General features: G+C 39.2%; 1 protein-coding gene across 3 annotated transcripts; it reads right to left on the reverse strand.

The window, feature by feature from the left end:
* Positions 1-22,747: 22,747 nt before the first annotated feature.
* Positions 22,748-112,609, reverse strand: DISP1 (dispatched RND transporter family member 1). Of its 3 annotated transcripts, none has more exons than XM_054063578.1 (8): positions 112,467-112,609; positions 55,600-56,133; positions 38,747-38,776; positions 34,969-35,092; positions 33,555-33,682; positions 33,039-33,136; positions 31,139-31,236; positions 22,748-26,457 (listed from the first exon to the last, which is right to left on the reverse strand). In XM_054063578.1, exons 2-8 carry the CDS (start codon positions 56,100-56,102, stop codon positions 22,813-22,815), a joined length of 4,626 nt encoding a protein of 1,541 aa, XP_053919553.1. In that variant the 5' UTR covers positions 56,103-56,133; positions 112,467-112,609; the 3' UTR covers positions 22,748-22,812. The 3 variants fall into 3 exon arrangements, with proteins under 3 accessions (XP_053919553.1, XP_053919554.1, XP_053919555.1); XM_054063579.1 differs by lacking the exon at positions 112,467-112,609 and adding an exon at positions 63,479-63,869; XM_054063580.1 differs by lacking the exon at positions 112,467-112,609 and adding an exon at positions 59,538-59,554.
* Positions 112,610-129,442: the final 16,833 nt, after the last annotated feature.

Below are 129,442 nucleotides of genomic sequence, written 5' to 3' on the forward strand. Positions count from 1 at the left end.
GTCTGATTTGAAAGAGCTGAAGAACCCAGAGAAACAAAAGAACTACCAACAACAGGTGCAAGAAAATTATATCTGAAACTATCAGAAGTTTCCAATATGAAGAAAGAGGAGCTGCATTACTACAGAGGGAACTGTCCCTGCTAAGTCACTGTCTACTTATATTGTAGCTACAAGGACTAAATGAAAGGTAAAGAATGGCACAAGAGGTCAATAACCTGAAATAAAGGAGACAAGTTCAACTTTTAAAGAATCTTGTGCAAATCACTCTCTCCATGCATCACTTCTTCATCTTTTCCATGGGAAGAGTAGTACAAGCCCTCTATGCTAAAGGTGCTGTAGTTGTAAATAGATTAAAGTTGAGAGGCATTTAATTGCCATGCTGATGGAGCAGTGTCAACACAGAAGACAGATAAGGGCTTAGCTTTTTTTAACTCACTTTCCTCTTCAGCGAGAAATCCATAGGCTTGTCCTGTGACCATGGAAATACACTGGCACTTGTCTTCACACGCAGAAGAACTTTCACTGAAGACAGATGTTATTTCATTTTAGTGCTAAAACTGGAAAATCTTTCCTATTTAGCATGACTTCTGAAAAGAAAATAATGTAATTCCCTAGAAAGCGGGAATCCACTCCCTCTGGGTGTTCTTCCTTTTGAGTATTTGCTGATATTTCTGTGGTTGGTTTTGCCAACAATGTCCTTTTCATCACTGTTCTTCTCTAAAGAGACTCATTCATGTTTGGGTATATACGAATTCGCCCCCTTGACACTTCAGAAATCCGCGGTTCCATTCATGCCCCAGCACACACATCAGAAGGCTGTTTAAAAAGCCCCAGGAAGTTTGCTCAGATGTGCTATTTTAGGAGACTTGGACTGGGTCTTGGAATTTTGCAATATTTAGAGGATTTGGCACTGTGACTATGTCCACACCAGGACACATGTGCTGTCAGAACGCATACCATACAACTTATGAGACAGGAATAAGCTACCTACAAGCTAAGAGATAAAGAGGAAAGCTTACAAAATGCTTGAAAGCAGCTGTAGCAAATAATTTGGCGAAGACTGACCCAGCTGTCCAACAGACCACTCCTGAAGAGAGAGGCAAGCCAGGCTGCAGCTGCACAACTGCAATGAACATATGTGAGACCCATCCAGCACTCCGCTACCTGTGCTGTGCCCACTGCTCCACTACCTGGACCATATCTGTACTGCGACCATTGGTAAAGAAAATGTTAGCATGTCTGAGGATGAGCTATAGCATAATCTTGTATTAGCTGCAGGGACAGAACTATACTACCCTATTTGTGTTACAGTACTATAAAGCACATAGCTATGAAGCCTGACACTTCCTCTGCACAAGTCCACTGTGTCAGTGTGCATGTTGTCATCCTAAAATTGTCAGAAGATGGAAGGGCTGCCCAGTCATACAAAGCCTGAGGAAGAAGAACAATATGCTGCAGTTTTCTTTTCTACATAGCTCCAGTATATTTGCTGGGTGCTGCCAAAGGCACCAGAGAGGCACCTTTTTAGCAGAGGTGGCCAAGGACACTCCATCCTGCTGATACTGTGGTAGCTGCCACACTTAAATAGATACTTAAATTAACACTTTAAGCAGCAGAAGGAGGAGGTGGCATTGACTGCTTTTCTCATTCAACAGGCAACTGGTGACACCTGCTCATACACCACTGACCTGGCTTTAAGGAGCAGCACCTAGGGCGCTGTTCTTAGTAAACAATGATTTCTGCCACTCTCATACTCTCCATGTGCTCCTTGTAGGGTCCATGGTTTATGACTCACCTCATGTTTCTATGTACTCTGTATTTGCAAGCACTTAGGAAAGAGGCATGGCACTATAACGTAGGGAGCTATCACTAATATCTGCAGAAGAATATTTTACAAAGTAGGCAGATGCAAGTAGCCACGGTGGCTGAGCTGTTGTGCCTCTCAGTTTTCAGAGAAAGCTGGCATTTCTCATGTGTCTGAAACACAGAGAAATGAAACATGCATGAAACACAGCAGTGGGTGTTGAAATCCACCAAATTGACCTATATCTTGCAGAATGAGAACAGCAGCTTATCTCAGCAAAGCCTTACCCTTCCTTCTGCCATGCTGCAGATCCTGCCATTTCTCCAATGACCTTAGAAAACAGTTTTTAACTTAATAACTTACTGCTCTCTGACCTTGGCTTTACCTCTTTGAAGGAAGAAGCTTAGCAAGAGGCACTCTGGAGGGATACAGCTTGTATTTCACATATAGAAACAGCAGTTTTTCTTTCAGTGACCCTTTGGTAGCCCTTACACTCAGGTTGGAGATCTCCTCATATCCTGTTGACTGTATTTTATTGGCATGACAAAGCAGCACATCCTGCCTGAACCCATGAACCTTTGGCCAGACCCTCATCTTTTGAGCTCCAGGATACACATGCTAATAATGCCTGATGAGACATAATGATGTGCTTGATGCCTTAGTTACTGAAATTCGACTTTGCAAAGTATCATTCTGTTCTCCTGGGACATTTATCTGAAGCCAGAATCTTCTCTAAAAGCTCTTACACCACAAAAATGCCATGCATAGAAAAACCAGCAGAGGTTTCAGACAGAAGCTGTTAGATTTATCTTGCTGTCTGCAAATGCTTGAGATGTATCAAGCCTCAGTTTTCTAAGTAGTATCTGGGATCAACGCAAAACTTTGTCACAAGTGGCTCAAGATGCCAGACTCAGGCTTGCCTCCCTCAGGGATCCAGCAGCTGCATAGATTGTTGTCAGACTGATAACTGTTTATGAAGTAGTAAATACTTTCATACTCAACCTGTTTACACTTTCATGTCACCTCAGAATTATTTATATTTTTTAAAAAATCAAGGATACCAGGAAAGGCATATAATTGTGTGTGTTACTTCACAGTTTGAAAGGGAAAACATGACCTTGGAGGGTAAGAGTCTGAGAAGTGAGATGTGATTGCTTTAGCAGGAAGGTTAGTTAAATAAAGTTCCTCAAGATCTAATCCTCCCTGCCTAGCTCCCACTTGCCTTTTGTGACAACTCTGCATGTTTCCATCTACCCACTGAGAAGTGGTTGAAGTAGATAACAATTGCAGTCTGCCTGCCCTATAGCTGCTGACTTTGAGGAAGACAAGAGAAACATCTTTGAACAATTTTTTAGTCACTACTTTTATTCACTACTACTACACTTACTAGAAATAAATATAATCAGTGAGATGATGACTGATTAACGGGTGGATTGGCTTTGATGAGATATTCAAGATGACAGCCTAAGAAATATCTAGGTGGTTGTGAGCTGGATGAACTAGGGAGAAGGCTTACACTATTATGTTGTGGTAAAAGGAGAACCAGGGACCACAAGGTGGAAGAAAAGGGCTTGAAAGTCAGAGAAAGCTATCGAAAAATAAAAAATGCAGAGAAAAACTAGTAGGCTTTTTGTATTTTATGCAATCTAAGATCTGACCCAGTTTAATCAATAGAAAGATACCCAGGGAGTTCCATAAATCTTGTATTATTTTTAAAAAGGTACTTTTACTACATCTTGAGTAGATTAAGCCCACAGGAAGAAGTATAATCTTTGTTTTCTGAAATCTTAGTCCTTCTCGAGAAATCTTTAAAATAGTATTAGATCTCAGTGGAGAGTATCAGATGATCTCAGTCCTAGACCATCTTCTGACCTACAGCACCCAAAATTATCAGGATTATTCTCCTGCAAATGTGGCTGTAAGCATTTCTAAAATAGGCAGCTGTCTGTGAATTCTACATACAAAAAAAGAGAAGTCACAAAAGGAGACCACCATGGTGACTCCCTCCTCTCAAATCTACCTTGCAAAAAAAGATGTCTCTTCTCCTTCTCAAAATATGAGTCACAATTTTCTGATGTTGGCCAGAAATCTGCCCTCCAGTTCTCAGAAAATGGTGTTTATAGCAGTATCTAATGACTCAGGAATTGCAAGGCCTCTTCGAGAAGCAGAAAGAGATGCTCCACCCAAGTTACAAGCAAACAGCATGGCCCCTGGAGAGAGGACATTTTTGTGGATGAATGTAGGGGTGAGAAAATAAAGATGCAAGGATTGCTCTTGATAGGGCACAATCTCTGTGTTCTCTCTGTGACAAGCGAGCACTTCCCCAGTCACAACAGGAATTCATGTGGTAACAGAAGCTTATCGATATGTATTTTAAATAATTCCCAATTTTCCAAAGGTGCCTGAGCGAACAGGTACTTCTGTTTCGTCAGTAAATCAGAGTATCAAACACACAGGAAAATCAGCTATCCAGGAACTGCTCTCAGCAGGAGTCATGAGCAACAACTGCCTTGGTACATTACCTTCTCCATTAGACTTCTGAAATTAGATTTGACTTTGTGAAAAGGAGTGTGCAGGTACCCTTGTCAGCTCCAGAGGCATGAGACAGGAATGGCACTTTAATGACCCACTTAAAAGTAATGAAACAGCCATTTATCCTAATTGGAGGAACACTAATTATATCAGAAAGTGGCGCACTCTTAGATAGCAGAGTGCAAATGCTATCTAATCAAACTTAATGAATAGGTAAAGTATCCCAACAGCGCATCTGTGCACCACTCATGCATTCCTGCAAACAGAAAAATTAGCCTGTAGGGAGCTGATCTGAAAATGCAGGTTTTAAAATGGAAGGTTAATTATGGTAGCTGAATACATGAGCTTTATCTAAAACTAAGTCCACATCATGAGTCTCAAGGGACATTTTCCTTTTGAAAGAAAGGGAGGTAGTTGAAAGGTGGCTGCAACATGGGGGAACACCTGGTGTGGAGGCCTGTGGTGGTTACCTCAGGAACATGTGAGGGACTCCCAGTCTTCATTCATGGGATAGCAGGAGGAGGTTCAAGACAGCCTTTGAGTAAAGCCTCTGCTGATGCTCACAACTGCTGCTAAGCGACAGGGGTAAATCTTATGCTTAAATGTCTTTGTTTTCTCTTTAATTGGCTCCCAGAGAGCAGAAAAGAAGCCTTTAGCACTGATGCTGGGAGGAAAGGGTCTAATGTTGTCCCAGCCAGATGGTCTGGAGTGTAGCAGAAGCAATGTGTACAGCCCTGGGCTAATGTGAAGCACCTCACATCCTTCAGCATGAGTCTTTAAGTACAATAAAGGGACAGCTTGTGCTAGGCACTGAATGAGATCTGATTCGCTCTCTGTTAGCCAAATGGTTAAGATGCAAAGGACGGGAAGGCCCATGTAACAAGAATCAGTGAACAGGTCCTGGCAGAGCACATTGGAGCCCAGCACTCCTGGAAGAGTCCCCCACAGCGGGACTACGAGGGTCTTGCCTGTCACATGATATACAAATGCATTTGTATGAAAGTGAGGAGGGCATTCTATAAGTTGTTCACTGATGGGATCCTAAAATCTAGGAAAAAAAGAATTAAAACTTTGCCACCTCTTTCAAAAATACTCTAACGAGGAATAGCAGTAGATTGACAAAATTGAAAACTCTGCCAAGGAAAAAGAGTCATCAAAATTTGCTCCTGTGAGCAAAGTACAATGTTAAGTCAGAAAACATTTACCCACAAGCTGCGTTAGTCAGAGCCTTAAAATATTAGCAGAATTGGCTGCATGGAAGCCATGCGAACAGTGCTAGTTTTATATACTGAAGATGCCAAGTAAACACACAAGTCCTGACCAAACAAGTATGGCACTGACAGCTCAGCTGAAAAGAAAAACCCATGAGGGATGTAATAAAACTCCAAGTAAAATGTGTTCCCAGCCAAAAAAACAAAACTAACCCCAACAACTCAGGATAAAGAGACATTCACAGCCTCTGAATGCTTACTGAGATTAGACATAAAAGCCTCTTCAACTTATCTTGAGTTGTACTTTCCTCTTAATGTCAGAGGGTACCCTGCCGCATAGGAAGATGTTTATACCCTCTCATGGGAAGCCAGAGGCTTCAGATAAGGGAGTGTCTTTGGAAGAAGAGAGCTTTGAAGGCTTGGGAAGATAGCCTTTATTATCAGCCAACCCTCTATTAGGTTGGTGAGATTCCTGTTTGATTTGGCTGCAGTCTCTAGCCTCAAGTTCCTGCTCTAGCTTTTAAAATAGAATAACATCTCCCTGCAGCTGAAAAAGGGCAAAGGGTGGAACGTGTAAATAGCAATTAAAACAAAAATCTTTTTTTAAAAAAATCCTCCCCTAAAAGATACTCTGTGCTGTTGGCTGCTGGCTGAAGTTGGCAGGCTGACAAAGCTGAACACGCCACACAAACCAGTTCAAGTTAAATGTAACTCACCCAGATATTTCAGACTGTGGACGACAACACAATCCTGACATCACCCTTCCTTTCTTTCATGATTAGAGGCAATTCAGCCAAAAAGACAGATTTCTGGACTGGGGATCATGAGTGCTGGGGGCTGTCCTGACTCCCCAGGCAAACTGTTAGGACATCTCTGTTGCTTTACCTTTCTGAAGTATTTTTGAGACCTATAAATAAGAAGGTTGAGGTTAGATATTACTATATATGCTTATGATAAGTAGGTTCTGTTTCATATATGTTTTAACACTACACAAAAAAATAAGACAGCTAAGCAAACCAAGCTTGGTTTGGAGAGCAAGAAGCCCTCATATCCTTCCTTACCATCACAGAGGAGCCCTGTCAGGCTCTGGCTTCACAGGAACTGAGCGCACTCAGCTCTCATTTACTATTTATGTTTTGTGACCTTACCTCATCTGTTTTTCAGTTTTACACTGTACTGTCATAAATCATGACTTTCATGTATTTCAGTGTTTCAATCAATATATAAAATGTCTGATCAGATAACTGGCACTCTCTCATTGCACACTAATGTAATTTCATAACGTGTTTTCATTTTTCAGAGAAGCTATTATTGGATCAGGAAGAACTGGGCAATTGGTCAAGGATGCTTTAAAGGCAAACTTCGTTGAGTCTCGGGTATCATATCTGGGTTTGGATTATACATGATTGGCTTTTGTGACTTCCGCTCCATTTGCACATGCTACGAACCAAAAATATTTCCAAAAGCTAAGGACATATACAACCGACCTAGGAAAAAGTGGATTCACAGGATGGGTAAGTGTTAGTACCTTGGGAGATCAATTAAGTCATGTAAGTTTTTCAACATCTACAGTTTCTTTTTATATAGCATTAGTATTGTGTGGAAGAAGTCATGCTGTAGCCAAGTGGTTTCTGTCTCATTTCCTAGCGATATCTGACACATGGGATGAATCTAGGCTAACATGTATGACAACACTGGATGGAGATCCTGAAGAGCTGCAAGGTACAAGGTGTGAGGTGGAATCAACTACAGAATTTTGTAGAAATCATTACAGAACTAAAACAGGAAAAAAACCCCACTTTGAAACTCATGACATCAGTGTGAATCTGTGTTCCAACAGAAGACAAATCTAAAGACACAGTCAATTGCAGTCCTGCTGGCTCTGGAACCAGAACTGTGTAATGACAAGATGAAGTTCGGCTCACGTCTCCTGCTCTGCAGGAGCAGATTAGGAATGCCTGGGTGAACTGTTGATAATTTGCGCTATATAACAGCAGTCTGCCATTTCAAAGTACTTAATAAACTTCCCTCAGTTCTTTGAATTATCAACATTACTTTCCTCAGCACTCAAACTTGAAAGCATAGAGAAACTAAACAGTACAAACCACTGGAAAAGCCAGGTCCTGGACCAGGATCTGGACCAGAATCACAATCCTTATTTTCTAGCTTTAAGTACCTCTTGAACTCCCCAACATCTTTTGAATGAATAATCAAATAATTTAATTTTTGCTGAACTTAGTCACTGAACTCAGTTTTTGCCCAAGAACTCAGTGGACACACTGAACACCTCAGTGGGAAAAACAAGCAATTTTCTGTGATAGTAGTTTCACTGTAGAGTGCTGGTAATCTGCCTCTTTTAAACTTGTAAAATATTTTGCTTCATAAGGAGAAAGGTTTAGTTTAGATTAAAAAAAAGTCATTGCATTGCATAGTTATAATTGCCCCTAATTACCAAGTACCTTTGCTAAGCAAAATATCATAGACAGGTTTTGTGTGAAACATGGAGATAAGCAAAGAAGCAGTGCTAACTATTACTGGGATAGATTAATGTGCAATTAGAAGAGAAGGAAACTGCAAACAAATTAAGGTATACAGCAAGGGAATTGGCAGAACACTGTATGAACATCTTGATGAAAATCAAAACTGCCCAAATAACCTCACCGAAAACACAGAGTGAACTCTGATTTTTTTAACCACTGATAGTCTTCGATGCCAGAACTTGAAAGAAGATGTAACTTTCCCTAAGAGAAAAGAAGGAAAGAAAGTGAAGGATTCTGAACATCCAGGCATCTCCACATAGAAAGTTCATCAAAAAAGAGAAAGGTGGTTTTCTTAAAATCCTATTGTACTAAAATTAACAAGAATTCAGGATTCACTGGAGCTGGATTTCACCTGTGGTCTCTGTTTGTGAGGACCTGTATTGCCATGCCCTTAGGCACCCATGGCACAGCTGAGAAGTCTGGGCAGTTACCGATTTTAATGACTGAAAAAGTCAGCGTGGAAGGCGACTTTACCTTGAGGTGACAGAGCTAAAACAGATAACTTAGCCACTGTCATACAGAGACCACTTAATGTCAGTGCGTGCCTTAAAGCAGTGAAGGTTATGTGGGAAATTTGACACAGGCATACCTGACATTCTTCCCAAATTGGAGTGGAAAGACCAGCCTTGATTTATACAAAGGGGAGACAAAGCTGCACAAAGGCCAGGGGCAAGAAAGACATCAAAGTTCTTAAGCAGAACTTGCTATCTTTATCAGATTGAGGCTTTTTTTTTTTTTTTTTTCTATTTCAGGAAACATCTAAAATGTTAATTTCCAGCAAAAATTGTATTCTTAGAAGCATCTTCCTACAAAAATTAAACCCTGGGTTAAAGAAGATTCTGTTTTCTTCTTTTTTGTTTGGATAATTTCCTTTATCACTTCTCCTCTTCTTTCACTTTTTCAGTGGTTAAATAAAAAGGTTCAGATAGAAAGAGGGAAAGAGAAAATGTCGAGCAGCCACAACGAGACCGCAACATTATCTGTACAAAAGATAGTGAAATATTTTGAACTAGTAAGGTGTTTATGCTGTATGCAAAGGCCCTAAAAATGAAAACATTTTGAAAGATATTTTTTCCTACTACCATTACTTTGCAAGCCCTAAAATAACTCTGAGTTTTACAAAACGTTTCTGACATTTCAAGATTTTCCAAACTGCACTTGAATAAAGTTGTAGTAATAACAGGTATCACTCAGCATCAGTTTGAGAATGAAGCACATAACATGACTGTTCAATTCTTATTCTCTCTCCAGATTCTCTTTTTAAGGACAACAGGGCTCACTGTTTCTTATTCCTGCCCAGTGTCCTATGCTGAGTGTCAAGCAGAACAAAACTAGCACTTGTTATAGCCAATCCATAGCCAGACACAGTTAAAGACAGTAATTTCCAGGGCTGAAAAAGAGGGTTTATTTCTTTAAATGGCTACATTGCTTGCATTTGTGTTTTCCTTAAGAGTTTCTAGGTCAGCCACCTTCTGAGGTTTTCACTTAAAGCTTGGGCCTCCCAAATATTGAGATTTCTGACAACTCCACACACATTCCAGAACTGCAATTCTGTTAATTCTCTCCAGGCTGCTGGAAACACAAGGTAGAACAGCAGTCAGAAAGACACATTTATTTTCATCTCTCATGCAGCTGATATCTGAGAAGAACATCTCAGTGAGGCCCTAAGGGCAACAAGGGCTTTGATTTACTCCAGAAACTGCTTTCTTAGACAAGTTGCTCTCTTGGCAAAATTTAGAACAAATTCTTGAACTATAAAGGCTTGGGGAAGGTTTTGACTTCCTGCATCGCTTGAATAAATTTTGTTTGCACTGTATTTTACGTGACCGACCCCCCCAGCTGCCCAACAACAGCACTTAAAATTTCCTGATGGCATGTTAGTATGTTGCATGTTTAAAGCCTTCATTGTTCATGATATCAATAATTATCATACAAACACAATATTGAAGAATTATTTCAAATCCTCATTAACTTCAGTACTTAAAAGGGAGAGGAAACAAGGGCAGGAAAGCCCTGCAGTTACTGTTATGCATTCCCTGTAACATCAGTCACACCGCATCAGTACACTGTCTTCCTTGTTCTTCATCTCTCCTCAGCTCGGATATCCTCTGGCAGAGCCAGCTCAGAGAACAAAAGCTGGATTAGACATTTGTATGAATAAGAATAGTATCTAATATTACGCTAGCTAATAAAGAATGTCCAAACATATCAACTGTCATGCTTCAAGGGGATAAACTGATAGCCAGCTGAGTTCAAGGAAGAATAGCTTCCCCACCCTCACCCACACAACACTTCAATGTAATTGCAATGGGAACACAATGAGCATTTAAATTTTTTTTTTAAACAGCCACAGCTGGAGGCACTGGAAAGAAAACACTTGACCAGACAACTCACTCACCACAAAAATTCCTACGGCAGTACAAAAAATATACCAGGTAGCAATCCAGACTGAGGTAATAAAGGAAGTTTGTCTGTCCTTTTGAAATGCTGGCAGATGAGCTGCATATGGCTGTTGGCTGCAATTCATGCCAACATGTTAATGAGCGTCTGTTAAGGTACTACAGTTACTTCATGGACTTACTGTCCATGTATCCGCTAAGGACTCACATTACAGAACTGCACACACAGTTTAATTCCAGTTGTCCTAATCACTGCCTTCATTAAGTCTGCAGTTCTTCCTAACTGAACTCTAATTCATTCAAGTCCACTATTCAATGAGACAATAATGCACACTCTCAGAGGCACATGCAAAACTCAGGCTCAGCTAGCCTGCCTCTACATATGTCCTTTTTATTTCTTGCTCTGTCAATATTAAATACACACCTGAGTACCTAGTTCTGCCTCTGCTTTATTTACCAGGCAGAAGAAAGATTTGTCTGGCTACCAGTGCTGTAGATTTAACCCATCATCTGAGAATTAGGCTTGTCTTTTTATTTCATACATCATTTTTAATAAGAATAATCATGCAGTCACAGTGGAGATGTTATTTATGAGATGGTGCCTTTTCCTGGAGCTGTGCAAATTCTGAATCAGGAGTAGCTAATATCTATATTAATTACCTGGCTCTCCCTACTTGTATCTGTTCCTCTCTGGTAATATCCTTGCCTTCCAGAGTTGACAGAGTTACTTATCTGTAAATTCTGGAACACCGACAAAAGGCTGCAGAAGCAATACATAACTAAAAATGCTGGACAACCAAACTATCTGCCTTATTTTGGCATTCTTTTCGCTGTTGCCCTATATGTTTATTGCAGAAACGACACAAAACCATGCAGTGCCTGGTAGTCTTCCCTCTTGAAGGTCAACACTCTTGGGGTAAATATTTTAGTAGAGAAAGGGCAGTTGGGAGAAGATTCAGTGATACGAGAATGTCATTAACAATTTAAGAAGCAAAGTATAAAAAGGCTTTCTAAGGATGTTCTGAAAGGTATCCTCAGGGAGTTCTAATTCTAGATTCATCTAATATCTTTTGAAAAGTTTTTCCCTTGTCAGTCATAAAGTGAATGGGTATGTCTGGGATGTATGATCCGGGATGTATGGCAGCCACAGTCATACTTAGATTAATATTCAGCTTCTAAAGTGGCTGAAGCTTAATTCATTTGAAAACTAGATCAGTGCCTTAACCCAGAATTGAAACTAACCGGGAAGCAGCACAGGGCACACTTTAGATGCCCACTGTGGTTTGAAGCATGGAGCAGACATTACCTAATCACACACTGTCCCCACTGAAATCTGTGCATCATCTTCAAACTCAGCTTTACCCACAACAAATCATAGTAACGCAGTCTGGAGGCAAAGAATGAATTGGCATAATGTGGCCAGATGCTGTGTAAGGGAAGAAAGGCCAAACTTTCTTAGAAAGCTGGAAGTGAAAGATTACATTTTTAGAAGCTAATGTAAACCAGAGCTTCCTCATGTAAAGTGCGGTAATGTGTCTCAAAGCTTCAGTCGGCCTGAAGGCCAGAAGTAAACACTGTAAGATTCTTCTTAACATCCTCAACCTTTATGACCAGGTCTAACCTTTAAAGAAATCTGAATTCATGCCTGCTTATTTATTTTAGATTTTTACACACACACTTACATATATGTAAATTCTGCTTACAATTTTACCAGAAAAACTGCTTCCTACTGGTAAACTATTCACTTAATTTCTTTGTACAAGAGAGGATAACTGTAAATTCCAGGGTTAGAGACCTAAATCAAATAATGGCTCCTGCGTGTAAGTACAGAGGTGTGTAAGAAAACGGCTGATCTCTATGAACACGAGTAGATCCTGTATTTCCTGGTTTCTATATTTACATATGGAAAGACTGTGAACTGGAAATCTAGCGTTTTAGTTTACAAAAAGCATGTAAGATTTGTAACTTCACTAATATGCATATTACACACAGAGAAGTATTACTAGGTGTCCTGGGTGAGTGCTCTCTGCTGCCATAGATGAAAACCCACACCTTTTGTGGTTAAACTCTACACAAACATATGGGAACAATATATTAGTGAACTGAATTAAGCTTTCCTAAAGCCAGCGCGCAGCTGATGGCTGGCTGTTAGGAAGAAGATGAACTGGATTTAAAGCATCAGCACAGGGAAGACAAGAGACAAGACCTAGGCTCAGAGCACCGGGCCCAGGGACTACCATGACCACTGATTCTACCATAATATGAAATAGGTCATCAGTGACCCAGAACAGGAGGTGCTCTGTCCTTAAAATGTGACTACTAAAGGTTATTGTGTGGGATGACTTTCAGCAGAACTAACATTGACTTAAGGCTTAATTTGCTATTGCAGACTACAGCATAGCACAGAGATACATGTGGTAGCTTGAATACTGAAGGCAGGACAAATGCACCAGGCCAGAGCTTGTATTGTCCCAGTTTGATTCCTTTGGCATGTAAGGGGCACAGGGCAAGTATCTCAGGTAAAGCTTTCCTTTGTCTGGTCAAATAAAGAAGATTCATGGAAACGAAGCAGACCCTTTACCAAGACAAAAGAAATATTTCGCCTCTTACTGTGCTTGTCCAACTTTCCCATGTTATTCCATTTTAAGGTTTCAGTCCGCTTGTATGTTAGTTAACAGGAAAGAAAGAGACTATACTGCAATAGTAGCCAAAAGGAGATTGCAAACTCTGGAACACCTCAGAGGGTGATGTTCCAAGTCTAGTACAATTCATGGCTCCTAAATTGGGTTCCCAGACTATCTGGACAGTTACTGGGGAGAGACACAGGTGCTTCCAGAAGGTTGCACTTGGATTCCATGTCTGAAGAAGACAGTGGGAGTACATCTCAGATTGCTATTACGCAGTCAAGAGCTTCCTGTCTCACATTTAATTTGGAGTTTTTCTGCAGTGAGAAAAGAGGGATTTCAGTCAGGACATCACAGCTCAAGATGCGTGTGCTTTTTTTCTTAGTGGCAGCAGTCAGCTCTAACTGCTTATTTTCTGCCGCATTCATACCCACACCGTCTGGAGCTCTCAGATCTCACTTTACTGAACTAATTCAGTATATGACAAAACTTGGTAGCTGGGAGCCAAGTTCTCAGTCTGGATAGGTGGCTGTCCTATAGAGAAGGGATGGAAGAGATTGAAAGTGAGTCTTTTGACAAGGCTCCAATTTGTCTTCCCCATTTCCCTTCTGCTGTAGGAGAGATTGCAAACAAGAGTTGCACCTAGTTGGATAAATGGAGATACTACCTCAGATCCTCTGAAGCAGAAACAAACCAGTCTGAAAGCTTTGAGGAAATCTACATTCCGTCAGAGACAACTAAATGTGAAAACATGAGGAAGCTGTGGCTTCCTCACTGTCTGGGTTTCCTAAGGAAGGGTGGACCCATTTCCAGATAGCATGGATTTGGGTGGAGGGAAGGGGGAAGACACTAGAAGCAACAACCTCCGACATGAATCTTTGCTCTCCTAACCTTAAAATACAACAATGTGAAACCAGAGCAAATGTGAAAGCCAAAGACTCCAGCAGGGTTTCACATCAATCAGGCTTTTCAGGGTAAAGTGTATCAAAACCCAGGAGCGAGACAGCAAATGTTAGATGTCAGGATGATTTCTGAGAAGACAAAACAGGTTTAAATCCACAGCCCTTAGATTTACATCCACCTCAGAGGCTCACAGTGTCTCTGCCCCCTTCCCAGTCCCCAGGTGGCAGAGGAGGTTACAATACAAACAATAGCTATCTTTGCGGCATGGCCACTTAAATAAATGAATCCCGCTAGCTCTCCTCCACTGACAAGGGGCTCCAAGAAGGCTGTACCCAAGCAGCAGGGCCTCCTTCCTCAGCAGGGCCTCTTTGCATGCAGCAGTGACTGCAAGGATTTGAGTAACACAAGCACCAGGAGGGAGCCGCTCCTGGTTGCCCAAAGGAGGGGGAATGACTTGCAGAGCAGCACAATGACAATGGACAAAAGGCAAATTTAGACCTAATAGCAGAAAGATAAATTGCTGAGAGTTCTTATGAGTGGAGACTAATCCTCGGGGATTGCATGGCCCAGCGCCTCCCTGCTGCCTAGGCCATCACACCTGCTCTGCTGCTTGAGATCAATCACTCCCTTGTGTTCAGGAAACTAGGCGAGATCTAATAGTGGGTCTTATTCAAGCTCTGTGTCTGGGAACATACACTTAAAAAGCAGGCACACAATGGCATAATTGCAGCCCTTCCGAGCTGGTTGGCCCCTTGCATGTGACAACCAGCCCTTGTCCTTTAGGATGCACATTCAGGCACTGCAAGGGAACCAGAGCTGAGCTGGGAAGGAGAACTTGAAGACAGAACAAAGGTGGAGGTAATCTTGAAAAGGGGGTTGTGAAAAGGGCAAGATAGACCTGAGGCACATGTACACAGACTTGCTAGCAATTAAGTATCTAAGTATATTGTTTTACTGTTATAGGTAAAGTGTCTTGTCTTTCCCCCCTGCTAGTTGTTTCCAGCAGTTTCAAAGCTGGCTGTAGGTGCTTTGCATCATCTATGCATCCAGGCCAGCATTTCAAATTTATTATTTTAAAGGCATCATGAAATACAATCATGAAGTACTAAAAATGATAACTGAAAACAGAGTTTGTATGTCCCTACAGTGCTGGACCCTTTATAAAAGTACTGAAGTAATGATAACATTGAGGATAAATTTATAATAGCAGGACTTTAAGACTGAGGCCTATTATTCTATATTTTATATATCTAAAATAAATATGAATTTAAACATAAGACCATAATATTTCTTTGAGACCCAAACCAGAAACAGATCAGGCCACTTTTTTCACTTACCCATGCAGAACTGAAAAATTAAACAATCTGTTTAAATGTCAGTAACTTCTTAGCTACAAAAATCCAATTATGTATTTGGAACACCAAAGAATCCAAGCACTACCCAAATTTTTCAGCTATGTGTACACAGCATCACAAGGACTTCCTTCACCTTTTGAATTTTGAAACATCTGAGCTGGTCAAAGTTAGCAGCTTCTGTATTCAGGGGATAAAACAGAAGCACAGATCTCAACCTCCCTCCTCCATTGCCCATAACAAGCCAGTATCTGGCAAAACCCAAACAAGTATACTCACATTCTGCTTTTACAGAAGGTCTCAGTTCTGAGCTGCTCCTTCAGGAGGTTGCTCAGTCTCCATACAAAGTCCTGACTGGCAACAGCCAGATTCGCTGCACTTATGTACCTGCGAAACTGTATAATACATGCCAAGAGGAGGATATCAAAGTTACAGCACTGAAAACTATTTGGAAGTACTAAGTCACTGGTCATCTAGAATAAGTACCAAAACTTACTGCAGGTTCATGGAATACATCCTTTTCAAGCACCACTGATTTTAAATGCATAGAAGTTTACAACTCCCTAATTAAACATCTATCGTATTTTACATGCTATTGTTTGCAACTCTTGTTTAATGCTTATTGCTTTAAGATCATAAAAGTTACTTCAGTCTCAAATATCATGGTTTGCACACACTTTGAAGACATTTACTTCCTCTGTGTCCTACACAAGAGTATTTCATTGCAAATAAGGATTTGGGGTACCTCTCTCTCCCTTTCTATCTTAACCACACTAATCGAGGGTTAGATGTCTAAGTTATCCAGTGCACCTACTGAGCTGTCTCTAATTCTTGTGTATGGGCCTGAGTATCTTGCAGTTAAAAAATATTAGCTCAAGTCCCATATTCCTTCTCAGCTGTGAATGCCAGATCGAGTAAGACTTGAATGACAGTTTTCATTACACTACGTTATTTTGGTAAGGTATCTTTTCCTGGTGCTGTTAATTCACATATTCAGTCTTCTCTGGAAAGTGATACTGTCTAGAGATGTCAAAGGACGGTTTCTTGAATTCTCATTTGACAACATCATGTTGCTCACTTGAGACATATTAAGCTAGTTGGTTTAAAAAGTCCTTATAGAATTAAGAAAGTAGCTTTGCAACTGTACTAGTTTTTGATTTTATCTTGTTTTGCTTAATACTTCCTGAATTACTTCTTTGAAATTTGTCTTTTTTTTTTGCTAACACAAAAGTCATTGTCATTTATGTTACAAAATCCATAATGCCTGTCTTGTGAAGATTGTACTCTTTCAGTGCTATGCCAAATAAACATCTCCAAACCACGTAACTACCTACTTCTAGAAGTATTCAAACTAATATCAGTGTAACACAGTACACTCAATTTCTGCCCCATTTTAATGGTCTAATGCTTCTGTGAACTGCTAAAAAGCTGACATATTATACTCCCCAAAGGTAAACAAAGTCTCTCTAATAAGAAAGGATCAAAGAGATTATGCAGCTACACAAGTTATATTTTGAAAACAAGAAAAACAGGAATCAACAAAATGAGAGGAAGGCCTGCTACATGCAGTTTTATGAATACATGAAATGCTGGGAAAACTGGTTAACTTTACTGTATATTCATGTCAAAATGAGCTACAATTCACACTTCACAGATCCAGTACTACGTCAGGAATGAAATCAAATTATTACGGCATCTAAGAAAAGTCCAAAAGTTTAGAGTCAGATGAGACACAACCCTAACTAAGAACTTGACAAGAAGAAAGGGCGAATAAGGGTCTTGGACAGCTTTGCTGCTATGACACCAAAGCTTGAATTTATGGCTCTCAAATTTTCAAGATTGAAAAGAGGAAAAAAGATTTGATGTTCAGACACACCACATCAGATCACTTGGGAATTATTTTAGACTATTATATATCATACAAATAGCTATTGAAAACATAAATTCTAAAAACAAAGATTAAAAATATATATCTAATCAGAGTATTTTTATAATATAAAGTGAAGGAGAGTATCTAATCTTGCACTGCAAGATGGCACCGACAGTACTCTCCACTCAAAGCACTGCTAAACCCATCTTCCTGTGTTGTGAATCTTTCCAGTACCGAGTTCATTTGCCTTCAGTTGCCTATTTCTGTTCATTTTTAAACTGAACTGTAAGGTCATCCATGTGTTCTGTTTTTGCACACAAACATCTCTCAGGAAATGGATTTAGGGCCGAACACTAAAGGATACTAGGAATTCTTATGAGAGTCAAGAACTCGGTGGTTGTGCTACCTCTTTTTTACACTGACAAAGCTCCGGTAACTCTCATTTTTGATTTATACAATTAAAGTGAGAGTTGAATTATTGTCCCAGCTTGCAACACCCAGGTGCTCTTATTACAAAATGAAGAACTTCATGGGTGAGAGAAGGGGAGAAGGAGTGGCCGATGCAGTCTGTGCCCCAAATGCTGCCATTGCAGAAAGGTGATTTCAGGCGACCTGCCGCTAGGGTTGGGTGAGGGCAGAGAACAAGAGGTGTCACCTTATTAGTTATTCTAGGGCAAGCTGTCCTCACTTGTAATTCATTTTTTCCTGAAATTTACTTAAAATACACTTAAACTCTGTAATAAACTTAGTACAACATCCATCCTAAGACTTAAACTATGATATTTCCTATTATTGAATACTATTATATGCAGAAGACATGGCTTGGGTCAAATTTTTAAGGGTCTGCCATTACTCAGTTTACATTCTAGTCATACTGTTTTCCAAGAATGAGGGCACTGCAATATAGTCAGCATTACCTAAAAGTCAGTTACGAATAAATTGCTCCTTTCCTAAGCCATGGAGAAATGTGCTAGAATTGCTATTAAGATGAATCTATGGACAATTTTGGTTAAGGCTTTACAAGGGCTTAAGAAAGTTTGTTTAGGCCTCAAAGTAAAACCACCCATCTGCTGTACAGACTCATTGCTGGAAGGGTTCAACTGCTAACAGTACCATCATTGTGGCCAGCCCACAGCAAGAGAACAAGTGTTAGCCAGACAAATCAGGACCAGTTTTAATTAACTTTAACAGTTTGGGAACTAGACTCAACATACAATTTTGACTAAGAGAATTTAAATAAGAACAACAACCACCTGCTGCTCTGGAATATGTCTATCCATTTACAGGTGAAGTGACATTTATCAAGACCTAAAAAATGGAATCCTAACCCAAGTTGGATATGTCACCTTCAATACATTTCAAGAATCAGTGGAAAATTACTTGTCTCCAGGAAGCACCTGAGTCTATGCAACTTTCTGAAGTGGAGACCTTAGGAAAAACACTTGGAATACAAGCTGCCAAGTAAAGGAAACAGCAAGTCAAGACTCCACAATGTGTAAGACCGCTTAGTATTAGAAGTTATAGCATTTTACAGGCTCTCCAGACCTCTGAGACCCTATTGTGATAAAGTGAATGATATACAGAGGCGACCTGACTGATGCTAGTCTGAAAATACGGACATAATAAACAGTCAAAGGATAACAAGCGAGGGTAGTTCTACAATAGACACTGGATCCAAATTCAGGAGTCTGAAGAGACCTGCTACCAACTCAGAGAAGCTATTGCCTTTCTTCCAGCCTCTTTTACTTACATAGACTGAGCTTTTTTTCGCAAAGGCAAGTATTCTTTCACACTGTGGGAATGTGCAATACTCAGTAGCATGGTGTCCCGATTCACCGTTGTAAATTAAAAGCTACATGTATAGGCACTTCAGATATTATTGGCAGATGTAAAATTCAATGTAGCTTGCCAGCATGTGGAAAAAATTAAAGGTTGATTCAATGAAGTCAGTGAGATTTTGGCCCGAATCACCCATCTGCTACCTATATTAAGTACTATAACATATTCTACATAAATAAAATATATTCCATTTTGATCACATTTGACATTTCTTGCAGTGCTAAAATTTTTGTCATTTGCCAACCTATATTTTTAGAGCTTTCTTGACTAACTGCCAGGGCTCCATCTGGCAAAATTAGAGGTGTTCTTAACTCAAAGCATTTCAAAGCAATTCTCTCACATTAGTTAAAAAAGACCAAAATTAAGTGACTGGGAGTGATTGTAAAAAGACTGATTTTAATTTTCTTAAAAAAACACAAACAATGAAATAACAACTTTAAAAAAACCTTAAGTTACTATACCAGCTACCGACTCACCTATCAATATTTTGATTGATTGATTACATGTTGAGCGTTCAGAGTGATCATATGTTGAGCATGATGTAATATTTTGAAGATCTTATTATAAATGATCATGTCATTTTTTGTTCAACTGATCACTGTATTACCTGCATGATGAATGTAATTGTCACCTGAAAAATACAGTCCCTATGGACAACTCAGACCACTAAAGTTATCTCATATGTTAAATACAATTTTTGAGTTTGTCCAAGTGAATTTGAGAGAGTTGGTTTCAAATGAAAGTCCCATTCCTGGGAAGATGCTTTATTCCTGAAGAAAGCGTACTAGCAACTTCAGAGCCACAAAGAGATCACTGTTTTCTCACATAAGCTCTTTCCCCTCTATTGGATAATTAGAGAGATGTCACTTTAAAGGCTCGCTGCATGTATGAGTTACAGTGAAGTCTTTCTAGATTTTGAAAAGACAGAAAACTCATCTGTCAAGTCCCAAGACACACCTGTCATCACTGCCAGAACAATTAATAAATCTTTTCCCAATGTGGTAAATACCCCAGCATGGATTCTCCATAGAAATAAAGCTCACATCTTCTAAAGACAGGACCCTGTCACTTCACAGTGGACATGCTAACCAGTGCTGGTGCCCTCACCCCAAGCAGGCAGCCCACAAGAGAAGCACTACATTTAGCCAGCATGGCATGCACACCTCCAGATTCACTAGTGATCCCAGTGCAAGGGAGGACCTCAGTGACAGCAATGAGTTATAAGAAATGGGAATATTCTAGGCTCATCAGCTTTCCTTGGGACTTTGCAATCATTGGCAACTCTTGGATGTCTCCGTAGGATACAATGGGCCTTGTTAAAATTTCCTGGAGCACAACAGGATCCTACCTCTCCTCACTTGCTTCTAGTAGCCTGTTATTAATATATATTTTTTTTCTCTCATGGGTTTTCTGGGGATCAGGTGATGCACAGTCTCAGTAACCTTCAGCTGTCACTGGAACCAGCTCCTATCCTCTTTCAGACTCCAGCAATTGCACTGGCTTGGATTTTAGAGTCCCTGCATGGACTGACATAGATGCCGAATACACATACCAATGCTGCTACATGCATAAGTATTAAACTTTCAGTGATTGCTTCTTCTCCAGCTAAATAGTTTGGGAAGAATAAGGAAGTTAGCTAGCAGGCAATGGTGAAGTGACAAAAGGCAAATACAACAGCGATACTGTTTGCTAGCCAAGTACATTAACTCATATAAATCTTTTCTAAAAGTATATTACATCATGGCTTCTTATCCTCCCCCCCCTTTCCTTTTTACCGTATTGGCCTTAAAGAACATACAATTCTTAATGAAAATACAACATTTAATCTTTATCACTTACCTCACCATTATAAAAGTAGTTATTAAAATAAGCAGTCGGAAGGGGGTTCCTTATGCAGAATGCACTTGTGGAAAGCTGGCTTAGAAAAAAACTCAGTTTTGAGTTCACCAGCCCAAAACGTCCAATGTTGTACTTTATACGTTAGCTGGGGACCTACCCTAAGGCCCAGGTCTCAAAGGCACAGCTGTGACTGACAGCAGATGTGATAGGCACTACATAAGCATTACACACTGCTTTGGCAAGGTCTGACAGCAGGCCCATTAAACTATCATAATTTTGGTTTTATTTCAGGAACAATTTACTGCTTAGCGTGTTACACACACCCCTCACAGGAACCGTACTTAAGCAGGTGCAATGGTCAGGAAGAAAGCTGGACAACAGTAACTACAACAGCCCCATTTAGTTCTTATCCTTTTTTATTTCTTTGGACTGCTAGCGCTGCAAGTCTTAGCTCTTCATAATTAATGGCCTCTATGGAGCACCGAAAATCCTTGAATTGCTCTCATTATAAACATGTAGAATGAAACTGGCTCTGAAGTGGGTTATGAGTTTTAAAAGAACTAAAAATGAGTTTTATTTTATAGTTAAGAAAGAATGCTACTCTTCTGAAACCTTGTAAAACCATTTTAGTTTTTTCTGTAGAGTTCAACCTATTATTCTGTTCAACCTATTGTTCTTTTCCAACCTATTATTCTGTTCCCAGGGGTAATGCAAGCACTAACATCACTACTCCCAGACAAACTAAAGCGCACACAATACTAATCTTCTACATCCCTTCAACACGAGCATTAGAACAGAAAAAGCCAGGCTTTTCCTCCAGTGATTCATAGCACACCAAGTACGTAATATCACATTAATCCATGAAATCTATCTTCTGTCATTTGTAATTAGTAAATCAACATGATCAGCATAACCAAAACATTATATGAAGAGAGATTTTCCATTTAGGTGCATAGCAATTATGACATACTACACAGTTCCAGCTCTCAGATCCAGTCTCCCTGCATGATGAGACTGGCAGATTTTCCCATGACAAAACCAGGACTGTCATTTGACTAAACCCTGTAGTTATACAAATCCAATGTCTGAAATCCAATGTCTTGGTTACACAGTTTAGTTTGGTGTTTGTAACTAAATCTTGGAAATTTTCTGGGAAAGAAAACTCAAAGCCTAATACTGTAATTTATATCTTTCAGTCTTTTGAATTGACTTAATCTGATAATACTGACAGTAAGTCTAGAACACGCATTAAATATGCTTTTCGCCACAGTAGATTTATTTCTAATTTCCATACTTTGTGGGAAGAAGTTCAGTGTTTGCAAAGTACTTCATGCCCAATTTTATAACTCCTGATTTTATGCACATGTTATTCAGATGAATTATACTTTTCCTGTGATCATTAAGAAGTAAATAATGTTCACTTACTATTGTTTCCACCTGTATTCTCTGGTATTCAATGGTAAGTCTATACAGCAACTGCCAGAAAAGGCAGTTTAAATATTGCACTGTACCATATACACAGATCCACAACAATGGTGCTACAAGTGCTGTTGATGTCCAAGAGCTTTTCTTTAGATTTTGTTAGGATAAATAGCTAAAAATATTCCCAAAATAGGCTATGCTGCAGAGCAGGTCTTCCAAAAATTACATTTCATGATTAGATTTTCATAAATTAAGCAAAATCCAGCTTATGAGCTACAGCAAAAAAACCATTCTGGACACCATCAGGTTTCGCTACATGTAATGGCTTTATGAAATGTATAAATGTTACTATTCTATGAAATACATTTTTCATTCCAAAATACAAATTCTAACTCATATTTATTCAGAACTTTCCTTCCCAGCATTTTTAAACTTGATTTTAAAAGAAAGACACAGGATTGCCAAATTAAAGATTTATTATAGTGTTTTTATTAACAAACTTTCATTAGAAAGTTCTGGGCGCATTAACATAGGAGGCACATTGGCTTCAATGTTTGGCATTTGACAGTCAACTGAATTGCACTTCACTGTGATAGCCTTGCTACAACAGTGTAAATTTTCACTGCAACCCTCATAGCGAGCCTCTCGCACTGACCTGTTGAGCAGATGTTTTTTATTATTTTGGTCAGCCTTCAAAACCTGGACATTCTGCAAAGAATGCTGATCTACCTTGCTCTCAGCTTTCTTTTTCTGCTTTGACGGAGAGGTTTGCTTGCTTTCAACCTCGTTCGCCTCTGTATTACTCTTTTCATCACAGTTGTCCGTCTGCTGATAGAATCCCTTTTGGTTATTTGATGCACTCTTCTCACATTCAGAGCAACACACTATTAGAGGTCCTGCGTTTCGGCAGAGGAACTGTGAGGAGCTCATCACCCTCGGAACAGTTCTTACGTTTTCCTCTGGGTTTTGATGAGCGTGTGAATCTGTCCTATTTATTTGCTGATGTGCCTGAAACTGCTGCACAGACTGGAGGAAAAAATTTTTAGGCAGAGAGTTCTGCGTCATTGTTCTTTTGAGTCTTCCTTGAAGGCAACTGCAGTGGAGGACATGCTGGACAGGGTGCACATATCCTTCAGCAGTTTGCTGTAAAGCATTTAGAGGAGCAACAGAGCTTTGGATCTGTACAGTTCCTAGTGAAGAAGAACACTGGTAACAGAAGGAATCGCTTAAATGTTGACATGAGTGGGGGCTCCATTTCACTGCCACTTGCTTATATGCATCAGGACAGCTACACTGCCGGTTTTGAGAGAAAACTGGACATATGGTATGTTGGTCAATAGATGTCTGTAGCATAGCTGAACTAGCAACATTTTTTATGCTTTTGCTCACTTCACTATTATATGCTGAATGTTTAGGCATGCAAGTGTTCTGGGGCCTGCTGCTGAAGAGCTCTGAGCAGATATGAGTTTCTTCATAAGTCACTTTCTCTGCAGGGTTACAGATACCAGTTTGTGACGCTAGAGGCTCGAGCTCATAGTGCTCATGCTCCATTTCTGGTTTTTGACTTCTGGAGTCCAGCTGATATTTGCTAATAGGATGTGATTTATTTTGACCTCTGCCTCCTTGGGCTCCCGAAAAGGTCTGAGAGAAGGCATTACACTGCAGTTTTTTTGGTAGTGGAATCTGGCCACAAGTACTCTGGGGTCCAAGGCATCGGCACATGCACTGGAAGAAGAATGTTGCAAAAGCCCAACTAATGCACATTATAAGCATCATAAAAGTGCCAAGTTGTGTGTACGCCAACACGGTAGAGGGCATCATCATTGCTCCAGCTACAAATGTAGTTAATGCAGCCATTGCAATAGCAGAACCCATACGGCTTAGAGAAAAAATTACCTTTCCCTCTCGGTCAGGGTCAGGAGCTAAGCGATAAGCCACTCCGTAATGAACAGCAAAGTCTACAGATAAGCCCACAGCCACTGAAATAGTGACAGATTCCAACACGTTTAGTTCCCATCCAAGAAGAACCAGAGAACCTACAGTGACAAAAATAGTTCCAGCTATTGAAACTATTGCATAAAGGCTTATAATTATGTTCCAAGTTGTAAGAAGCATTACACTAAATGCAACAGCAACTGAAAGACCCATGGCAATTAGAGTACCATCAGAAAGACTGTCCTGAAGATCATAAAATTCAAGGTTACTCACAAACCAACCATTGCTAAGACCTTCAGGAGCAGAACTAAGCTCACTTGAAATCCATGAGTCCACCTCTTTGTAGAACTGATGCATTTTTTCATAAGCGAGTGTGAAGAGGTAGGTGCTTTGGAACTCCAACACCACTGCCCTGATAGTGTCATTTAGGTCAAAGCGAGGACCTGGGGTTTTACTATCTAAATGGTACCCCGTGCTTCTTTCTAGCTCCATTATAGCTCTCTTGATACATAATTCAAACACTTCTTGCTTGTATGGAAAGCTCCAGTGGCTGCAGCAGGGGTAAAGAGATGGCTCATCGCAGTCTTGATTTTCCATCCACTGCTTAAATGTTTCAATAAAGCAGCTTGTGAAGTCTTGTTCTTCAGTCTGATAATAAAATGTTTGATTTCTTAACTTCTGACAAAAACGCAAAATCCAAACCTGTGACGCTGGGCTAGCGATATTAAAACTGCTGTCTAACTGCAGCTTTCCTTTACTTTTAGGGTTTAAAGGGTCACCATTATCCTCAGGTGTGACACCCCAGATTACTGTAATTGGCATATGGAGCTCTTCTCCATGGTGGACACGTTCAAACATAAAAAGCTTTTTGTATTCTGCATCATATCGTTCAAATGGGTGAGAAGACCTAAATACCTGAAACTCAGAGAGTTCCAATGACGGCAATTTCATCTTTGGATTTACACACACAATATATGCTCCTCCAATTGTTAAGGCAAGGAACCAGAAAAGCCAAATATATCGGAATTTGATAACAATGCATGGCAAAACTTTTTCAAAAAATATCCTGGATGCCTCAGAGATTGCAAAAATAATCTTGTGGAACATTTGACACAACACTGTCCAGCAGTTTTTGTTGTTGTATACCCTCTGCTGAGGTTTCTTAAAGCAACTGAAAATATTGAGAAGGTATCGTTCGTGTAATACAACTACAGCAGGTAACCATGTAACCATTAAAACATAATTCACCAAAATGGCAGTGCCAGCATAAACACCAAAACACCTGATTGCTGTGATATTGCTGACATAATTAGCATAGAAGGCAGCAGCGGTAGTAAAACTTGTGACAAACATGGAAAGAGCAGCATGCCGCAACGTGATGCTCACTGTCTCAGAGGTGTCAGCATGAGGTTTATCAAATTTCGTGTAGTTCCAAACGTCACATAAGACAAAAGCATCGTCTGCCCCAATCCCAACAAGAATAATCAATGCAGTGAGATTCATGAATGGAAAGAACTCAAAATTAAATACTACCCGATAGAGAAAATAAGAAATAATCAAGGAACTAATTATTGCAAACATAGTCATCAGCGTGATAAACATGGACTTTGTGTATACACACATAACTAATAAAACAATTACAATGGCTATGGCAGGATACACAGTATCCATCAGCAGGTAATCTTGAAACAATCTATGTTTTATTCCAAACTCAATCCCTGTGACGGTTGTTACACCATCAGAAGCGTTCCAGTTCTCAAAGTTATCTAGGTAAATACTCATCATGCTTTCCCCCTTCTCAGTGGGGGAGAAGAGCATGCTGTATTTTAAAGCTGGTAAGACATAGTCAGCTGTCTTTGGGCTTAGAAAATCCTTGTCCACTAGGTAGTGAAGGATCTGGTAAACAGCATTGTACTTGGTACATTTTCGAGGCACGTTTGTACACTTGAGTTGGTCCTTCCTTTTGGCATTCATATCCCAGCAGTCCGGCCCCAGGGTTCCATTGTAGTAGTATTTGGCACATGTGCGAAGCAGCTTTAGGGTGTGAGAGACATCCCGTTCCACAATTTTCTGACACGATGACCTGTTGTTTAGAATAGCAATATAGTTGCCCAGTGTCCAGCTGGGACAGCATGAAGCAGCAGTGGCTCTCTGGCAGAGATCACCAAACTGGAAATGGGATCTGATCTGTGTAAAGACAGGCAGTGCAAAAAATACAGTTTAAAGTAACAGTCTGAATGATTAGAAACATTCACCCACAAAAATAAAATCCCAAAGTGATGAAATTTCAGTTTACAGTCCTTTTTGTGTTAACATTTTAAATTCTTATTTACACACACATTGGTTTTTATCAGCACCCTCTTACATGCAGCAGACTAAACCGGTATACTGACTTGCCACAGCAGCATAACATTGGCAAAAGCGTTAAGAATATTGTAATTCTATTGCTTGAAGACACACTGAAGTTTTTTACCAGACTGAGGACTGTTAACTCTCTTCTACCTCACACTTAGTCCTGAAAACAAATCATCAGTCATACATCAACAAAGTTTCATTCTGCTTGGAATCACATACTGGAGTTCCTAGGAGAGGCAGGGACTTACCATGCAGAAAGCATGTGACAGCTTTACAACATCTTCCATTATCTGACCTCTCTTTTACAACCCTCACTTTATGAGACTTTTTTAGCTCTTGTACAACTGACAGACATTTCCCCCAACCAGGTCAGCCTGTCACCCAGGCACTGTGTGTCCCCAAGTCATGCAAGATTTTCAAGGCACAAGCACAAGATAATTCCACCATGGCATGAAGCACCCCAAAATAAGCCCTGCTGCACAGAGACAGCAGTTGTGCCTCTGAGAGCTGCACCCACCGAGGAACAAAGTCTCAAAAGTTGACTCAGGAGTGGAGGAAGATGCAGTAGCAGCAAAGCCAGAGAAGTTACGGGGACAAGCAGGCACCATTGGCCAGTGCAGACATGGCACAGAGCTGCATTACGGAGGAGGACTTCTGCTGTCAGCTCTAGTGACTGCCCAAAGCCTATGAACTCCTACCAGAGCTTTACTAAAACGACAACAATTTTAACATTTTATGTTAAGGAATCTCCTTAACTAAATGAATGTTAATCTGTTAGCTGAAGTCAGTAAGAGCATGACTTAGCAGAATCACCATAGGGAAAATTGAAAGTATCTATAAAATGGAACTGAAACTCTTAAGTAATAAGGTTAGATGAGGAAAATTTTCTCAAGTTGGAAAAACTCAATCAAACTAAATCAAAAGATTTAAGCCTCAAAAGCCAGGACAATTCTGGCATGTTATACGTGACAAATTAGGATTAATCCTTCAAATAGATATATGCAAAATTTCAGTCTTAATCAACTTAAATAGAACAGGCATGTATTAATACAGTCACATTAATAAAGCCATGTGCGTAAGAGTTCACAGGATTGGGCCTGGAAACTATTATCTGTGTATGTTTTAAATGCAGGTGATCCCAAATACAGCACTTTGCTCTTTTTTTTTTTTTTTTTAGTAAAATCGCACAGGTTTATTATTAGCAATTCTTTACAATGCAGACAAAACCCCTGCACTTTAGGATTCTCACGGCAGTTCTAAAAGCTTTAATATGGACTTAATTTTGTCAGCTAGTTTCTGAACAATAAGAAACTGGCACTCCAAAACACAGGATAATTCACATTTGATTGTTTCCAGAAAAAAACATTCACACATGCAAACTCAGGAAAAACTGAACAACCTACTAAATAAAAGGAAGCACTGAAATAGCATATCTGCATTTTTCATGGCACATCTCCAGGTTAATCCTATGAGGATATAATAGGCAAATTGAGAGGAAAGGACTCTATTGTCTTCTCTATGTGATTAAGTTCAAGACAGGACAACAAGGTTTATATGTTGTTCTTCAGCACCTGATGGAGGCCATAATCATGCACTGATAAACTAACTGTTGCCAAAGATAAAGTAACATGAGCTGGCAGCTAGAAATTAGGAATTAAAATGCAAGATTTATTGCTGGAGAGCTCACTAAAATGCTATGTAATATGCTAATATTGCATATTACATATGCACTAGGCTTTGTTGGCGATCCAATGAAATCAAAAAGGCCATGCTGCTCTTGGATTTGGTGTGCCAATGACAATATTTTCATTTATTTTGGAACAAGTCAGGAAACTAAGCTGTGCCACCTGCACACATGCTGTATCTGTCCTTGTCTGTGGGCACATCTGTCCACATCTGCCCATCTACACAGTGACAAAGAATCACAAATACACAGTTTTAGGGAAGCTATCTGAGGACATCATTTACAGTCTTTAACATTAATAAAATAACAGTTTATGGTTTACAAGGAAAAACATTCTCCAATTAAAAGGTGAAAGAAAGGGATATATCTATCCAAGAAGCAAAAAATTAGAACATGTAGAATGGTTTGGGTTCAAAAGAACCGTAAGGGTCACCTAGTCCAACACCTCCTATAACTTTTGTATGTAACGTTTCCATGAATATTATAGGACTACCATATGCTGAGCAGCTGCAGGATGGAGCCCCTAAGTGTCAGTAAAACATATAGTTAAATTAGTTACAAGCAGATGGGAATACATTAATTCTATGGTTTGAACCTCCAGAAAACAGCGTCTGATTTTCCTGTCTTTGAATACACAAAGCTTTGCCACTTACTTCAACTGAATTGTGGCCCTAGACAAGCATGAATTCAACAACAAAAGTAACTTCAGCCAGAGGAGAGTCTTTAAGACCAGAAGGTCACTGGAGTAGTCAATTTCTTCTGATAGCTGCCCTGCAAGTCAGCATCCTCTCTAGGGACTGGCTGCTAGCCAAACTTAGCATTCAGAAGAGGGGCATATCGCAGCACTTCACAAGTTATAAGAAGCATTAGAAATCCTTAGAAATTGTTAGAAAGCTTTAAAATCATTCAGACATGTTATTTGTAAGTAATAAGCATTTAAAAAAAAAATTGAAAGAAGCTTCAGCCCTTTCTGAGCCCCGAATATGATTTTTATTATAAATTTACATATACAGACTATCAATAACCTATCCATTGTTTTGCCTCATAACTAGCTAAAAATCCATGCTGCTATCATGCTATACTGTTACTCTGCTCAGCTGAGATGTTAGATTACTATATTCTTAAATAAATACCTAAATTACTAAAATGATCCATTGAAATATTATCTGAAACAATGTTCTTTACAAAATATCTATATGACTGTGGGTGTAGCTGAATTAGCCAACATAAAATTTTCTGAAGTGTTCTTATTTCAAAGGAAGAGCTAATTTGATGGTACTTGTTTTTTGAAGGAAAGTAATTTTACCCTTTCCTCAGAAGGTAAAATAGTATTTGAAATAATACACTACTATCAAAATGTGCATACGTGAAGGAAAACAAAAATTCCTCAGGAGTAATGCAACCATTACAAAGATTATTCCTCAAAGGTATTCTTCAAACTGTCTTTATTCTGTTATACAGAAAGATTTTTCTTTTTTTATTCATTGTTTTTCGGAGGGACTTTTTACAAAGGCATGTAGTGATAGGACTAGAAGCAATGGGTATAAACTGGAGAAGGGCAGATTTAGACTAGACGTAAGTAGGAATTTCTTCTTGATGAGGATGGTGAGGCACTGGAACAGGTTACCCAGGGAAGCTGTGGATGCCCCATCCCTGGAAGTGTTAAAGACCAGGCTGGATGGGGCCTTGGGCAGCCTGGTCTGGTGGGAGGTCCCTGCCCATGGCAGGGGGGTTGGAACTGGATGATCTTTAAGGCCCCTTCCAATGCAAACTATTATATGATTCTATGATCTATACTGCCTGGGATTTCCCTGCATCAGCTGTCTGTGTGACTAAACTTGCAGAGCTAAACATACAGATTAGCATCTCTTCCCTAACTCTTTTACCTTTGTAAAAGGTTATTCTCCACTGTATTTCCTGATTAAATGGGCGATATCCTTATTCCCTAGCTCAGTTCATTCAAAACTGAGCCAGGTTAGTTTCAATACTGTACTTTGCTCACCTGGCTCTTTCTGATTGAAAGAGATAAACGGTAATCACATGAGCCATCCTGTTGGTACAATACTCTCTGACGGGGCAATAAGGAACATGTCATGAGCATGTAAGGACAAAAACCACTTACAGCAACAGAGGCCAACCTGAACAAAATGAGCGTCATCAGCCTGCCAAAGGAGATTAATTATACAGTGTTTCACCACAGTTCAAGGTTTTAAGCAAGTAAATGCCAGCTGTTAGGGAAAACAGTTTGGGAATTTGCTAAATTAATGCAGTTATCAAAAAGGCAATGATAAATATATCTAATATCACTCTCAAAGGATCAATAATACCCACATTTAATTAATTGGGTTATATTTCTAGCTACTGTATCTGTGTTCCTTTGATGTCCATTTGTCAGCCTTTTTTCTTTTGACTTAAAAATTCCAAGTGACCTGTTGGCTGCCAAAGAAAATTACATATGCTATGAGGATGAAGGCAGTTCATCTGAAGGTGAAAAAGCAAGAAAAATAGAATTATTTGCTGGGAAACAAGAACAAAAAGCTACGGAATAATACACAGTAGAAGTTAAGGTAGTCCTTTATGCAAAGAACCTTCTAAAGCAACCTTTTCCCACCCCAGTCTGGATGGTATTAGTAGCAAAACCAAACAAATTCCCCACCAGTGTCTGATTGTACAAACTGAACGTTGTTTTTTAACTTCATCTGCATGCTGATTGACCATTCGAAAAGGGCATGTACAATGTGAACTCCTCTTATACTGGATAGCAATAGGCAGCAAACCAAGGTTTCAAATATATGCAAGTTAAACAAATTAAATGCCATCTTTACTTACCCTCAAGTTATCTACATTGCACATTGACTTAATTGCATTCAAATTCCATAAATTCTCTCCTTCTGTTGATGTAAACACCACTCGTGAATAGCGATCACCTGAAATTACAGGAGAGGGGTTTTACAGATGATCTGGGTGTGTCTGCTACCAAAGACTAAGGAAAATCCCACCATTCAAATGATACAGGTGAAATCTTTGTCAGGCTGTGGGAATTGCACCTCCGTTTCAAGGTGAGGTATTTATCTGTAAGACCCAGTCCACATGAAAGTTCCAGTTTCCTTAAAGTGCTTATAGTAAATATGACATCTTCAATATTATACACCACTTAGAAGCTCTACAGACTTCCATTCAAGCAAACTATATTCTGAAACATGACAAACAAAAATCAAAAGATCTAAGCAGCAGACTATGAAATTCTTGGCACAGCCTAATGGCAATACGCAGTTAGCAATCAAAGGCTGATTTAGTAAGTCATTTGGGAATATAAATAATAATTATAAAGCTGTTTCTACAAGAAAGTTTTTGCTTTAAAAGCAAATGACTGCAGTGGAAATTGTGATACCCTTGAGGCCATTTTTAAGAATTCTACGCATGTAGTTTAGACACATACAGCTTAAATTGCAAATCAAATCGTATTTATTAGAAGATAGCTTTTAGGAAAGGAAATAATTGCCTAGAGGCAGTGAGACCTTTATGCATAGCTAACAGGATATACAAACACAAATATACAGTACAGCGTAACACTGCATGGTACTCTGGGTTAAGGAACATTATTGTGTTAATTATAATATTCCAAAACTCAAAAGGCTTATTTTTTTCCCAGTGATGCGAATGTACGGAATTTTTGCCTTTCACAAGATTGTAGTGAAAAGACACGGAGGTAGTGCTTTATGATCTCTGACCATGCTTTAGGGTCAAGGAAACTGAAATTGGCAGATCCATGAGGAGACAAAGATACCAGGAATTACAAAAACGGGTCAAGAGAAAATCAACTGTTTTCTTTACATAATGGACTAGCAAACTTTCCAATAGACACACAATTCCTTCATGACTGCCACAACTGAGCCTACGCAGAAACAGTTGTGGAAAGAATGAGAGTGAGACTATGCAGAAAGAGCAGGCAGGACATGAGGAGTTAATTCTGTTTCAAGCTGCGTTTAATACTCAGAGAGTTTTGAGAATATTTCTTCTTCTTTACACAAGATCTGCTCAGCCTAATTTGGTTCTACTCACAGGGGCAGAAATGACAACCAACCTTGCTCACACCTTCTCACTGAGATGTAAGACTTTATCATAATTTAAAAAAATAAATAATCATAAATCTGTTTTCCACCCTATTTTTCACTGGTCATTGCGTTCTCAGATCAAGTAATATAAACAAATGACTTCACAATTATGTTTTTGTGCTCTGTTATCAGTCCTCACATATTGAAGTAGCTGCAAAAGAGCCCAGGTCATTTTATGAATAAAGGCAAGATTTGCATTTGCTAATTTGTGCTCTCTGCCAGAACAGGACTTATCAAAGTTCTGCAGTATGCCTTATGAAAACTTGATGAAGACTTCTTTGTCTTTTTTGTCCCCTAGTTTAACTTAGACAGCTTCAGTACCTCAAGGTAAGGGGGCAGGTTTTTTTAGTTTCTTTGAGGATGATGTTCTGTTGGGGTTTGTGAGCGTGTGTAATTTTTTGTGGTGCCTTTTTTTCCCTAAACCCCTAAATTCTGTACAAAATATGACAAAAATTCTGTTCAAAATTTCTTCAAAAGCGTCTGCACAAAGAAAGAAGGTGCCTACCCTGAATATACTACGGAAAAAATATTTTCCTAGTAAGGCACACAATGTACAGAAGAAATCACTCAACTGGCAGAATTTTTTAACCTTCCTTACATCATTCTCCACTTACTTGGAATATCACAGAAAAAGGTATCCTTGTGGAAGTTCCAGTCTGCTTGCCTCTTCTCTCTTTCATAGTGATCATCTGACCATCTGTCATCTCGATGACTAAAACAAAATAAATAGCTTTATCTCACCTTAGCAAAGAGATTCTTAAAAAGAGCATCCAAACAAGTCACACATCTTCTATATGAAAAAAAATCCATTTTTACTGATGTGACTTTGGTATTCAAAAACTGAAACATTTGTTAAATTTTTTGTTATTATAGACTTCAAAGGAAACTACACTGAAAACCAGTACTGAAAATATCCACAATCTGAAGAGATAACTAATAAGATATATTCTTTCCAGGAGCTTTTGATGGAAAATACCTACTTCTATGTGAAAGGCATTGGGAACTGTCGACCAGATTAAATATTTATATGAAATCAGTGGCAGTATACATTAACTTCAGAGAGTTTTGGAGCAAATATTATGTATGCACAAACCCCATCCAATAAAATAAAATGCAATTTTAAGACACACCTTTTAGCTTGCTCATCTGCATACTTGAAAGGATAGTTTGCAAGCGTGGCTTTGTAGCCTGTATTTTTCACCATATTGTTCCAAGTGACCAATCTTTGTCCTATGGCCGTCCCTCTTGGTTCAAAACCCTAAGACAGAGCATTACAGAATTCCATTAATACTTTTCATTCTTTAGCTCAACAGGAAAGTGGAAACATGATCAAAGTGATGGATAGTTTTCATTATGAAGCATAGTTTCTCCAGGCATTTACTTCTAAAGGTAAAATGCTTTATAACAGGTCAGACAAAATAATGACCAAGTGTAGAGAGTGACAAGGGATTAAGCATTCTTGCACGTACCCCTTCTCTCCCTGCGAAGTGATGATGATTTAGTCTATCAAACATTCAACATTTAGTTTTCAGAGCAAAGGTGTTCTACAAAGTCCTTTTCTGTATCTCAATTATCACTCTTTACTGATTAAATATGATTTAAAACCCTCAAGTATATTAAGAATAAGGTGAATCTTTAAATAATTTTCGAAGTGACTTTGAAATGTTTTTAATAACTTGGCTGTTCTCAAGAAACAGCGATTACAGATGGATATGTATAGACATATGCTATTACAATATAAATAACAACAACCTATAGGAACAGTATCTTTTTATTTGAGAATAATAATTAAATACAATATTTTAAATAAAAATTCTGAAAGATACTCATAGGTAAGGTAGCTCATGAAAAGTAAGAAATGAGTGCAGTATCTAATAGAATCCAAATAAAAATTACTTTCAGTCCTTCAATATGGATATCATTTCATTCCCAAAAGGCACATAGAATCCCCTCTCCTTTAACAGGTCCTTGCTGTCCCTCTTTGAAACCCGATTTTAAATGTATTTTTAAATGTAAACAAATCTGTGTTGTACTGTGCTCTACATCTAAAACTGGGATAAATTCACATTACTCCATGAGCAATTCTGTTGAAGCACATATGAGCTTTCAATAGAAAAATGTAGAAGGAATTTAAACTAGTGGATAACACTCTGATGGCAATTGCATCTTTGTATCACCATTAGCTGCTCCCATGTCAAGATGTAATGATTTTTTTTAATTAGACGAATTACAAGGCTCTTTACCACCTCATTTCTTTCGTGGTTTCATTAGACAGAACTTGCTTCTGCAAGCTTAATACCACTACAACTTGCTTCTGCAAGCTTAATACCACTAGAATCTCTCTCTGGAAACCAATTCCATAAAGATTTGTAATACAGGGAACCTTTTTAGGCACATTACCAGCCAGTTTTTTTCACTGGGCCAATCTCAGTTTAAAAGGAATGTATCAATTGCTGCACTTGCATCTACTGTTGACTGGTGTCACTGAAAAAATAGCAAATCATATTACTCATTTGATAGTACGATCGATTAATGTTTACCTACCAGCAATGGATCGGAGAAATCTGGAAGATCTGGGACTAGTATTCCAACCAGCGCACACACCACTATTAGTACAGTACACATGCCCAGGACCACCACAGGCCAGTCGGCTATCAGCGCAGCATAGCTACGTGAAGACAGGCAGGGAAAAAGATGTTCCAGAAATAAAAGTTACAACAAAATTAATCTATACTTCTTTGAAGAACCATGTTGAAATACTTTTTAATTTGTCTTGCTTTCAGGAAATTAAGCTAGCTACCACACTGGATGGAAATAATTTGGAAACAGTTTATTTCTATACTGGTTTTTTTTAATCAAAGTAAGAAAACAAAAAATCCCCAAACCACTTTCTAACAAATCTCCCTACTGAAACTTTCTATTCTTATACAGAAAGGTTTTCAGATCAGACTATTATTTTTTCCCCAGGATTCTGACAAAATGCAGGCTATATCTCAGAATTTGTTTGTGATGCCACAGAGGTGATTAACTGTGGGATACTGAAATAGGTATTTCTCTTGTTTAGTACCCGTTCAGGATTTTGAAATGTCATAGCAATAATTTACATTAACAGTTTTTATATAAAAATTCAAAAAAAAAAAAAGCATATGTGACATGTAAACCATTGCTTAAGACTAAACACAATTTTTTATGTAAATATTTTTTCCTTAACTTTATACTTGACTTTTGGCATGGATTTTATCTATGGTTGAGGACCACTAGAAAATAGACACTTTGTTTAAAAAATAAAAGATAGAAAACATCACAGTTTCTTCTTTGGAAGATTAAGATTTTAAGCACAATACCAAAGAAAGGAAAAATCAATTTTAAAGTACAGTCCAAACTCAAACATTTCTGCCCTATTTAAAACTAACTAAAAAATTAAAACAGTAATTAAAAAAATTAAAACACTAGATACTAATGATCTATAAAGTCTCTTGTAAATTCAAAGGTGCAAGGGAGCTGTGACATGATACAAATCAAGTAATTAACCTTAATTTCTAAATTTTTCTTATAGTAAAGACTTGAATTGGTAGAGTTTGTTTCGGGGGCAACGCTGTCTAATCTTGCAAGCAAAGAGAGTACAAGAAGTCCCACAAAGTTTAAAATGCATTAGAAAAATAATTACAGGCTATGAATCGCTCTATACTGATAGTCTCTGTATACACTAAGTATTGATCGAGAAGACCTACACCCTATCTCCTCCACAACTTCCATGCAATGTAACATTAAAGTTTGCAGCGGAGTGCTCTTCCTACTTATTTCTACTGTCTTAAAAAATTATGTTTCTTTTCCAGTTTCAGAGCAACCCACCATCCAATCTCAATTCAATTATCAGCTCTATAGAAATTTTCTGTCCCATTGCTAAGAAGGGAGGTAACGCCCAGCTCCTCCCTTCAGCAACAGCTTCCCAGTTTTCCAATCGTACAATCGATTGCAGTAAGCAAGCTTATTGCTGACTTTCTGTAGCATGTGGAAATAGGCATAGTCTAGGGATGGAAGTACAGCTTCATGGAGTGTGGAAGTCCAAAGCACTGGGTGTATCTCAATTTCTCATTAGTTAAATGTGGAATAATTCTTACATTCTACACAATAGGTTAATTGTCAAAAGCTTGAAAAGCAATTTAAAGTGCAAGCTTTTATTAAAGTGAATCACAAAGAGGCAGCTTGCCAAATGAACAATTGTACAGAGTAGAAGTGAAGGGAAGTAAATGACCTAATAGAATTTTCCTATTTATAGGACTAAATGCTTTCATAAACACCAAGCGCTAGATTGACCAGCTATTACAGACACTTACTCAGAAGTCATAAAAATTATAACAAATTTTCCTAGTCATCACTAGTGCCGGATTTACCACTTGTCTCTACACTTTCATTCTCAGCTGAACAGTTCTTAATTTGGTTAAATTCTTCAGTCACTAGCTTTAAAAGAAACTATGTTCTCGGTGAACTGTTTAACATGTTAATAAGCCACACAGAGAAGACAGCGTTTGTCTACCTGCAAATTTGTCCTGTTTCTGGTATCGCATACTGAAATTCAGACAAACAAAGCCGACCTGGGCTAGAACATCCAAAAGGACCGAGTTCACTATATTTTAATGTTATTTGTCTGAGTATCATTTGGTGCTGCTGAGTGCTCTGGCTTCAACCAAGTTGCCTACAGCCAGCCTCGATCCCCACCCACCATAAATGGCTAAACAGATGGCAGTAATTTTACTTTTTTCACCCATTAAAAAGCCATAAAATTAGTTCAGTTACTTGTTCTTTTCTATGTGAAAAGTCATGGCCCTGACTTGGATTCTGCATAAATGACCCTTTGCCTGATCAAGTCCAAGTCCAAGAGGAAAGCATTTAAATCAACTCCTCAGTCATGGAATCACCCACATTCAGAAAGCTCAACCTTAGTGCTAAGCACATACTTTAGACCTTTTCTAAATCCTGCTTTTTGATGCCTAATTAAAACTACAGTTGTTCAATAAGCTGGGTGCATGGCTATGCTGACACATTACTGTTTCCGTTTTCCCTCCAAACTACTCAAGCATTAAGTGATGAATTCTTAATAACTATGACACTGACTGAAATAACTTTTTTTATGCCATTTCACCCTCTGCTTTCAATCTAGTCATTTGAATGGTGACACTGCTGTGAGCTGCCTTGCACCATGAAGATGCACACACTTTTGGTTAATTTCTATCCTTCTGCTGAGTTTCACACACCTGAGTATGGTTTGAGATTTCTGGTGGGTTTTGCTTCATGTTTTTAACAACTAAAGATACTTAGGAGATACATAATAAATTAAATATATAGACATCTCACACATTAGCACTAGTAATGACTGGTTTCAAGCAATTTGCCTTAAGCTCATCTAAGACCTCAGATGCCTTCTTAAAAAGGAGAAAGGAAAATAAAAGCCCCAAAAGATAGTACACCACTTTTCCTTCTCATTTTAAGCTATAGCATAACACAGGGATCATTTTACACCTCTCGATTCAGCACCTATATGCAGACATACTCAGATTAAACCACTTCCCAGTCTCATATAAAGAGAAAGAAACATCCCATATATAGTTTTCATATAGAAAAAGTTGCTATGAGCAACAGATATTTGTGTGGCTGAATTAATATTAACAAACAGATTTATACAACAGACGTTTAGCAAACAGGTTCGCTTTTTACTCAAGGGAACCAAGCTGCTTCTCAGAATATAACCCGTAATCAAAAAGCTACTGAGTCACGGGCTTCTTATGCTTTTGCAGAAAGTGTATATACACACAAAGATAATTGCATGGACTGTAGAAAAAATACCATAAAATATTTGCCAAAAGGGAACATTGAAAACTGCATAGATTTTAAAATTCTGGCTCACTATAGTGTCATCAAAAGCCTCTCCAAAATAAGCTATTTATGGAAAGACTACATGGGGGGAGCAGAAGAATTTGCCACCATCTGTGGTCTCTTCTCTTCCAGCTGCCCCAGGATTCACATACATACGATTAGGGATGTTAAAGAGCTTGTCCCTGTCTCCTCCTTTCAGTGTTTACTTAGGGATCCATTGCAGATCAGTTCTTCTAAATGTTGTTTGAACTTGCTGATGCTATCTGCCTTCATAAGCTCCTCTGGCAGTTTCAGAAATTCACTACCCACTGTATAATGCTTTTTTTTAATTGTCTACTACTTTCCTTCAACATTCCTTATTCTTGCAGTGTGTGCGGAATAACAGTTTTGTCATCACCTTCTCTACCACATATGATTCTGTAAATCTCACATGTAAAAGTATTATTACCTTTTTGGTAACTTGAATGGTCTGGCTGGCCTGCAAGGAGGAAAAAAAAAAAGACTAATTAAAAAGATATGAAAAATATATGCATGTGCCAATTTGCTTAATTTTTCCCATACATGGATAAACAGCTAAATTATAAACTTCATACATTTTAGAATATGGATTATTTTAAAAGTCATATAATCATATTCAATTGAGTCTTTGCAAACAAGTAATTCAAAGAATAATTACAGCTACAGACAGCTGGGTTTTCAAAAGTGGAATTTTATGCAGCTGATTTTTGGGATTACTATTCAAGAGTCTTCCAGATTTCAACAAGAGACCAAATATACTAACACAATAACAACTCAGTACCATTGAAAACCGTAACAAAGTCTGCATATAATGGGAATGGACAACCAAAACACCACATTCTGACATTGCAGTTCACGAACTTTCTTAACTGTCCTTTGTAATTCCATTACAAGAAATTATTTTAGACATAAACTCTGTCTTGTCATAATGCAGGATGACAAAAAGTACCTATATAAAACAACTTTTCTATGCAAGTTTTTGTTATTTTTTAAAAATATAATACAAACAACATTACTTCGATGAGATTACAAACTGAAACGTATATTATTCATATCTGCTGCTGCTCAGCCAGCACTTCATTTTGTTAGATATTGCATCAGCCAGATTCACATAAATTTCACTTCAAAAAAATTCCCATGAAGAATTGATAAGTCCTCTCAAGAATTTCCTCTCTATGGATGTAACATACAATCACTTCAAAGACGAAATCATACAATGGCTTCAGTTAAGTGATGGACTTCCTTTACTTTTACCATTGAGGACATATTCAACATTACTTCTTTAAAAAGCTATAGAAAGTAACAAATTGAGAAAGAGCTGCTGCATAAAACAGAGCACAATTTTTCTGCATTGAGGTCTCTAAAGAGTAAAGACTTGTATTCTTTCATACCACCAGACACACAGCTCAAACTTTGGACTCCTAGGAAATTTTCACAAAAGTTTAAAGCTTAATTCAGTGCTCAGGAATGATTATCTGCTGTCCTCCAAAGGATAAGATTCAACACACTGGGCTGAAATTCTAGTCCAGGGGAACAAAAACACTCTAGCATCATTGCCTCAAGAGAGCTGCAACTTTGCCCACAGTAGATTAGAGTACTGCTTAGACTGCATCTATTTCTAACTGAGCAACAGTAAAGGTAAACGGGAAATAACCCATATAAAACTGAGCTTCAGAAACACCATGCTCTGTTACATCAAACAAAAAGTATAATCGAATGCAAACAAGAAGCTCTTGCAGTAACAGGTCACTTCAGACACAGAGTAAAAGCACTGCTAACTAATATGATAGCAAAAGGCTGATGAAAATGTAATTGACACAATAGAGTAATACGAAAGTGACCATTCCTAGTATCCCCTTCCACAGCAGGGAGTACAGAAGAATAAATTAAACTGGCAAAGCTAAACACTGGTACTAAGCCCTCTTTTACTTTTCATCTTCACTCATGATGTCTCTTAAGCAATACAGCACATAAACATAACTATGAGGGGAACATTCCATCAAGAAATATTAAGCTAATATATTTGTTTCTTCAAGAAATATAAATCCATTTTAATTTAACTGTTAAAAGTAATAAGAATTGTATAACAGCAATTTCCTATCAGCTGTAATTCACTGCTGTCTGAAAATCCTTCAACCTGACAAAGCAGTAGAGCTGCTAAGTTGGACATGCCTGTAGGTTGTATATAATAGTAAAAATTGCTCCTTGCAGCCATGAGGAATCAGAGGAAAAAGAGGAGAGAAGCAGAATAACCAGTCTGCATTTGCAGTAACTCAAGGAGTAAGGAAATGTACAGACAAGAATTTTCTGTTAAGTACAGCCACAAAAATTAAGATTAAATATATGAAATGTCGCCAACCTTCAGTTTGTATCCAAGATGCACAAAGCTGACATTCAGAGGTACTGATTCTACCCAATTTCACAACTAGTGCCAAAAACTTCTGGTACTACCACAAATACAACAGGCTCATCAGCCATAATACACAGAAAACCAAATAAACTGAGTTCTGAAATGATTTTGCAACAGTAAGTTGCCTGAGGCTGGAGAGAAGTTGTGGCAGGCTCAGGGGACTTCTCACTGTCTTACCTACAGCCCCAACCACAAAACCAACTTTTCTCAACTAAGACTAGAATGGACAAGAAGAAAGCAGGTACTGAAGACAGAACTGAATAAACCTGAACCAGAAGTTAGAAGTCAGGACTCTGTGTGAAGCGAAATTACTAAAAAGCAAGCCCTTTCATGGACTAATTCAGCACCAACACAGAGCACAAAGTGAACGTAGGCTTCTGTGCCTGTATGAAAAAGGAGACAAAGCTACAGAATCAGGTAATAGGTAATTATGCTTGTAATTTCAGCATTCACTCTTGGGTTTACAGATAGATAGAAACAAATCCACACATATTTACTGTTAATATGGGGATTCAAATACTTATTCATGGCTTTTATTTGTAAAGATTTGCATTTCGATATACATTCAGTCACTTGTAAAAGCAAATCCCATTCTCTTCTGTGCCATAATGGACCTCACCACGAGCAACAATATCATACAACTACTTGGCACAACCAACAGCCATCCAAAGACAACAACTAGTACAGGCTGTTGTAGTTGAGGTTTATACTAATTATATGAAGGTTATATGACTAGTCACGTTTACACTGGCAGATAAAATTGTCTTCCATATCCTCAGATGATCATTACTGTAATCTCCACTACTCTATAAAGGGTTAGCTGGTTCATCCAGAGGGGCATCTCCACATCACTAGGCAATCCCCAAATACAATGATTTGCTTGGACAATGAGGTACTGTAGTGCCACAAAATCATTTGAGGTCCTCAAAAAGCTGGTGAGACAAACATTTGATGGGAAGGACTATTTTGTAATTGATACTGTTCTGGGGATGGTGCAGGCACCTTCTCAATGTATTGTGTCGTACATTCACCCTTTCCACAGCTCTCCCAGCCCCATCTGCACGCAAAATCTTAGCAGAAGGGCGTGTTTTAAATTTCTCTTCAAACTTCACCCCGTTTTTTTTTTATGTCTCTGTAACCACATGTCAAGGCAGATTTTAATAGACTGTAAAATTTGTTTAGATAGAACATTCAAAAATTAACTGAGGCTAATTTGGTTTGCACAAAAGAGGTAAAAATACCAACATGACCCTCTCTCATCCTCCCCGCTTCCTATCAAACCCAAACTACATTTCCCTGTGTTTCCTCCACCTGCAAAATATATTCAGTGCTGAACAAATGATGACGATTAAGTTCTTCAAAGTTAGGGAGGGTTAAAGGTCACACCTGCTATCAAACTGTTTTGTTTCGAAAAGCATGCATTAAAAAAACCTGGGTACACTTGGCAAATTCCAGCAGTGTAACCAATCCCTTGCAGCTGTTGTGATGACTCTATTATATTATTATCCCTGAAAACTATGTCCAAAAAACTCTTTAGTTATGCTCTAAAACGCAGAAATGCATGGCAAAATCAGATCTTTCCCACTTAATTAACACTGCTGTGTCTAATTTTTGAAGTATTACACTTTCATTTAGGCAGTTTAAATGATGCCACTAATCTCTAAAAAAAAAAAGTCTAGACTAAAAGAAAAAAATCCTCATCAGTTTTCATGAGAAAGAAATGTTAAATTCCATAATTGTTCTGGGACAAAGGGTTAAAACTTAAAGAAAAAGGCCACCATTTACTGTGAGTCTCAGCCCCTACTCAACAGATGCTTTGCTTCATCCTGTCCTTTCCTAATGGTGAGTTTAGACTGAGTACCACAGAATTAGGAACTAGATAAAGAAAGGATAACTACATAGTTTAAAACTCCAGGCACTTCTCAACATGAAATGTACCTGGTTGACCAGCATCCTTCTATGCAACATGGTGAAAACGAGGAATGGAGTTTTTTAATACTGTTGCTATACCAGCCAAAAGTTTACTGCAGGAAATAACAAGAGTATCAGGAGATCAGTGCTTCAGTTTGTTCTGGGCTACTACAGCCCTAATATTCACCTCTCCAGCCTAAATAAGCACTTAACCGAAGCATTTCTAATATTTCCAATATTTTTTACAGAGAGGTAATAGACTCACAGAATCACTAGGTTGGAAGGGACCCACTGGATCATCGAGTCCAACCATTCCTAGCACTCCTTAAACCATGCCCCTCAGCACCTCGTCTATCCGTCCCTTAAGCACCTCCAGGGAATGTGACTCAACCACCTCCCTGGGCAGCCTATTCCAGTGCCCAATGACCCTTTCCATGAAAAATTTTTTCCTGATGTCCAGTCTGAACCTCCCCTGGCAGAGCTTGAGGCCATTCCCCCTTGTTCTGTCCCCTGTCACTTGGTAGAAGAGGCCAGCTCCCTCCTCTCCACAATCTCCTTTCAGGTAGCTGTAGAGAGCAATGATAGAAAACATTTGGGCTCTTGTCCATGTACCAACTTAACAGGGGTGGTTCACGTGTATAAAAACATGCTCTTGTTTTACACATTTTTCAGTCTTGAAAAATGACTAGCACTCTAGCTTCCTGAAGAGGAACACACTGTGACACCTGGCCACATCATGCCTCCAAGTTCTCAGTGAACACAGAGTTTCCTTTCAGTTACAATGCTGAATGGGTTTTCTCACAGAAGTTAATAGATTGCCGTGGGCGTAACAGACAGGGGAGGTTGGTCTTAATGTCAAGAATCACAATGGAAAGCAAGCTTTTGGAAATTCTAAGTACTACTAAATCTAGTCCTATAACCTTCAAGTCACCTGGATATTACGCAGCGCAAAGCACTGTTTCAGGAATATGTTCCTCAGCATGGGACCATTCCAAGTGAACTTAACACTTAAAAATAAAACGATGGAGAGTTTACTGCTCTTGCAGTGTATTTGTTTCATTAATCTAATTCAGGTTTGTATTCCCCTGAAATGCAAGTGTCAGAGTTAAATAAAAGTATCTAGATATTCTAAGACATACTTTTATAGTATTTCTTCACAAATCTCAGTTGTAAGAAAGGTATCCATTTAAGTAACCCCCTTTGCCTCACACCACAAGGAACCGATGCTGGCTGCTTCCCGACCGGGTGCAAGAAACCCTGCAGAAGGCAGGTTTTAAATGGAAAATTAGGAAAACAGGCTGTGTTGAAGCATATGTTGAAGAGTGCTTTCTACCTGTTGTGGAGCAACGAGTATTTTTTAAAAAAAAGTGTTAGCAGCTATCAATAACCTAAAAGATTGAAAGAGATAATAACATGATTTTGAACAGTAACATTCTTGCCTACACTGTTATTAACTTATTTTGTTTTAATTCAGTTAAAAAACATTAATACATTCCAAAGCATACATTTGTGCAAACTTATCCAAACGAAACCTTCTTAAACCATTTTAAATTCCTAATTTGGGATATTGCCTTGACTAAACATTTGGTTTCTGATTTATTTCATGCTACTTGGATGCAATTTCTTTCTATTTCACAGTGTGCAGATGTAGAGACTGGAGCTCTGAGGCAGAAGGACTTTTCCCCTTTTTCCCCTTGAAGGAATAACAAACCAGTTAGACCTCAATTAATGCCTGTGGGACTACTGACACGGGGCAGCACTGAGCTACTGCCTGGGATTGTTGTACCCTATTCTAGTGATGTCTGAATATGAAGAGTAACAGCCAACCATAAAATTTCAGGGCTCAAACACAGATGCAATTGTAGCACACAAATGGTCACTGTCAGAAACTTGGCAGACTAGGAAAAGCCCTATTTTCCAAGCAGTCATTCAGAGAAAACTATTTGGGTAGGTTGCTGGTTCTCCTTCGTTTTGGTGCTGAGCTGCACAGCATTTTGAAAATAAATGTATAACTTACAGTTATTTATCTAAAGTAATTTTCACAGGGATGTTGTAAAGTACTGCAGAGAACACAGCAGCAGAAGCAATCATAACTACTCTAGTAAAAGAGGGTCCAGAGAAAATGAAAATTGCAGACATTGCAGTAGATGTCTAAGACCTTCAGTTTCTGGCAGCATGGTCAAACACCAACAGTCTTGCACAATCTTAATTCTATTTTCCTCATGCAGGTATTCATAAGAGGGATGTATTATTTCTCTTGATGAAAATAACATCAAGTCCATAAAAACACATAACATATCTGTGAAATAGTATACTCTTAGGACACAAACCATATCTTCATTTGGAGCACCTTGTATACCACAGGTGTCTGATAAAACACAAGAAATATTAAAAACACAAAAGCAGAAAAACTAATTTTGCACTCCTGCTTTTCACGTAGAGATTCACTTCAGCCAAAAATGTTAAATTGCAATAAACAACTGTACTTACTGGAAACAACTACCAAAACCCAATGTAAAGACTCCTCTGCCCAAGGATTATGATGTGTTTAACCTCAATGCTTTCCTTTGTCAGAGGGACACTATTCTCTTTATTGGTAGATTTGGCTACAAGAAATGATAAAACATAGCTTTTTGTCATTATTACACTCAAGGATAAGCTAAATCCTGCAGGATAGGATGAGATATGCATCATATTGTACATCATCCATTAGAACATACAATACAAACGAAATCCCTGCAGAGCAAGAAAATCCTTGTGTTTTCAGAATGTCATTGTCCCAAGAGAACAATGTGAATTCCTCTTAAACATCAAGCCAGCTTTTGTTGCAATATCTGATATAACACCTATGCACTTTATCATCTTAAGAATCACTACATTCACTCAGACAATCTATCCAACAGATTAAGTTACCAAAAAGCTTTTTACAAGCCTCTCAATTTATTTTTTTGCTATGACATGTAGAGTTTTCCTTGATTCTCATCACAAACTCTCTCTAGATGTCTTTTAAACATGTAGTATTTACGGTATTTGCCTGCACTTAGCTTTATTTATTTACATCTATAGAGGAACAACAGGACAACCCACAGCGGAAAGATGTTGTTGAGATGACTGAAAATTCAGTTTTCTGAAAAGTTGGGTTTTTTAAGCTTTTATTGAAAGCAAGAAAAACGTGAAGAATTTTCTTGTTCTGTCCCACATAAAATATCCAGGAACAATCCAGAGGATGTTATGTTTTTATCTCCAGATTATCAGGGTGAGATGATCCGAAATTTACTGCTACTTCATCCCATTAAAAAGCGTGAAAACTCAATGTTACGGCTTTGCTTAACCTTATACTAGGCATTGCTGCCTACAGCTTCCTAAGGAGAGGAAGTGGATGATCTCTTCTCCCTCTTATCCAGTGACAGGACATGTGGGAATGGTTCAAAGCTGCACCAGGGAGGCTTGGACTGGACATTTGGAAGCATTTCTTTATTGAGAGAGCCATCAAACACTGAAATAGACTTACTAGAGAAGTGGTCAGTGCCCAGAATCTGTCAGTGTTTAAGAGGCATTTGGACAATGCCTTTAATAACACGCTTAAATTTAGTCAGCCCTGAATAGGCCAGGCAGTTGGACTAAATGATCATTTTATGTCCCTTCAAGCTGAAATAGTCTATTCTGTTCTATCCCAGTATGATTCCTTATACCTCTATAAACTTATAACATACAGATGACTTGAAACTGAAATGCTCCTATAAACATCTCCATAGTTTGGGGTTTTGTCACCTTTTCCCCCCTTTCCTTTACCTCACTCCTCCACATGGATGGTATACTCATAAGTGCCCAGGATTTACTTACAAAGTTTTCAGTTTAAGGTTCCTTAGAAACTCTTTTTTCCAATACAGACTTCTAATACCTTCCCTCTTCCATCTTCAACAACTGACACACTCTTACCAGCAACTAGGAAAGCTGGTTCTTCTCCTTAATAGAGACCATTTGGTTCACATATCTTGCACAGGAGGTAAATCATCTTCTCTGCAGGAAAATCCGACAGTGTACGCAGGAGCCAAGTAATATACACCCTGCAAATATTTTCCTTGTATTCTTCTTTTCCTAAACTTTTTTCCAATGAGCGTAGCCACTTTTAAACACAGTTTTCAAATTGTCAATAAGAAAATTGCTATCAAACATACTTAAACTGTATTGTCTCAGCTTTAAATAGCAAAGTTTATACATGGTTTAAAATACATTTTTCAAAAGGTTTAATTGAAGCTATATATATATATATATATATATATTCCTTTAATTTCTGAAGCACTAAGGGCAGGACCACATATAGCACTGATTGGCAAGTTAAACAAAAGTTCTGAACTATTCAAGACAATAAAAAAACCTTAGTAAAATGTCACCATGAATCATTATTTGAAAACAAGCCAACAGCTAATTTGGAGCAGACTAATATTATCTCAAAATCCTTCAGAAGTGTAAAACCATTAGGATTTTTTCCTTTTCTTGGTAATTACAGTTAAATTAATAAATATGTTCTGGGATTTAAATGATGACTAGAGTAGTTTTCAGTATTCTTACTAGCAGAAAGTTCCTTCCTTAGAAATATTTTATTTCAAAGCTGGTTTTATTACACTTCCCAGTTAAACAGAGCAACACAAGGTCATGGCCACATCTTGTATTTCTCTGACAGAGATGACCCAAGAAATCATAACATACACACAAGAAAAGCTCCATCGCATGATACTAAAGTGAATGAAAGAGATGTACAAGAGCACCTATTTTTATCAAGGTATATCTCCACAAAGGCTGAAATCCACATTCTTGTAGGTGTTAATAACTGACACTAAGCATATTTAAGTTTGACTCTGGAGTAGGGTGACTTCAAACTGTCATGTACCATGCTGCAATTGGTACATGCTCCAGCCTTCCCTCCTGTGCAGGTGGAAGAATTTCTGATTTTAAGTCACGAGGGGATTCATTTTTGCTCTCAGAAAACCTCCTTTGACCAGAGAGCTTTTTTGAAGACAAACTACAAGCACTCACAAGTTCTTCTAATTATTAGACTATGCGGACAAACGCTACAGCTACATTTCAATCTTTCTACATACTTAATCTTTTGCAGGAAATGAAACTTCTGTTACTTAAGCAATTTTTTTCTAAATATAGCAAAGCATTTAACTTTGAACACAGATTTTGGTGTTGAGCTGCTGTTCCAATGTCTGTAAATTTAGTTACTTAGAATGTCTTTAAATGATAAAAGAAAAATGTGTATTTGACACAATTATAAGATTTAAAAGGATTTAGAAATCAATGACACAAAGAAGGCTCTTTTCCTTATGCTGACACAGATGAAAAACTGCATATATATAATGCAACATCACTTTCTGTACCTCCTGATATTAAATCTGGTTTGTTTGATCAGCAAGAAGCAAGTAGAAAAGGGAACGTGTATTGAACATTTAAAGATTTTCAGTATTGTAGCTAAGAACCTCAAAAAGCACTACAAGATTAAACAGACTATAAAACAGATTCAATACAATCAAAACCGTTCAGAAAAAGTTAGCAAAAGTTCATCCATTTCACTGAATGAACTAATCATCCTACAAACTGGAAATGTAACACAAGAATTTTGTGGAAAGGTATCCGATAAACATGACAGAAAATACCGGAGAAGTGGGAGAAGTGTATGCTTTTCTAGTCTAGTACATTAATCTACTTATGATTTTATGAAAAAAGAAAATTGAACTTATTCCCAGAGGGGCCAAGCTTTCTGAAATATGATCAGGATTTCTACCTGCAACATCTTTTATCTGTCGCCAGTACCACCTAATTCATATTTTGCATTGATACTTAAGGCTTTTAGAGATTTCTTTACTCATCAAATAACCTGTGCAAAATCTCATAGCAATCTTAAGTGTAGCAAAATTAATGCCAAATTGCTCAGGTGTCCTCTGTATTTCCCTCTTGCTTCGTGTCAGGGGTTTTGGTTTGCTTTGTTTTGCTGTTCAAGAACCATCGACTACTTAAAAGCACGCACATCAACTATTACTTAGTAGGAGATGAAAACAACATTGAAATGTGAAGCACAGAGAGGAAGGACAAGTGATTTTGAAAAGAGCTAGACACAGAAATAATTATGGCAACTTACAAAGGGCTTTACAAAGACAGTATTCATCATTCTGGACTTTCTCCCCATCATAACAAAGACTGAAAACTTGTAAGAAGTAGGAATACCCAAATCTCTCTAAGAGTGCTAAAAATCAGGTCACTGGCCACATTTAGTTTAGACTATCACTCTTCGTTGTCTTGTTTCAGATTTGAATCTAATCACAATGTACTTTCAATTTAAAGTGCATGAGAACAACTATATAAAGCCTGAACATTCCAACAAACTTCTGGTGCCTTGGCTGTTCTGCCAAGTGTTTTTTTCTAAATACATGTACATAAATGCTCAGTTTTAAAAGTAATCTCAAAACCACACCAATTAGTCCTTGTCCAGAATGAACACAGCTGATGCTGGTTTTCCAATGAATTTAGTAGAAGAGAAAGCACCCATGTTTTCTACCACTTCCTTTGCATTATCGGCTTCTGAAGACTGCAATTCAAAGGCCCAGCAGATTGCTAGTTAAATACTAGCTCTTCTGTTGTTCAAGGAAACATGAGGGATACAGGGCACGGGAAATACACCTTCAAGCACACACAGAACCTGGAATTTGTAAGTGGTAGACACTAAAGGTCAAAATACGGCCAGGCTGATACTCAGCTGTACTTAGACCAGAGCAGGAATCTTCCAAGTGCCTTTTTCTTGTTACAAAAATGCTTGCTTCAAAGCAACCTGAAGTTTAGACAAATATTAATGCTTAATTAGTACAATTAAAAGCCTGCAAAAATTCCTGGACTACTTAATAAATGACGGGGTTTTTTTTAAGTGCACTTAGTATTTTTCTAGGCATGTTACTTTTAATTCAGTCAGCTACTCAATTATAGACAGTATTTTTCATTTGCATTCTGGTCTCTGCATGTCAGTTCTTTGCTTACAGCTCAATGCAAGACTAATAGAAAGTGCAGTATGTTTTTTTGCATAGCTGACAATGCACAATATTAAGGCTTTTAAGGTATGATACTCAGAGATGATGTAAGGCTAAAAGTAAAAATGTGTAAAACAAGCAAAAATGAGAGTACAGAGCTCAAATTATTGACTGCTATGAAAAACTGTTTCCAAGAACAAAAAAGAACCAGTTTGTCTGTTTGGGCACAGGGAGAGCTCTTCTTCCACATGTGCACAACAGAGAATCACACATTTTCGTTCACATTGAGAAAGATGCATGAAACTGCTACACATTCCCCTTCCTTTCCTCAACTACATTAAACTCCCCAAGTACGCCACTGCAACATGAAAGGGAGAGTCTAGTTTGTGTTTCCCACGTGCATCCAGCCTTTGCACTCAGGGAAACTGTTGGTTAAAGAATTCCTATTTTAGCATGGAATAAATGGCTTAAATGAGGATAGCACCAGAATTCATATTGTCTCCATACAAATTATCAACATGTAGCAACTCCTAATCCATACCAGAATTCAAGGTATTTGCAACATTCTGAACAATGAACGAAAAGATGGTAACAGCTTCTGCCTTTTAGTGGCTGAAGGCTAATAAAAAGTTTCAGAAACAACATTGAAAAATGTGATTTCAAGGTTTGTCTTCTAAAGATATCTATTTTTAATCTTCCTAGTCGAAAAGAATAAGTATCTTTTATTAATCTATAACACAGCATAATCATAGTTACTGTATAAAAGACATTAGTGCATGTTTCACATAAAAAGTGAATCCTTTAATGCACTAGATACAGCAGAAGCTAAGAATTTTCAAACTGGAAAATATTTATATAGATGGAAAATACTTTTAAAAAAAATACATATGGGAGTTGTTATGAACAGTTAAGTGTTGCTGAAAGGAGAATATTTGAAAGTATTCTATACACACGTATATGTATAATCAGCTCTACAAGCCACACAGAATGTACTAGATAACAATTCTCCTCTTCCTGGAACCATGCAGGGAGCTGTTTCATAACAAAGTCTTGTTATTAAGATTGGTATTTGGCAAACATTCCCTTGCTTTTTTGAAAAAACAAGAGCTTTTTATTTCTTTCTGGATCTAATTTTTATGCCAAGAAACTAGAAGGAAAATAAAAAATGGGTAAGAGGCAGCTCTAACGTTTTATCCTCACTTCACAGCTTTTTCATTTTTATAGATCTCCTTTTTAAAGTATTAATAAAGTGTAAGCACTGAAGTATATCTGCGATACTGTTTAAACAGTGTGTGGCACAGAAAACTCTGAGATAAAGCAGATCTCAGAATCCTGGAACCACACATAATCTGCAACGCCAAAAGAGTTCAAAAGCAAGCTTAAATCTAACTGAAGAGAAGATGTACAGTAAATCTGAAGATATTAATACTTTACCAGTTTCCTGACCCTGAAGTAGTATGTTTTTTGCCTCACTTAGAATATAATTCAGTCTCACAAGTGAAAAATTTAAATCCAGCAATTCAAACTAAGCTTCGAGACCTAAAACCTCCAAACTAAGCTGGTGCGATTTGAGGAACAATTTACATGTATCCCAAAATCTTTACTGTTAGCAAGACTTACAATTCTGTGAGGCTTTAACCTGGTTTTATTTTCATGTTCTAGCTTGACATGACTGCAGGATCATGAAAAGATCCTCCCATGTGTCCTCTTATTGTCTTTTTACCAGACATAGCTCAGATGCTTTTCAGAGAAGTTTTCTTTCCTTATCTGCTTCAGCCAAAAGCGTTAGCAGCATAGTCTTGAAATGTAAATAATGGAAGGTGATATAGAGCAGGTCTACTCCAAGAAAAGAGTACTTGAATGAATTTATTGGTTCAATAATGCAGAACTGCAAGCACTACACGCACCAGCAGTTTGCAGCAATTTCCTTGCAGCAACTTCCTTATCAGCAGTACCATCCATTCTTTTGCAGCTCCCTGGCCTCTTCTCCCCTACCTTTTGTCTCGAAGTCCATACATCTGTGTTCTCTAAATTGTATCACCAAAGAGAGATTCCAAAAGAGCTGGCATCAAGATAAACAAGGAAATAGGTAGTAACTGGTGTTTTCCCATTAAAAACCTCACATATAAGCCTGAGAGAAGCAATTTGATTCCATAGCAGAAACAACAGCCACACACAGCAGTGTTACCCCCACGCTTTTGACAACCCTGAGACAACTTACAGAATGATCTCTGCATACTCTTTCTCCTTTTCTCCTACTGACATGCGCACCTTCCTTTCGAAATAACAGATTTCGAAAAATACCAGGAATTATTTTAAGAGTTTTCCAGTTGTACATTTCTTTAATGTAGTGTCCAGTTCTGCTAAAACATGCAACTCTTCATTTATTTATTTTATGCTCTTTTCATCCCACTAAATGTGCTTCTCGGCAGCATAGTCTTACTCTTTCCTATTGACTACTAACTCAGTGCTTCCAGTTGTCAAGCATCAGCTTTCACTTCTTCAGATCAACAGGCTCAGTTGGTGGTTGTTCCTCATTTCTACTGTCTACTCTGTGGAGGTTACTGATTACAGAAGCAGATGGCAGCAAAGGAGGGGCAGCAATAACTACCCACCTTCTGGCGGTGCTAAGCTTCACAGGTTTCTTGAGATACATAAGTGTATTCAGACAAAAATGGTTACTTCAACGTGAACACTCCAAAGAAGCAGAGTGGAAAAAAATCCCTTTCAATAGTACCCAAAAAGAAAAAACAATTGAACCATGCTCCACAGAAGTATGTTTAGAAACAGTCTGTCAGAAAGCAAATTAAGTCCCTGGACAATTGCATTCTGATCCAGAAACGACAGCTGAAATTCCTTAGAGAGTGTTTGTATGGTGAAGATATTATGCCCACTAATAAAAAGAGGTATGAACACTTTTGAATGAATTACATCTTATTATGTGCACAAAATAACACAAAAAGCTTTGCTCAAGATCTTCCAACCTCAGAAAAATGCCTACAAATCATCAGAAACATTATGACCTACATATGACCTATTTTACTTACTTCTACAATAGAAGTTTTTGCCATGCCACCACATTGTAAGCCACCAACTCCTAAACATATTTTCTTTTATGCTACAAGCCTTTTTCACCAATCTAAAAGAAATTTACCAGTTACCCAGACATTCAGGTTATGGTGTATAGATGACATTTCGATGTAATTTAGTTTAAGTTTCAATGCTGAACACACAACAAAATTGCAGATCCAGCCAGCTTTAAGAGAATAGGACTAAAGTGGCATTATTTCAAGTTGTCTTCTTTATAAACTCCACTCCGCAATGATATACCAGAGCCACATTCCTTTAATATTAGGTCACTGACAAATGTTAAGCCTTGGGCTTCAAAACCTGACAAAACCTGTCATGCTGAAACAATTGGTTACCTGCCCAGAGCTGTAAGCATTAGTTTGCAGAGTGTTCGCCCCCCTCTACCACGTTTCTCCCTGCTTTAAACTTAAAACTGTAACAACAGTTGAATGCAATTTTTAAAAATAGAAAGAAACAAAATGAAAATTAGTTTGACTACACACTGAATTTGATTAATGTATCGTATGAGACCTTGCATTTTAAACAACCCTGTTAAAACATGCACATCTTATAAAACTGGATGATTTCCAGTTAGCCTTGTAGGAAAAATATCTGGAGAAGAAGCTGTTGTGCATATTACAAGCTCAAAATATAATAAAATAAGAGTGTGGAACAGAGATCATGTAAAAATAACGCACAGTTAAGAGCTACTTTTCTGTGTACAGAAAGTTAGCTGAGCACGGAGAAAATGAATACACATTTATCATCTACTCTCTTTAGCACAGCAAAAGTAACTACCAACGAGACTATTTGTTTCTTCCCGAGTATGTATCCATCCAGCCGCAAGGCTGCATTCAGGTGCCCCCTGTCTTTACTATATATAATGTTGAGACACATAGAACATTCAGAGAAAAAAGTTCTTTGGTTCCATGCTAAAACATAAGTGATACAGTCAGACGTACACATTGTCCATTAATGCAGCCACAGCTAGTTTAAGGAGTTAAAATGCATACAAGAAGTCCAGCTTCCTCAACATGGCATGGGACCCAAATCCTATTTACCACACATTTAAGAGCTAAAAGAACAGCTAACAGCAACCAGAAGCTAGGTGGCTTTCAGAAGATAGACTCACTTGAGTTGCTGACCTATGAGGCACATTGCACAGAGCTTCTTGCTGAGAAAATTCAGTTGCAGTGGCTGGAAAGAAGTCCAGAAACAAAACAGTAACCACTTACAGGAGTATGCAGAGTATGCTAACGCACATAGTTGAGTTAGTAACTACAGCTGCTTTAAAAGTCAGGTTCGATCTTTATTTTAACTGATAACAGTTTTAGATGATAGACAAATGTTTATCATTTGTCATTATTTATAATTTATGTAAAAATGTACACCATGGAGAGGAAGTGCAAGATGAAAAAAAGCATCTCAGCTTGAGATCCCAATCAGAGCAGTTCAAACAAAGTTCTCATATTTGTTAAGTCCTATGAAAAACATTATTTTACCCCATCTGAAGAACTTTCTAGTGTTCTTTGTTTCTAGACTAAGAACAGAAGCACAGATCATGGATCACATTTGCTCCCTTCCTCAGGACTATGGAATACAGATGAAGTTCAACAGTCCTCCTGCACACGGAGAAAAACAGTGAAACTAGTGCACTTATTTTGACAGTTTGACAAGTATGACTGACTGATGTTGTTATGGCTCAACCTCCTGCATATCTTGGCGTACAAAATTAAATAAAAGTTTTCATCTTTACTTAACATTTAAAGAAGTATGGGGTGGAAAAAACATGTCTGACTGCAAGCAGTTCTAACAACTAAGATTTTTTTCAATTTGTAAAAGACAAAACTGGCAGGGGAAAGCTGATTTGTACTTTATATTATGATCCCTATTTTCATCTGCTTTCACCTCACAGAAAAAAGCTTTATTCAATTCCACTTTTTCCACATTACATTGTTCCAGTCTGATATTCTCAGAAGTTTAAAATGAGTTCATCGATTTCATCAAGACAAAATCATTATCACTGACTACGAAATATCTGTGCCTCCAAGTTTTCGAGCAAGGATGCAGATGCTGGATGACAAGGAAGAGGGTAGTTTTCATTACTCCAGTGAAAACTCATCCAGTTTGGCTCAACTGTAACTCAGACGAAAATAGCCTTGCATAAAAGCTTTGAATTTGATTTTTAGGAATTGCCTCTTGGATTCATTTATTTTGCTCAGGACCAGCAGGCTGTAGAAGATTTTCCTTGTGATTGTTGCTCCTTGTAGCTGGGACTAGCATTACTGTAACTCAAAAGCAAATAGATATAAAGAGGCAAGTTTGTATGAAGTGGGGGACATAAAGCATTAAAATCTGGAACAAACCAAAATTTCTCAGTCCAAGAAGTTTAGCAGATACATGTGCAGAAAAGGCACAACTGAACCAGCTAACTTAATAAAGAAAAGCCATCCAGTACACTTAGAAATAGAATTGTTGAAAGTATTTGTCAGTGCACCTTTTGGGGGAAATATAAAGTTTGATTAGGCTATGCAGACATACCGGTCTTTTTCAGTGCCTTCTTAGCTATCTCTGTATTAGTCTGTTTCACACAATATAGGTGTACACTGACTTGTAGAATAGTTACTAAGCTTCCAAAACAAGCCTCAAGAATTAAAAAAAACCAGCCTTTTTCCTCTCCAGAAAGAACTCATTAACTCCAGGAATATTCATGTATGGCAGCAAAATAGTTTCCTGACTTGGATTCTTCTAGGGGGAAAAAAAAAGTTGGTAATTTAGTTCATCTTCCTTTTAGATCTTCTGCTTTTATAAGAAAATGAAAGTTATGGAAAAGGTTACCCATACTGAGAACTAACAATGCAATCTGCTTACCTTATCCTCGCTATATGTTGCTGCGCAGGCTGATGCTGAAAATGGTCAGGCCACTGATGGTGAAGGCAGAAGGATGGGGAGGGTTGAAGACAGCGGGCAGGCTGATATATGGGGGCATGTTTTTGGCAAATAGATGCTGAATACTCAGTATGTGGCTGCATGCAGCATGAAGTCATAGGAGATGGTGCTGAGCTGCCCACCACTGAATGACATTCTTGCTTGTTATTATGGCTACTTAAAGAATGAAGGTATGGACAAGGGTGGCAGCATTGCGTCAACATCTGCTGAGTTCTTTGGTTGTCTAGAGGCAGAAAGGATGGTTTGATTGTACCATTAAGTTGCAGGCAGCCATTTGGACTTGCTTTTGTTCTTGGTGTTTCCTTGGATGGGAGTTGTTGGACCACTATGTCTCCATCATTAGCTGCAACAATACCTGGACCAGCATTTGACAAGATGCTGCCATTGCTCAGAACCACAGAGTCACTAACGTTGCTCATAGCCATGCTCCAAGTTCTCGAAGGATATACAATGGTCCTGCAGAAACAAATAAAGCAAAGTTTACAGAGCTGTGGTGTTTTCAAATGCTAAGAAATAATTTTAGATTAAAATGTGTAAAATGTTCCTCTCTCATCTTCATCTTTCACCAAGTTTTGAAGGACTTCCATTTGTTTAACCAAAAGTTAAAAATGAAGTTACATAAATGTCATGGAATTAAACCAAAACTTAAGTCAAATGAATAGACATTTGACAGTTTCTGGGTCACAGCTAACAAGAAATGGTTGACATGCACAGGAACAAGATCATTTTGCACAAGACTAAGTCATATGCACCCTTTATGGAAACAGAGTTTGGTATAAACTGTGTAACCATCGACACACCTTGCACTGCAATATGCCTGTTTGCTTTGAAAGCCAGCAGGAGACAGGACCACGCAGTAGAGATAGTTTAATAATCATTAGTGTGCTGGTTTCAGTAACCTCCTTTCCTATCTCCAATTGCTATTGAAAATGAGGCACCTTTGGGTTGGTTTTTTTTTTTTGAGAAATTCTGCTTAAATGCCTTATTTAAATAAATCAAGCCACTTCAGCAGATATCTGTCAAAATCACTGGATGGTACCCTGTGTCTTTAGGAAAAGCTCAAAATGAATTGTAACAAGTACTAAAAAGGTAGAATACAACCACTTGTTTTTCCCAAGTTGAAAAAAAAATAATTCCAGGATTCAATTACTGCTGATAGAGAAGCTTATGCTTCTGAGTGGCACATATTCCAAAGGCAGTTGAGAAATGCACTATGCTGTAAATAAAGAGTATTAAAGACTTCCTTTTAAAGTCTTGCCTTTTCCAAGCAAAAGGTAAATAAGTGAAAACTGTTAACACTGGAAAGGTGACTGAGAAGCCTGGCTCAAAATAAAAACTTGTCTGAGGCACTCACAACAGCCAGTTTCCCTGGTGTTACCTATAATCATGTTTTAATAAGATTTAAAAATAAGCTGGATATGATTATTTTGATAAATAATATGGAAGGCCAAACATAACACTTAGAGAAGAATTTGTTCTCCAAGTTACATGGGTAGAGGAAGGAAGGAGGAGAAAGAAGAAAGAGGAAGAAAGACCACTAATTATGTACTATTTAGGAGAATAAATCAACATTTGCTTAAAAAAGAGAATGGGTTAATTACAACTGCTTTGGCTAACTCAATATTACCTTTTTAATACTTAATTTAGTCGACAACATTAGAAGTCCAAATTGCAAGGCAATCTTGACAGACACTGAACTTTACAGAAAGACACAACAAACAGATTAAAACACATAAGTGAGGAAGTTTCTAACTCATTTTCTTCCCCAATACCTTTGCTGAGTTGTCAGAGAACTAAGCCTGCCCAGCCAACTGAGCTATTTAATTGCCTGAATGCTAATTCTGAGCAGAAAGTGCTTTGCCGAGTGGAATGCTATCCCTGGCAGCCCCCCTGTGCAGCATCTCCCCGAGACATAAGCTAAATCCTTCGCTTCTGAAACGAAAATTAATCCGCTGCTATTTGCTCTAGATCATGTGCAGAGCCAGACGCCCTGGGAAGTCACTTTCATTTAGATAACCGCTCAGAACAGGAGAATATGCTGCTTGACAAGCATATTTTTTCCAGCCTCCAATTCCACACATTGGAATGTGGAGAGGAGAGGTACCCCCTCCCCTGGCCCAGACAAGTCAGGCCCATTGAGGACTTTCCACCGAGCACAGAGAGTAAATTCAAGTGCCTGGCTAAATTTAATTTTAGCCTGAAAAGATATATTAGTTATGTGAAATACTGCTGTCTGTGAACACTCGGCTTTTCTCTTGCAGAGTAAGCACCTTCAAAGTCTGCTGAAATGGACAGAGCAAGGGCTGAACACTAAGGCAGAGGAAGCTCCTCTGGAGTCATCTGGAAGCATTTTAGGTATTTCTGGTTGCTTATTTTCACATTCACTCACATAAGAGAGAGGCTGCATGATGATGTTACATTTCTGTTCCTAAGTTAGTCTGACACATTCACGTCATCACTTGAGACCGCTGTACACTGATCAAAGTTACAGTTCCACAGACTGCCATTATAATTGAAACGAGAGAAACTGCAAATATTAGTCCTTCAAGAAGACAGATGCACCAACCTTTTGCTTTAAACTCAGGACATCTGCAGCATGCAGCAATTGAGATAACACAACATTGTTTTTAGTAGCTGTTTCAAATCACTCTATAAAAGAAACCATGCATTTACGTGCAAGGCACACATGTGCCATACAGAGATGCAAGCTAACTCGCACGCGTGGAATATGGCAATCCCAGCTCAGACACACACGCTTGAGACCTTCTGTGGAACACTGACACAGGAATTCACTTTTGTTCCAGACAGCTCAGCAGCCTCCATTTAATACGACGAAAGATAAAATGCTTTACTTTCAACAGATGTAAAATCTACCTGCATGTCTTTCAGATTTAACACAATCTTCAGACGGACTCTTAAGAAACTAGTGAATTCAAATAGAAGCCAAAGATCATCATCATCGGTACCACAACATTTAATTCTGCCTTTCTTCTCCTTTTGAACAGGCTATTAATGAACTATTTCAAGCTACAAAAATTTTAACAGGTCAAGCTGATTCTTTCTTTATCCTAAGCCTTGAGAAACTATTAAGTTCTGACAGTTTTCATGGAGTCTTTGAGTAATGCAATGGAGGCACCTGCTTACCTTGAAGCCCTTTAGATGTCATATTAAAGAAAGCAAGACTATTTCACATGCTTAAGGTAGCCATCTGAATAAGTGTTTTATTCAACCACAGCTAAGAAGGACTGAGACTTAAACCAGTTGTCTAGAGTAGAAGTTGGGCTGTATAGTTTCCTTTGATTTGGGAGCTTTTCTATTTTTTAAACAAATGTACGATGGTTGATGTCACTTGGCAAGTCTAATGTTTTGTTTCACTCATGTTTGAGGGTATTAAAAATCATGTACTATGGTACTTCATGCATGTCACATTCTATACAAGTGACTGCAATCCACAGACAGTAAAACTTCATGTGCAGCTATTGCACCAAAATATATTCTTAGATTATATTCTTATCTCTCTGCTGTATTTTGTCTTCTCTGTCACAACTGCAGTGATTGGGAACTTGCTGAGAGAAGGAATACTGGTCTAAGGAAAACAGTTAACTAAGAATCTTTCCTTTAAAGGATGCATAAATAAGCCAGTTAAAACGCAACCAGTGTAAGCACGGTGAGATTACAAAAACACATGGATGTGAGAAATCAAAGAATCTGTTCATCATGAAAAAAATCTAAAAATAAAAATTACTGAAAATGCAGTCTTTGAGAATTCTGAATTCCTTCAATGCTGGAAGTTTATTTTTGCTATACTCATCAGAATACTTTAGGATTTGTTATTCTCCAACAGGGCAGGGTTTTCTCACCGATTCCAATTTCAATCTGCAGGCTTTGAAATGGTGGACAGATATTCTGAATAATGAGGTTGCAGATGTACAAGTTTTAATACAGACAGCCCCTGATGAACAGAAAATTAATACAATTAGAAAAACACTTGACCTCTACAGCTGGACATATGGTATTTAAAACATTAACATCTACTGAGAAATTTTGTCAGCCGTACTGCTAAGCAAAGAAAACTAGAACTATCTTTAATCACTGCACATTTGATAACAGTAAGTGCTAAGACAGCACTTTAGTCGAGCGGTTCAAAACAACAACTTGCAAAAGTGTCATATCTGGAAAGTACCAGAGTCTGTAGAGGCAACGTTACTTAGTGATAGTTTTATGAAGGAATCCTATTATTTGTGGAGCTAACAATGAACACAGCCTACCCAGCAGACATCTGCCATCTGCCTTGCAAGCCCTTCAGGAAATAAAGTACTGCAGTACCACAGTCAAATTATGTCAGATTTGGTGTTCCCTAACTAGCGTGTTCTTTTCAGACTTGGATTAAGTTCACCTGTTCCTTTAGCTGCAACTGTAAGAAATTCATCTTTTTAAAATTTCTTTTTCAAAAAAACTCAACACCACCACCACCACCCCCCTCCCGAACTTAAAGAAACATTAGTTCAACAAATCCCACCTGGACTCATAAAGCCTGCAACTGAGAATGATAAAAGTGCAAGTTCAGGAGGTAATGATGTAGTGGAAAATTAGTATAACATAGTATATTAGTATAAATAATTTATCAATTTCTAGAAGATGACAGAAAACAACTAAGTGTTGAGGGTTGTTTTAATCATCTAAGAAAGAAAAAAATCTCTAGACCTTCTACCTTGCACTAAGATAGAACTAAGCTGGTTACAAGACTACATTCTTCATTCAACATAGGGCAAAACTCAGATTTCATTTAAAAGTTACCTAAAACCTTTCAGCTGTAGTCAGCACCATGCCACTCAGTCACCTGAACCAGTACAGGTTTTCTGGACCTTACAGGCCTGTCAGCTACAAATCATCTGTTCATCTGTTCTCAGATGAACATGATGTCTGAAGTAACAAAAATTTAGTGTAAAAAGTTCATCTAAACCATTTGCAAGTCTAAAAGTAATGCATTCTTGGAATAAGCAACATTCAACAATCCCAGTGCTACCTATTAATTCGCCTTCCAAATGAAATATTATAATGGACTTCCAGTCCCTTAATATGCTAAAGTTTTTAATGTGGGAAATAGGTTACATGGTCTCAATCTGTAAACTCAGTTAAATCCCCTCCAGATTTCATTTGCTGTGCCAGCCAGTGCACAGCCACTCTTAAGGAGGGCTTTCTCCTCCTTCACACCACCAAAATCCTTTGCATCTTTGCTTTTTCTCAGCACTTGCAAGAGTAACAGGTGGTGCCTGGTGTTTGATACTGTTTTTTATGGGAGATGTCTAGTTATCTATCATTGCAATGGTTTTTAGCAAGTCAAACAGCTTTCTAATGTTTTACGGTTGTTCTCCATTTTGGCTCTGTTAGACATTTTTCAAATTCTCTAGCTCTTACTCCTATGCGTTCATAGGTGGTGTTTGATTTCTCTCACTACCCTGATTCTTGCTTTTCCATTTCAGCTGTTAACCACTAGGTCATCCCTGAAAACCTTTCGCTATACAAAATATATACACTTAGTAGACTTTCCCTCTCCTTTCCACTTCTTTTTCAGGTATTTAAGTATGTTTTAAATATATACAAATATTTTTCATTTTCAAGAAGATTCTATAATTCTTATCAGCCCATGGGTTTACCTGATATAAACACAACTGCTTCACTTTGAGGGTTTAAACATCTGATTGATACATCTCCTACTTTTGAGAAGTGCCATTACAGTCAGTTTACTTCCTGCACAGTCTATAAATACCCATTTTCTCAATTAGTGTCTCCATGTTAACAAGCAGATTTTCAGCAATCTAAGTACTTTTGCTATGCAGTCATTGTTAGAAGACAACTATGAGGCAAGAAGAGGTTTTCAGAAGGGAAATTCCTCCTCCTCCATTCTGTAGCAAGTGTTTCAAAAGCCAGCAAGCTCTTCCATCCCTCTCCACAGTCTGAGTGGTTGCAAAGCTGTCCCGTCCTGAACCTGAGACACCATGAGTTCATTTCCTGTGTCGCAGGCTGGCTCGGGAATTGCAATTCCTGTGACAGGGAGTTTCCAGATGTCACCATGCCAGGACCACAGCTCATGCTACAGATGGGCACTAGTAAACCAGAGCTGGCCAAGCTCGCACACGCACTGACCTACCAGCAACAGCCACAGGCTGAGTGAGCTGAGAAAGACTCCAAAGAGTAGGAAAACAGAGTATTCTCCAAAACTTCAGAAATAGATTTTGCTTTGCTTTTAAGCTAAAGTTACTTGTCCTGGCACAGACAGAAAAACAATAGCAGACCATTTACAAAAATCGTTAGCAGGGCTTCAACTAAATAAATCAATTGTAGGGCTTTAACTACTGTGTCTTTTTGAAGACAGAATTCCTAGTAACTATAATTAAACTATAGAAAGAAACAACAAGGAGCCCTGAAAATTCTCTTCCAGAAGTTTTGTACAATCCTAAAATTTTATTTAAAAAAATATAATTAAGCATATATATATATATATATATATATGGGGAAATGGAAAAAAAATGTATTAAGAAAAGCCAAAAACGCTTCAAATCCTCAAGAGTTCTGAGAAGTGATACAGCTACAAACAGAAACAATTAAAACAGAACATACTACTCTAAGGAGAGGAAAAAAAAAAAAAAGGTATATCATTCTGGAAAGCAGGTATACCTCAGCAGAGTGTAAGAGAAAGAAAAGCCATTAACACACCCCCACCCCCAGCACGGCGTACAACTGGGACACTGTCATCTCACTAAATCTTATTTACACAACTTACTGACTTCCCATTAAGATCTTAAAGACATTTAAGTTTTTGTAATAGCAAATAGTCTGGTGCAAAATAACTCTTATCTTGCTTACATGGGGATGGGGGGGGGGGAACAAAATATATCTGTCTCTGGATGTAAAAGGAGTTACTGACATTGGAAGTTCCACAGGCTTTTACTTAATCTTGCTGTGGGATTAACACTTACGAGTATTACAGCTGTAAAGGGACACAAAAGCAATACTCTTCAGGATACAGGTCCAGCTATGCCTACCATCATCCTGACTGTATCAGTGTTACATAACAGGTTAAATCTCTTGGCCATCAGTTTAGAGGCAGATTTTGGGGGGCTTTGCCCAAACCGAAAAGCTACGTTTGAATATCTTTAAAGAATCTATTACTAATAATAGCATTTTTCTTCATATTTTAATAGAAGCACTAATGGAATTTTACAACTACTCAATATTTAATAAGTAAAACACTCCGGGAGAACTCCAGGGCACACCAAGCAGGTATGCACCAGCAAACACACCTATTTGATAAACACCGAGCACTCTTGGGATTTAGCTACAGAAAAGACAGCAAAGAGGTTTTACACTAGCAGCCCGACGATCACTTTGTCTGAAAGCTAAACGTGCGACAACTGAGTCTCTTCCTCTTCACGTCCACGTTGGCTTTAAGTCTCCTATTTGCTGAGCGGCGCTCTGAAGCCCAAATGCCAAACCCCATCTAGCACTTCCACGGGAGCGCATCTGTGCAATAGCTGGGGTGGGGGTGCTTTCCTTTCTCACCAGCTCTTGAGTCCAGCAGGGTCCTATTCCAAGCTCTCCCGCCAAGAGGGAGCCTCGCTGCATTACGAAGTAGCATTCCAGTGTAAATAGACTAAAGGTACAAAACAGACTCCGTGAAAGCCACATCCCAACGCCTCCTGGAAGCCCCGAGCTGTTCCAGCTGTAACCTAAGACACACCGCGGGAACGCACGGCCAAGTTTGGAGAAATCCAAACTAAACATGCTTCTTAACACTTACCCGACCCGCGCCGGAGCAAGCAGCCCCCTCTCCAGCCAGGTGTCCCCCGCCTACGGGCCCGCTCCTCCCGCGGGCACCCGGGGACTCTGTTTCGCTCGCCCCCACGGCGGCGCCGAGCCGGGCTGAGCCGAGCAAAGCAGGGCTGAGCTGAGCCAAGTCGAGTGAACCGAGCCCAGCAAAGCAGGGCTGAGCCCAGCCGGGCTGATCAGGGCTCAGCCGAGCCGAACAAAGCAGGGCTGAGCTGAGCCGAGCAGGGCTGAGCTAAGCCGAGCAAAGCAGGGCTGAGCCGAGCCGGGCTGAGCCAAACCAAGCCGGGCAGGGAGCGGATCCGCCGCGGGGACCCCTGTCCGTGCCGCCTCTCCCGCCGCAGGTCAGGCGCTGGCAGCGTCCCGCCGGCTCCTCCCTGCAGCCGCGGGAGCCCCGCGCCGCTCCCCGCCCCGGGTCCCAGCCCCCTTTGATCCAGTCTGGAGGAGCTAAGAGCTGTGCCGTGTCGCTGCCCGTGCGGGCGCTCTGCTTACGGGGAAAGAGCGAGGGGCATCATCACCTTCCCGCCAGCACTGAGGCAATGGAAATAGATGAGGAAGGTGTGACACGGAAAACAGGGTCGTTTGGAGTGTTTTTCAAACTCACTTCGGCCCTCATTAGTTCCTGGCAGTAGGTCTGGTTCCCCCACCCCAAGCACTTACTTCATCACTTGGTTGTCAGGCATTTCTTAAACGTTGTCACTGCATGGCTGCAAATCTCTGATAACCTCTCCAATGATGAAGAATTACTCAGAAAAACAGTGCTTTCCCTTCCACCGATTTTAAGATCTTTGTATCTAAAATGCCTTTTCTTGAGCTTCCTTCGAACCTGAACACTTCAGGACCTGCTAGTCCAAAATGAACATCTCCACATACACTTCAAGTACATTTTTTTAAAAGACTTACTAAATACAAACCAAATCATTACAGACAATTAATGCAAAAAGCTGAAAGCTCCATGAGCAGAGAAGATAGCCTGGGTTACTTACAAGTGAAAATGAAAACATGGAGATTGCCAAAACTGTGGATATTTAAACTTTCAGTTCTAGGACCTCAAGGATAAAGCAGCAGGTCACCTTTAGCAAGAGCTCAGTAGTAAAGTGGGCAACACTGAACTCACTTGATTTGCAGGGCTGTACTAAGAGGAACTTTAAAAAATACTACTATGGGCAACGCCACAAGCTAGTCTCAACCTGCTCTACCCAAGTATGCTCAAACTAACCACAGCACCTTACGTGGTCATGAGCCATGTGTTTTGGGAGGCAACTCCTGGATTTTCCTCAGCCCTGGGTATCTCAGATGCAAACCTCAGAACCTCCTCCTTGGGCAGTTCTTGAAACTGCCACTCTAAAGCAGGTCCCATTCTACCTGGGACTGGCTTTTCAGAAGAGCTCTTCACAGTCAAGTCGAGCCGGTTGTAGCAAAAGGAATTTGTCATCCACATGCATCTTTACTCACCGTAAAGCAAAAAGTCTTACGAAAGGAAACACTGGGGCTCGGTTTCCCTCAGTGTGACCTTAAAATTTCGCATCCTAGCTCTAGTCCAAGGTTTTATGCAAGGCAGCTCTTCCTGCTAGTTCGATCTGGTCTTTAACAGGTGGCGAGAGACTGCTGCTTTGCCACTTCTAAGGGAAAACTTTATTTATAAAACCAGTGTTCCTTGCCTTTCTCACTTAGCTTCAACTGGAAAATTTCACTGGCATCAGCTGCCACCTCCACTTCCCACACACCATCAGCATCTTATCTATCATCATTTTTCTAACCTCAATGCATTCTCTAACAGAAAGCTTGCTTTCTATCCAATGTGGAGACATTCAGTGCTGAAGATCCAGGACAGTTCTTCTATAAGAAACACAGACACATCTATTGAACAAAACAGCAACACTACGAAGCAGATAATTTTAAACCATAATCCAAAATGCAAGTAGGACTACAATGTGGTATTCACTTTATGAATATCTGAAATACATAATATATGTCCAGAAGTGTTACAAAGAATAATCGCAAAGCTACTTTTCCAAAGTCACAAAAAGCCTATGTATTTTTAAAAAACCTATCTACTAATAAGAGTATTTCTTAAATATGTAAATATTACCATATACAGTTCAGGGCAAATATCATATCATTTGTATTTTCTAACCACCTCAAAGAGTGACAAACAATACATTATTTTTGCTCATTGCTTTGATATCTAGGAGGAAAAGTACTATAAAAATGTAAAGGATGATAATCTATTAAAGCTCTTAGACAATATATACTGTACAAAATAGCGTTACTATATCTTAGCACATCAGGTCACTACAGATAGTTTGTTCCTAAGGCCAAGAGTAAAATGAATGTATAATGTATGTTCAAAGGTAACGCCTAATAAAATCATTCTGGTGCAAAGTGGACTCAAAAATACAGTATCAGACTTGTAAATTACTGCCTTTGTAGTATCTGAAAACAGACACCGTGAGTGCTGAGGAACCTTTCCCCCATGCTACACTCCACAGAGTCTTTATTGTTCAGTGCTCCCCTGGCACACCCCTGGTTTTGACATCTCCATCATACGCCCTTCAGCACTCTGTTGCTGTTCTGCACTGTATTCAACGTTTCATGTTTTTGCTTGTCCCACTGTTCACCTCCAGTGACATCAGACAACTGCTGACTTCTTCATCTACAAGTGATAAGGAAGTAGAGCTGAGCTGTACAGCATATGGAGTGCACATACAGGATAACAGTGGAAAAGGATGGAAGAATTTATAGTCTGATTCAAGGCAGATCAGGGATGTCAAATTTGATCTGTTGAAGCCTTGAGAAGATGAGTAACACTGCTGTATCCACCACCTAGAAATGCATATATGCAGAGAATCTGCAGGACATCTGCACTACTAATTCAGCCTTGGTTTAAGTTAATATGATCTCTAATCCACCAGTTCCACCTACCTATAGATCTACCAATATGCTTTACAAGCGATAAAATTTCTATTGTAAATAAAATGAACTCTCAAAGCTTCACAAGGCATTGAAGAGAAAATGAGCAGAATAAAATATGACTATCATGCTATCTTAAAGATTAATTATTATTTTAAGATTTCACAGATTACTTCAAAATTTGTGATTTGAACACCAAGTCCTTGAAGGCAAACATCTTGTTGTGGGCGAACAAAAATACTTTGTATGTCCTGATCACAGAAAAATCCTTTAAACTCAGAAAAATAGGCAAACCGTCTCTTATTGTAACTTTTTAATCTAAGATTTTAAAATATCATTTTTCATAGATTGCTTAACTTGGTGCTTCCAAGTACTCTTAGATCCAGAAATAGGAGGCAAAGACACAAACTGACATATCTGAGACTGCAGCCACACAGATGTGAGTCATCTGCTCCTAGTTTTAAACCGAGTCTGAAAACAGAATGGTTATGTTCACTAGGCATCACCCCTGAGATGGAAACTTCCAGAACTGGAATTTGGGAACCTCTGAACAGACCGTGGAGGTAATTTACAACCTGTGTTACCCAACCACAGATGAAAGAGAATATTGTAAAATATTAAAACAAAAGCACAAACACCCAGCAACAAAAAAAACTTCTATTTTGATCTGTGGGTTTACTGGTGATGCAGGATCAAAATAAGTAACTGAATAAAATACAAGGTAGTAAATGTAAGAACTCAGATCCTCTTACACCAGCATTGTTCTATGCACTCTTCTGGGGTTTTTATCTTCCCGGGGGTGGAGAAGACAATCCTTCATAAAAGGATTGTCATCAGGTCATAACATAAGCAAAACTGATGCAGTATCATCGTATATCTATGGATGAAGCTTTAAGTATTGAGCCTTCCATTTTCAGACTGCTAGCTGCACAAGGATGAAACACTGTCTGATCAATAGATGACGTGAAGTAAATTGGCTGTCCTTCTCCAGTTTCCACTCATCCAGACTTCATCACAAAATCTTCCATAATTTATATCCTCAAAAAAGACTGAAGATGAAGTGAGTGTAGAGACTGAAAAAAAAATCTTTAAGCCTTACAAAGCAATCTTCTCCAGCACTAGTGACAGGAGAAACATTAGACATTGTTGCTGATCATGCTCTAATTGTTCTTTTTAAGATAAACAAAGGACTTATTGATTTATAATACGGAAATTTAAACCTTACACACTACATTGAATAAAGCAGATACCAACACATTCTTTTAATATTCTGGAAACTAGACATTTAAGATCACATCATCTTCAATAACACGGAAAGTTAAAGCACAGAAATATATTTGTGGAGGCAAAGAGGGTCCTTCATTGGCCATGAAGTGCTAGAACAATGTGCTCTCGGTGTAAGTAAAGAGTCAGTTCAGTATGATATTGCAAACAAACAAAGCAAGACTTTGTTTCCTTTACTATTTCCTTTACTGATTTTTTTAAGAAGCTCTCAAAGTATGATAGTGCCACTTTCCAGTCTTCCCCCCATCAACTGAAACAAGACACGCTAGCAGTATTTTTCTGACTTTTTCTACTGAGCTCCTGAGGTTTTAAACAAGGTCATGTGAAGGTTGACTTTTATGAAATGTAAGACTGTCTTGTTTTATCTACTTACAAAACGGAAATACTATCATCACTTTAATGAATTTTCAGTGAAGATCTGATAGAAAGAATTAATTTATTTTGCAGGTTTCCAAATCACATGTTCTCTGGATTGAAATTTATATCTAAGGCTCCACAGTAACTCAAGTCCCATGCAACACAAAAAACTCGAAAAGGCAATCAGTTTCAAAAATTCTTCACGCTGGAAGCAATTACTAAAATAATTTAAAAGTCGTTTATTCATTATGACATAAAAAAATCAGATTTAATATTCTGCAAAAAATGCTTTAACATTTAAAGTTTGTAAGACAGTTTTATTAGTACCTCAAATAATTTTCAGATACTAATATAAAGAAATATGTTAAAAGTACAAATAAATCTGGAAGTAAAATTGAAGACCTGTACTTTTGATTTATCTTCAGCTCACAATGTTTTGAAGGAATTTTTAGTAGCTCGTCTTCGGTTGTAACAGTTCTGTTCTCTAAACAGAGTGCTCCAATAATACGTCACATTAAAATGCAGCTGCATAAACATGTTTACACACAGTTACATTTTCTCATACACATTCCTTTCTCACAAGTCTACCTTTTCCACTATGAACTAACTACACTTAAGTGTATTTTATGTAAGTGCACATACGTATAATGTCATTTCTAAAAAAGTTCAGACTGACCATAGGGAAAAACTAACAGATGTCGTGTTTAAAATCTTTATCAATGATCTGGATGAGGGCATTGAGTGCTCCCTCAGTAAGTTCACAGATGACACCTAACTGCATGGCAGTGTTGATCTGCTTAAAGGCAGGAAGGGTGTACAGAGGGATCTGCACAGGCTACATCGAAGGGCTGAGGTAAATTAAATAGGTTTAATCAGGATTAGTGCTGGGGCCTGCACTTCAGTCACAACCACCCCATGCAACGCTACAGCCTCAGGGAAGAGTGTCTGGAAATCTGCCTGGTGGAAAAGGACCTGCGGGTGTTGTTTGAGAGCCAGCTGAACATGGGCCAGCAGTGTGCCCAGGTGGCTGAGAAGGCCAACAGCATCGTGGCTTGTATCAGAAATAGCATGGCCAGTAGTAGGGCAGTGATTGTGCCCCTGTACTCAGCACTGGCAAAGCTGCACCTCAAATACTGTGTTCAGTTTTGGGTCCCTCACTACAAGAAAGATATTGGGGTGCTGGAGTGTGTCCAGAGGATGGCAATGAAGCTGGTGAAGGGTTTGGAGCACAAGTCTTACAAGGAGCAGCTGAGGGAAGTGGGCCTGTTTAGTCCTGGAGAAAAGGAGGCTGAGGGGAGACCTTATCACTCTCTACAACTACCACCTGAAAGGAAGCTGTAGTGAGGCAGGTGTAGTGAGGCAGCTGTTGGTCTCTTCTCCCAAGTAATAAGCGATGAGAGGAAATGGCCTCAAGTTGCATCAGCAGAGGTTTAGACTGATATTAAGAAAAATTTCTTTATTGAAAGAGTGGTGAAGCGTTGGCAGAGGCTGCCCAGGGAAGTGGTCGATCCACCATTCCTGGAGATGTTCACAAACCACACAGACATGGCATTTTGGGGCACAGTTCAGTAAACACAGTGGTGTTGGGCTGACAGTAAGATTTGATGATCTTAGAGGTCTTTTCCGACCTTGATGATTCTATAATCCAGGTGTAAAATAAATGAGTGACAAAAAGCAGTAATTCTCTCACTTGTATGATAGCAGTCTTTAAAAACCACTATCCTGACGTTACAGTGAAAGAGACTACTGCAGTATTTTTTTCCAAATGATGGGAGAAATGCACTTTACCAACACCATTACAGTTATTGCCATATTAAGATTAATTTGTCCATAATTAAAAACATAACAAAGAACTGCATTTCTCCCATCATTTGGAGGAATTCATACAGCAACTGTCCAGGAAACACAACTACCACTATTTCTATTTCTGCTAGAGAAGTAAAGGAAAAGTCACTTTTTCAAGATTCATATTCTTAGTTCAGGGAACAGCAAAGTCATGAAATTTAAGGGATTTTTTTAAAAATGCTGAAGTATAAATTACTTTTAAGGTAGGGCTGTTGTTTTGCATTTCCTTTCAGGGAAGCTAAAAATGTAAGATCAATATTTATTGCAAGTGCATAAGTACTGCCATATAATCTGTGTGTAATATAAACTTATGTGCAAAATAAACATTTATGTTGCAAACACCAAAAACTTTTTCATTTCATTCACAGCTAAAGAAAGTAGAAGGTTCTAGCCATTCATTTAATAGCAAACTACCATGACTACTGTAGTTGTATTTCTTCTACCTATTGCAAGTTCAGCCTTCAACCTAGCATGCTGTTATCTTGGCTTAGTACAAGCAACAGGAGAGAAAACACCTATCGAGTTCTTAACTATTCATTTTTTTTAAAGTATTTTCAAAATTAACTGCCCAAACCTTCAAAGAATGTGTGAAAGGGCTCCCCTCCCTTGTGCACAACCCACATCACATCTTCACCTTTCCTCATTGGGAATATGAAAAAAAGCACCAAAGTTAATCATTTTTTATTCAGAAAAAAAAACCAACAAAAAAATATATAAGTGTTTGGAGTAAACCACCAAGGGTAGAGCCCACAGAGAAGCTTTTATTTGATGTGAGCTTTACTGACACACTAACGAAAGCCTGAGAGACAAAGCAAGAGAAAATGCTATTTGAGCACAAACTCAGTGTTTGCTCACAAGGCCGCTTGCCTGCCAGAGGGTTACCCAAACACAGCTCTGGCAATGGGAAGTCATTTTTTTCTAGCTGTCTCTTAGCAAACAAATGTGAGCCTGGGAATTTCTCATACATTGAGATAAATCAAGAACCAGACCTTTCAGAGCACCAACCTCCACAGCTTTAGAAGAAGATGTCAGATTTCTCCAGGACCCTCTGAGTTCAAACTGTTTAGACTAAATTATTAGCTACTGCCTATTATACACAAGTCACACCACTGCCAAAGCTGTTTGCTAAAGTAAGTTTCAGATGTGGCTGTTTCACCTAGCACTCTTACGTAAAAACACTTTAGACAAGTCTACAGCATGATACACCTATGAAACGCACCCCGACATGCTTGTAGTTTTTTGTTTCATTGTGGTTTGTTTCCTCGTTTTTTTTTTTTTAATGCTATCTCTATTCCTTTTATATTATGCTTAGGGATACTGAAGTGTATCTTCTAAAAATCCTGATTTAGCATTTTTCTGCATGCACACAGATTCCCTGGATCCCCACAGTTCTGACCTGTGCTTTTGTCTGTACCTAACTGCACCTGTATACCTTCCTGATCAATTCTCAATCAAAAAAACCCTTTGTAAAAGCACAGGGTATACAGAATTTGCATTACAGTTGTATGACAAACACAGACATTATTTCTCTGAATGAGGTCCATTTAATAAACCAAATTTTTATACTGAAGAAGTCTGGTATTGACCACATGTCTGCGATGATGTACTTGAAGGCTTTTCAAACCTGATGGTACCTCTTGAAATTCCCATTCAGTAAGTACAGTTGTATAGCTATTCAAATAGAGAATTCAAGATCAGACTTCAACTAGATTACTTGTAGAACAGTCTGTGATATATACAGCCAATTCAGTTAGACAATATTGCTTTTTTCAATTACCCACTGTATATGTACTATATGTGGTTTGTTTCTAGGAAGTACTTTGGAAAAGGACTTGGTTCTATACTGGTTACATCAATTGTAGTATCAGGTTAACTATCTTCACATAAGAATTAAGGAATCTGAAGAGGATCAGGTGCTGAAATGTATTTAGGAGTACAATTTCTTTCCGTTCCCAGGATCATGAGGATCATGAAGCACTCCGGGACTCTGAGGCAGCAGGACTGATACTAGTCTTCCGCACAGGAAATCAGGGTATGGGAATTGAGAGAACATTGGTAAGTTTTGGTCATTAGAGTAAAACAGTGGAGACTTTTTTTTTTATATCCTGGCAAAAAAAAAAGAGCGACTGGTGTATGCTAGCAGTACCACAGCTGTACAAAGTCAGCACCTCCATATCAGCCACAGAGACAGGCACACAGCAGCTGCCAAACACTTCTGGCAGCCCTGCGGCAGCTGCACAATCATTCCACAGCTAGAAGGAAAGTTTGGTCCCTTTGCAACTCCCTCCCTTTCAGCTCATTTAATTGGGCTGTGTACCTGTTCCAGGGCACAGGCACTGCTAATTTTAATAAAGCTAAGAAATCCATTTACTACCAAGTCACTGAACATTTATAGCAGTATCGAGATATTAAAAACTGAATATTCTTTTTACAATTTTAAATCTTACTTAACAGAACAGCCTTGTTTAGTCTACAGTATTTAATGGTCATCAGCCAGACACTACTTTCATATGAGCAATGCATGGAAAAGATACCAACCTTCCCAGCAAGAACTCATGGCCAAATCTGCTACTGGCAGCAAGAGGGCAGCCACAGAAAGATTGTTCCATTTGTCAGAACATACTCATCTTTGCGTATGCCCCTTCTGAAACAACTTACGTATAAATCTACCACCAAAAAACATCCTTCTCAAAGAGTTTGCTTTAAACACAAAGTACTCTAACCTCAAGGAAAGCATCCCAATAAATTTTGGATGACTTGTTCTTCATGTTTGTAAAACAGATCCACTACATTTTTCTTTCTCAGTGAACAAAAAGGTATCATGTGGATCTGTATAGTACTCAAAGCCAAATGCATATAACATTATTACTAGGCATTAGAAAAGATTAATATCCACCAGTGTTTCTTCCAGGCTTTCCACTACAAGCAAGTACAAGATGTCAGGCAGTACCAGCAGTATTTTTGCATGGTGAGTGGAAACAGGTGACCCTGTGCTCCTTGTTTACTGGCATATTATAAGCTCAGGGGTGAGAGCAAGCTGCATCTTTCAAGGGAAAGGGGGCAGGGAACAAGGGAGAAAAAAGAATCTGGAATGCTCGGCCTGAGGTCAGAGGACAAGGAATTTCAAAGCTAGGTGATAATTTTAAGAGCCAAGTGCCTATCACACAAACATGTGCTAAGACAGTCATCTACACACTTCCTCTTCATACATTAGTTTTAACTCAAATAAATTTTCTAAATTCAACTCAGCACGTATGCGCATAGCCTTGTTTGCTGCTGTAAGGATGGCGACTGTAGCAAGCAAGAATAACCACCAGAAGTGGGGAGATGCGCTTCCTTAAGTGGCAGTGATGATCTAGGGCCACTTAGGAGAATACATGCATATAATGTGTATACTATCGAACATACTGCAAAAGCAGTAAGCGTTAGAATTGATACTTAGCACTAAATAGAATTTTTTTTAAAAAAAGATTTCTTAAGAAAAAGCGTGAGGTACACAGAATATAACTAAAATGTAGAACTGCAAATGAAGGGATAAGCATTATGCATAATTTCTGGTTCTAAATCTTCTATAAAACATTATTGCTCAACTAGTTTCCAATTCTCACAAAATAACAAAACAGAAACAAAGGACTGCATTTGAAATGCTTACAAACTCAAATTCCAGTCGCCTACATAGAGGAATTTCTTTCATTAGGACAAGATGGAGAAGAACTCAGTGTTTAGCATTCTAATTCATTACTAAAACAGTCAGCCACAATTGGTAAAGCCACTAAAGGCATTTCCCCAGGTTTCTTACTTTCTTGTTGAATGATTACACTTTCTCTTTCAGAGCTAAACAAGCCAACAGCTCAACAACATCATTATCTTTTATGACTTTCTATGCAAGAGCTGCACTACTATCCTGCTTGTGTGGCTACTGTACACACTGACCAGAAGCATGGATACCTTTCAGATTATCTATCAGAGCATGACTGATCAGGCTTCTTGTGCATAGAACACATCTAAAAGATACCACTCATCATAAGCTACTTTGCAAAGCCGCAGGTAAACACAAGTGACAGCCAACAAAGCTATATTCCATTAAAATGGCATAGGTGAAACATGTGCGCCTTCAGATGGGAGGCAATTCAACAAAAACTGTGCTGTGTATCCTGAATTCTGTATAGTAGTTAGCAAAAGCCTCATGAACTTCAAAAAGAAAAGAACAGACAGGTCCTGTTAAATTTACTGTGCTCACCCCACTTACATTTAAAGGCAGAAAGCAATACTTCCCTCAGGGAAGGGGGGCCCAGCTCATAATTTTTGGATTAAAACCACAACTATTAGCTGCAGAATGAAATTATTAGTGACAGGTTCACTGAATTACCTCTTTACAGAGGTCACTAGAGCTTCCTAGAAACCTAAAACTGCCATTCTAAATTTAGCTGATAACAAGTGAGTTTTTTAAACTATCAAAATTTAGAGGTGAACAGAATAAAGAACCTGTTTTAATACTCTCATTTAGTCATGCACTTAAGTACAATACATTGGCATTTCTTCACTTCAAAGTTATAAACTGAGAAACACCGGAGTGCTGGCATGTACCATTATTACATCAACATTTTATACCCACAGATGTGGATGTAGAAGTTCTATAGATTTTCAATATGCTCATTTCTCTTAAAACTATAACACAAATCAAGAATAATTTCCCTGGCAAGTATACAAACTGTAGTTTGATTACCACAATTAAATAAGATTAAACAGAAACTTAAAACAGGATTAAACAGAAGCTCTCACCATGCAGAATTCTGTTATGAAATGAATCAATTTTGCAAGTATCAACAATCTGGGAAAAATTCAAGAAACTACATGAACAAAAATCTTCCTTTTATTGCACATTTATTACTGCCATTTTAAAGCTTCACTCAATTATTTACAAAGGACCTTAGACAAACCATTCAATCCACCACTTTAAGCTTTCAAGACTTCTAATAAACTCTGCATACTGTATCATGTAAAATACATACATAGCACTCAAAGTATAGTATGTTTCCCCCCTCCCAGTTAAGTGACCTCAACAGTAGGTTACAAAGTCCCATTTCTCTTGCCTGTAGTCTCTCTCACTCTGGTCCCATAAATTTTGCATTCCCCGTTGCACAAAGGATGCCCTTGTAAACCTAGTACACAGCCGAGTAGTTAGATAGTTCACTCTCTACTACTTCACGAGAAGCCTGAGCTTGAAATCCTTCAGATGGAGCTCTGCACAAAATCCATATCTTTTTCTTGGAGTTGTCATACAGTTTCCCAGCAATTATGTCAAAGTACTGCAAGGCATTGAGACATTTCTTTATTGCTGTTGCAGCAAAATGTAGACACTTGGAACATCAGTAGAAAGTACTGGGCATAACTGCTGTTCTACAACACATCAGTATACCTCGATGCTTGGCCTGCAAAAGGTCTGGAGTATTGATCTTGTTAATATCAAGCTCTCCACCCCTTCCCCATGCAATGAAGGCCTCCATCCCTGCAGTCCCTCCTGAATTCTGAGCTACTTAGTAAGATGAACTTCTAGAACTAACAACACTAGCCTAGGTGAAAGTATTTTGGAACCCTTTTTTTAAACAGGGTAAATCAAACATCTTTAATTGTGCTGGCACATAAGGAAGTAATGGGTAAAGTAGTATTATTGCTGGATTACGGTGAAAAATACAAAAACCCACAAAATGGTCACGGTGAATCTTACATTAAAATGAATGTCACCTCACTGTCACAACTAAGCTACACATATTAGTATCAAACAGGAACTTACTGAATTTCTCATAGTTTCACAAGCCTTAAAATAGATAAAAATCATAACTCTGTTATGATTTTTTTACCAGTAGAAGGTATTATGAAGGTATTATGCAAAGATACTTGAATCTCCCTGACCCTCATCAGAAGTTCTGTGGAACTACGACCAAAATTCAACAGTTGTTATATAGCCTCTGAATCTTACGTAGATTCACAGTAACTTGTCATTAAGAGACTAAGCTACCATAAATTGCAGATTTCATGATCTAAACTGAGTTTACTATAAATATAGCTCCTTTTGTAATAAAGAAATTACGAAAGAATTTCTGCTTAAAGTTTTAATAGGTTTTATTTTAACAACTAACACAACTTGTTACAGACAATGATACAAAAGCTGGGAAAAGTAACTGGATTAAGCAATTGAGACATTCAGTACCACCATTTGTGCAGGGTGCATCTGCTTCTGAACAGACTCTTCACAGCTGTGCCAATTTCTCTACCACTGTGATACAGAGGAAAAGCACATCCTGGGCACTGGGCTTAGCTCTTTGGATATCTAGGTTGAAGAAATGATATTACTGAAATAAGGATTTCTTTGAATTGCTTCACTCCGCAGAATTTGCAGCGCACTCTCAGTTTCAGCCAAGAGGGGATATGCGCTTAAATACTGAGGTATTTTGTCATCCTGCAAACAACACTTAAAGATAATAAATATCTATATAAGTACATAACCAAAATACTGATAAATTGTAAGAAAACTCAGATATTGAAGTCCTGGAATGGTCTAAATTACTCTACCTCCAAATGCTATTACACTATATTTCACTAATACTAATATATTTCACTAGTTCACTGTGGTTCCAGAGTTCTGTGGGTCTGGCTCCCCTTGCAGCAACTGGCACCTATATCTGAAAAGCAACTTCTGCTGGCCTTCGAGAGACTAGGTGATCTGGAATTCAACAAACTCTGTCAGGGACTGCACTGAATTATCTACCATATGGAAACCGTAAAAATCAAAATAATATGAAGGGCAATGAAAAAATGCTATTAAAACATGATGGTGATGGTAAAGTTTGACAAACTTCCAACAGAACTAACTGGAAACTTGCCTTTTTTGATAAGCCATACAACTTGGGGCAAGCTGAGCGAGAGCTAAGAGCCCTGAGGCATCAGAGGGGGCAGTAACTAAGCAGGGTGTCCTACCTACAGAGATAAATACCATGGAGATAAACTCTCCTACAAAGAAACGCAGAATTTTTTGTTTCAACTTTTAAATTGGATCCAAAAAAGCAGATTTCAAAATACTGAAATTCTTTGCATAAGAACAGTCCCCTTTCTCCTGCCAACCCTATACAGTCCCTTTCTGAGAAACACAGCACTGTTCAAAATTAAGTTAAAGGATTATTTGGAGTTGTCTTGCATAAACACAAGCCAAGTATCAGCTAGAGTTACTATAACGGTCTTCATATAGACTTATAAGTCCCATGGCAAACTCTAGCAGAAACAGACTTCAGTCTTTAGAACGTACATGTTTAGGTATTTGAACACAATGCCAAAAAATCTCCCAAAGACAAGTCAAATACACCAGGAAAAGTGGTTTTAATACCTAAAGAGTTATTCAACCTGAATTAAATTTATCAAGATAAAGAATACATTTTTCTTGCTACTCTGAGGACAGATGAATTTTTCTGCTCAATGTCTCGCAGCTGTCACAAACAACAGATGCTGGAAATTCTTTAAGAGATTCTACAAAAAGTATTTTACTCAGCAAAATACTTTGCAACCCAAACACCAGTGCTTCTATAATGAAATCAATCTCTATGCCGTAGTCTTAATTTCAGTATACTTCATATATTCACTCAATTACAGCCCATAACCTTTACATTTTAAGTTTTCATACCAGCAGTAGTTTTCCATAAAAAGACTTGTTCATTTAACAGTACTAGTCTTTGCTCAGTGAAATATTAGCTCCTGTGACCTGTCAGAAAGTAACTGAACAGCATACTCCAGTCTGACAGAAAAATCAAAAAGCCTAAGCAAGAACTAAAAAGGCTACCTTTTCAAACCCAAGACTTGTTGTCTGAGAAGCTGGGTAATTTCTTCTACATAGAACTGTCCCACTTACACCTTTTTCCAAAAATGAAAATCATAATCTTTTGAAAATTTACTAAAAAACTTCTCTTTTTTTCCACCCACAGTTTAAGGCAATTGTGTCTCAGCACTGGATCCCAAACTTTAATTTCCTTCTACTTCTGCTATTGTTATGCCAGCACTTCTAAATATTTACCCTTCCCAGATTCCTAAATTGGAAGGAGCCAGGCTTCTTTTGTAGTGCAGATGATTTGCACAGACCCCAAGTAGTGGAGAAATTCTCACGCTTTCATGGGAGGGAGCAGGATTTAGAGGACACTTTGTTCATGACAGGGTAAAGTAATCGTTAATAAATTTAAACTGAAGGCTCTTTCTAACACAGAGGGATTATGTACACTTTCCTTGTGTACAATGATAAACATTAAAGGTATTAATAAACATTCCTTGAAGAACTGCAGATTTACATTTTTCATAAAGTCTAGATGTGATTAAATTGCATCTGCATCTGAATGCATTTAGCACTAAGTTGTTGAAAAATTATTTTACGGTATATTCCACTTTAGTCTATCTTCCAAAAAATTAAGCTGTCATTATAGATAAAGATTCAGTAAAAGTAAAAGCTTAACCAAAAAACCTAAGGAAAGACAAACAAAATACAAGCACTAAACAACACAAAAAAGGAAAACAAGTGCCCGTTTTATGGCTAGTGAATGTTTTGGAGTGGCCACAGGGACAGCTTAGGCATTGCTACCAAAGGGGAAAGCCAGCCTGGTCTTTGCTGGCATGACACGCATTCAGCAAAACGATCTACACAAGAAATACTCCATAACCTATGTATTTATTAAATCAAACCCACAGCCTAACAAGTTAAGCTACAGTAAATCCAGAGGAGCTGTAAACATAGAAGACACTGTGGAATAATCTGAGACAAAAGCAGTTTTCCCCTTCTTCTTATTGTAAGCACACACAGAGTTAAATTCTGCTACTTAACAGAAATCTGTTGCTAAGGCATTTATCCCTCCTGTTGCACCAGAAGAGACAGAAGGCTAATTAAAACCTTCCAAAGCCACTGATCATGCCATCTTAGCTGAAGCTGTGAACAGAAGTATCAACCTATTATAGTATTCTATACTATACAAACACACACAAACACCCAAACACAAACAAACAATAAAACACCTCAAAGGTACAGTTGTTACTACTAAATCCATTTTGCACAGCTCTGCCACTCTACCAATAACCATCTATCCTTATGCACAACATAAGGATATTTGCTTCTTTCTTATCTCCTGCTTTTATTTTTATACTTATCTCCTCTCTTCCTGATTTTCCCTAACTACAAAATCTTCTGAATCAGCAGAATCAAACTTGGAAGATTCGTTTCTAGAAGCAACAGTCTAGATAAGAAAGGAGAAATTTCTATCTGCCCTGTGTGCAGTCTTAATGTGCAGAATACCTGTAAAAACACTAGTTCTCACTGCAAGAAGTTAAGATATGCAGGACAGTTTTAACATGCAACCAAGAAGTTTCTGAGGGCACACGGGTCCTACAGACTCCATTAAATAGCTTCAGTTTTTAATCACTCTAGTGACCTGCATTGCATTTGTACATTCCACAACGCTGAAGTGTCAGGCACTGTAAAGCAGCTAGCTAAACTGAAAAACTGTAATAGTCTCAAAGTTACGTGGCTATGCATCAAAGAAGTGTTGTTAACACTGAATAGCAAGGCAAATATGCCTACCTTAAGTGAAAAGTAGTTTTGTTTTAAAGAGTAGCCAAGGTTAATTTGCATAGTAAGTAATAGGCTTAAATATGTATGAATATAAGCATTTCCCATTTTAACAGTTGTGTACATATTATAAGTAACATTCAGACACCAGGGCACAGATAGAAGCCTTCCAAAACAGTTAATGTCTGACACTCTCAGGAATCATAGAATAGTTTGGGTTGGAAGGGACCTTAAAAATTATCTGGTTCCAACCTCACTGCCATGGGCAGGGACACCTCCCACTGTATCAGGCTGCCCAAGGCCTCACCCAACCTGGCCTTGAACTTCAGGGATGGGGTATCCACAACTTCCCTGGGCAACCTGTGCCAGTGCCTCACCACTCTCATGGTGAAGAAATTCTTCTTTATGTCCAGTCTAAATCTGCCCCTCTCCAGTTTATACCCATTGCCCCTAGTCCCATCACTACAAGCCTTTGTGAAGAGCCCCTCCCCAGCTTTCTTGTAGCCCCTGAAAGGTTGCTATAAGATCTCCTTGGAGCCTTCTCTTCTCTAGGCTGAACAACCCCAACTCTCTCAGCCTGTCCTCGTATGGGACATGCCCCAGCCCTCTGATGATCTTTATTGCCCTCCTCTGGACCCATTCCAACAGTTCCATATCCTTCTTATCTGGGGACTCCAGAACTGGACACAATACTCCAGGTGAGGTTTCACAAGAGAGGAATAAAGGAGCTGAATCAACTCCCTCGACCTGCTGGCCACACTTCTTCTGATGCAGCCCAGGATTCAGCTGGCCTTCTGGGCTGTGAGCGCATGTTGCTAGCTCATGTCAAGCTTCTCATCAACCAGCACCTCCAAGTGCTTCTCTGCAGGGCCACTCTCAATCCCATCATCCCCCATCCTGTATTGAGACCACAGATTGCCCCGACCCAGGTGTAGGACCTTGCACTTGGCTTTGTTGAACCTCAAGTTCTCACAGGCCCACTTCTTCAGCCTGTCCAGCTGCCTCTGGATGATGTCCATCCATCCACTGTGGCAACTGCACCACTCAGCTTGGTGTCATCTGCAAATTTGCTGAGGGTGCACTCGAGCTCGCTGTCAATGTCATTGATGAAGATACTTAAACAGCACTGGTCCCAATACGGACCCCTGAGGGACACCACTTGTCACGGATCTCCATCTGGACTTTGAGGTGAGGCTCCCCAACACTAACTGTATGATATCAACTCGAGAACAGAGGCAAAATGAACAGGGGGAGAAAAGACACCTGGAAAGAGGTAGCCCAGTTCTAGGCAGGACGATGCTACTCCGGAAGGTGCTGTGTACGGAAGAAAGCCTTTCAAAATACCTCTTTGGGTTATTCTTCAAGATAAGGTTTTAATGATACTGAAAATAACTCTCAAGTGGAAACTGCAGAAAAAATAAACTTCAAGCTAGATGAAAAAGAGAACACGTTCACAAGGAAAGATGCAAGTATTTTTGGCACTTTTCTTACATCCATCACTGCAAAACATGACAATACGTCCAGATTTCCTACAGTCTAAATTTTAATTGATGCTTTGATTCTCACTAACAGCTAAAAATATGTCACTTTGGTCCTTGAATACAAATGAGGTGGCAACTGTAACAGAAGCCTTTCCAATACAGAAGAATTAATATCATGAACTACCCAGATACCACATAAAGCAACCTTTTCCTTCCTTAGCCAGCCAACAGTGTGACTCAAGAGAAACAGCTGACTGCACACAGAACGAAGTCTCCACTGGAAACCAGGCTCATGCATTCCGTTTGATGTACTTCAGGCAAGTGAAAAACTTCATTATAAGATTCCAGGAACAGCGGCACACTGAATTAGGGGCTAAAGGAAAAGCAGAAGAGTAAGTTCTAACTGCATCAGAAAGAAAAACATGAACACATTTCCTGGGGTTTTTAAATTACAGTTCAAGAGCTGTTGTTACTAATCACTGCTCCAAGCTGTAAAACTCACAACCTTGGAGGGCAAAAGTCAAAGAAACCCTACTGATTTTCCCCAGATTACTCACAGAATTAATAAGATCACTTGGGAGTCAGCCTTGAGGTTATCAAAAATCTCTCATCACATGCCCACAGTACACTTTCGCAGTATTTCTGTTTACAACTTTTTAATGAACTGCAGCACCGAAGCGGAAATCCTTTTGCCTGCTAGTAGGTCATGCTGGAATGCAATTTGGTTATCTATGTATTTTACATTTCCAATACAAAGTTAGGAAAAATGAAGCAGTTTTTCAGCAAATTTCTCTAAAATATTTTTACATAAGTGTGTTCACCACAAGAAGAAATAAATATCAAAACTTGTATAATGATATTATAATCAATATTATAAGCAAATTATTCTAATTATTCACGACAATCAAACAGAACACTGACTTACACTACTGTAGAAAGTGTTTTTTTAAAAATAATTGTAAAAACAAAGTCTCAGGCAGGTAGAAAAACAATGACAGTTACGTAGCCGAATTGAGCACTGCTGTTTTAACTTGTGAAAAATCCTAAATACCAGGGGAACTGAATGGAGGCTTCGCCACAAACAGACTTGTCAAGGAAGGAATCGCAGTTTTAACTAGAGGCATGTTTTCAGTACACTATTCTTATGCACCTAAAGTTTTTTAGCTCAACCACCGTGACTATTTGTGCAGAAGCATCTCATATTCTGAGCACCTGGTTCTATGAGGTTTTCCTCGTTACTACCTAGGCAGAATGAAGCAGATAAGTTAAGAGATCATCTTTCAGCATCCAAAATGTGGCTTGCCAGCATGAAGCTCAGACATCTGCTGTGAATTAGGGATGGGAGGTCAGCAGGGAACAAGCCACACCTGGTATGCCAAAACTCCCCAGCTGCAGGATAGCCTCTCGATAAGCCCACAAGAATAGGTTGGAATTGGGTAGAAATTCAGATCAGACAAAAATTACGAAACACGACAGAGCAGGACCTAAACCTGCCCTTAATATTTAGGGCCACTCAAACAGCCAGCACTGCTGGGAATGCTGTACATTTAAAAGTAAATCCTTTCTTTCGGCCTTTTGGATTAAAGGACTTGAAGAGCGTGAACCACCCTAGGGACCAGAGCAACATAACAGGAGAGCAGTGAAACTGAACCTCATCATCAGGTTGGAAACCAAGGATCTGGCTGGGAATAATAAGAATAAAAATCCTCCTTCCCTCATTTAAAGGGAGAAACAAAGAGAAAGAAAAATCCCTCAAACCAGCCTGTCACAAGTAAGAAGTTGACTTCACTTAGTTATCAGTTAGAAAGAAATCATAATATTTGTGGGAGGATTTTGCTGGTTCAATCAGTACTATCAGAGAGTACCATGATTATCAGGCATCTAGTGTTACACCTTATGGTGTAATACTTCCCTCCCCTTCCTTCCTACATTCCAAGCAATCAAAAAAAAAAATTCCAGGCAAGCAGAAAAATTAAGAGTTTTTAAGCTAGTTACAGCTGTTTTGCTTGAAAAGTTCTAAGCAGAAAAAAATCCAGCACACCAAGAGACAGAGGCTGCAGAGATACATGCAAACACACACACTCAGTTTCCAAACGGTAAGTCTTAATACAGAGTGAGGTTGTGTCTCGACTGCTGTACATGGCAGTCCACTGTCCTGAGAAGAATTAGCATGGCAAACACATTGACCACTTCACCCTGCAAACCTCTGCATGTTTTCTGTATATTAGAAATAGACATAAAACACTAAAACATTCTAAATCATAAATCTTGCTGTTTGAAATGCAGCTTTAAGAAATCCCCATGACACTGCTGCTGCCCGCTCTCTAGGCACTGCTGATTCACTGTTTGCATGAATGCATTGAAAAGAATGCTGTCACATGCAACGTTCTGCATCCCACTTCAGCATCTTGTTTGTGTTAGCATGAACTTTTGCCTGCTCTTGACCAATTATGCTTTTTGCACCGGAAAACCTTAAGGTGAGTTTCAGAAATACCTTTGTTAAGGCAGATTCTCCCTCTTCTTCCCCTCATACAACCTACTGTACTTGAGGGGGGGAAGAGACAGGAGAAATCAAGCTTTTTGTAAACTCACAGTACAACACAGAAGCGTAGGTGCAAGTAATTTTGATGAGTTAAATTACCAGTTATCTACACATTTTGTCCCCAACAATGTGAAAACAAAGGGTACCTACTGCTGCCCTTTTACTGCTACACCACTCAGGACAGTTGCATGTCCTGACTCAAACGACTTCAGTCCACTCCTAACAGCAGCTCTTGGTCTGTTCCTCCTATTTGTAACACGTTCTCTGTTACTGGTGACATAAACTGAACTTGCTAGTTGAACAGGCTGGCAGCAGCACTTTGCCTGCCTGCTGAACGCTGCTGCCTTTGGCTACTTCCAATCTTCTACAATTGTTCAATTCAGATTTTTTACATCTAGGTATTGCTTCATGAATTACAGCAGCAAAGCGTTAACTGGATCCCCTAACTACTGGGACAAATGTACACTGGCTGGTGACACTGATGGCAGTAGGGTTGCAGCACTTGGTTGTAAGTCATGTAGGTTATGAAAGAAAATCACTGTCTTTGAAAAGTCACCTAAAGTGATCAGATGCAAGGATAATTTCCATTACCTGGAAATGGCAGTTACATCAATTTTCTCATCTATCAATCTTGAAAAACAGACAAAGGGTTCTTCGACTAAAAGGGCAGAAATGGGCATTTTTCCCTCCTAAAAGCCTTACAGCTGGTAGCATCATTTATTAGCTTTCTTGCAGAGTTTTTGGTAGTCTTCAATTGTTTTCAGAGTAGTCACTACCTGGGTACTTAGAAATAGCACAGCTGTTCCCGGAACAGAGAAGAGTTTAAGGCTGTAGTCATTTTCTTCACATACTTTGTTGATTATTCACCCAAACCAGCCATATCACTGGAGTTTCAACAAAAAAAGTCCTATATTCTTTTGATATTTTTAAGATAACGATAGAACAACAATTAACCCCACTCTACTGTTATCCAGCGAGTCCAACATCTTTGTAAGTCCCTAAAATTTTCCTGCAAACCCCCTCTATCAAAACATATTGACACTGATTTTTTCCTTTTGTGCTGCTCCACTGGTAACCCTCTCTTTATTTCACCTAACAATTAAAACCTAACTTCCGCTTTTCCTGGATGACTTCTTATCAGAAGTATGTTCAACTTAGGACTTTCAGACCAAGACGCTGTTTTTACATAAAAATATTAGTAGGCAAATCACCACATCCCCCTTCTCTCAAAAAGCTAACTGGTATAGATTTACTATTTCACTTACTGTACCTTCAAGCAAAAATTTTCAAGTCTCAAAACAAGTGAGAGGACAGCATCTACTCCTGTACTTCACTTTAGATATCACCAACAAAAACAGAGCAATTATCAACAAGTACCTATTTAAATATTTATCAACAAGTAGCTGTTTAAGTATTTATCATCATAATTCTGAGTATTAAAAATAAGGAAAATCTTAAATGGCTTTTTAACCTGAAGACAAAGATTAAGAACTTAATGAGATACCAAACCACTAAATATACTGCATGCGGAAGATACTACAGCTTCGAGATTAGAAGTATGGAGTTCTCCAACATGCTAGTTGATAGCCAGCTTCAGGCAGCATCCACCAAGGAAAAGTTATCAGACAACTTTTTCACTGCTCATATAAATTGAATGAATGGCTTAATTTCAGAACTGGAATCTCCAAGTCAAGAATTTCTAGGCACACAGGAGCTTGTTGCCATTGCAGTAAATCATCAACATTTTTTTTTTGGTTTTTTTTTTTTCTTTTTGGTTTAACTAGAAATCTCATTTCTTCATAGTAAAAAGCTATTACTCAGTAGAAGCTTCAGGAGTTATGGGAAGGGAGCAGACTTGCTTTCAAGGATGGCCTGGAGTTATTTCAGCACACCCTGAAGATATAACCACCATTTCAGAAGACACCCAATCAAAGCCCCTGCTATGCATTTTGTGCTGGGTTGCAGAAAGCTACATGAATTAATCTGAGAACTGTAAGCATTGTGGTGATCTTGCCTACTATATGAATATAAAGTACTTTACTCAGTACCCAAAATTAAATCAAATCTATATAATTTAAATAATCAGAAGGTAGATATTTGTGTGCAAGCTGATGTCAGATTTCCAAAACTCTTAAAACCTGAGGAATATGATTTTGTGCTTCTAAGTTCTTTGCTTGAGGTGGAAAATTAACTAGTACAAACCATTTGTGCACATTTTCCAAGGTGACATCTCTGCAAATGATATTTGAGAGACAGTAAGAAGAACAGTTTCTCATTATCAGCATCAGAGTATTATACCAATTAACACTTTCTGAATATTTTTCCTATTAAATAAATTTCTTCTTAAAGTTCGGAAGAGAGTTAAAAAGCTCTAGTTGTACCTGGACTGAAAATAAACAAAGTCTGAACCAATTAGCCTCAGGAGGGCAGGTAGGAATCTCAGTGTAAATTTAAGAGTAGCTCTGTTTGGAATTTCAGCACATAATTAAGTATAGACCACTTCAAAGTGGGACGTGTCTATACTGATCACTAGAACACACAGTATTGCAGAAGGGGAAAGTCAGCACTTCAAACAGTATTTGAATAAAATATGGATTTTTTCAAAGAAAATCTGTACTCTACCGGAAGCATAACAGACCAACAGAAGATTTAAGCAGGCTTGACGTTCATTTTTTCATTTTATGCCCATATACAAGTATTTCCTTCCAAGCAGCAGAACTTTGCTGTTGGCTCTGAATACCTTAACATAATTAGAATGGTTTAAAACATTAGTTATGCCCCAGTTCTCGATCTTTCTGTGCAGAACATGTAGTACTGTAAATCCAGTTTGTCTTCTCTCTAGCTTACCATAAGCAGTCCCACACCTGAACTCATCCTGTTTGAATTCAGAAGCACGTGTGTAATGGCTCTCTTCCAGCTTACTTCACACATGATACTATTTTTGTTGATGTATCATGTGTGCCAACATCTCAACTTCTTTATTCTGACAGCTAATTTTCTCCTTTCAAACTCTTAAGCTTTTGCAGACAATCAAGAGAAAACATCACTCTGTGCCAAACAAATACCATTGCCTGGATTGCCCTGAACATTGATTATTCCTAATAAACTCTTCCTTCATGCTCACTGACTCCCTCAAAAGATTTCCAAGTTACAACTCCTCTCCAGAAAAGGTACAGTGTCAATATATTAATTTTATCCAGTTTGTCAAATGCAGTTGTACTTACTCTGTTCCTTCCCTTCAGCCTGCAAGCACAAGTGAAACAAGTTTTGAAATCAAGAGCATCAGAGAAAAGAACTGGCTGCTGGACTTCGATGTTGCAAAACAGCAGCTAACATGAGCAGCAGGGCAACTGACCACTATTTTGGCAAAAAAAACTACTTAAAGCTATTACACAAGATCCAGATACCTTAGAAGGGGAAATTCACTTGGGTCTGTCCTAAAACAGAATGCTTACTCTTCAGTTTGGGTTTTTTTTCAGGGTATTTAATAAACATAGTTGCAATAAATTCAGAATTGCAAACTTATCTCCAACGCCCAGACAGATTTGCACTGCAAATATGTTTTGTGCACCGAGGTGCATGGGCTCAGTGAACCTAAACTTTGCCTGAGATGATGTCAGCCAGTTGCAAATACATTGGAGGTGTGCTGTCAGAACTGGGAGTACAAGCCAAAAGCCCTGGCTCCTTCTCTGGAAACCCAGACAGAAGGTGATATTTCACTCATAGGATGGAATACACAGAAAGCAAAATATACCCAACTTTTACAAGAGAAAGCAATTTTTATAGGTGGCCATATAGGTCACGTCTTCAAATTAACACAAGATTATAGGACGTTTTTTATTTGTTTCTTTTTAAAATGCAAATATATACACTCTTTTTCAGTCATTGTGTTCAATGGGCTTCAGAAAAACCATGCTGTATTCCACAGATTTACAAACTCAGAACACATGCTAGCATTATGCATACCACAATAAAAAGAGAATGCCGCCTGTTCAGCTGAACATCTCTTCCTGCACGTGCACAGAGATGGAAGCAGCTGTTGCCACTACATATCTCACAGAGCTAACATGCATTTGAGAAACTCTTCTCTGTGGCCCAGGCAGGACAAGCTCTGATGGACTGCAGCAAATCTGGAAAGCAAAGGCAAGCAGTGAAGTGGTTTGTCATTCCCCCACACTCCATAACAAGCTATGAAGATACTCTCACAGCTGTGAGAAATTAAGACTAATACAAATACCACTTTCTCCTGTAATCGTTAAGCTAAGCAGCAACATTGTAAGTGCACACTTTCATTTTACAGCACAGCACAATCAGAAACTAGGCTTCTTGCACTAAACCATTAAAACACGCAACTTTCCCATCAGGTCACTAAAAGAGTAGGCGAAAAAAAAAAAAAAAAAGCACTATCTGCAACAGTGGCTTACTTATATACTGAAAAAAAAATTAGGAGGTGGAAGGATGAGGTAATGGAAAGAGGGAAAGCAGTTTATCACTCAACTCACTCTCCCCTCGTAGAGGACTTCGAGCACTCAGGAACAGCAGCGGACTATGTTCCTACTCATGATCTTTCTCTGAAAAAGTGCAGTGCAAAGTCTTGAAAAATAACAGAAAAGTCAGGGTGGAGGCAGAAATCTGGCATACCAGCACTCCCACTCCCAGCTCAAAACTTCAAGGCAGACTGGTTGCTATTTAACAGTCTGCTTTACTTTCCATGAACCAAGAATTCTTAAGAAATTTTAACCTAATGTCTGCTTAGTGTCTCACTAGTAATAAAATTCTGGTTTTGGAATCTTCAATGTCATCAGTGGTAGCAGCGGACCACTGAAAGCGAATATTCAATAAGAAAAAGAAAGCTAAAGAATCTCCCTGCTCCGAGATGGTCAGAACTCATTTTCCTTGAAGATTTCAGAAACAGGTTAGTATAGTTTGGATGTTTTTAGACAGATGTGCACCAACAGTAAGAGTAATTACACGCATATTGATAGAGAAATGACACACTTCAACACCTATCAAGTTATGAGAATTAGCAATGATGGTAAAGCACAGTTATTTATGAATTAGAAAAGGCATTACTGCTGTTCATTGCTCATGAAGCCATTTCTCGTGTAGAAACTAGCTACAATATTATACACTGCTGTATACACAATTGTAGGTGTTTACATTTCTGTGACTGACACACGGGAATGATAATGCTGAATCAATCCACAAGATACTGGATTTCTCAATCTTCAGAAATGATAACGTATCTGATACTTCAGAGGAAAGCACGACTGCCACAAAATGGACAATTCTGTTTGGAATGTTTTCCTTAGAAGTTATTTGAGCCCCAAGTTCATAACTACAAAAGATTTTTTTGTAGTATTTGAGTGAAAGTTTCACATTTCCAGGCCATGATATATTTTTAAGACAAGTTTCAGATACAGCAGAGGCCCTATCTCTACAACATCAATTCTGCAACCATACAGCCATATTTTCTAACCTCCAAAAAAAGCTATGCCTCTTATAGTCCATTTCACACTTAGAAGAACCGCACCTTTTGCATTAATATATAAAGCTATTAAATTTGCAGAAAATGTTAGTGTCTAACACTGTTTTCCCCATCATAGTACTGCTTTGCAGGCAATTAATCAATTAAAGTGGCATGGCATACACAAAGAAGTCTATCAATATAACTAGGTACAGACAGTCAGGTTCTCTGGGCAACCTGTTCCAGTGTTCAATTATCCTCACAGTAAAAGATTTTTTCTTATGTTTAAATGGAATTGCCTTTATTTTAATTGGTGCCCATTGCCTCTTGTCTTTTCACTGGACTGGGAAGCAAACAGCAAGAGAGCCACAAATGAGAACAGCTACTCAAAGAGCTCTCAAGCACAAAAAAAGATGATGGACTAGCAAGAGAAAAGACATCAAATGTGTAGCTACTATTGTATTGTTTTGCTTGGAAATGTAGAAGGCAAATATTTCTAACCTGCTATTCAGTCTCTGTTTCTTTAAGGAAGTTAAACAGGTAATGCGAACATGGGAAACAGGAAAGCACATACATGCAAGTTTTGCAGTATATGCAAATTTTACTCCATGTTTTATCATCTAAAAATACCCGTGCGCTTTCTACTGTTATAGAGAAACTGTGCCAATACCTTCACCTAGACAGCTCTGTTTTTCCTTTCATCACATTAAAAAAGGTTTCATACTAAATTTCAAGTAAATGTCCCTACATTTACCTCCAGAATTCACTCCAAGCAACGAAGCAAGCAGGAGGAAAAAGCCCAGCTCAACAAACGCACTAGTCACATGCAAGTGATGTTGCTTCCAAGGACATGATCAACAGTTAATATTTACTTAAGGCATTGATACCATCTTAAAGGCACGTACTCTGCTACTTCAGGACCTTATGCTCCACAGCTCCTACCCAACTTCCATCCCACCCACCAAGGTTCAAAGACATTCCTTAAGCTTCCACCTATGCAACAGGATACACTTATGCTTGCACTATATTTTAACTCATTTAATTGTTCTATCTGCTTTGTAACCAAGTCATTACCTGATCAATTAAGATAATAATTCAAAGAAAATTAATGAAAATAATGGAAATAGTCAGTAAAAAGAATTCTCATCTACTGAACTGCCTTTTAAATCTAATTAATTCAACTTCTCTCCTGGTTCTTCAGAGATACTAATGGCTCATTTGATCAGCTCTTATTTAGAGTCAATTACTGTACCGGAAAAATGCATCTTTAATGCGACTGCCACATGAGATCTCTTCATTGTTGTTCTAGATTGATTCCTCAGGTCCTTCTCTCAAACGAAAATTCAAAGTTTTTGTCAGTGTTGCAATATCTGTCTCTAAGCACCTGATTTTATTCTTCTCTGCCAGCATCAAATCAATTCCCAATCACAGAATTTCCATCTATCCTCCATCCTATCTCTCCCAAGTAAAACAACACTCTTGCCATTCTGACTATATTACTTTCCCAGAAGGTGAAATGAAAAACCCCATATGTATCAAAAGACAGTGAAGTTAGAGAAATTATTTAACTTGCAAAGAAAAGGAATGCACCATAATAAGAGCTATATGGAGAATAAGTGTTCAGAGAAGTTAGGCAGAACTTGGAATTTGTCCTCAATGTCTTAGAGTTCTGTAGTGACGCACATTCGTGAGACTTGCAGGTTATACTCCCACCTTATGTTGTTTCCCCCTCAGCTGCCTGCATCTCATACGTCTGCATATAGCACGTTCGTTTTCTTCCCCACACCTCAAGGCCTATGAGCAATATGCAGCTGGATAAAGCCATCAAGCATTTGGCACATGGAAACTGCAAAGCAGGAGAAAGACAGCAAAGCCTTATAGCCAGTTATTGTGGCTCTCACTGGAGCTCCATGCTCAGGAGTCTCTTTAGAAAGAATATTGTTCCCAGTTGCAGCCTAACAGGAGAAAAATACAACAGAAGTAAAGCAAGTTGTCTGCTCAACACAAGACAGCATTCAATAAACACCTAAATTTGGCACCTTGATATCTTTGAAATCAGCCTTCAGAATTCACCAATACAAGATGCTAAACATGGAAAAATGGAATACAACAAGATTTAGTACACTGCAAGTATTTATGGCTGACAAGAGCGTTTAGCTGCTCATACGATTAATATCAACAGAAAGACTATTGAAAGAGAGATAAAAATCTGATGCTTACAATGTTAAGCTTTTCACGTCTCTGGCTCAAAACATAACAAATAACTTCATCCTCTCTAAGGTGATAAGATGCCTTACGATAAGATTCCAGCCCCATCAGGCCTGGTGCTCTTCAGCCCCTGAACTAAGCTGCTCCTACTGGCAAAAATCACAGGACCCCCCAAATTAAGTTACTGTTTTTCCCTGGCTGGCAAGCTGAGTTGATGCAACGGTGGACCTGACATGTGCTACAGCCAGTGCAGAGATACCGCTATTACACTGGCTTATTAGCTGCAGGGTGCAACTCCACCTCCAGAACAGGAAGAGTTTAACTGCTTGCTGAAGCATTTGTCTTGATGCCATCTCTGAAAATGAGAATTTAAACATGCAAGTCTCTTCATTTACTCTAAAGAGAGCCTGGAAGACTAGCACTGACTAGGTCCTTAACTATTTAAACAGCTATTAACTATTTAAACTTCTCCATGCTAAGCTCTCTCCTAAACTATTAAGCCTAGGCTGCCCCAGCAGACAGATCCTCCCAACTACCTACCACAGCACCTTCTGCAGCCCCTGAAGCTTCTGGCAGTAGCTGATACAGATGACATAGTAAGCAGCCAGATTACCAGTCAAGTTCAACACAGTCATTTCTATATTCTTTAAATTCTGTCTCTCTATTGAGGACAGAACTTATTTCCTGTTGCTACTTCTCACCAGACATCCTATATACTTTCTTCACTCTTCCTAAACTTGCTTTTTGTCTAGCTTTTTTATGGTGTCCTGTCTTTCTTCCTGCTTATTCTCTTCTTTTGTGCTTTCAAGAGCGTTGCTCCTCCTATACATCCAAAGCACTCTAACATGCTTTATTCAAATAAGAACTTAATCTCTTCCACTACTATTAACACTCATTCTTCTGCCACTTCTATCTCATCTCTGCTCAAGCTACCAGAATATTAAAACAAAGCATAGCAAAGGGATACTGGACAGCTCTCCCATTTTTTGAGATTTTTCATTCCCTAGTGTAGGTATGGTGTTTCCTTTCATATTAGTACCAGCACCAAGCTAAAATTTACCTTCAGTTACAAGTATGTTGCTACCAGACACTAAGTTTCAACTAAATATACTCAAGAAATTAAGGTCAAACCTCTAACAACTATTAGAATGGTGAGATTATTAAACAAAAAGAAAAAAAAAGAAAAGCCTGGCTGAAGCAGTTTCAAAGCACAGTATCAAATCAATTATATGCGAGTTCATTTTGTGATCATGAAACACTAGAAAGTTGCTTTTTTCCTTTCATTGGAATAGGACAAACTATGCAGTTATTCAGTATTCAAATTCTTCTCGTGTTGAAGGCCACAGAACCGGTACCTCCAAAATCTTCATCGCAGACAAGGTATCTTCCATTTAATCACAGGAGATAGTAAAAATTCTGATCTCTATTATGATCTTGTGGTCAGATAACTATTACATGACTTAGCAAAAACAACTTAAACAAATGCAAGTACAGTTTTGGATTTCTAACATGCAGCTAGAGGTACCACCAAAGTAAACGTATATTTTCATATGTTCCGTTATTTCCATTTACAAAACAGGAAATGGGTCATTCCTTTAATTCAGTCTCGGAATTACAACTATTCCCTGTGACCCTTGGTAGATGGGACAGTTCAGCTGGAACATCTCAATAGTGAAACCACAAAAGAAACATCCCAAAGATAGAATACGGGAGAAAAGGAAAGGCATACTGCTTTTCAGACTTCTCACCGAAGACCAGCAACTTTGCCTTACTTTACATTCTATATTAGAACATTATTCCCAAAAGGTCAATAAATAAAATCAAGTATAAACACGCCAATCACAAAATCAGGGTGAAACACCTAGAAGCCACCCAGACTTTCAGCCACTCTCAGATGACTACTTCTTGCTTATGACAGGTGGATTTCTATAGGAACTTTTTTTTTATCAATTACAGCTAAATCACTATATAAGGTTATACTGTGCAGATGAATCCATAAAAATCTGCACCAATTCAGGCAGACAATTCAGAAATTCCATCTGAGCAGTATTTTTTTTGCTAGAAGTGCTGGTTTCCCCTAGTACAAATCACTATCAATTTCTCATAGCCTAAATAATCTAGTCTTTTTCTAATTGTCACAACCCCAAATCACCTACAAGAGAAAAAAAAATTACAAACACTGAAACCTTAGATTACTCTGATAAAGACCACTATTGGCACTCTGCCAATACTGTGAATTGAATATGAATCCGGTTCGGATACCATGAAGTCCTGGATATCCAGTCCCTGGACCCCCAACCAGATCCCTGATCAACCTGAACATTTCAACAACTTCAGCAGGTTGTCCATAAGACATTACTGTGACTGCAGCATGACACAGAATAAGCAATCTTCATCTTACAGTACTTCTAACAGTCTCCAGCTTCTCTCATGAATATAAAGCTACAGATCAGTATTTTATTTCTCAAAGTCCACACACTAATTTTTATTAGATTATATTGCCATCCTCTCACAAGACCAACTCAAATATTTTTCAAAAAAAATATTTTTCAAATTAGACCTTGTAAGCAACGTAAGTTTCTTTCCCTTTGAACCAGGATCCCATTTAGTGCAAGTTCAAGATACTAAAAACCCATCTGAAAAGCACATTGATTCCTTGGGTAGTTGATTCTTTATTAATAGAAGTATTGAAGCTCAGAATTGTATCTCTTCTCAAATAACTGAAAGAGTTCTCTAACAAAGCAGCAAACTGTAGTAGAGCAGGAATACATCACTGTTTTCTTTTAGCAGATATTTGCACTGGCAACATGAGATTTTTACCTCAGCTACCTTCCACCACTTCTCCCCTCTCAACATTTTTCTGTCCCGTAATACTCTGGAAAACCAACATCTTGCTCTGAAACAGCTTTGAAAAACTGGCCTGTGGCCAACTTGCAACTGATACTCCAGTTTAAATACCTTCCCAGCAAAGTTGCACAAACTTCAAAATACTCTGGGATCAGTCATTAAAATGTTTTTGTTTCAGTTACAACACTAATGAAAACCAAATGTCGAAATTTATTTTAGCTAGTTTAATGGTCTAGGGATTTTGCTTAAGAGAAAAGTCTGAACTAACCCCCATTTACCAAACTGAATAAATTAGTCAGTACAGTGTTGTAAAGAGATAGGAATAATACTTTAAAAAGATTTAATTATAAGAGTATCTCAGCCACAGATTTAATTAAGGAGGCCAAGTTAATTGCCTCAAGTTGATTTTTCTCTAAAGTCTTCAACTACAGCGCGCGCAGAACTATCGACTTTTAGCTGTAAGCTTACAAGGTTCAATTTGCAAACAGATTTAAAGACCCAAAACTAATGCTACACTACAGGACAAGCTATTGCAAACTGGAGGTTTTTACTATCCAAATAAGGTACACAGTAACAGATCCTGCCTGAAGTTCAAGACTCCCTGAAGTGTCTCACTGTTTTATGCAAGTGTATCTCTAAGTTAAACGCATACCACATCCAGCAAATGCAGGGATATTCTGGGAGCGAATCACAGAATACTAAATTAAAAGCTTCATACAAAGCTGTCTTTCAGCTAAGAGTCATGACATTCTGCTGTTGGTTTAATCCATACCCTCTACAACTAAGCCGGCAATTTCTATGGTGATTTTGTCCAGGCTAAGCAATCTATAACGAACTGAAGTTCCAGCAACATTTTATCCCTAAATTCATTTTAGAACACTTTTGTACATGCTTCTCCACAGCAAAGAATATCAAAGTTCAGCTAAAACAATATCAACATAGGCTGACACAAATATCTACATTTTCAATGACAACGTTGTTGACTGTGGCCTGTATCTCAATATATTTGGAGCATGCACCACCTGTTTCCAACTAGGATTGGAACTGTTCAACCACACGATTAATGACAGCTGCTAAAAAGTCTAAAATATCAGGGAAAAGAAATAAAAGTTTAACAACAGCTATGTAGGACTGAGGCAAGCCAGAGTCATTCGATAAATATGAGTCACTATAATACACACAAAACCCTAATGTATATTTGCACTTCTCAGCATTCTCAAGACCATTATAACTCAGAAGTTCACATTTTCTGTCCACAAGAATGCGAGCATCTGTGCGTAACAACTGTTCCTCGGACAGGAGAGTGAGCAAGCTGCCTGTGCCCTTCCAGAGTCTCACATACTTAAATTCCTAGCAGTGACTTTCCTGTACTCACCCCTAACATGCACACTCATGCTATTTATCCAGGAAAAAAAAAAATGAGCAAATAAGCTGCTCAAGAGGCAATACCAAGCACAAATTCCAACCTAAAAAGAAAGAGTCAGATCCAATTATTTAAGAGTCAATTGTTAATTCCTTCTATGAAAACTTATTTACAGGAAGAAATTAAAGGTTATAGGTCACCCAACATCAATTCTAAACACACTGCCACTTTTATTAGAAGTGTAAAGTTGACTTATAAACACCAACATTGTTGCCACACTTTCAAATGCATGTAGAACTCCCCCTGTACAAACCTCCTTCTTACTCTTTTAAATGTCTTGACATACTAGAAACCTTTTATAAACTTATTTCAGAGTTCCACAGAAATATTACATGCTTGCCGTAACTCAATTAATTTCATGTATTTAAGAGGGGGCTTTTACAGAAATTCTTAATCTCAACAGGAGGAGAAATGAGGAACACGGGAAGAAGAGATACTTCAGACTACTACACTTAAGTTTCCCCCCCCCAAAAAAAAAAAACCAAACCCAAACAAGATAAAAGACATTCAAGGCCATAGCTCTCTGCCTTGGTCATGACTTTGTGGTGTACAGATGATGGACACAACATCATGAGCACCAGAAATAAAGAATTCCTTCCTCAAGGTTCATCTACACTACCTTTAAAAGCAACAGCGACATGAACAAATAGTTCAGCTATTTAAATGTGAATGAAAAAGTATGTTAAGAATGTTTTTATATTTTTGTAATTACACACCTGCTTTTCACAACCTTAAGAGAGAATCAAGATATAACATTTATTCATGTAAGAGAAATAGCTATATGAGAGAAAACACTGCACAGTATGAATTCAACCACACCCATCAAGAAACTAACTATAAAAATACCATTTCTCAGTATACATGTTCTCAAACTCTGGCAGGCTTACAGAACAATCACATATGTAGCTCCAGCCAGTAAAGAAGTCCTCTTTTGATATTTCAAGTAGATACACGAATGCCTTCATTTATTAAACTGAGCATACACACCTATCTTAAGTTATCTCAGGCATTCAGTACAGAATATTAATAAAGAGCATGTACATGAAACAAGTAATACCCCCAGAGAGCAAGAAAAGGAAATTTCTGCAACAACACGGCTGAAGAGAAGTTCCCACTATCAAGCAATGTTTGCACAAAGCAGCACAGAAAAACAAATCACAAGCTCTCAGGAGACTTGCATATCCCATCGGCATGCAAGGGGAACTTAAGAGTTTTAAACCTAACCTATCGTCTGTGATGAACTTCTCAAAAGTGAACCTACTAAACAGTAATACACATTCATTTCTCTCCTGCAGGAAAATAATCACATCAAAAACAGATTACAGAGAAACAATAATATTGAAGAATTAAGTCTCTAAATCAGAGTATGAAGAGTTATTTTTATGGCTCATGGAACAAGCTTCAGTTTCTCGCAGGAGACAGGGAAACTTTTATGTGAACATACTGCAAGGAAAAAAACAGATAATATTAAGTCTTCTCCAGTGAAGCTGAACTTAACACTTCCCATAGACTGAGCATTTGCACTTCAATGCCTCATGTACTTGGTTGTTTAGTTCAAAATATACCTTACGTCACAAGGGCTATTCGATAAGATTAATATGGAGGCCAGAAAAGTTTAAGAACAAGGTGGCTGCTTTGCTTCCTTCATATAGATATACTCACAGGAGCAGTCACTCCTTTTGGAGTAAGGGAACAACATTCCAACTTATTATCTTTTTTTTTTTTTTCACCCCAACACTCTGCATCCAAGGTGCTTTCTCACTGTGTATTAGGAGTTAATCTGAAAACATTTAGTAGAGATTGCTCTGTAAATATATAGGATCTTGATGGTTGGTAGTGACAGCTTTGGAAGCTAGTTCTTGGGTCAAGCCAAGAGGATTGATGGAAAACGAGGTAATCCAGCAGAAGTATATAGCACTTAGTGTTTTCTTCCCCTCTCATTAGCCCAAGTGGCTTTTCTGCCTATATTACAATCTCCAAGTTTGGAAAACAGACATATGGGATGATTAGAAATATACAAGGTGGCTTTGTCCTAGAAATCTATGGCTTAAACTGCCATAAAATATATTGACCCAAGAGCATTTGGTCACTGGTGATTACCAGCAAAGAGATAGTTTGTTATTGTTACAACACCTAAATAATGAAATAAGCATACACTGCAAACAGCATTCATGTCCAAGCACCATCATTTTATAACATCCTGCTGAATCTGCATACTTGTGGTATACGGCTACGTTAAAGCCAGCAACAGGAGCCATATATTATTAGGCCTCAAAATCCAAAGCTAGAAATCTGTTTTTCTAGCAAATCCAGTGAGAATTCCGGCAACTTTATTTAATATTAGTTTATTTAATATTAGCCTCTTCAAATCCATGCCCGCTATCTTCCCAGATAAATTGAACTCACATCGAAGAAAACTACACTTACAGCTTTTACCTCTGTGTTCTGCAAGATAAAGGTTTTATGGTTTAATTTCCTTATTATGCCAGATGTTAGCCTGACAAAATTCACCATCACCTTTTTCCCAGATCACAGAAAGTCTAAGACTTTTCCTTGCTCCACGAAGATGCACAAAATACAGCAGCTTTACAGTGGCAATGCTGCATTCAACAGTTCCTGGGCACTGAGCATCCATGAACACTGTTTACCTATTTAAATGCTGACTGATTGACAGGACTCCAAAATACAGTACCACACACAAAATCAGCAAGCTTATTTTACTGCAGAGGGGAAAAGGAAACCTGAACAACTGACAAGCTAGTGCAAAGAAAAGATACACATGTGAACATTTCTGCATTAACTCATTCCAAAGTGAACTTAAACCATTTTCAAAGCAGACTGTAGAATTTACGTCCGCTGGCCAGTTAACTCCCAATGAGTACAGCATCATTTGGATGCAGAACATTCATTTGAAAATAGCTAGCATGAACCTTCTCTACTTCAGTCTTCTGTAAACAAACATTAAGTACCTGACATATCCATGGCAACTTGTGCTGTGGAAACCAGAATTCAACATAACCTTTCAAAAAATGATGCCAGTTCTTTCACAAAGAATTCACTCAAGGAACTATAAACCCTGTAGGGTGACACTGTAATAATAAATTTAAATGTAAACATCAGTGGAGGCCTAGCTTAAAACCCGCACCTGCAGAAAGAAGCCTGCAGGGATTTCAGTCTGATGCTACCTACTAGTTTTAAAAAAGGTATTTCATTGCCCTAAAGACCCCACACGCCCTCCCACCCTTCAACATTGCTTGTTTGTAGAACAAGAATGACATCATACTAGCATGGGCCCCAGCCTCTTAAGGAACCTAACTTTAAAAAGAAATCAATAGGACAGTTGTAGTGCTGCAAAAAGGCTAAAAGTCAAATCAGTTTGTACTGATCGAGCCTCTTCACTTGGAAAAGCAAGGTAGTAAACAGAACTGGGATTCCAATAACATTTAAATTCTGCAAGCTTTCTGTACCCTTACAAATCAGGAACAGAGCCAAACAACTATACTATATGCCTAAAGTCTTTGACAAAGGAACATTCTTCAACAGTAGTGGGGAAGGAAAAAAATCAAAACGAAGAAAACAAGAGGCTGCATTTTCCATATACAAAGACTAGGGAAAACGCTACAGAAAATTCTACTACGATATGTATTTTTAAACTACAAAAATTTGGAAAGGTTGTCCTTCAACATGAAAAAACACTGCAGCGGAAGAAGTCAAACCATGACATGTCGATGATACCAAGCTGTGTGGCACAGCTGGCACATTTGAGAGAAGGTATGCCATCTAGAAGGACCTTGACAGGCCTGAGAGGTGGGCCTGTGCAAATCTCTTGAGGTTCAAAAAGGCCATGTGCAACGTCCTGCACCTGTGTCAGGTCAATCCCAAGAACAATTACAGGCTGGGCAAAGAATGGATGGGGTGCAGCCCTGAAGAGAAGGACTTGGGGTGCTGGCAGATGAGCTCAACATGAGCTGGCAATGTCTTGCAGCCCAAAAGCCAACCCTATCCTAGGCTGCATCAAAAGAAGTGTGATGAGGTAGGTGATTCTGCCCCTCAACTCTACTCTTGCGAAACCTCATCTGGAGTCCTGTGTCCAGTTCTTGAGTCTTCAGAACAGGAAGGACATGGATCTGTTGGAGCAAGCCCAGAGGAGGGCCCCAAAGATGATCAGTGGGCTGGAACACCTCCCATACAAAGACAGGCTGAGAGAGCTGGGACTGTTCAGCCTGGAGAAAAGAAGGATCTGGGGAGACCTTATAGCAGCCTTCCAGTACTTGAAGGGGACCTACAGAAAAGACAAGGAGGGACTCTTTATCAGGGACTGCAGTGATAGGATGAGGGGTAACAGCTTTAAGCTGAAAGAGGGGGGATTTAGATTAGATACTAGGAAGAATTTTTTTTACTGTGAGGTTGGGTGGCAAGGCACTGGAACAGGCTGCCCAGAGAAGTCATGGATACCCCATCCCTGGAGGTGTTCAAGGCCAGGTTGGATGAGGCTTTGAGCAACCCGATCTACTGGAAGGTGTCCCTGCCCATGCGCATGGAACTTTAAGGTCCCTTCCAATGCAAAACGTTGTTCTATTAAACACATCCTAAGAATCATGAATGAAAACCTTGGGCTTACATACCAATTTTTAATGCAGAAATACATAGCTGAGATTTTTCATCTCTAGCTAAAGGCAAAAATTAATCCTTACAGCATTACATTCCATGTGTGAAAAATGGGGCTAGGAATTAAACATGCCCTTCAGCAAATCATAATTCAACATATTATCTAAGATTAAGACGCTGACAGTTCTGTCTCCCAGGCCCAAGTTCCTGCTACCAGACTACACTGCCTCATGAATAAGAATTCATGCATCTTAATTGCAGTTTTAGGAAAAAGCATGCAAGATAAAGGCTGGTATCTGCTAATGAGGGAACATTTTATTTTATATCGTAATTCTAACTTCAAGTAATGAGCAATGCAGTCTGAAATCTCATAATCTGATATCAAACTTACCATGGGGTCTTGAGAATCTAATTTCTCCCTTGTCCCCAAAGCAATTTTATATGAAGCTTGGGAAGAAAGATGATTCTGGAAGTTTATAGCCACCAGTACACACTTAGTATATCAACTGGAAAATATCTGCAGTCATGAAATGGAAGTGAGCCAGAAGATTTATAGAAGTATTTACCCCCTCTCCCCCAGTGCAATGTTACTTTTCTTTGAAGAGAAGGGAGTGGAAATGAAGGAGGACAGATGTGCAATTTTGATAGCAAGACCCATTAGCACAAAATGAAAAAGTGATTAACATGGGCCCAATGCTATTAACCACTTTGATACCTTTTTATTATAATTTGTATGCCCCTGCTTTCCAGAAACCCTTCAAGGGTTTTCTAATACTATACAATAATGGTTGGCAAAGAGATCAATAAATCAGCTAACACACCCTCTCAGGGCTAGAGGAGAAAAACATGGTCTAGACATAGTTAATCTGTGCCTTAGAAGGCACTCCGAAAATGGAGATACCACAGTCCTCCCAAGAAATCCGTTCCAGTTCACAATTTTTTCTAGCATCCATTTATATCGACATCGTTGCAGTTCAAGCACATCACCAGTGTTCCATCTTCAGAGTGGCTAGAATGAAAAATGTTCTCCGCTCTTCTTGTTCATATCTCATGTGAAGACAACTCTCTCTTCTCTCTGTAGTCTTTTGTTCTTTAATGGAAACAGTTCTAAATCTTTCTGTGAATAAAACATTTTCACAGCTTTGCTTTTTTCACTTTCCTCTATACTCTAAGTACTGAGGTGAAATGCCTAAGCCTAGAATGAAGGGCTGTCACACGACTGACAGAACTTCATCACGCTCATGTATCACAGAAGCCCTGACTTGTTTGCAACATCTGTATTTAACAGAAGCATATTCACTTTGTTAACTGCAACATCCCCAGATGCTTTGCACAAAATTCATTCTAACCCCTCATTGTCCACTTGTATAGAGATCATCAATAAATGGAGGATCTTGAACCTTGTCCTCATCCAAAAGGCATGTTCTTCCCCAGAGTGCTTCTCCCCATTCTGAAGTAATACTGAACCATAACCACGTTTTCCAACACTTGCAGCAATTCCTAGCTTGGAACCATCTGCTGCTAATATTGGTTAGCTTTAATGTCTCACTTAAGTCAAAATTAGTGACAGAACCCTGCAGAGACCATTCAGTCTAGACATCCTCTGGTCTGACAGTGATCCATGAAACTATTCAAGGTTTTTCACAAAGTTTACAGTACACAGAGAAACATTTCCTTGCTTTCCATATGGACAAAATCATTAGACTGTTAGCTCATTAAACTAAGAACATATTTGTTCCTCCCAAACAAGACCAGATATCATGTCACATAATGAGATTTGACTGCTTGTGAATTTTGTTTTGAGAAAATACACATTTAGGTTTAACACCTTTTTACTTTTTCCTTGAAGAGCTTACCAAATAGTTCATGTGTTGCAATGTTTTTGCAAATGGTCTTCTGTTCCTTAGGAGTTCTTTTCCCCCTGCCTCTCTACAGGTACTGGGTCGGCTTCCCCCCTCTTCAAAGAGCTTTATCTGTCTACATGGAAACTGATAATGGTTCTGACACCAGGAACCAAGAGAAACAAGACAACCTTGTTTGAATTTCACCTGCTTTTCAAATTAGCACTTTTATAAGTGTTCTTCATTATTTTCCTTATCTATGGAAGTTTCTAGACTTCTGTTTCTAGGATAAGGTATAATCTCAGTTTATCCTACAATAAAGACAAATTTGAAGAAACAAGTGCACTAAACACACAGGTTTCTCAGCATCAAGTTACTTTTCTTTACTTAGTAGCAGGCTAACCCCTTACTCCTCTTATAATGCAAACTATTCTAGAAGAACACTATCTTAATTGTAGTAAACATGAGGATGCTCTTGCTATCGAACATGCCTGAACAGACAGGGAGGAAGAAGAAGCTCTGCAGAAAAACCTCTCTAGAGACAGGAACACACTAATGTGAATGGCTTGCTGTATGGTATAATGGCTTCATATCATGCATTTCTATTATTTAATCATGTTTACCTTTAAAAAATCTTAGAATAAAGATTAAACATAACTTTATCTCAGTGTCAGAACTCTCAGCCAATATGCGCTCTTAACCAAATTTATAGGAAGAAATACATACTTTAATGAAAGTACAAATCCAGAAATTGCGTGCATGCTATAGTAAGAAGTTCTGATTTTTATTGTCCAAGAAGTGCTGTCAGCCCAGCCCACAGTAAGAGCACAGCTGCTGTACATGGCAGCCACATCTATAACTAAAACTACTTTTATAGTGTTAATTATAGATAAGACTCTCAAAAAGCTAGTCTGTACACGTCTAAATTCACTGAAAGAAGGCAACTGTGAGAAAGAAAAATTTAAGCAGTAGAACAAAATTGCTGCATCAGTTCCCAACAGTCCCACCTGCCCTTCTCCATTCAATAACCATGAACACTTATTTTTGCTGATGTTTCATTACGCTAAATAAAAAAATAAAAAAAAAAAATCAACAGCTACCCAGAAGCAGCTTCCATATAAGAGATAACTACATCTTTTTAAGAACTACCAAAATATTGACTTTGTTCAATCTTTTTGCTTACTCTGGTTTCTACCTTGCCCCAGTCATTCTGCTTAGAGTTGCAATACAATAGAGAAAATTCGTAACCATAATATGAATACAAGTTTCCAGTAAAGGCAAACAAGATATCACACAGCATCCTCTCAAAAGGGCTGACAAAATAGCTGGCACTAAGCCTTGAAGAGAAAAGCAGTATAATTATTTTGGAATATCATTCAGATCCACTACTGGAACCTTGAACACTAGGGCAGTGACCACTAGATCCTCCCCTGAAACAGAGAGGGCAATATTGAAAGGTAGAGTAGGCAAGAGGGAGCCCTGTTAATCACTGCTGGACCTCTAAAGTAGGAAGAAACTTCAGTGTCTCAAATCGCATTATTACAGCTTTACTTTGTGGGTTTTACAGATTTAGCAGACTAAGTTCTAAATGTAGCAAGTAACTCCAAACGGTCTATTCAAATTGCCTTTGGTGGTTACAGGAAAAGATGCCAATTTAAGAAAAAACTAAACCACGTTTGGCACAAGCGTGTGGATGCTAGTTTCTCCTGCCTAAATAGTAAAAAAAAAAAAAAGATTAAAAATTCATATATTTCTGTAAGTCAATAACCTCTTTCTTGTACATGTTATTGGTAAAGTTGTGACAAAGAGAAGTTAGAGCTTTGCAGAAAAACAGATTTTGAGGAGTGAAGAAGAGGGATACCCACCCACGTCAAATCCATCCGTCACACGCCACTGATCAAAACCTACTTGCAAAAAAAAATTTTAAAACCTCTCAATTTCCCCACAAAGCAGTTTGGTTTGTAGAACTCACCCTTATCCAAGGCAATAACAAACAGCCATGTGACTCTCCCGCAGAAAGGCCATGGAAAAAAAAAAATCCATCTGGAGTTTGTGTTGGCTGGGCAAATCAATATACTTAGTCATAACTCAACAGCACTGCTTACAAAGCAAGTAATTGTTTTCCCACTAATACCATCTCTACTATTTTTTAGAAGAGAACAAGTTGCCAAAGTACTGAGTTTGCAGTGGATCTTAAACTGGCTTTGCCTGACAGCAGATTAAGCAAACAGTTTACGCATACAACAGTTAAGCAGTTACACATAAAAAGAGACAGTTATAGTTCACAGTCAACCATAACACCACTTTCTTCAGCTGACTTAATTTATAAACATTATTACACAATGATACATTTACCAATACTATACTCTAAAAGTCATGATCCCAACCTTGCTTTTTCATTTCATAAATTTCACTGGCAAAGAAAATACATTCTGACTAATTCAGGCCCATAAAATTTCTAGGACTACTCAGGATCTTTGACTTTACTGAAGGGAGTTCTAAACTAGTTTTAATCATTATTTTGGTTTTAATTCTATTATGCCTTTATAAAGGTATCAGCATGACGTACATTTCACATGATTTAACTTCAAAGGATTAAGATTAAGTTACTAAATTCTTGCAATACCTGCTGTAGTTTTTTACAGTATTAAAGAAGCCATCAACAATAAGTAAGAACATATGTTTAAGACTAGGGCAAAGTTTATTCCAAGAGGAAAAAAAATCCTTTCAGCTCTGTAGAATTATTTTGAACAGCATACATATTAAAGAAAATATCTTAACTTACTTACATATTCAAACTGTGGCATAGTACTCTCTAATTTGCTAAGGCCAAAAGATCGTAACTGAAGCAATGTTCAATTAATTACTTGGTTCTCAAAATCGCCCGCTCCCTTTTGATCACCTAAAGGTAGCTCCACATCATCCAGTTCTTATGCAACTGAGCTGCTGCCCAATAAGAGTGTTTCAGTATTAAATATTTTTACCTTTAGAAGTCGATCCTGCATTGCTAAGCAACTATATTCTGCAAACAGAAAGGGAAGAATACTCCTAAGAAGGCTCACACCAAGCCTAGAAGGATCTTCAGTCCAAGACTATAGGTATCAGGCATCTATCATGTCTTATAATTAAAAGCAAAGTGTAAAACTCAGAAGACCACAGATGAGGCCTCACAAAAAATACCACCCAACTTCAAAACTCACAGCTCTAATTCCAGCACTACACCAATGCACAAGTGTAACCTGAGATGTATCATTCCACTCACATTCACATTCCAGGTAGAATGGATTTTGTGCTTACAAAATGTGTCCTCTCAAGTTTCACTACTGATGGCCCATCCTGAGTATAAACATTTATACTTCAAGCAAGCACTTCACAAAAGACAGCTTGAACACACAACAGTAACAAATGCATCCTCCCCAAGCTAAAAAAAAAACCCATTTCTTATGTTGCACGTACAATTAAATAATACATTGGTAAAGAAGTCTTCAAGAGATGCACATGGACAGAACCAATTTCTTAAGTTAGTAATTTTTGTCTAAAATATTTTTCAAGTATACTCATTGATCACATGGGTACAAGTCATAGGAACATGATAATGCTGTACTTAGACATTCAAACCTCAGAGAGCGCTCCTGGATACTCTCTTCAAACACTTGAGAAAACAGCAAATGCAATACTTTTCAAAAGCAAGCCATAAGCACAGTATTACCTGTGTCAATAAAACTTACTGCTTTTGAGGCTCCCTCCGTGGTACAGCTCCAACAGGCACATCTTAGCACACGCAAGGATAGCCATGGCATAGAGAAATACCAGGAAGTCTAAACCAAGGCTGTCAACAGCCCTTGACCAACCTTGGTTACATAAAGGCAGAAGATAAAGAACTAAAGCTCTACGAGAGGAAGAGATTCTTGAAAACCCAGGAATAAAAACAGTTTAATTTCTAAATCACAGAATCACAGAATCACAGAATCACAGAATCACACAAGGTTGGAAAGGACCCATTGGATCATCGAGTCCAACCGTTCCTAACACTCCCTAAACCATGTCGCTAAGTACTTCATCCACCCGTTCCTTAAACACCTCCAGGGAAGGCGACTCGACCACCTCCCTGGGCAGCCTGTTCCAGTACCCAATGACTCTTAACTGTGAAGAATTTTTTTCTGATATCCAACCTGAACCTCCCCTGACGGAGCTTCAGGCCATTCCCTCTAGTCCTGTCCCCTGTCACTTGGGAGAAGAGGCCAGCTCCCTCCTCTCCACAACCTCCTTTCAGGTAGTTGTAGAGAGTAATAAGGTCTCCCCTCAGCCTCCTCTTCTCAAGGCTAAACAACCCCAGCTCTCTCAGCCGCTCCTCATAAGACTTGTTCTCCAGCCCCCTCACCAGCTTTGTTGCTCTTCTCTGGACACGCTCCAGAGCCTCAACATCCTTCTTGTGGTGAGGGGCCCAGAACTGAACACAGTATTCGAGGTGCGGTCTCACCAGTGCCGAGTACAGAGGGAGAATAACCTCCCTGGACCTGCTGGTGACCCCATTTCTGATACAAGCCAAGATGCCATTGGCCTTCTTGGCCACCTGGGCACACTGCTGGCTCATGTTCAGTCGGCTGTCAACCAGCACCCCCAGGTCCTTCTCTTCTGTGCAGCTCTCCAGCCATTCTTCCCCCAGTCTGTAGCGCTGCATAGGGTTGTTGTGCCCCAAGTGCAGGACCCGGCATTTGGTCTTGTTAAACCTCATCCCATTGGTCTCGGCCCAGCAGTCCAGCCTGTTCAGATCCCTTTGCAGAGCCTCCCTACCCTCCAGCAGGTCGACACTTCCTCCCAGCTTAGTGTCATCTGCAAACTTGCTGAGGGTGCACTCAATGCCTTCATCCAGGTCATTGATAAAGACATTGAACAGAGCTGGACCCAGTACTGAGCCCTGAGGAACTCCACTTGTGACTGGCCTCCAGCTGGAGTTAACTCCATTGACCACCACTCTCTGGGCCCGGCCATCCAACCAGTTTTCAACCCAGGAGAGTGTGCGCCTGTCCAGGCCAGAGGCTGACAGTTTCTGAAGCAGAATGCTGTGAGAAACTGTGTCAAAGGCTTTACTGAAGTCCAAGAAGACTACATCCACAGCCTTTCCCCCATCCAGTAGTTGAGTGATTTTGTCATAGAAGGTGATCAGGTTAGTTTGGCAAGATCTGCCTTTTGTAAACCCATGTTGACTGGGCCTGATCACCCGGTTCTCTTGCATGTGCTTCATGATAGCACTCAAGATTACCTGTTCCATGACTTTCCCTGGCACTGAGGTGAGACTGACAGGCCTGTAGTTCCCCGGATCCTCTCTGCAACCCTTCTTGTATATGGGCACAACATCAGCCAGCCTCCAGTCTAGTGGAACTTCCCCAGTCAGCCAGGACCTCTGGAAGATGATGGATAGGGGTTTGGAAAGGACATCCGCCAGTTCCTTCAATACTCTTGGGTGGATCCCATCCGGCCCCATAGACTTGTGGACGTCTAGCTGGGCAAGCAAGTCTCTAACCGCCTCCTCTTGGATCACGGGAGCCTCAATCTGCCCCTCTAACTCTTGGATTTGTAAACAGAAGGAACAACTTTCTTTGCTATTAAAGACTGAGGCGAAGAAGGCATTAAGTACCTCAGCCTTGTCCTTATCCCCTGTCACTGTTATTCCTTCTGCATCCACTAATGCTATGGCTTGCACAGGAAAGCACTATTGCTGAGCATGCACACATCACCCGAGAACGTAAGTGCTTTCAGATGACAAAGGAAACATTTCCTCCTATTAAAGCCAGAGCTATCTCCTTCCCATTTTATCTGCATGTCAAGTTCATTAACAAGGAGAGACTATACAAGACTGAAGCACAGTATCCATCTGCTAATAGCTATGGCTTAATTTAGTCATTTTTATTAATTCGTGCCACATAGCACAAGAATGGTTTTATCACAGTGTTTTTGGCTGTTTCTACAAAAACAATACTACAGATTAAGACACACAGCAAGACTTTTCTTCAGAGACTTGAACACAGAAAGCTCGTGTTATTTCCATTCATAAGTGACTACACCAACCCACCAGAAGGCAAGTTTTTCACCTTTACTACAGAGGATAAAGATGGAGGGAGGAGTAAGAACAGGAAGGGCGGAGTCTCTCATTCGGTTTCTGTAACCCAAGCATGCTATGACCACCACTCTGGGCTCCGCACCACTAAGGACACCCAGTGTAGCATGCCCTTCTTGAGGGTATCCATACTGTGACTCTTATTTTAGGCCACATACCTTAACCTGTCTCCATACCACAAGTGCCTCAGTTCCCCACCTCAGCACTTAGGTTTCCCCTTGCAGGGATTGGCTCTGCATGCTCCTACTCTCACCTCCATCTACACACTCCGATACCACGCACCTTGCAGTCACTGGTTCTTCTGGTGCTTCTCACTTCTTTTAGATGCATTTCTACTTAATTTCAAGTGGCCCTTTCCTGTCCGTTTACCAACCAGTTCCTCTCTCTGTTTCTCCTCAATGCCACCTTGTCCCTAGAAAACTTTATTCTTGCAAGGTCTATACTGCCCTCCATCACCTCTAGCAACCTTCTGTCTCCTGTGATCCCTGGCTTCACCGCAGCCCTCCTCCCAACGCCTCTTTCCTTGCTTTCCTTTGCCCCACTCACTTGGCTCGCTTGCTTCCACTTTTAGATCCTTTCCTTCCCTGTTCACCATCTGACACCGATTCTCTTTCCCCACAACTCTTGCAGCCAGATTTATTTCTGTTAATATTGCAAGCTGGAACATCTCCCGCAGAGCAATTTAAACTCCTCTTAATAAGCAGAGAGTCAGGGTCAGCTTAAAAAAAAACACCTTTCACCTTTATAAAATTGCTTCTCACACAGCTAAGGGCTTCCCAGCCAAGGAATCCTCTCTGTTATTCTAGCTTTCAACAACTCAGCTGGACTGTGCTCCCGGATACCCAGAGCATTTCTCTAAAGCTCTTGACTTCAAAAACTTTGTGTTCCAAATATTATGCAACAGATAAAATGCACACTTTAACTACTGCAAGCCTCAAAAACGAGAATTCAGAGAGAAATTTCATGTGGATATTCTATTAATGTCGTGACATATTAGGGTCAACAGCCTAAATGCATCACACCTCAAAAACTGATCTTCTTGAAGGGGTAAGTTACTGTAACAGGGGTTTCATGTTTAAAAAAGCTAAGTAGCATTTTATTTACAACAAAACATTGATCTGTTAATATATTACAGTTATTTGTATTAAAAGCTTCAGTGTCAAATGAGCATGTGTTACAAGGTTTGTCTACTTTAGCATTACAGTCTCACTGAATATACGATTTAGAGTCTACAATCCACTGTTACACCAAAGTGAAATAAGCCTGCTTTCTTAGGGCAGAAAAGCAACCTGCCTTTTTTTTTTTTTAATAGAGGAACATTTTTCACACCTTCCCATAGTGTTTAATTTTTGCTGCACTTCACACCAAAGCCCAACTGACTTTGTAAAAACTGCTCACAGGAAGTGACACTAAACACAGAAATACCATATGGTTGCAGAAGAATATAGCTGCAATTTCCAAGCCAAATTAATGCCATTGATCACTTTAAAGAGAGATAGTTGCAAGCTTCCTCATTATCTGAGGTCCTTATTATGTATTTCAAAGTTTGAAAGTAGTTCTATACTTCTATCAAACCTAATAAATCAATCATCTGCTAAAGGCTTAAAGGGAAAGTAAGGCTTACTGCTTAAATCTATGGTCAACATATGAGAAACATTACTATGAAAGCCATTCAAAAAGCCTCCTCATGGGAAAGGGTAACATTATGAGAACTAAGTGTTTTCACATGTTCTTTTTACCTTTGTTCTTTTATAGTCTTATTTTTCACCTCTTCTACAGCAAGATTTTTTTGGAGCCTACTAATCTGAATTCCATCTCTTTCTTCTCAAAGCCCCTTGGGACCACTCTCCCCCATCAATGTCTTTTGTTCCTGCTACAGTAATTCTCTGATCAGTCAAAAATAGGTTCACACAGCATTCTCCAACAGAGCTGGCAATCTGCAATGGTAGCAGATTTGGAAAGGAGTGAGGGGGAAAAAAAAAACTAATTTGAAGGGAAAACCCTACTTTCTCAGCGATGTTGCAAGACTGCCTCCTAGAAAACAGAGAACAAGCTTCATCCTGAAGTCATGACTCTCACGCGTTACTGAGCGAGAGAAGGCAAAGTGAAGAAATGGTACTGCTCTATACTCAGGAAAGTCCAAGCATGGGCAGTGCTCTCTCCCAGGTTCCACAAAGGCAAACAGTCACTACTATGGCCTCATTTATCGCATTCTACAACCTGCAAACAACCTTAACACTGCTACAATGAGTTCAAAAGCAGGTTAGAAAAAAATGGAAAACCCAATCCTTGCAGGTTATTCCCTGCATCCCCAAAGGGGGGGAGAAATGACACCCTGCTGAGTTATGCTACAGAGTCTGAAATCCTAATGCAGTCTTCCACATCTTGCACTGCTGCAGTATCAGGTCCCAATTTCAGCATATACCTGCTCTTACTCAACGTACAACTTTAAGCTTCTAATCTCAAAATAACTATGTCCTCAAACTTGGCTATTACATTACTACAGGATATTACTCACTTTGTTGTAAAGAAGGAAATAAATCTTTCTGTATAATTTGATTTTCCTTTCCATTTAATGACTTCCAAAATACTTTATACTACTTGGTGTAGTTCCACCATTCTATGCCTAAACAGAATACTAGTGTCAAAGGTCCTTGTGTTTTGTTACTTGAAGCTTAACACTTAAAGACATTTATGCAAAAAAAAGACCCTGAATGCTTATTTGACTCCAATTTGTATCCCAGTTCACTTGTACATTCAGCAATCAGCACAGCAGCATCCCAACACAAGCTGCAGTTTCTGGGAGCTACAGAAAAACTAAAGTAGTACAAGGCACATCCATGTCACATTCAGAGTAAACCGTAAATGTATTTAAATACAACTTGTGAATGTTATAAACATTATATCATACTGTGAATGCCTATAAGCACTATTATCTGTTAGAGTCAACAACTTAGTGATTACAAACCTAAGTATTTGCCTCAAGAGTCTATAAACATTGATAAGTATTTATATTTTCCTAATACAGGTTTCCCCACTCCAAAGACTGGGACTCCCCTCTTAGGCTTTTTCACACTAGATATCTTCCACCTCCATCACTGCAGACTGTTTGCTTCAGGCTCTTACCCCTTTGCCCAGCCAACAAATCCCATCTTCCTCCCAGTCTTTAACTTTCCCAATTGCTTTCTTGCACTCTTATGCTCCGGCAGTTCCACCAGTCAACACTCTTAAAGATGAGCACATTCATAAACCCATTAACAATTTGGATGTTTTATCCTAAGTGTTTGTTACTACTCCACAGGCTTAGCTAAGCCAGTTATTTTAAGCAAACTACTTGGAGTTCTGATCAGATAGTTTTCATTCATTTAAAATGCACATCCGCTACAGGCACACTTTGAGTAACCACAGCTCTTCATCCCTCTCCTGAAAAGAGCTGGCTCTCATTTGCTGACATACAATGCAAACCATCAGCTACTCTGCAAAATCATATTTTTCAATCTTATCCAGATGCTGAGAAAACTGAGACTGCCCCATTGCCTTTGTTGCAGAAATGTTTTCAATTAAGCTTGTAATATCCTATCCTAGTAGAAAGATGGGGGGAAACCCAGCAGGTGAGCCGCCCATTCATGTGGGAGCAGAAGCCACCCCATTCCATGAACAGGGTGCAGTGACAGCTACGTCAACGCAGATGACACCACTGACAACACAGTAACTGGCCATTTATGCTGGATCCAGAGGCTGAAGAGCCTTGGGAACTACTCACAAGGTGCACATCTCTGCTTTAGCAGCCTCTCCAGTACGTGTCCAGCCTTTGCCACCACAAGTGGAAAAAACACTTAAGGAGCTTAACAACACCCTGGCTGCACAGACACCCGCCAAGAGCCGGCGTATCCCCATCTCCCAAGACAAAGGGGTGCCACAGGGGTTCCCCTTTAGGAACCACCGCCCGAGTTCCCTGTGTTCCTAACGAACCGAGCGGCTTACACGCAGCCCGTGTCTGAACAAAGGGCAAAAGCACACGGGAAAGGCTGATCAGGTTTCAGTCCATAATGAATGGGGGGGAGGAAAAAAAAAAAAAAAAAGTTAAACGCCTGGTAAATAAATAAATAAATAAATAAGTGGGTGAATAAAAAAAGTGGGCGAATACCCACCAAAAACACACAAAACCCGTGAAAAAACAATGAAGCCAAATTCATTTTTATGCAGAACAGGACCCAGGAGACACGAAGGACCCGCGGGTCCCGGCAGCAGCGGCCCGGAGGAAGAGGAGGAGAGCGAGGAGGAGGAGGAGAAGAGAGAGGAGGAGGAGGAGAAGAGAGAGGAGGAGGAGGAGGAAGAGGAGGAAGAACAGGAGGAGGAGAGGCTGCGGGGGCAGCCGGTGCGGCTGAGGCGGACAGTGCCGATCTCCCGCCCCGCACCTCGGCGGCGCCTACCTGCCGGCTGCCGGCCCGGCTGCCCGTGGTGGCGGCGGCAGGAAGAGAGCAACTCCCCCGGCGGCGGCGGCGGCGTCCCCACCGTGGCGCAGTTACCATGGGATAGACGCCCTCTCCCCCCTCCGGAAGTCGCCGCCGGGAGGGCGGGGAAGGAGGGCGGAGGGGAGGGGGGTGCCATCTTGGGGGCGGCGGCGGGCGCGGGTCGCTCCGTCCGCCATCTTGAGCGTGGCGCGAGCGCGTGTCTGGGTGAGCCTGGTGCCCCGAGCGCAGTGAATGAACCGTCTGAGACGCGCTTGGGCGCTTTAGAGAGACAAAGTCCTATATCAGGACTGGGCAACACAAGGGAGCGATCTCCATCCATTGTGTGCAGCGAGAGAAGAACTGGGACAGGATTTATTTCCCACTCACATGCACGTGGATAAACTTTCCCAGAAATCTTGTGCATATTCTGTTACTTTCCAAGGGCTTATTTTAATGTTATTATGAACTTCACAACAAAGCTCTTACTAATTTGGAGCTCTGTCTCTGTCTCTGCCTGCCCTTGCCTTTGAGGTGGGGAAAGGCTGCAAACAGAGGTGATCGCAGCAGCAGAGACACCTGCTCAGCACAGGTCACGCTGCACACAAGGCATTGGAGGAAGAAATTATTTGTTATAAGTTGCTAATTTATTATGTATTTGAATATTATGTATAGATTCGGCGATTTTAGTACTAAAATGTGGGATTAGCTTGAATAATAACTTTTAGCTAACCTGTGCCAGGATACTTATGCTTAACTAAGGACTTTTAACAAGGCTGCAGTTAGAAAGAAGAGCAAAGAGTGTGACTATATCTAATTAAGCCAGATAACAAGGACTAGCACAATGATAGGAGAAGGAAGAACCAGCTAAGACCAGATGCAGCCTTGAAGAGGTGCCCAAGGAGTCTAAGAGCATGCACAAGAAGAGAGTTGAAACATTCAACAGTGAGGAAGATGTACAGCCTTCATCCAGAACCCCTGAAGAAGACTCCCAGAAAGCAGAGCATGTGAGCCAAGGGGAGGAAACTTATCTAAATGAATTCTGGGAAGAAATTATAATAGACATGCTTGTTCCAGGAAAGTGATGAATGTGTATGCTTTGACTGTATATAGCCTTTGTGAATTGTACTGGAAGCTGCATGCACATTAGGTGGAGCGATCCCCTGCATGCCCGGCTTCACATTGAAGAATACCTTACTTAATAATCAAATTGGCATTGATTATTGAGTCTGGCTTTTCACAGCATCAATGTTATCATCTCCAAAGGATGAACAGTGTTTGGGAAAATAGTCTTTGAAACAAAACATTCTCTCAGAGGGACATTCTGTCTGGCTTTCAAAAAATACAATGACTTAGATGAAACGTAACTCTACTTTCGCTTAAATAAAAAATATTCCACTTTTTGTAATACTAACTACTTCTTGTATCACTTCTACCCATCCCTGCCCCGGGTTCAAGTCCCCCAGGCTGGCAGGGGTCATGTTGAGAAAGTGCTAAGAATGGACCTTTTCCAAAACTCTCCAGGAAACAACAACCTAACACACACCATTTTAAAAAGAGATCTAAGCAGAGGAAAAGTCATGTGTGGGGTCAAAATGGTTTTTTCAGTTTAAGAAGAGTACAAGAAGTAAAGGAGAATGGGCATAATGCTACCAGCAAGAAACCTGTTATGCTTTTTTTTTTTTTTTCTTTTTTTTCTGGTGACTTAGGTAAAAAAACAATTGTGGATCTCTCAGCAGCCTCCCTGTAAACTGGGGTGGCCAGAGCCAGCCCTTCCCAAGTTACAGCGCGGGCCACAGTGGCCCCTGGATAGTTTTCTCTCAGGCAGTGACACAGAGCCTTTCTCCGGCTTCCACAGCATCCCATGCACACAATGGACCACCCTTCATCTTTTAAAAACCATTAATTTTGAATATATGTGTTAGTATTGAGAATTTTTTTACTGTGAGGGTAGTGAGGCACTGGAACAGGTTATCCAAAGAAGTTATGTACATCCCATCCCTGGAGGTGTTCAAGACTAGGTTGAATGAGGCCATGAGCAATCTGATCTGGTGGAAAGTGTTCTTGTCCATGGCAGGAGGTTCAGAATCTTTAAGGTTCCTTCCAACTGAAGCCATTTTATGACTCTATTCTATGATTCTATAAAATTGCATACAGAAAAGAATTTTATCTGGGTGTGCAAATCCAGTGCTGAAATGCTAGGAACATTTTGCTACAGTTGTAACTGTGTAATCTTGTGAAGATACTTCAGGTTTTAATTACAAGATTGCATACAATTTTGTCCCAAAGGATCTCGTCCTCATTCAGTGCACAGGCTGAAATACAGTTGTGTTGTCACTCAGAGGTGCAGAGTTTCCTAACCTTTGAGCACTTGCTTTTGCAGTTAGAATAAAGTACGTCTTTGTAATTTTTAAAACCAGAATAATACATTGGATAATCTGTAGTGATCCCTTGCACATGACAAGCTGTTATACTTTCATCCCATGGTGAGGGTAATTGGCTCTTTGAAAGTCACTCTGAAGCATGTGAAACACCCCAGGTCAGGCAGTCAATGGTTTGAGAATCAGAGTTTGCAGCCTGAGTCAGAGACACCGACCCCCTCCCTTCCTCCTTCTTCTTCCTCCGGGGTTCACTAAACATGGTTTTTATTAAAGGCTCATTAGAATCTTGAATTCTGACTCAGACCTCATCCTAAATGCCAGCGGCGTGTCTCTTGTATCAACCCAAGAGTTTGTGTTTGGTCAGACGGGTAAGATCAGAGCATGAAATGCTGTGGAAGTTGATGTTTTTAACTCTGTCAGGTCTGGCACCTGAGCTACACTCAAGGAGCACAATGATAAATATAAGGCAGCCTATGGATTTTAGATGGAATTTATTTTTGCAGAGCAGCATGAGCAAGTGTAAGACGAAAAGCTCCAGCCTCTCCGGCTGCAGAGCGTCTTTCAATATGTTCTGCCACTTCATCTCCAATTGTGGCAATGTCTTCTAATAGGCTCAAACAACTATGGAGTCATGTAGTAAAGCTTCTGTAATCTTCTCTTTGTTCACAAAATACACCTACAGGAGGTCATTTCTGCTTCCATGACCCTCCACTGAAGTACACTAATCTCGAGAAATTTAAAATTGCTGTGTTTCCACGCCACAGGTCCTGTCTTTCAGTGCCATCTAGTGTTCACGTGTGGGAAACAGGCTGTAAATGGAATTTCTCATCATATTGATTTGTCATAGCTAACACTTTTTGGAAATTGATAGATGGCACAGACAAAAAAAAAAGGTATATTCATAGATTAAAAATATTTCTATTTTTAAAATCTAGAGATATATCAATATTTTTATTTCACAGCATTAAATTCTGACTCATCTCTTACATTAACTAAATCAAATCAACGGCACTCACAAATCAAACATATTTACATCAGTTATTTACTTCTGACTATGCTGGTCTCTGTGATGAATTGGATTGATTCAGAAAATAGTGGTCACAAAAATAATATTTTATTTAAAAGTACTGAAATAATTTATCACCTTGCTTCTTTCTCAGCTCTCCTGAAAAGGAGCAGCCATCAAAAGGATCAGAGCCCAATCAAAACTTCATGTGCAAATTGTAAGTCCAAGGCTTGAAGTGACAGATCTTTCAATCCATCTACAAAAAGGAGCGAGGCTGTTTTTTAAAGCAGAAACAAAAAATGAGGGATTATCCAGCACCCTCTTCAGTTTCTTATCTTATCTCCCTGGATGTGTTTCTTTACAGTGACTTCTAGTTCTTATTCTCATCCATAGTCCCTGATCAGAAGTTAAATAGATAATAAACAAGGAAAGACCCTTGTCTGTCTCTTACTATTTACACATAACCATAAGAGACAAATATGATTGATTTATAAAATCTCCCCTTTTTACTATGGAGAAAGAGTTTAGTAGCCAGTACAGATGATTCCCCTTGAAAATCTCAGATTCTAAATTAAGATAGAAATCCTGAGTAGCAAATACAACAAAAGGAATATGAATACAGAATTTTACACAGTAGCTTTGTGTGTACGCAGATCTTTATATACATTTAATAAACCTTCCCTACCTGGTCATGAAAGAATTGTAAAGTCATTATTCTGTGAATTAGTCCAGCTAAAAAGGAAGAAAAGCAAGGTGCTAGGCTGCTTTCATTACAATGAAAACTTAATTTAATTAGAGCAATTTCAGATCACACTTCTGGCAGCTGTGTTTATTGTGCTTTTTCCAAAGGATAGGAATTATCATTGACTGACATTAGCATCAAAGCTCATTTATTCACCCGCCTACATTCTGCCAGCCCTTCTGAGTTTGTCTGTTTATTTAGCAATTTAATAACATCACAGTAAATAAGATCTCGTCTTGGAGCATGCATGTTTTCTGTCAAGCATTTAGTGCAGACTTCTTATACTGTCACAGTAGAACACCTCTTTGCAGGCTTAATGAAAGAGCAGCTAGCTGTTCTCTGGAACTGACATTTGAAATGATCAATGAGGACATAGAATGGGATCCAGAATTTTTTTTTTTGTCAACAACTAGAAAATATCTGTCTTTCGGTGGGGGTGGGAGGAAGTGCCAGACATGACCTGTGATCCTTCAAGCCGAAGAAGTCTTCCCCAGTCCAAAACCAGATAGGTCACAGGTTTTGAACTCTAGGTCTTGAGTACCACGTGGTACTCAGCTTTCTTTCACAGCTGCTTTGTCCTTGCCAGCTCATATAGAGGTGTGAGCACTGCCCATTCACTCACAGCGCACAACCTGTTCTGTCATGAGCTAAAGGTAGGCTCTTCATGGTAAAGACCATCTTTTATTTCCTATTTGTGCAGAACCTGACAAGATAGGACTTGATCCCCAGTCAGAGCTGCTGGAGCTCAGAATTGAGGCAGACGTGTCATAGCTCAGCTGCCTCTTGGAGGCACATGTAGAGCTGCTGCTACATCAGACCAGACAGCAGAGACATGGGCCACATGAATCTGCTGTCCACACTGCAACGTCAGGCCCTGGGGTGACAGAAATAAGCAGTTAGTCTGAGGCTGCATGGGCTTATTCTTCCATTATCAGCAGTGCTGATGTGCTGATGGCTCATGAAAGATAGAGTATAAGAAAATGATGCCACAGAAACAACTTTTTTCAGTCTCTTTCCAAAAAGAGGTAAAGCAAACAACTCCACTTGATTTTTCAGCAACCCAACTGATGGAACAGGTTTGCAGCTGGCACCCTTCACCAGAAGATTCCCTGCAGATCGCACTCTTACCCCCCAGCTTGCCTACAGAGATATCATCAAGTATAAAGTAAAAGTAGCAAAGAGACGCAGCCTGCCAAAAGCTGAATTGGGTGGAAATGGAGCCTCCTGTGTATCTTACCCAGACAGAAATGGCTGATTGCAAGACTCCTCTGTTATGCTTTGCTTACTTATGAAATCACAAGAAAGCCAATAAGAGCAGCTCTGCAAGCAAAGAGTCAGCACGGGCATTTTCTGCCTTGCAGTTACAGTGAAACATCAAAACTGATGATGGAAATGGTTGTTCCTTCCCAATTTTTTTTTGCGTGCCACAAGCAGAACAGTAGTCTCTCCTAGACAGTGTTATTGGCAGTGGCACTAACTGAAAGAAGAGCAGTAGAGCCCTCACTTAAAGATGCAATTCAGAATGTGAACAAGGAACAGCATAGCTATAAGTTGTCTCTCCTGTGGGCATACAATTCTGAAGAGGGAAAAAAAAACAAACCACAAAGAAAACAGATGAGAGAATGACTAATGGTAATAAATTCCACTGCTTTGACCACAGCATTACATTATCAAATCTAGGGACTTAATATGCAGCAGAATTATCATAACACAATAGTTCTGTGTAAAGGAAACAGTTTAAGTTTCAATATTTCATCCAGCAGTGCAGTCACGCCTGTGGAGTGTGCCATCTTAGCTGGAACATTTATTGATGTTGGCCACAGGTTTATACAGCAGGAGTTGAAAGGTGAACGATTCAACTCTCCAATTCTGAAATTAAGAAGAAACAAATGCCGAGGAAACAAGACTCACAGCAGCATGTGAGAAAGTCATGGAAAATTCACAGCTTTCAATCACTTGCAGCACTTGTTATGCAGAAATAGGCTGAGCTCCCAGTTTTGCTTGGAGGTTGTGTCACTTCCAATCTTCCCTGTGACATTCAAGCATGGTTTATAGTGACAATTTGCATGTAGATGAATGAAACGTCTGCTTTCAGTGATTGTATTTCTGAAACTTTTTCACTAGTTCAGAAATAAAACAGCTTGGGGGGGATATTACTCTTTTAGTTAAATTTAAATTCTCATGCTCTAAACCATTGCAATCAGTCTAACCTTTTTTGGTTTTGTAAGGAAGAAGGGTGAGCACATGCAACAGAGGAGCACTGGTTTGCATTTTCAACTGACAACCCAGCAACTGGGGAATTTTGTTTATTCCATTTAGCCAGCCAGAAACCACACAGGCCCATGCAAAACCAAATTTTGGACACGTTTTTTCTCCGCTACCATGAAACTGTCAGGGAAAAGTGTAATTTCAACATCTCTTCAAAAGTATTGTCCAGAAAACTCATCTTGCATAGTACTTTCCATAATCCACTCTTCCAGATGTTCTTTCTTTCTTCATGCGCACAAGTAATCAAAAAAAGTGCAACAAAGCGTTACTTAAGACAGTACTCAGTACCTCATATGGAAATTACTGAAGCAGCACTTCACCTAGTCTCCTTCTACTGGCTTGTTTGATCTATAAAGCCAATTTATCTTTATATAGATACTGACAGACATTTTAGTTCGCAAAAAATGCAGAATCTGGAAAGTAAGAACTAATAAAATCATAATTATTAGTGTGCAGCCACTTTCTTTGCTGGATATTTTAAAAAGTAAATGCTACATGTTTTCAGTCAGCTGAAGTTATTTTTTTTTCATTCTGCTACTCTGATGAAATAGAAACAAATCTGCAGCTGCCCAGAACAAAAGAGGACTTTGCAGGCTGATTTAGGTGTTCCAGGATATTGAGTTGCACTGTACTGCCCCAAGCAGTAAGCTTTCCATATTCCTAAGTGAACAGCCAACAGCAGGTCCAAGACCCATGGATCAGAAAAGAAGAGTTTCAGTTAAATGGAAACCAGATGACAGAAGCTCCAACTGTCTCCCTAGCATAAACAAAGCAGTAGATGCCTCAGAGGCCATGTACTCTCTCACAAAACTCCTTTTCCTCTGGAGTGGTTGTGTTTCTTTTTTCTCTACTGAACATTACAATCTTGCTATGCTGAGTAAGGGGAGGAGATATGTTATGTCATGACCTAATAACGGTTCATTCATAGACTACAAGTTACTTTAGTCAAAGGTATATCAGCATGGCAACATTCAATGTTTAGTAGTTGACATACTTTCTGTGTCATATTCTGAAGCTTCATTAATATTTGCAAATGCACTTTGAGAGAAATTCACTGTATCCTTAGCTGTCTTCAACACCATGTACCACAGGGTGGCTTTTTTCTCTCAGAGTTCAGATCATTTCCCTCACAGCCATCTTCATCACTTCCATGTTCCTGAAGACAGAAGAGTAGATAGATAAAAGGTGAATTCCAGAGGAGGGCATCGAAGGTGATGAAGGATCTGGAGAACAAGTCTTATGAGAAGTGACTGAGGGAACTGGGATTTTTTTAGCCTGGAGAAAAGGAGACTTTGTCGCTGTCTATGACTACCTGAAAGGAGTCTGTAGTGAGGCGGGTGCCTGTCTCTTCTTCCAAGTAACAGGTGATAGGACAAGAGGAAATGGCCTCAAGTTGTGACAGGGGAGGTTTAGATTGGATATTGGGGAAAATCTCTTTACCAAAAGGGTTGTGAAGCATCGGAACAATCTGCCCAGGAAAGTGGCAAAATCACCATCCCTGGAGGTGACCAAAACCATACAATCATAGAATCATTAGGTTGGAAAAGACCTTACATTTCATCAAATCAAACCATACCTGTCTACTACTAAATCTTGTCCCCAAGCACCTCATCTCCCCGCTTTTTAAACACCTCCAGGGGAGGTGACTCAACCACCTCCCTGGGCAGCCTGTTCCAGTGCTTGATAACCCTGGATAATGGGTAGATGTGGCACTTTGGAATATGGTTTAGTAGGCATGGTGGTGTTGAACTGACAGTTGGACTTGATGATCTTTGAAGTCTTTTCCAGCCCTAATGATTCTATGATTTTATTCCATGATTCTAGTTTTGGTATCTTTGGTTAGGAGCACTTAAAAATTATGGTTGTCCTAGTGCTTCTGTTTACCTTGAACATCGAGGCTCTATAACATATGGCTGATTTATGGCTGTAATTTATTTGTTGAAGTAATAACAAGACATTTGCAATACCAGAAGCCACAAAACATCATTAAAATAAATCTTGAAAAGAAACAGTGTGGAAACATCATCCACAAATCTGCCGTTATGTTTTGAAGTGGACCAGTTTTGCTTTAGTGGAAAAAAGCTGCGAGAAGTCAGTGTTAGAGCTGGATGGGTGAGCTGCATTCACCTCTGGCTAATGTTTCAAGCATGGTCCCACTGCAAAGCCTCCTTTGCTACCCTTTTACTCTAAAATTGCTACTTCCCTTCTGCAAGCCTAATAAAATGTGATTAAATAAGTTTGTGTATTGAAGGTTAAAATTTAAGACAGCTACAGAGAAAGATTAACAGAATGCGCTAAATGAGAGTCAAGCTCAAGCAGGAAATCTGAGAATATGCTGAGGGGCTGAGGTCCTCTTTTAAAATTCAGTTATAATTCAACTGAAATTTGGAAACTCATGCTACGACTTTTACAGATCCCCTTTTTCAAAGCAGACATTCACTTTAAAGAGCAAACTGGCGCAAACTGGTACTTAAGGCCTTCAAGGAAATTGTGTCACACCTACATTTCAAGAGGTCATGACTGATTAATCTACAAAATTAAAATTCTATCTAAAACTATTGAACTAGAACTTGAAATACAGACTCAGACAGTTGCAACAACTTTTGGCCCCCTTAATTTATAGGCAGCCCTCAGCAATGCAAAGTGAGCTTAAAGCCACAAAGTTCATGATCTTCTATCCCCATGTGTTTTTTAAAAAGTCCATCTCTTCTGCAGAATTTTATTGCCAGAAAACTCATATTCTTGAGAATTTTCATCCACTCTAGTTGAAAAATTTCACCTTGTTGATCTTCTGTGCAGTGTTTCCTCAATAAACACTGGGACATGCCTTTGATCAGCTGAAGGTCCAATACAATAGGCATTGTCACAGCCGTGAATAACCAGTCTCTCAGCATAACAAAGTAGGGCAGATTATTTTCTTCCTGGTAGGAATTAGTCGAGTATAATTTGAGCTACATTACATTTTTCAGCTAGATTACTCAATAGCCAACACCACTAATAAAAACAGGAGTGTTGCAACAGAGCGATGCACTTTAGAGACTCTCAGTGAGCTAGTGACAGAAAAACATTTTAGAATTTGTTTATTGGGAGGGGTTTTGTATTACCCACATTCCCAAGAATCCTTCATGATTAGACAAAGTTTTCTAAGGTGCTCCTCTGTTTCTTGGGATTTTTTCCTTGGGAGATACTGCTAACACAATACCCTGACTTTGGCCCAAAAACTAGGGGCAATGTTTGGCCCCAAAGCCTAGACCAATGTTGATTTCTTATTCTGCTACCAGAATGGATACTGAAGTGAACAACCTGGCCGTGCATCCACATCACCTTTGCCATGCACCTCCACCTCGTCAGTTTGGGGAATAAAGATCCTAAGGTTGTCTTGACTTCCTGTTTGTTCACTTTCAAGTATTGCTTATAATCAAAACCTAGCTTAAATGCAGTAACTTCAGAATGGGCAGTACAGGAGGACTGGTGCATGTAATAGGACACAAACTAATAATCACACTCAAAGCTCTACTGAAGCTTTCAAATAACTTTAAGTAAAACAACATCAAAAGTATTAGAGACAAATTTGGTCTGGTAGTAGACAGAATTGTTTGTTCAGGGCTGAAACAAGCTTTTGGTAACTCTTGTGGCATAAAGCATAATAGCAGAGTTAAATAAAGCCTAATGAAGCACATCCTCTCTATTCTTGTAAGCAAGATACAGATCTTGTTTATCTAGTTCTCTGTCCAGTAGTATTCCTCTACTGAGTATTTGAGTCCAAATAGCATGGCAAGTTCCCTTCCAAGAGATTCACAAGTTGAAAACACACAAAAGAGAACTAATAATGGGAGCATCCTCCTTCTGCTAAAGGGCTTTTTGCACTAGACATTTTACATGACGGCAGAAAATTGTATGGAGCAGTCATACACAGGAACATAAAGGATCAGCAGATAAGATGACACAGGGCACAATTCATTTACTTTACTTCTCCTTGCTTAAGAAACATCCTTCATAATCCAGCCTTTACAACTTTTTCCAAAGGTCTAGCCTGCATTTCTGGAATAGCCATGCCTCATTTACTCCATTCCCTACTTAAAAAAACTTCTTATAGGCTATGTTTCAATTAAACAAATTCACCTTGGTTTAATTAATTACATGACTTCATTACTACCTTAGAATAATTACGACTTCTACCTCCTTACGGACATCTGCCGTGCTCTGTGTAGGTGTTAAGAAATGGAAAAGACTTCTTCTATATTTTAGGCAGATGATAAAGAAAATGAACTCATTGCAATGCTTTCAGGCTCCACCTTTTCAGGTACAGCTCTGCCCTGCCTACAGCAAACAAGCAGATATTTACCTGGAGTAAACTTCAGCCAATACAGTCTTACTGTCAGCTTTCTGAGACAATGCTCTTGGCAGCAGTCACTGCTATGATCCTTTTTTTTATCACCTCAGTTCCTTTTTCACCTCCTTCTGCTTCACTGGTCCTTACACCCTGTCTACACTTGCACCGTGCTCTGCCTTTAGCTATGCTGGTCCCATTTCAGACGCTTGACTGCTTTTCATAAAGCTGCAATAGATACAGCTCAAACCCACTTACTTCCTGCCCACTAATTAATATACCATACTGGAGGTCACACTGATTGCAATACAGCAATAAAGGTCACTGACATTTATCAGATCCTCTATTTTCAGTTGCTGAAACCCAGTTGTTAACACTGAAGTATTTTGTCCTATGTGGTGGAGAAAAGGACTTCCAAATGCTTGAAAACATGGGTGGAAGTAAAATAATGCTTTTTTTCTCTAGCCTATAGACTTTTTTCTCTGTTTGTTTCACTGCTGTAATATGGGGAATTGGAGCATTTCAGAGTCTTGAGATTTGACAGAGACAATCACTGGTTCATCTGTTGCTATCCCTCTGAACATTTACCCAGGATCCAAATCTAGAAGCTGGAAAGAAGGTTCATGTATGGAAGGGACACAGAGCAAGCCATGGAATTACTTTTTTTTTTTTTCCCCCAGCATACTTTTTGAAAAGACTAATTTAAAATTAACTTAGTTAAAAAAAAAACTGACTGAGAGTGAGTTTTTCAAACTGAGAGGCAGTAGTTCAAAGTTAGAGCACATGCCTTGAAGGTCCCTTGATTAGATTTTTTTCATTAAATATCCCACATAGGTTGAATAACTGAAAGGGGAGGGTAGATACTGTGACAATATGTCATTTTCCTCCTATGACTCACGCCTCTTTATCAGCCGGAGAGAGGGGACTTTGGAACACTGCTTTTAGAGTGGAGCGGATTGAGACTGCTGGGCAAGTAAAACTGTTTGTAGGACTCCACTGTCAGTCATGGAAAGCCTGAAAGATGTGAATGAAACAGAAGACTGAGAAGTAAGAAGGAAGAAAAGAGAGATTTATAACAAGGGCAGCTGAAAGGTGACACAGACGGTTAGACACATGGCAGCCTCTGTCTTACAGCTCCCATACAGTCCCTGTGTGAATTTTGGCAGCTCATTGATGCATAATCTCTGCTTGCTGGGCTCTGGTTTGAAACACTTGCCTTCCTTTGGCAGGAATGTTGACCATTCATTGCTGCTACAGATGCGTACAATAGGAACACTATCCATAATGTAACATGCTAAATGTCCCATGACATTTTTAGCTGGATGCTCTAGATTAGCTGGCTGCTGATAATCTTAGCTCTTGTCTTTGTATCAAAAAAAATATATTTGCAGAGCATTCAGATAATTATCTGGTACCACTCCTCAAGAACCCGGAAGATGAACAAGTACCCGTTCTGTACTACATGTTGAAGTTGAACAGCAAAAAACCAAAAGACCACACAGATATTTGAAATACACTGAAAACAGACAATGGTCTCTTGGTTAAGTAACTATTTTACCCATTAGGTCCTCTGGAAAAAATGGTGCATGTCTCTCTAATTAAAGCCTATCACACTGTATAAGGGTGGAGGACTGAACTGAGACTCCATATAGCTACTTGTACCTTTTCGCACAACTAGTTTCACTGTCTTCAGTTGCTTTTGGATTTTGAACTGTAATAAATTTTATTTACAATTGATACATCACACAGTAATAAACAAAGATTCATTTAAGCATCTGCCATAATGTCGTATATGGAGATGTGATGCTTATTTAAAAAAATCGCTGGCAGCAAGAATGTGAGAGGATGGAATGGCAGCAAGCGGTTTCGTGTTGCTTCAAATAGAAAAGGTCAGCCACGGGTCTGATTTTTCTTAGAAAAGTTGCTTTTATGAGGAAGTATAGAGATTAGTTACAAATATTTTAATGTCAGAACAGATGGATATACAGAGCAGGGCTCTGCCTTGGATGTTGATGCTTTAGTATTTTCCTTAGTGAATGGGTTGGGGCAATAGATATAGTTATAAATATATTTTTGCAAACAACTCAGAGTAACATGGAAAATAAGAATACAATTCAAAAGAATGTCTAAAGACATATTCAGAAAAAAAACACAAAACAGGATGTAAGGAAATAATTTCATGGTTCTGCAGTTAGACAGGATGGGAAACATCTGCTTGGGTAGCAGATACGCACTACTCTCTCTTGGTGCACCCCAGCTGGAGGCTTCTGTTCTGTTTTGGACATGACAACATTTGAAAAGCATGTGGACAAAATAGAGAAAGTCCAGAGGACAGCAATAAGAACGACTAAGTATCTAAGGAGCTGAGACTAAGGCAGAAAGATGCAAAGGGGTAGTGGTGTTTAGTCTACAGATGGAAAAGCTAAGGGGAGGCACCATAACAGTCAAATACAGGAAAAGAACGTGATACACAAAAGGACTGTTAGTCAGTAGAACAAGAAAGGACAGCATGATCTATGTGAAGTAAAGAAAACTGTTAGTGAAATGATTTAAAACCACTATACCGATTATCTGGCGAGCTGATGCAGCAACTATTAGAATTTTTTAAGACTAAATTTGACAAGTCTGTTAAGAATTACTCGATCTCTCTTGGGGCAAGAAGCCAGATAAAATGGTCCATTCTTAACTTGAATAATCTTATCCTGATTCTTCTGCAAATGCTTTCTGCCACACTGGTCTAACTGTGTAGATAATACAAAATTCATAACGTACCTAACATACTGCACCCTGGTTGTACCTACCTGCATGATCATCAGGGTTTTCTATTATTTTCAAATGCCTCTTTTGCTTGCACTAACGCTGCCTTTAGGAATCCAACAACAGTGTGTGCTTCTTCCTGGGTATTGTAAAATGTGTCCTTTGGAAAAGATCAATGTGCTGATATCAAGCAATCTAGCCTGAGTTATTTCATTGTTGATAGCATTTATATCATCTGAATGAAAAAAATACCTAATTTTAAAAAAGCATCAAGTGTTTTAACTATTGATAATAATTCCTTGAGGCGATGCCAGCAAGTATTAAAAGGAGAAACAAATAGCACAGTACCTGCTTTATTACTTCAGCAGTGATTGCATTCCAGTTAATCTATGCTTAAAGTAAGTTAATGGATCATATTAAAAAAATAAGAAGAAACCTTAGGTTACTAAGAAATGAAGTGGTTACAATTCAAACTGTCAAAAAACAGAGATACACTCTCCACAGGAGAGTGTGGACTGCAGATCAGGAATTAGAAGGAAGCTTTGCTTTAGAACATAAAGACATGCTCAACCATGAAGTCTCACTAAACACAATCCTGTGCCATTCAACTCGCAATATGAAGTGATCTTCTGGTCTGCAAAGAAGAAAGCCTGTAGCTTGTTTTAATTAATCTTCTCACATTGGCCAGATTCAGCTAATATATTGTTTGCTTTAAATAACCCCACCATGAGCAGCAGGTTCTGCTTTAGTTAGCATGTGCAACAGCTACACAGGGATCTGAACCTGCAAAGATACAAGCCTTGGAGATACATCACCTGCTTGCCAGTTTGCCAAAGCAAACAAAACAAAAAGGGCAAACTTGCACATTTTTGCACGAGAATCTTAACTCTGTGCCTAATGTTCCAGATGAAGGGTTCATGTTAGCTTCATGTGTCTATTGGAAGACTCACTTGGCTGTTTTTGTAAGTACCACACCTTTTATATTTCTGAATTTCTCTGTTTTTAATACCAGCGATCTTCTGTGTGGAGATTTCTTGTCATACTCATGATCTCTTCTAAATACCCAAGGCTAATCCTTCCATACACTGCTGCACTCCTAATCTGCAGGTGCTCAGGGGATGCTGAGGGCGTCCCCTCAATCAGATGTTGTGAGTATGGAGCATTACTGTTATGATTTACAGAGGACTGACACAGTTTAACCCCTATTAGGGAGCCACTCGCTCAATCCCTAACCCTATGGAATAAAGGAGAGAAGTGGAAGGGTAAAAGTGCAATACTTGCAGGTGGAGATAAAGACTGTTTAATTAAAAAAAAAAAACCAACAAAAAACAAACACAAAACCTATAAAAGGAAAACAACAATGAGGATTAAAGAGCCCAAACTCAAGTAAAACAAGTGATGCAAAAAAATACCCAATTGCTCATCCTGAACCAACCAATGCCCAGCCAGTCTCCAAGCTAGCTCAGTCCTGGCCAGCCTCCTTCCCTCCCAGTTCTGTTGCTGAGCACAACATCATACAGTATGCGACAGCCCTTTGGTAAGTGGCATCAGCTGTCCCAGCTATGTCCACTCCCAATTTCCTGTGTACCCCCAGCTCACTTGTTGACAGGGTGGTGTGAGAAGCAGAAAAGGCCTTGGTTTACTTTTTCAGCTGCAGAATGCCTCATTCACCCACCTTATGGCCTTCTACCCCAGCCTTTCCCTGCAGCTATGATGAGGCCAGCTGATGGGCTAAGCTTTGCCCAGTGCAAGGTTCATCTCAGGGATGTCTGGAATAAGTTGTCTGACACAGTGGGGAGCTTCTGGTGTCTCACACAACCTACCCCTGTAGCCTCCCCACTACCAAATCCTTGCTACATAAACCCATGCACGACATCAGAGAAACCCTGCACACAAGTACACAGTGTCACACCACTTTCTTCCCAAAGATCAGATGCTTTGAAGAGGCTGAAACCCAGGGAAGAGACTGTCAGTCTGTCAGTGCTCCTGCTCCGTGGCTTTGACAGTCACCTTTATAGAAGGGTAGCTGCTCACCTGGTCACATCGCATTCATGGGCACCTGCACATCACCACATAACTAATTACATAGATGTCCTTTTCAGTGTAACCTGATGTAAAAGATGCAACTTGTTTACTTCTTCCTATTTTAAAGCTGTAATACCTCTCCTGTGTGCATTCCATTTGTGTTATGCAGCCATTTAGAGGGCCCACTGCCTGTACCAACTTCATGCTGTTGAGCAGAAACCACAAAACTGAAAGAAAATATAAGCTGTGCTGACCCTTAGTGGCCAGAATTCCACTACAGTATAGTGGGAATTTTTTTATAAATTCAAGGGTGCTGTTATGCACTGTGTTGTATGTTTGGAGGGGAAGGCACTGACTTGCTGAGAGCAAAAATTGGAGAAGTACTGTCCAGCAAAGAAGAAGATTCGGGGATTGCAGAGGGAAACATAAATGATCTTAAGATTTTATATCAATTCAACAGAGCAAACACAATCCTATGTCTAGGAGATATCAAAATTTACACTAAAAACTGAAGGTGAGTCATTCTTTGGGAAATATAGAGGGAAAGAGTGAAGGCACGAAGCAAAATGATTGGAGAGCAGCACGTGGATCTGACGGGCAGATGTAGAGAACAGATACAGTTGGACTCGATGATCTCAAGGGTCTTTTCCAACCAAGCAATTCTATAGTTCTATGACTCTTGTAGACATCAGCAAATGCATGTCTGGTTCAGATGGAGATGACATGTTGCACTAGTGAGACTTCATCTAGAATATTAGACACAAGTCTGGCTTTCAAGGATCAGGAAACAGGAATTGGAATATGCAAACAAGGACTCAAGGTGTTCTGTGGAACTGAAATTCTATTTTATGAGAGGAACTTAAAGACTGGTGGGACCCACCACAAGTGACCAGTAAACAAACTGAGAAAGAAGGATACCTCCTTAGCTGGAGTCCCAAGATATCCCTGCTAAGCCCAGTGGAAACCACCACGTTGGGGAGTAGTTGACTGGACAGAAGGAGCCTTGATGGGTGCAGGACAGACTCTAATAATGAACTGACCTTCCAGGAAAATAGGAGATTATTCTGAGAACTGATGCCCAGCACCCACTTATGTATTGACAATGAAAATGTGTAAAAAGTAACTCACTACCTACCCAAAATGAGCTTCTCTATGCAAGAGCTTCTCTGCACAAGATCTCCCAGACAAACCGACTGCAGTCAGATCACGACATGCTACAGAAACACACATGAATGACAGCCTTAAAATGAGTTGCCTTAAGATCTTATGTGTTGCAGCAGTAATGAAAAGCCATCCCACCACTTCATCTGAACTTGAGAGCCACCACATGCTTCCAACAGGGCCTGCTCATTAAGCAACCAGCAGGATTCGATGTCCTTGTGCTTCTTCGAGCTGTTTCTTCACTGAAAGAAAACAGCAACCTCTTTAATCTGTGCTTAATCTGACTTT

This window comes from Cuculus canorus, chromosome 3 (assembly GCF_017976375.1).
Source record: "Cuculus canorus isolate bCucCan1 chromosome 3, bCucCan1.pri, whole genome shotgun sequence".
In the NCBI taxonomy this organism is placed as follows: domain Eukaryota; kingdom Metazoa; phylum Chordata; class Aves; order Cuculiformes; family Cuculidae; genus Cuculus; species Cuculus canorus.

Excerpts from the sequence above, each read along its gene's own strand:
- DISP1 (XM_054063578.1), bottom strand. The coding sequence starts at position 56,102 with ATGGCTATGAGCAACGTTAGTGACTCTGTGGTTCTGAGCAATGGCAGC. Across the intron at positions 33,137-33,554 it reads GCAGATGAGCAAGCTAAAAG|TCATCGAGATGACAGATGGT; the intron begins GTGTGTCTTAAA and ends ATTTTGTTTTAG. Across the intron at positions 26,458-31,138 it reads GCAATGTAGATAACTTGAGG|ATCAGATCCCATTTCCAGTT; the intron begins GTAAGTAAAGAT and ends GTCTTTACACAG.